We start from the raw sequence: 144,179 nt of genomic DNA on the forward strand, positions 1-144,179 counted from the left end.
TCTCCAGGAAACCACTTCAGAAAAACCTTGTCAAGAAGACTGCAGGGACTTGTCTAGGCAGTCACCAGAAGTAACATTGACTCAAAGGCATGTGCAAACAAAAATCTATATTTAGAGTGGCCTTTGTGGCTTCCTGTAAGCATTTCTTTGTTGGGTCAAAGGAGGCTACCTAATTAGAATCACATCTTTCTAACATTGTAGATTCTAGGTTGCCATCTCTGATTTCTGGGAGTTGCATATTTAACAGATTTGGAGGGTGGAAAGTTACCTATGGTTGTCCATGATTTTGGGCTTCTTCAACTGGTTACACAAAAACTGGGCTCTTTTGCACACAAAAGTGACTCTTTAAATTGCAAAAATTGTGTGTCTGATGAAAATAGTAACATGACAATCCTAGCAAGATGTGATATTTTTATGTCACATGATTGATTTGATTTGATGCCAAGAAGTGATTTTCAACTCCTAGAGAACTCATAGGTTTTCTTCATAATAACCTATCCCTAATCTATTATTTCAGGTCTCCCAAAAGTGCATCCATTGCCTCTGTAACTGCATCTGTCTATTTTATTGAGAGTGATCCTTTTCTTCTTTTTCTTTTCATTTTTCTTCAGTATTAGAAAGCTGGGTATTTGTATAATAAATCTAAAGTACGATAGTTTGAGTTTGGTCATTTTTGCCATAAGTAAGATTTCTGGGCTGATTTGTTCACTGAACCATCAGTTTAATTTGTTGCCTTTCCATGGTATTCTCAGGAGTCTTGTCCAACACGAAAGTTCAAAGACATCAATATTCTTCCTATTCTCCTTTTTAAAATTCTAATCTTCTCTTCCATGGAGTGGCAGAGGTAAAACCATTACTTGTATGATTCTGATTTTATAGCTATAAACACATCCCAGCATTTGAATATCTTTTCCAAGGCCATCATGCTTATTCCTTCACTATTGATAGTTGATTATAAAAGGCAGAAGCTATCCACCACTGAGATATGTTTATTGTCAATTCTAATTTGTTAGTCTCATATGGTTAAGCTGATAGGAACCCCAAATATAACCTTGTAATGCTACATTGACAGAATATTGAAAATTCAAAGTACAATTCTCCCACCCACCCCAATTTCCTTTACAGCCCGAAAAAAATTAAGGAAGGTCGCTTCAAAGCCTTTTGCCCTACCGGTTATCTAGTGGCAGACCATGTTGTTTCTTATCTAACTATTCCCTTGGCAGCATCTCTTCACCCAGTTTCCCAATACTTTTTCCATGATTACGCAGCTTTTATTCCAGTAATATGCCTATTAATGAATATTCTTAGCAAGGGTCAGTGCATTATATTTTCCACAGAAATAAATGGGATTGAATCTTAGCTATGACTAACATGTAAAATTGTGTGAGGCAGCTTGGATTTGCCATTCTCACCAATATGGGCAATCTGCAGAATTCGCCTTGACCAAGTAATTTCTTTTGACTCAAAGCTTTGCCTTGCGCACTGGCACCAAATTTGCATATGGTGCTTTGTGATCTTTTTCTTTTTCTCTTCACAAGCTGGAGTAAATGTGACCTGTGTGTGATGCATCTGGGCATCAGGCCACCAGTTCGACCCCCCCACTGGCCTAGCAGCTCCATTAATTGAAAAGCAGTGAAAGCAAAAAAAGAAAGGAAGGAAGGAAAGGGAGAGGGAGAAAGAAAGAAAGAGAGAAAGGAAGGAGGGAAAGAGAGAGGGAAAGAAAGAAAAGAAAAGGAAAGGAAGGAAGGAAGGAAGGAAGGGTTGCTTCTCTTCTTTATAAGTGAAGGGGCTTGGATTGTTCATAAAGCAACAGAGTGCTTGGTTAAAAACATCATCAAAGTGAAACATTTCTTTAAATTTTCCACAGACGTACTCATTTGTCTTTGAGATTTCAGTGTTATGCAGATTACATTAATGTAGACTGATGTATGAATGCATAACTGAGGCAGCTAATCAGAAGTGTATATAGAGGGGGTCAAAACAGTCAAAAAGCTGATCGTGATATTGCAATTACCTTTTTTTATATGCATTCAACATTGATGCAGTATAAAAGGACAGGAATTCAGTCATACCACTCTGACTATTTCTCTTTTTTTGTACTTTCCCCATAGACATATCTGCCAATGAATGTCAAACAGTAGCCAAGATGCATTCTTTACACATTGAATGAGTTATTTTCTCTTAAAGATAATGGACGACTCAAAAACATAGCATAAGCAAACATTTATTCATTGCGATAACAATGTTATATTTTAATAGCATTTGTGGAGTTTGATTTCAGAGAAAGAAACAAATCAAAGAATCATCAATATAGTTGAAAAAAATCTGCTTATTATTCATATTATTTTAACCTGCACTTTCTACTGCATTTGCTTTTATCTCTTCTTGCTATATAGAATTTCACCAGGGACGGAAAAACAATATTTTACCCCTAGCTAAAAGCTTATTTCATTTTCCCAGAAAAGAGATGTTAGTGCATTTCCAACTTCCAGCTTCCCATTTTTGCTATTTGAGAGCTCCATTGATTAAGCAAAGGATGGAAAGTGTAATTCAAATCTGATTAAATGTAGACAATTAAACAAATTAACTAACAAATTAACATAATGAGACCTATTTTGAAGTAAAATAAATTCTGGCTATAATTTTAAAATAATCTGAAGTCTGGTTTTAAAACTATGTTTTGAATGACTCTCAATTGTCACCTAATTCTGGTTACTAATGGTAACAACCAACCATTTCCTGCTGAATATCCAATGAAAGAATCTAAAAAACATTTTGTTTTTGTTTTTTCAATAGGATAATACAGGTAATTGTCATAGCTGTTATACATGGGCAGGTCTATATAGAAATAATAATTTAATATTTTGAATATTTTATGGTATTAAATGATATTTATCATATTCTGTAAGACAGAATAAGAAATGAAATTGTGTACAAAAGATGAACAGGTAACTACCAAAATGTATTCAACTTTACTAAAATTTGAAACAGAACAGCAGTCCAAAGAATGTATGATAAAGTGGATACTGGAGAAATATGTGGCTAAAAGGACAGAAATCTATATTTTGTTACAATCTTAAGAATATTTTTTGCAAAATGATGTGCCATTAGTATACTGTAAGATACCATAAAAATTATTCAGAGTGTATGGAAGTATTTCAAGTTATGATGGAAATGTGAATAACAAGAATGCTCATTTTATTATATTTATTGAATATATTAAAAACCCAAAATACAGTGATTTAGAGTATTTTAAAGATTAACGTTCAAGATTTAGCAATACCTACAATGGAAGAATTGTAGATGATAGAACTTGCTAAAATAGTTAAATTCACTTGCTTGATTAGAGAAAAGACAATCTATTTATTAGATTGGAAAACATCATTGCCGTTTTGCATAAAAATGAAAAAAATGAATTTATGATTTATAGTTTTGATAATTATACAAGATATAGTATAAAAGAAGAGACTCATAATAAAATGTTAGATAGAGAAGTTAAAATATAATTGGACTTATAACTGCTGGGAAGAAGGTTGTAAGCTGCTAAAATATAACACATATGTAACTGAAGCTTGTTTCTGCAAGATGAAACAAAGAAATTTGTAAAGAAGTTACTTTCAACCTCTAACCCAAGTATAAACACATATAATACTGGTTACTGCCTATAGCATTAAACAGATATCTTGTTATCCTATATCCCATCCCTTATCTTTAGTCAAATCCATAAAACATCAACTTTTCATTTCTTGTACCATGAAAAAAAAATCCATTGCTTAAAAAGGATTTATTTTCACCTTGCTCATTTTTTTTTTCTTTAACAACCCTGTAATTCCTTATATCAGAGTGGAGTCAGGTCAACTGAAGGCAGCTTCAGTGTTTACTGGCCAGATGCCCTTCCTGATGCCTCTGTGAAGTTCGCAGCAGCAATTATTCATTGCACACAGAAAGAAAAATAACTGCCACTATCTAGGATCGAACTCATAGCCTCCTGATTCTGAGCAGAAAACTTCACCTCTAGGCTACTTTGCCACTCTTTCACTTTGATCAAATAAATGTCTTACATCATGTGGCACCTATCTCAGCTTCAAACAAAATCTTAGATGACTGACAAAGAACAATTAACATATCCATGTTGGTGTGTGTGTGTGTGTGACAGGAGTAAGATTCAAAATTTTGCAAGTTAGTTAGTTAGTTAGTTAGTTAGTTAGTTAAGTTTATTTATAGGCCGCCCTTTTCCCTGAGGGGACTCAGGGCGGCTTACAACTTATATAGGAAGGGGAAAACATACAAAGACATATAGGACAATACATAATTAAAAAAGTAAAGCAACATTCATTCAACATTCGGGTGGGGATGGAATATAATCTTTAACCCCAGGCCTGACGGGATAGCCAGGTCTTGAGGGCTGTGCAGAAGGTCTGGAGGGTGGTGAGGGTACGAATCTCCATGGGGAGATCGTTCCAAAGGGTCGGAGCTGCAACTGAAAAGGCTCTCCTCTGCGTAGTTGCCAGTCGACACTGACTGGCAGATGGAACTCGGAGGAGGCCCAATCTATGCGATCTAATGGATCGTGAGGAGGTAATTGGCAGGAGGCAGTCTCTCAAGTACCTAGATCCACTACCATGAAGGGCTTTATAGGTGGTAAGTAACACCTTGAAGCACACCCGGAGATCAACAGGTAGCCAGCGCAGCTTGCGGAGGATAGGTGTTATGTGAGCGAACCGAGGTACACCCACAATCACTCGCGCGGCCGCATTCTGGACTAGCTGAAGTCGCTGGATGCTCTTCAAGGGCAGCCCCATGTAGAGCACATTGCAGTATTCCAGCCTAGAGGTCACAAGGGCCCGAGTGACTGTTGTGAGAGCCTCCCGGTTCAGGTAGGGTCGCAACTGGCGCACCAGGCAAACCTGGGCAAACCTGCCCCCCTGGTCACGGCTGACAGGTGGTAATCAAAAGTCAGCTGTGGATCCAGAAGGACTCCCAAGTTGCGAACCCTGTCTGAGGGGTGTAAAATTTGACCCCCCAGCCTGAGTGATGGAACACTGGTCAAATTATTGGGAGGAAAACACAACAGCCACTCAGTCTTTTCCGGGTTGAGTACAAGCTTGTTAGCCCTCATCCAGTCTCTAACGGCTTCCAGACCTCGGTTCATCATGTCTACCGCTTCATTGAGTTGGCATGGGGCAGACAGATACAACTGCGTATCGTCCGCGTATTGGTGGTATTTTATCCCATGCCTCCGAATGATCTCGCCCAGCGGTTTCATGTAGATGTTAAATAGTAGGGGGGACAGGACCGACCCCTGCGGCGCCCCGTATGTTAGGGGCCTAGGGGTCGATCTCTGCCCCCCGACCAACACCGACTGCGACCTGTCCGAGAGGTAGGAGGAGAACCACTGCAAAACAGTGCCACCCACTCCCACCTCCCGCAGTCGTCGCAGAAGGATACCATGGTCGATGGTATCGAAAGCCGCCGAGAGGTCAAGGAGAACTAAGATGGAGGCGTGGCCTCCATCCCTGGCTCTCCAGAGATCATCGGTCAATGCGACCAAAGCGGTTTCTGTGCTGTAACCAGGTCTGAAGCCGGACTGGAATGGGTCTAGATAGCTGGTTTCCTCCAAGGACCGCTGAAGCTGGGAGGCCACCACCTTCTCAACAACCTTCCCAACAAAGGGAAGGTTGGAGACTGGACGGTAGTTGTTAAGGACGGTTGGATCCAAAGATGGTTTCTTCAGGAGGGGTCTCACCACTGCCGCTTTAAGTGCGGCGGGGAAGTGCCCCTCCCAAAGAGAGGCGGTAATAACCGCCTGGATCCAGCCCCGTGCCACCTCTCCGCTGTTGGCAACCAGCCGGGAGGGGCACGGGTCCAGTACACAAGTGGAGGCACTCACAGCTCTCATGGCCTTGTCCACGTCCCCTGGGGCAACATCCTGAAACTCAACCCAGCGATGGTCTACCGAATTATCCACCTGTGCCTCGGCTGGATCTGCAGAAGTGGAGTCCAAATCCGACCGAAACCGAGCAACTTTGTCCGCTAAGAACTGGACATAGTCTTCAGCCCTACCCTGCAAGGGGTCCCCCTCAAGCCTCAAAAGATGTACGACTTTCATTTATGATAATGTTATATTATCAATCAAGTTATCTATACTGAACAACAAAAAAATCTGAATAGCAGAACATTATTGTAAATATGGAATAAGCTTGTTTCGCCAATGGACTCAACAGGTATTTATGGTACAAAATAACCCCAAGAAGACCATAAACTTAAAGGACTTGGTGTAAAACAAAGTTTATAATTTAAATTTTGGCAATTTTGAAATCCCCTAAGACTGGATCCAGTAATTTCACCATCACCATCAAATAATTTTTATTTGAAGAACAACTACAGTAAGAACTATTTAATAACATTTACTAATATCGTACAAGCATACACAGAAAAAAAAGACTAGAATCACAGCCAGAATTCCCAATGTATTTACCAATTGCTTGAATGTATTTCAATTAATGTATTTACCAATTGCTTGAAGAATGAAAAGTGACCTTTTCAGAGAGAAGGCAGGACCTTGAAAAAGATGACAGAATTTAAAGTGCTTATACAGAACCATGATAATTCACTGAAACAAATTTACAAATTGCTACTAAAATGTAACATGGAGATGGATCAAATTAAAATTGCATGATAAAGAGGATGCAAAATTTCAAATAATCTCAGTGGAACAAAGGAAAAGCTGTAGGTTAAAAAAATCACTCAGAGCTATAATTGGTATAAAATATTTCATAGATGACAAACACATAATTTATGAATAATAATAATAAAAGTTGGAAACCCCCAATATAAAAGGATCATTTTATCCTATATAGTGATTATGCATTAAAGTCTAAAAGTATTGGAAGGGAATATATATGAAAAACATACTAAATATTTTAAAATAACCTATGTACTGAAATTAATTCATTTTCAATTTATTCTAGCCAAAAGGTCCAAACATCATGTTACAAATATAGTCTAAATTTTGGCATTAGATAAAACAATGAAAATGAAATTGATGATGCATGATTGAGGGACAAAAATAGTAAATATGACACCATGTACACTATACATAAATTTAATCAAAATTAAGCATGACTGTTTTCTTAATATACAACACATCACACAGGAAGTTAGATTCAAATATCTGGGGCATTATTTCTAGGAAAGCGACATGAGACCAATTAAAAACAACAGATAAAATACTTACAAATATATAAGCAAAAAAACCTGCAATGTTTGATATTAAATATTAAACATATAGCATAAATATTTAAGGAGTTAACATTAGTGATTGGGGAAAAAGAAAGATGGGAAGGGAAGAATATGCCACCTAATTCTCCTCAATAATATTTTTACTTGTGTTCTATTTTTTTCATTTTACCTTTGTAACTTTATTCCTTTTTATTCTTTAAGCTGATAAGCTAAAAGAACGATGATGACGACGACGACGACGATGATGATGATGATGATGATGATTGATTGCTTAAGATTGATGATGATGATGATGCAACTCAATAAGGAGCTTAATTACCCTCCAACCCCCAACTTCTCCTGAATAGCTTTGTTTTGGCAGCCTTCCCAAAGTTCAGAAGTGAAACTTTTGACTGAATGTCAGATGGGGAAGCTGTTACATAGAACTGGCACCCCAAATCCGCTACAAATAACTTTTGGTAGTTGAAGGACCAGGCTAAAAAGCAGGAAATTGTAAATTCTAATTACTTCCTTTGGCATTAAAGCTAGCTGTGTGATTTTGGGCCAGACACCATTTTTTCAGCCCAATTCATCTCACACATTATAGGTAAAATAAAAGGAGAAATAAGACTAAGGTACATTCACTATTTCAAATTATTTATAAACATAATAAAGGCAGGAATAAAATAAAATAAATCTTAAAATAAAATAATAAAGCAAAGCAAAATAAAGTATAGTAAAGTAAAAACAAAATGCAGATAGTTCTGCAGATACCTGGGTGCCAAACTAAATTAGACTTTAAGGTAAAAAACAACAATTCAAAAGGTTGTGTTAACTAATGCTTGCAGCACTGATACTATTGTGTGTATAGCAGTGCCAATACACTGGCTGCTGTAATTTGCATCAACATCATCTTCTGAGAAACTTTCAAACCATCCTCTGAAAGGGTACAATCAATAACATAATTGGGGTGTGTGAAAGCCATGAGTCAGGTTCCCAGGGCTTCATTCTTCGTGAATAGTTGTAATTGGCTTACCATGTATGTCTATTATAAAAAAAATACAGCAAGTGCCAAAATAGGCATACATGGGAGGGGGGAGCATAAATAATGCATATAGTCCATTGTGGAAATATTAACCGCAGAAAATATCTTAGGAAAATAACATACAAAATGAAAAAATATAGTAAGAATAATTACTGTAAAAACAAGTGCAGATATCATTTTTTATTAAGACGAGTACTTTAGAAATGAACAATTAAAATTTGTAAAAAACGGAGGGAATCCCAAACATTTTCATATTACACTTTTTCTTTCATGTTTCACTTAGGAGACAAAATTTGAATCAAGACTAGGAATATAATTAAGGGGTTGATTGATATCTTTACTTAATCTGCTTTACAATATAAATATTTGCTAAATGATTATTACTCATCATCACTGATTATATAATTTAATGGACTGTAACATGCCAAGAGATGGGCAAGCTATAAATAATTAACTAATAGAAATATATCTTTTATAATGTTAAATTGAAAAATTGACATACAGCCAATTGAAAGTATGAGATCATAGCCCTTATTTTAAACCTGTGAGAATCTACACAAGAATAGCTTGCACCAGGGTGGACAACATGCAGATCCCATCCCCTTTGTACAGGGTATTAACATTTTTTTCATATCATATAAAATGTGCCACCATGTATCCCAAATATGCCATCACAATTGCCAAAAATTAGCAATGAGATTTCTTTCTGTTTGACATTCAAGAAATCTATACTTTAAAATGTAATATTCTTGTGAAAAGCCAAACTCCTGGGGGGAAAAAAAAGAAGAAATGAACATTGCCATCTTCTCCCACATGTATAGCTATACATCAGTGTCACACCCACTCAATTCTTGTGTTCCTGCAACTTGGCTTGCATCATCATCTCCACTGTACTTCATCAGGTTTTGGCCCAAGGGAATAGGAAAGCAATCCATTTTATAGGATGACAGCTTAACCATGAGCCACATCTCTCTTCAATGATAGTACTCTTCAGGAATCAAAGATTACCTTTTGCTAAGTGAATAAAGTGAACATTTCAAAATGGAGAGTAAAGGCAAAATAATAGCATTGTAGAAATCTCCAGGGTTGAAAGCAATCAAAAGAAGATATTGTACCATTTTAGCAACTCCCTAAGCCTCCCTCAGAAAAAAATTTGGTAGTCTTTTTTTGCCAAATACCCTGTGAGAAACATGGCATATATCATTGCTTGCAGTTAATTATTTATTGAATTTAATTTGTCCAGCATGATCAGGCTATATTTACTTCACAGACACTATTTTGTTTCATAATGTAATTTAATTTAATAGAATATTTATCTGACCTGCAATGCCTGTTACACAGACTGAGAGCTGTTGCCATTCAGTGGATGAGTGGTCCTTTGTAAAGTCCTTGTGAAATATGTGGTAGATAGTTTCAAGTTACATATAGATTTTATGCAGTTGTTGCATTATTTTGCTCAGTAATGAATCCCATAAGGATACATCTTTATAATTTCATTGTCATGAATAAATAACAAATATCAGTCCCAAATTCAAGTCAAGTGGGTTCTTGCAAAATTTTTAGGGAACTAATTTAAGAAAATTCCTTACCCCCACCCCCCAAAAAACCCTATTTTGACAAACTTAAGAGATTCCTTTTTAAATTTAGAACATGAAGTCAATTCGGAAGATACCCTGAAGAATAGATAGGTCAATACTGTTATAGAATTCCAGTTCTTTCATATGTTATAAGATGTGTTGCATTTCAGTTTTGAGAGGAAAGTATTTTGAAGATCCGCAAGCAAATTTTCCCCACAGCAAATTGTCATTGCATAATTCCACTAATTCCAATAACTTGTATTAATATGAAACTACTACATCCCTAATTAGTTAGGGTCATATTTAACAAACCCGCTATACAATGAAGAGGGATTCCACCATCATCTACATTGATCCAGTATCTCTTTTGAGTGATGGATAGTAAACATCAAAAGAGGTGTCCGGCTGATGGGATACCATTTCTTAATACATAAATGATTTACATAAAAGTCCAATTCAGATCTTGGTGACCTGAATTCCTGTTGGATAGTAGCAGAAAAAAAAATCCCAGAAATTTAATCAACTTCTGAGTCTGGTATGGAGATTTCTGGTTATCTCTCATCCAGCTATTAAATATTAGGTTCCACCACAAAACCGCGGTAGACTAAAGCGCGTGTGACTAAAGCGCGGTGACAAAACTGCACCGTCAAAACCGCGCGACAACAGCGCGCCGACAACAGCGCGCCGACAGAAGCGTGCTGTAACATAACCCTAAAAATAACCCTAAACCTAACCCTAAACCTAACCCTAAACCTACCCTAAACCTACCCTAAACCTAACCCTAAACCTAACCCTAAACCTAACCCTAAACCTAACCCTAAACCTTACCTTAAGTTAAATCACGCTTCTGTCGGCGCGCTGTTATCGGCGCGCTGTTGTCGGCGCGCTGTTGTCGGCGCGCTTTTGACATCGCGGTTTTAGCGCCGCGGTGTTGTTGGCGCGCTTTTGACATTCGCGGTTATGTCGTGCCACCAAATATTTGCAATCCTGCTTTTAGCAATAACTGCTATTTCCATAAAACCTTCATATGCACTATATACTTTTAAAAAAAGAACTCAATGAGATAAAATCTAGAATGGATTTGCTAATTTACAATTTATTAGGAAATTTGCTCATGTTAGTTTACTGAGGTGGAAAGGAGAATTTCACTCTCACAAAGAAATTATGAGAAATGTGTTTTATTATAATTAGTGCTATTAGTAGAGATTGTCCTTATCTAAATGCACATTAAGAGTTTCAGATAACAATGACAGGATAAATGATGTCTTTTGTCCCAGTCCTTACAATTTGTCTTGAGTATGTGTATGTGTCTGTGTGTGACTGTGTGTGTGTGTGTGTGTGTGTGAAGCCTATACAAGATGGCTTTGATTTACTTTAAAAAGGCAATGTTGTTTGTAAAGAATATAGTAGTACTCAATGTAAAGAGATTGGTTTGGCTTGAGAAGGCATTTGTGTCATTTGATAGCTGTAACCAAGACTTGCAATGACCAAGGTAGTCTCCTGCACATATGTAGCATATGTACGAAAGCTATTGGAACTGCTAGAAAGGAGGATTCTATGTTCAAATGGCTTTGAAGGGTCATTTGAATATTTGTTGAAGCATTTATTTATAAAGTCATATGAAAAAGTACACCGTCTTTGAGTTCTATGGTTTTATGTATCAGGACATACTAAAAATCTTCTGAATACTTATTGTATAAAGAGAATTCATGGTTGACTCAATTACTGCAAGATGCCCAGGTCCTGTGGCTGTAAATCAAGCCCAAATCTGCTTTGTGCTGTTATACTGTGTTTGGTTTTCACCAAATGTGGCACTGTGCATTACTATGAAAATGGTTCCCATTGTGAATACTTATAAATGTCATAATAACAGAATGCAGGGTCTTTCTAAAACAGCCCACTCTTCAGTTTTGTCTGATCATTTCTTCATACTTACTTGTATAACTGATTTTGTGAAATGCTTTCACAGTGAAGCCCATTATGAAGTAGTGCTTATTCATCAATATTCTGCCAGCAGCAAATGAGTCATTTGGTTAATGATGGAGAATGCTATGAACAAGTGAATCCACCTAAATTGCTTCATTGATTTCAATAGGACCACATTATTTTACATGTTATCTGACAAATTTACTAAATTTAACCCTAATATTGCTCCAGTGTTTTTATTATTTGGAGTTTTAGTTTTAATGTAGAACATTCTTACATTACAATGTTCACTTGTTATAGTAAATGTCAGATGCTCAGTATCCTATGGGTTACTATCCTTTACAAAACCAACATTAGTGAAAAGATGGCAGGGAGACGTGGAATGTGCCACCAAACATAATTCCTCAGAGTATATCCTTTTTGTTAAAACAACTTAAAGCATAGTTTGAAATAGTACTATGTAAGACTTCAAAGGGATGTTTCACTTTGATAAGGGTTCATGAATAACATCTCTTTGAAAATGCTTTGCAAGGCAGCTTAGTGCTTCAACTTCTAAAAATGGCCTTGTTGTCACTATGCTGTCACCCCAAGGCCCTTTCCAGTACTTTTAAGTTCTTCTATGCTTCCAAAATCTAACTGGATAAACATTGGTACTTCTTCTAAGGTACTCAAAGTGCCAAATGATATTTCAGAGTGACCCAGAGCAGCCTAATGTGGGGAACCATTGTGGTGTTAAGAGCTTTACTGAGATAAAAAGAAGACATCTCCCATAGCAAATATTTAAAAAAATAGATATCCACTCTTTAACTTTGAAACAAAACTTTTTTTCATATTTTTCCTTTAATGTACAGAATTCATGATGATGCTGCTTTTATTATATAGCTAGTGGCCATTTATGTTTCTAGCATCATTTGAGTAGTTGTTGAAAATGATATCTGCTCTTATACTACATAAAAAAGAATGGTTAGGATCAGTTCCAGTGTTATGTAAGTAAAAAAGAAAACACATACATTTAAAGACCTTAGCTGGCTAACATGCAAATTAAATGAAATAAGGTCGCTCATACAATATCTGACTTAAAAATATATTTATCTTGGGCAAATTCCAGATAGGCAGTCTACCTCTCACCCAATTCTTCTGTCTGCACAACTTTAAAGAAAAGAGCTTGAGTGACTGTTCAGTTTATAGTTGATAGGACAGAAATGAGTTTCTTTATGAATTTAACTGAGAAAGACAACCAAACAGAATTCCTTTCAGGTACAGAAAGATTTTAGCTCATCTGTGTTCATTGTTTTGTGATATGAACTTTATAGTTCTACCCTCTCTGTTTTGCATCAAAAGTTCCTTCCCCTTCCTTCCTAATAATAAAACAGCAAAGTAAGACTTTTGAACAGTTATCATGGAATAATGCTGTTAACATACATGCTTACCAAAATTAACAGAATAGTATGATTAATTTGATTTGTGATGACCTACAGGACTCCAATATTTCAAGAGAAATAATCATTCTGTTCATTTGTAGAAACAGTGAACTGCTATAGAGCATGTAGTGAATTCTTCACTTTGCACTTTGATATTCAACCTAGTCATTTGATATATAATAACATTTGATATATAAAACTGGGGAGAAGAGAGAAAGCAGGCAATGTGGCCATGATCCCCCATTGAAAGATAAAGAAATACACAAGATAAGTGAATGCTAGCTACTATAAAAGTTCTCTACTTTTCTCCTAACAGATCATCCTAAACTCAAAATTTAACTGATGAATAAATTTTGGTATATATCCAACACATGAATTTCAGGATAATATAATTGAAATCCTTTGCTTGAGAAAGTCATTATCTCTGTGACTCTCTTATAAATGAATTATGACTTGTCGGGTTTGTTGTGATATGCTTGGTCTAGATAAATTTTCCTCAAGAAATGAAAATGTAAAATAATGAAGATGCTCTCAGTCAGTTCCTCTTATAAACCCTCATCAGGTAGAAAGCATTGCATTATATAAATCTGCATACTGGCTAGACTTCAGTCAGCCCATAATTCTGGTTAACTAAACCCTTCTCAGGAATCAGAATGGGTGATTGATTTGCTCTGATTGAACTGCAGGGAGATTTTGGGGCAAATGGTATAAACTCAAAACAGAATTCTTTTCATCTCTTTGCAACAGAGTTTACAGCTGGGATTAAACAAAATGGGTTAATTATGAACGGTGCCTTGAGCTCTTCTATTCATTCAGTCAATCTCTTTGGAATGGAACTGCATGATTTTAGCTTTCCTTCTGCATTCCTGGAGACTGATGTATGAACATTACTAGTCAGAACAAAATGCAATGCTGGGCCATTTTCTCATTTCTCAAGTGTGTGTGTGTGTGTGCACGCACACACATACACACACGTGCAATGGCTAGGTTGGTGCACAAAAGTTAATTTAACTGGCAGAGTTTTCATATAGAAGAATAGATCTTAAATGCAGTACTCATTATAAGAATGTGAAAAATGGAAAATTCTTTCCAAGTTGGTAATTTATCTTTTCATATGAAAGTTGAACAGTTCTTTCTGGGCAGCTACTATCACACAGTAAAATTAACATTCTCCTTTAAATGATTGTGGAACCTTTGTGGCAAGGTTTTTTCCCCCACTTTAATGTGCCAGAATCAATCAGAGTGCTTAATTGTACACAATTTATTCAACATTTTTTTGTGTGCAGAGCATGGAAGTATAATTTAGAGCCAAAGTTCTCACAGTAAACAATTCCCTGCTAAAATCACTCACAGTGTATACTTGGGGATTCTATGTAAATAAGAGCTTTCTATGGAGTCCTTGGTGCTTTCCACTGTTCACTCTAAACTACAATTATTCTCTTTTATTGGTAAGAGCTTTCTAAAAGATTAGAGTCTTTGTTTAAAAAAAAGATATTACCCAATTACATACAAAATATAATTGATCATTTTTTTCAGTTATCTTAAGATTTTGGTGAAGTTTTAATAAGTATCACCAGCTATCTAAAAGTGGAATAGTAATATTTATTATGCAGTTAGGCCAATTAAATAATAGTTTAAATGGAAGTTTTTATAGTAACTAATAGTTTCACCATGATAATTAACTGCAACCAGAGGCTGTTTTCTGTTTCTGGAAATGGTTGAAAAGCAATATCTAAAAACATAGAAGTATTTGTTCCTCTGTTTTGTAATATTTGTATATGGAGAGAATGTAGTTCTTATTTTGTTTTAAGATGCTTAGATATTTTATTCAGCCAATAAATATGCTGGTTGAGCATGACTGGAACTGAAATCCAACATATCTGGCAACCATCAAGTTGGAGAACACAGTTGCAGTAGACGCTTCAAGAACACCAATCACATTAGGTGCTTTTAGGGATGCTTTAATTTGGATTTAATTTGAATCCTTTTCCACTGGATCAAACTTAGCAAAATGTGAAACAGACCTACTTACTTTTCTAAAGTGAAGGACTTGATTGCTGGGACAGATGAGACTGAGGCATGAATGTTTCATGGTATGATAGAGATGCTTTGTTCAGGACTATATTAATTAAGTCTTTTAATTAATTAAGATTTTGGTTTGAGATATTAGTTTGAAAGAGTAGGGTAAAAAATGTTACGAAATAAATAAAATATTGATAGAAAATACTGTTTGTTTTTTGAATGTATGTTTCCTTTCAGTCCTATTGAAGGCTTTTCTCTTGTCAATGGCCGCATATATTTCTCAAACTCTATGTTACATTGTTCTGGGAAGGTTGATGCCATCAGAAGATAACTATAATACTTGTACAGTAATTCTCTCTATTTCTTTTTGTTTTTTTAAAAAAGTTTTTTATTTTTTCATTTTTGTAACAAATAACTACACATGTACTGTTACATAACCAACATTATATTATATTGTTAAATGTTTACATCAATTTGTCTTACCATCAACCCCCAAAAATGATTATTGGCTCTTCTGCTCTCTATACACCGTATTTATATCCTATCCATCACTTTCTTCTCCCACTCTCCTCCTCCTCCCTACCACCTTTCTTCCTTCTGTCATCCTTGTCTTCTCTACTTCCCCTTCCTCTCTCCTTCTCCTCTCTCCCCTCTCCATTCCTTCTTTCTCTTCTCCTCTTCTGCCTCCTGCCCTCACTCCTTACCCTCTCTTCTTCCCTTCCCTCTCTCCTCTACTCCACACTCTTCATCTCATCTACTTGGTGTATTTCAGCCTCTGAGCGAGCTCCATTTTATGTTGATGGTGTTTATAATTCCATTTCAATATATATCTTTAATTTTAACATCTTCCTTTTTTGAAAGAAGAAAAAAATATACATATATAGTAATTATATTTTAACTCCCCCCTACCTATTTTTGGATGGGATGTAGACCTGGTTATGATTCCCAGCTATTTTCATCATTATATTTATATAGTTATACATCATTACATACCCCAAATTTGTAGTTCTGTCTTTATAATCTCAATAATTTTCCATTATAATTATATTTCATGTTCCCCCTACATTTTTCCATATCTTAACTTAGCTTACCCCTAATTGTCTTTAAAAAGCAATCCTTACTGTTCAATGTTCATTACAATTACATCTACTATGTAGAATAACAAGCGATACACACCTCACTTCATTCATCATCTTAAAAATTCTATATGTATCCATATTTCATATATTTTAACCTATATTTAATTGTCTTTCCATTGTTATAGTCTATCAATTAGTAACTCAGTTTTATTATCACGTATAAGAATGAATCACATACCTCTACTTTGAATTCTCCACATAACAATTTCATATTTTAACCTTTATTTAATTATCTTTCCATTATTATATTCAATCAGTTAGCAACTCAGTTTAATTATCATATGAAGGAGTAAACCACATATCTTGGCTTTATATTTCCCACATAACAATTTCTAATTATCTGATTTTTTTTCCTAGTAAGTCTTTTCCCCCAATTCTCTATGCCTGTCTTCTCCCTTTTCTTGTTTTGACATGTCCACCCTCTTCAATTTTCCCCAGGCCACTGTCAAACCCAGTGAAATCAAACCCAGTGAGGTTTTCTGTCTGCTTTTTATTTTCCATCATTTCTACCACTTCATTATCCCCTCTCTTCTTCCTTCACTCCCTCAATATATAACTTCAAAATTCTATTTAGACTTGATTTTAATGATTTATGCATTTTTTTTTTATAATTTCATGTAATTCTTCAAATTTCCATCTTTCCATAATGTTCCATTCCAAAATTACAGATAGTTGTACAGTTCTTATTTCAGAGTTCTGGTCCACCTTAAATTTAGCTAATTCAGTTAATGTGGAGGGGAGGGAGACATCTTGATCCTTTGTTCTTCCTTCCGGCAAAAAAAACCCTCCATATTTTCCCAGCTCTTGATTTCACCCTCTCCTTGTTACCTTTCACGTCTCTTTGGTTAGAGTTGCTTAAAATATAGTAATTAGAATGAACTCGAACGCAGCAAGTCTCCTTGGTATGTTTTTAACTTTATTATTATTTTTTGCCTCCTGCTTTTCCAAGTTCTGATTTATGACAATTGGTTAATTCAATCTTCCTGCTCAAACTTTCACATTCCATTAGTTGCTCAGATAAGGTTATAAGATTATAAGTGAGAAAATAGTGCTTTTGTCTTGATTTTGTCCCCTGTTACATTCCACTTTTCATTAATTAGAGTTGCTTAAGATATGTCAGTTAGAAGAAACTCAAATGAAGCAAATCTCTTGGGATGTTTTTAACTTTTGTTTCACCCCTCCTTCTTTCATTCATCTGTAGAATTCCGAATTGTCAGTTAATCTCTTCAAATCCAAGTCCAAATTCAAAGTTTGTGTTAGTCACTTCTCTGTTTTCTCCTTTCCGTCTCCAAATTGTTTAAAGCAAGTAGTTCTTTTTGGGCTTGTGATTTAAACCTCCATTTTGCCCCTTCTTTCTTTCTGCCAAAATCCCGATCTGTCCATCAATATTATTTATACTCACAAGGTTCTTTGCCTTTTCCAAATTCTGATTTATGTCTGTTGGTTAATTAAATCTTCTTATCAGGATTTACATCCTGTCTCCTGCATGCTCCTCCTCAAATGCTTTGGCCAGAAGCCAGCAGCTTCTTGTGCAGCCATGTTACCATGCTTCCTCCTCTGATACTGATTCAGAGGGCAAATCTCTGACATACAAGGGACCTGTTGAACTCCCTTTGGGTCTGATGAGACTCTGTCCCTTCTTCACCCCCACCTCCAGGGAGGGTCTGTCAAAAGGATCTCGGCATTGGTTTGTCAGACAGAGTTCATGTGAGGCTCTTCAGAGTTCACACCTCCACTGTCTGTCTCGCTGAGGAACTTCCGATCGCATTCTCTCTATTTCTGAATGGTTGAATTGGACTCTGTGGCATGTCATCATGCAAAGACCAATGTATAAACATGGTTCCTAAGTTACTAAAAGTTAGAGTTACAATCTTATAAACAGTCACAAGATTTTTTTTTCATTCAGCGAAGTTTATTTCAAATGATAACATTTAATTACCAATATATTGTTGGTTATCCAGTACCAGCTAGCACTACTTAATAGAACAACAGGAAACATTTCAGGATGTTTTCTGCTGTCTCACTTTGAGTATTTTGGGTGGGATGGGATGAGAAAAGCATTAGTTAGCAGTCATTGATTAACCTATGCAACTAAATAGTTTAATTGCTGTAATGAATTAAAAAGTTTGCCTTAGTTTTTTTGCTATAAGATCAGGCTGCTCTGAAGCATTTGGCTTAAGTAACTCTGGTAAAAGTAGCAGGGCTTTTTATTATGCCACACTAAGTGGCATTTCTAACCAAAGGCCTTTTCTTATGAATTCCATAGTTTCATTGTTTCATTGCAAATACCTATTTTCTTCCATGAATTAGATCCCAAGGAAACACTTGTTGGCATAAGTATTCCTATAAGAGAATAAGTCAATAGATACCAGACACCCCAAAGGAAGTTCTGCCAGTTTCAGATTTCTCCCCCTCCCCCTCTCTCTCTCACACACATACAGGCTTTTGTGTTCTGCCAAAAAGGGTCACTAAGTAAGACGAGGAGGCCTGCAAGAAAAATTCTAGGTCATATATTATAAAAATGCAGTGTCATTGTTAATGAATCACCCCTCCAAAATCAATAGACCTAAACTGTTTAATTCCAAAGAATTTTAGACAACATAAACCAACTACATAGCCACACTTTAAAAGACTATTAATGTTTTCTCAACAATTCTGATAAATTATTAAAGTCCAAGTATTATTCTCCATTTCTTTCAGCTTTCTCTAAAGTTCTAATCCATTACTCTGTCTGTGTATGTGATTTTTGTTACATTATGATCAAGCAGAGCCTTGTCCTCCACTTTATAAAAAATTTAAGTGTTGGCCAGCAGGTAAAAAATTACTGAGTAGAAGAAGAAATATTGAGCCCTCGGCCCCTAATTAGCAAGGTGCCTAGGATTTGAGACTTTTGCTGTTCCTTTTTAACATCTATATGAAACTTCTAGGGAAGATCATCCATCAGTGAGGGTCCTGGTATCATTGGTATGTTGATTATACCCAATTATATATCTCTACTTCTGGTTGCAAAAGTTGATGTTTTGGAAGTGCTAGCCAAGGGCCTGGAGGCTGTAAGGGTCTACATGGGGAGGAACCAGCTTTGATTGAATCCTGACAAGATGAAGCAGCTATGGGTTTTGGCTCCCTGGACCCAAATGTATTTCACCTTTGAATCTGGATGGTTTAATTCTCCCCTTAACTCAACTGATCCACAATTTCTCCTGCCTCAGAGCTCCTGTTTGAGAAGATGATGGTAGCCATGACTAGGAGAAATTTTGAACAGATTTGTCTAGTGCAACAATTGTGCCCCTTTCTGGATTGGGAAGCCTTGCTAATTGCCATTCATGCTTTTGCCACTTCCCATTTGAATTACTGCAATGAGCTCTACATGGAGTTGGCCATGAAGACTACCCAGAAACATCAACTGATCCAGAGTGTAGCAGCATGCAGTGACGAGTGGCCCTATTTACACATGTAACACCTCTGCACTGACTTCCAGTTTCTTTATGGGTGCAAATCAAGGTGCTGTTTATCACCTTTAAAGCCATATACCACAAGGTCAGTTTATTTGTGGGACTGCATTTCCCTATGAAAGGATTACTTTCTTTATAGAAAAAAACCTGTAGGATCTACCCATCCTACAGTCAGACAGCACATTCTCCTAGTTGCTTCCCACAAATATTGCCATCTTATGGGAACTATAACTTTTATGTGGCAGCCTCTGATCTTTGGAATACACTCTCCCCTGAAATTTGGCAGGTTATTACCCTCTAGCCTTCTGTAAAATGCCAAAGATCTGGCCTTTGTCCCAAGCCTAGAACAAGATGAAGTGACTACATGTCAGGAGGCCATGTTTTTGTTTTTAATTTGTTGGGTTTTATAGTTTTAATATGTTGTTTTAATTTTTCATTGTGGGCTGCTTAAAGTTTGTTATAAGATGGCTGGCTATATAAATGTTTTAAATCAATAATATTTAGCTGCAAGCATCTTCAATCCAAGCAAATAACGAAGTTCAAGGTGTACTGAGGACCCAAAAATTTAACTTCATCTTTCCTTCATTTCCATCCCATTCACATATTGAGATCCCTTTTAGATCTTCATAGTTTTCAGAGAAAACTTAGAGTTCTTGAATGCCAATGAAAGATCAGAGGTGTGTTAATTGCCCTAACTATTTTTTTATGTAGTCATTCTTGTCCATGTTTTTTTACTGTGATATATAGGTTCTGTTTACTTGTAGATTATAATATTATATAGACATTATCCTAATGTCTAGGATGTAATCCATTAGGAATGGAATGAAGAAAATCATTTGGATCAAATTTATCCAATTTTTACCTTCCAATTCTTTGTTCTTGCTAATACTTTTCTCTGTCAAATTAACACTTTGTGGAATTTTGAGGATATTTTAGTTGTTTGGCAACTCACTAACGTGCAAAAGCATCTAAGAATAGCTTCCCACAAAATAATCAACAAATAATATGCAGTGTATTAGGAAATATGTATTTCCTAACATGAAGTATAAAGCAATCTGCATAAAGCAGCTGTATTGCAAAAAGTAGATCTAGTGGGGGAAATGTATTAAACTTGTGTATTTATAAAAAAAAGTACATGGAAATGTGTACTAATTTTCAGGAAGATATTATTTTAATTTTGACCAAATTTTCAAATCTGAAAATTCTCTAATAGAACAGCTTCTTTCAGAGGGCTATCTCTCCCATTGTAACAAATCCTAATAAATGAATGAGTATGAAAACCAATTCAAGATGAAACCCCTGCACTTGAGGATTAAAGCAATAAGGTATGCCATATGAGTTCTTTTCATAACACAAAAATAATAACATGCAGATTTGTCCTTAGACCTTGCTCTGACACACCCTTCAAACAGAAATGTAGAAAGCTGAGAACGTCATCATAGAGATCCATCAGTATACAGGAAATTATGTTGAACTAAAATAGAACCTAACTCAGAAGGAATGCCTATGCCAATATAAATGGCTTTCAAATATATTTACCATATGTGCAACATGACAACAAAATGACACTCTTACAAATCATTTTCAATAAGAAAGGAGATCTGGTTGCTAATGTAGGTTTGTATTCTATCTGACATACCTACTTTATTTCAAGTAAAATTCCCTTCTAAATAATAAAACTTTATTTGTTAAAGCCAAAACACTTTCTCCACTCTGAAATGTCTATGCCTGAAAGTTCTTGGTATAATTACTAAATGCAATACAATCACATTCTTTTGTAGAGTACTTCTTTCAAGTGTTTACAAGATACCAATTCTGTGACTGCCCATAAGTTAATACCATCCCTTTGTTGCATTTTAAGTGAACTAATTGTTTTAACCCTTGGAAACCAGCAAATGGATTACTCAATGCACCATACTTCTTTTTACTAGCTTCCTAGGGCCCTGTTTTTGCCCTATCAACATTCAATACGTAGCTATTTTCTGGTGAATTCCATTTGCATTAAAATCAGAAGACATTTGGTGGCATTGTGTGATAGCTGAACTCAGCCTGGCATCAACTTTTGAACCAGCATAACTTGGCAAAGACTGATTTGATTCTTTCCATCTGTTTCCTTTTCCTGTTCTCCTTTTAATCTTTTAAGTTAGAAAGAAGTATTAAGGACAACAACTAGGGAAAATGTGCCAGCTCCTTTCAATTACAACCATATCCATGGCCCAGTTAAAACAAAATATTTCAATTGATGCTGATGTGTCCCAGCAGACAAGAGAACCAGATTAGTTCTGTTTTACAAAATGAGCCATTATGAGCAGGCTCTTGCTGCTATTCCCATTGTGTAAAAATGTAACCACAATATCTCACGTGTGCTAGTATATATAAAGGAACTCCCCAAAGTCATTAATTCACCAAACTGGTTTTAGCGAGGCAATAATTATTTTCTTAGAAGAGAGAAAGTGCTTTCATGTACTGTCATTAGATTACAATAAGTATAAAGTTCTTTTACTTTTCATTCCTGCACAATCAATGCTGGCAATGATTTCTTGAGTTGTTTGGGTTCCTGGAGAAGACTCACTGGAGAAGAGCCTAATGCTGGGAAAGATTAAGGGCAAAAGAAGAATGGGATGAAAGAGAATGAGGTGGCTGGATGGAGTCACTGAGCTTAAATAGACTCCAGAGGATGGTAGAGGACAGGAAGGCCTGGAGGAACATTGTACATGGGGTCGTGATGGGTCAGACACGACTTCACAACTAACAACAATGGATTTCTTTAAGACTAAAGTCTATAAGCTGCTTGCTTTATTTACACAGGCCATCTTGATAGTGTGTGTTATTTGTACGTCTGAGTATACACAAACTTTCTCTTTTACATTTCCTATATTTGCATCTAACTTACCAATATGTCTTTTATGACATATCAAACAAGTGCTCTGATGGAGTTTTCCATTTTAGAAATGAGACACAATATTGCCCAATAAGCAACCTTGACTCCTTTGAGACAATATAGCATTGTGGAGGCTTCCTTTCCATTTCTGCTCCCATCTTTCCTGAGATTATAGAATCTCAGTCATATTTAGAATTAAAAGTCAGTGTTTCAAAGTAATAATAGATGCAAAACTGGAATACTGGACTGGATTCAAGCAGAACTATAAGCCCTGGATATGAAGATGAAAAAAATAATGTCAATGAATCATGTCTTTCAATTCATGCAGCAATGTTGACAATGACAATGTTGCAATGTCTACTTCCCAAAGAAATTAGGTGGGCATGGAATGTTGCAAGTATAACAGATAGTTGAAAAAGAAAAAAGGACATAGAAAGAACATCTGAAGGGCAATGAAGAAGACGCACTGAAGCTAGTACACCATGAAGGCTTACTGAATACTAAACAGACTACACTGGCCTATAAGAAAAATCAAATAAAGAAATAGCAAAGAGACATGGGAAGGCATACTCAAAAAATAGTGAGTTAAGCAGATAACAACAGGACCTTTCAATGGCTAAGAGCAAAAAAAATGAAGAAATAGATAGTGGGCTAATTCTGGAAGCATAAGACCAAATCTTAAGAGTGTGTGTGTGTGTGTGTGTGTGTGTGTGTGTGTGTGTGTGTGCATGTGTGTTATAAGTCAATATACAGTGCTGGATTTGTAATTGTTTTGGTCTATGGGTCTAAATATGTGTTTGCAGGAGGATGCATGGATAGATGAGCAGACAGATAAATAGATGTAATGATTAAAAGCTCTGGTAAAGGTCAGAAAACCACAATTTATAGTTCTGTCTTAGGCATTAAATCAGAGGGCTGACTTTGGGCCAGTCACTCTCTTTCAGTCCTAGGAAGGAAGCAATGGCAAATCAGTTCTTAAAATCTTGCCAAGAAAACTACAGGAACTTGTTCATGTATTCACTAAGAGTCAAATCTAAGTGAAAAATATGTGAGCGTGTAAGTAATTTTTTATTTTGGGTGTCCAGTTACAAAATTACAAGAAACTAATGTCAAATATGATAAGAAAAGGTTTTCTAATTCATTGCTTGATATTAGAGAATATCATAGTACTCGGTTTCCCTGAAAATAAGACCTCCACAGATAATAAGGCCAATTGGGCTTTTGACCACATATGCTAAAATAAGTCCTCCCCCTAAAATAAACCCTCCCTGAAAATATTGCAACATAGCAGGAGTCATGAAGTAACCACGCTTGCCACCTCCTGCACCTCAAAAATAATAAGACCTCCCCAAAAATAAGCACTTATTTTTTTTGGGGGGGGGGGGTCAAAAGAAAATAAGATCCTGTCTTATTTTGGGGAAAACATGGTACTTATCCACAACATTTTCAGATTAAGCTTTAGATTAATATGTATAAACTGCACAGTAAAAATTATAAATTCATGTTTGCAAGGATGGATTTTCCTGATTTCCTTATAGATCTTTCTGGGTTTTTTTTATTACAGTGTGCCCCAGAATATCAACACCAAATTACTGAATTTTTCTCTGGATGCTATTTATAACATTTTTATGCTGCCAATTTCATAAGAATATGTGACTACTTAAATAATTTTAGTAATAAAAAACATAACATTCTACCACATCACACCTTATTAATAATAATACTCTTTTCTTCAACATTAAGTTTCACAATATCAGCTGCCCAATGATGGAACAACTATTTTGAATTTTCTTCTGCAAGGCATCAAGAAAGACATTATTCAAATATCCAGTGGGTCAGGTGTTCAATGGGTGTTGAATGTAGAAAAACATTTCTTTACTCTCTCTTCCAAGCCTTTGGTAGGGTTAGGGAACTCATTGTCACTAATGGGAAAGGGGACATTGCATGAATTAATAGCAATATAGCAGTTAGACCTATATACCGCTTCATAGGGCTTTCAGTCCTCTCTAAGCGGTTTACAGAGTCAGCATATTGCCCCCAACAACAATCCAGGTCCTCATTCTACTTGAATAGGTAGTCCTGCAGGTAGCACTAGCACTAGCTATAGCACTGAGACTTCATAGTGCTTTACAAGCCTCTTTGAGCGGTTTACAGAGGCAGCATATTGCCCCCAACAATATAGGTCCTCATTTTACTGACAGAAGGATGGAAGTCTGAGTCAACCTTGAGCCAGTCAGAATCCAACTCCTGGCAGCTGGCAGAATGCCACTATGGTTTCTGCATACCTACAAGGTTGTGTATGTGCATAGGTGCATACTCATGAAAGAATAATTTCATGTACTGCTTCTTTCTCAGTGGATCCAATATTCCTTTGATACACCATTTCTTTCACTCCTTTGTATATTTATTCCTCCAACTTTTTGCTTCCTGAACCATTCCATGTCTTTTTTGCAGTACCCCCTACTTGTATCAATCTCCCCTCCCTATCAACATGTTGTTTCAATCCACATTCCAACACTGTTTATTTTTCTTATTTCTTTCTTTGTTTGTTTCTTTTTTCCTTTTTCCTTCCTTCCTTCCTTCCTTCCTTCCTTCCTTCCTTCCTTCCTTCTTTCTTTCTTTCTTTCTTTCTTTCTTTCTTTCAAAATACATTTCAAGGATGGACAAGTTAGCAGGTTAAGTTAGACTGCCATATATTCTTAATCACCATCTTGATCCACATCTGTTTAGCAGAAAGAGTCTTGCTCCTTGTGAAAAAAAACTAGTCAATATTTTGGTGTATAACATTGGAACTGGTATGATTATTACTAAAAACAAGGGAACATTTCCATGCTCATTTAAAACTTCACTGGCTAAGATCACTGTCATTTTCACACACAATGAATGAGCTACTTCTAGAGATCAAGGCTGTGCCTAAACATTTTCATGCCGCTGCCATTGGTCTGGGCAATCATAAGGTATCAGTCAAAAGACTTACAAATGGAAGATGGTTCAGTGAAAATGCATTCACAGGGGTGGGGGGGGGGAGAGAGAGAACTGGTAACTGAGATAATACAATGTGCTAACAGAACTGGTTTGATCTCTTGAATTTAGAGTTGCCAGGTGTACATACATCATCAATAATGACATAGATTCATATTTGTTCTTTTGGGGGGATGGGGTGGAAAGTAATCCAGCAATATTTGTCATATTTTGCAGTGTTTGCCAGTTATGAAAAAATATTGGTTGAATTGTATCATCTTTTGATGAAGGGTACCAGTTTAGCTCTTAAGGAGTCTTGCTAGCAAAGAAAGATCCATAATGACTGAAAAAAGGGAAAAAAACAGATGTAACAAAATAAACATGTAGAAATCTTTTATGAGAAGCAGCTCTCAGAGCTTAGAGGGGAAGATCTGGGGAAACACCCATTTGAGAAGAGTTTGAAGGACTGTTTATGCCCCAGGAAAATCTCTATGAGTTTATATTATGGCAACTACAACCCTAGACTTTTGTAAATAACAAAACCCACTTTTGTCTTCTGTCTTGGCTTGTTTAAAGGGCCAGATGCTGATTACAGGAATGAACAGCTTGTGCAAACAATAATGCTAAATCTGTAGATTGTACGATCCAAAATGTAATGCTACTTGGATGTGTCCTGAAAGTAGATGATATAGAAACTTGGCAGATTTAGGAGATAGAAGGCAAAGTATTTGAGAAAACTGAACAATTCTTAAGGTCCCCAAAGAAAAGTTGAAATAGAGATGGATGGCCTATGGACTTTTTCAATGTTGCAATCAATAAACTCAGTCCACTATACTTCCATGCAGATAATTCCGGATAAACATTGCATGAGCATACATATATCATGCAGACATCAGTATAAAATATTTTTTCAGGGTTCATAATTAGGAACCAATATTATTTTCTTTCTTACAAATCCTGTCTGTTTTATGGGTGTATTTTGATCAAGAACATGAATGGTTCTAATAGTCTGTTCCAATGTTGCCTTCCTGAGGATGACATTGGTCTATAAATAGAAAGTCTCAGAAATGAAACTATAGTAACTTAATTTTATATGAATTGGGTCAGTAATAAAGAAAAATTAAGTCCTAAGTGTTAATTGGCTCCAGTTTCCAAGACACAGTTTCAGGTTAAAATTGCATCAAAATAATTCAAAATTATGAAGGGTATGTGTGATTATGCTGCATAACTACAGCGATGAAAATGATGCCACACCAGTCATTATAAATTTATTTTTTTTATTGATACCAATAACAATTTTCCATTCATTTATTGGTTTTCCATGTAACATTTTCATGCTTTTTGTATGAAAAACTGACAAGCTCTAACATTAGATTAAAAGGCAAGTTTATTCGGAATCTAAACTGCACTTTTTGGCTTTCCCCTTGTGAACTGTAGTAGGATCATCCCCAGGGAAATTCCAGCAATAATCAGCAAGCATGGATGGATTCCATTTCCCTTGGTATCTTTTATCCATGCCTGCAGTATCCTGGTGGAATCTCTCCCCATGCTCATCACTCTGGACCCCACAATTCAAACAAAAGTAGTCTGATTGTGAGTGTAAGAAGTGAATTTTCAGTGACATGTTTGCATCAAGTGCTTTATAGGACCTAAGCAAATTTTAAACGTATTTTCCATAGTCATCTGCCTTACTGTTATCAAAGTGAAGGTACATTTATACACTTTTCATGTGATATCATTTTCTTTGTTCTACCATACTTTGTCATTAAGTTACAAGGCATTATGATCGTTAGATATCTCCCTCTCTTGTAGGCAAAATATAGTCGCCTGTGTATAGCAACAGCAACAGCACTTAGATTTATATATCACTTTACAGTGCTTTACAGCCCTTTCTAAACAGTTTACAGAGTCAGCATATTGCCCCCAACAATCAGTGTCTTCATTTTACCGATCTCAGAAGGATGGAAGGCTGAATCCACCTTGAGCTTGGTGAGATTTGAAATGCCAAATTTGTCAGCCAGCAGTCAGCAGAAGTAGCCTGCAGTACTGCACTCTAACCACTGCGCCACTGAGGTATAAATCTTTATTGTGAAATATCTTGAAAACGACATCCAACCAACACTTTTTATCACCTGTTTTCTAATTCATCTAATCAAAATAAATACATTTATTTATTTTGTAAAATCAATGCATTTTATTTTGTCAATAATTTCCCAAAATTTGTAGACCAGTGATAAAATAAATTTTTTGCTATATGCCCATTAGCCTTATGCAGAGTAATTAAGATTCAAGTAGTTTAAATCATGGAAGCAATCTGACATTTCACCAATATGAAGTGCCATCTGACATCCCTCAAGGAAGCTTTTTGTGTGGTTTCAAATCACTGGAAAAGTGTGGATGCATCTTTTCATTTTCTTTTCCAATACTGGCTGAAATGTTTCTAATCTCAGTGGCTTTAGAGTTGCCCCATAGCATAGGTTGAAATGGCCCAATTTGGAAATGTTTAGCATAAGGGAAGTTGTAGAATTGGCTACTCTGACATGCATGCCCTGCAAGATAATCCCATGACATTCACTGAAACCACCCAACCTGCACTTTCTATTGCTACTGAAATGGAATGATTTTAATGTGGAGCATAGGAAATACCTGAGAAGACTCAGCAGATGCATCTGTCACTAGGTGAGTGAAAACTAAGGCAGATATTGTTTTATAAAATGTTCTTTGGATTCAGAGCACACAGTTATTTGCCATTGGACTCATAAACAATGCATATGGTAAGTAGTGTTCAACTTACTGTCAAGTGCCCAGGAAATCAGAAGATTCAGGCAGTTCGTATGAGTATAAAGTTTTCTTGCAAGCTTAAGTTCTCTACAAGAATCTGGCCAAGTGACCATTAAGGGAAATGCAATACAATAGCAGAGTTGGAAGGGACCTGGGGGATCTTCTAGTCCAACCCCCTGCCCAGGCAGGAAACCCTTTACCATTCCAGACAAATGGCTATCCAAAATCTTCTTAAAGACTTCCAGTGTTGGGGCATTCACAACTTCTGGAGGCAAACTGTTCCACTGATTAATTGTTCTAACTGTCAGGAAATTTCTCCTCAGTTCTAAGTTGCTTCTTTTCTTGATTAGTTTCCACCCACTGCTTCTTGTTCTATCCGCTGGTGCCTTGGAGAATGGTTTGACTCCCTCTTCTTTGTGGCAACCTCTGAGATATTGGAACACTGCTATCATGTCTCCCCTAGTCCTTTTTTTCATTCGTGACCCGTCAAAACCGCGGTAGAATAAAGCGCGCCCGACGAAAGCGCGTACGTGACGTCATCAGCAGCGTGATGAAAAAAATTAAAAATAAATTAAAATAAAATTAAAATAAAATTAAAGCAAGCCGATTCACATAAAGGTAAGGGTTAGGTTTAGGTTTAGGGTTAGGGTTAGGTTAAGGGTTAGGGTTAGGTTTAGGGTTACGTTAAGCGTTAGGGTTAGGGTTAGGGTTAGGTTAAGGGTTAGGGTTAGGTTTAGGGTTACGTTAAGCGTTAGGGTTAGGTTTAGGGTTAGGTTCAGGGTTAGCGTTAGGTTTAGCGTTAGGTTAAGGGTTAGGTTTAGGGTTAGGTTTAGGGTTAGATTAAGGGTTAGGTTTAGGGTTAGGTTTAGGGTTAGGTTTGGGGGGGTTAGGGTAAGGTTTTCGCTTTAATTTTAAATTTACCGCTCACAGCACGATGTTCTCGTCGCGCTGTGATGACGTCACGTACGCGCTTTCGTCGAGCGCGCTTTATTCCACCGCGGTTTTGTGGTGGAACCCTTTTCATTAAACTAGACACACCCAGTTCCTGCAACCATTCTTCATATGTTTTAGTCTCCAGTCCCATAATCATCCTTGTTGCTCTTCTCTGAACTCTTTCTAGAGTCTCCACATCTTTTCTACATCGTGGCAACCAAAACTGAATGCAGTATTCCAAGTGTGGCCTTACCAAGGCATTATAAAGTAGTATTAACACTTCACATGATCTTGATTCTATCAGTCTGTTTATGCAGCCTAGAACTGTGTTGGCTTTTTTGGCAGCTGCTGCACACTGCTGGCTCATATTTAAATGGTTGTCTACTAGGACTCCAAGATCCCTCTCACAGTTACTACTATTGAGGATGGTAAAACCTATACTGTACCTGTGCATTTCATTTTTCTTGCCTAAATGTAGAACCTTACTCTTTTCACCATTGAATTTAATTTTATTAGCTAGTGTCCAGTGTTCAAGTTTGTCAAGATCCTTCTGTATCTTAAGCCTGTCTTCTGGAGTGTTGGCTATTCCTTAAGATACAGAAGGATCTTGACATAGACAGAAGTTAAGAATAGAAAGGAATTCAAGGTGGGGTGGACTTAGATCTCTTGTGGGCATGAAGGGACTGCATTTGACTCCTCCCTCAGGCTCAGCTTAATCATATCCTACATTTACAGCTACAATTGAGACAGAATTTTTATTGCAAGCCATTGCAGTTGTGAGTCGAGTCACAGAATGACTGGACTTGATTTTATGACTTTTTACAATGGTCATTAAGTGAGTCTCTTTAATCATTCAGTGAATCACATTGTCGTAAGTATGAAACCATCTTATCCAAAATGCATTTTTTTTTAAAAAAAAATCACAAAATACAATCACGTAACCATGGAATGCTGCATCTGATTGTAAATGTGAGCCGATTGCCAAGTGTCCGAAATGCAGTCATTGGGTTTGATATGGCAATCATTATTTCAAGAATGAGTTGTAAGTATTTTTCTTGGGATGTAACTTTGAATGGTTGTTAAGTAACCAGTCATAAATCGAGGACTACCTGTACATCCTTGCTTCAGTGAAGCTACTGTGCCCCCTGTCCTAATAAATAGCTGCTTAAGACAACTATTCCTGTGGATAATTTTGTTTCAGTTCATTCCAGAAAGAACTTTGAAATATTAATTACCATCAACATAACCAAGAATTTCTTCTTTTAAAAAAATCCAGGATGACACCATAATAAAGTACCCAAACCTGAATTGACAAATGCTAGCAAGTACCACTCAAGCAATACTTTTTCAAGTTTCTTTTTCTTAACATTAATTGAATTGGGATACAAAAAATAACGTATGTGAAATCATAATCATAACCCTTACTATTGTAAGCCGCCCTGAGTCCCTTCAGGGAAAAGGGCGGCCTATAAATGCTAAATAAAATCTAAAAAAAATCTAAATAAGGGTTTGTTGCAACATACCATAAGGAGTGCTGTAGAAAATAAATTACAAGAAAGCTTACTGAGAAAACCATAACAAGTCAGACAGAATTTCCAAATGATCAAATATTAGCTTCTTATTGTTTGCCATAAGTAAAGCAGAATGTATTAGAAAATTAGAAACACCTTGTAAGTATTAATCAGAAATATATATGCAAAATTTTCTTCTCTCTCCAATGGGTGATATGTGTAACTAAATCACAACCAAATGCTTATCATTAGGTTCTTGATGAGGGGATAGGAGACACTGTATAAAATATATTCTGAAATGTTTTCCTAGAAAAGAAATAAATGTAGCAGTGGTGATGACAAAGGAAGAGACCCAATGGTGAGATTCAAATAATTTAACAACTGGTTCTCTGCCCTAAGGATTTCTTCTAACAACCAGTTCACCAAACTGCTCAGAAAGTTAACAACTGGTTCTCCCAAAGTGGTGTGAACTGGCTGAATCCCACCATTGAAGAGACCTAAGTTTTTAAAATAGGAAAGGCTCTTTAAAGTTGGCCCAAAAGATAAACAGTTTTATCCCAGAAAAGTGACAGCTTTGTGAGGTACAGTACACCTTCTAAAATTTAAAGCAAAACTTCCTCTCACGCTATGAAACCCAATTGATCTATAGTCTAATACAGTTTCTTGAAATATGCCTAGTGTGTTTGACTAAGAGTCTGTTATTAGTTATTAATGTTTCTTTTTGTTATCACAAACAGCATCTTAAGCTCCCTTGTCATATTTTATGTATAGATCCATAAATCTCTTGACTTCAAGAAATATGTGAATCTCCACTGGAATGTTTCATTCCTCAGTATATCCAGCACCACTGTTAAACAGCCTTTAACAGTTCTAAGCATGTAAAAGTTGGACTGGCAAATCATGTGATTCATTAAGATTCATTTATGCTTATTTGAAGAAAACAGAAGTATAAAGTTCTTGAATGCTTTATTAGTCCAGACATGCTTTTTAAATGCCATTTATCTGTTTCACTTTACATGTCCTCCAGTGTTCTTCAGGTTAAGTACAAGCATGTATAATAATAATAAAAAAGCATTGGCATTTTTCCAAAACAGAATGCTTTATATATTGAACATTTACGTAGAGTTGGGAAAAGCTGGATGGTTAGTTTGGTAAAGGGGTGGTGGTAAAGCCCAGGGGATTAGCCAGGATTGTTAAATTGCCAGATTTGTGCATGGATGTGGAAAGACTACCTGCGTTCTGAATAGATGTTTTCCCTATATGTATATAGGGTAATATATAGACATAGTTTCAGATAGGTTACATGTAACAATTTTTAGATTGTATTAAGTAGGCAATTTCACAGCTGAAACTGACTTCTGAGTCTCATTTTTATTCTTCCTTCTACCTATTATTAGGGAGAAAAATATCCACTATTTTCATGCCTTTTGAAGCAGGAAACAGAAGACAACTGTAGTACAACACACACACACACACACACACACACAGAGTGAGTGAGTGTTGTACTATAGTTTGTATATGTATAAAATAAACTAAAGAAATACCAAGTGAATTTCTTTAGTTTCTTTTACATATGTCTGTGTCTGTGTCTGTGTGTGTGTGTGTGCGTGTATTCAGTGGGATGGTATCAGTGCTCCGTGATGTCATGCTGGCCACATGACTACAGAAATGTCTTTGGACAATGCTGGCTCAATGGCCTTGAAATGGAGATGAGATGAGCATCAAGTAGCAGAGTAAAATCTCCAGGAGTCTTTTATCTTTTTGTTTATAGTTGAACATACTACAAACATACTGACTTGTATGAAAATGTAAATAAATAAATAAAAATCATTAAAACTGCTTGAAATTTCTGTAATTTCTTATTCTCTCACCCAGGCAAACTATTATACTTAGTTAAGGGCAACTTGAATATTTTCCTTTTGAACAGTCCTGGCAAAACAAGCCCTTCCTAACACACACCCACACCCACACACACAAATGTTGAACACTAAATTATATGAAAATAAAATCCCTCACAAAATATTAATAATGTAGATTCAAAATTATTGAAACCACATGTGCACCACCATATATACAAATTTGCCTGGCAAATATGCATGCACACCATTTTATACTAAAGCACTGCTAGTGATTTTTAGGTTTACTCAATTGATCAAGTATACAATGTTTTTCTTAGCAAATTTATTATTACAGCACTTAATTATACATTTTTATGCTGTATTTTATTAATGTCTGGAATTAGTTGGTTTTTATTGCAAAATCCATATAATTATACCCCAAAATTAATATCCATCTCTCATTCATTTGTAATTGCTTTATTTTGCTTTCTCTATCTTTTTCTTTCCCATGATCCATTTAAAAACTGAATTTTATTACTAGCCTTCTGGAACATTAAATTGGATAGATTAGGTTGATGTCAAAAGCTGAAAGCATTCTGCTCATATCATGCTGTTCTAACAATCCCCAACTGAATATGATATTTCAGAAATGGAAGAATTTTAAATGACATTTTTGTGATGTGTGTGTGTGTGTGTGTGTGTGCATGTGCAAGCGCATGTGCACAATAATTGATTGCTTTATATTTTATTATAAATATTACATATTATATCTGGATTTATTATTTATAGTAGTTGATTTCAAACACAAGAGGTTTCTATTTTGTACTATTCTCCAAATTTTACAATTCTATGATTTCAAGCATTTTAACTTAAAATATGATTTTTAATGTCAATATTATGTAAGATTATATGGATTTCTCATATGTTTGAAAAGGGTGTTGACATCTGATTTATGCAAATAGAAAAGAGATAGAAGCACAGACAAAATAATGCTTTGGTATGCTACCATGAGGAAATTAATAATTCAAGTTCTAACCATTATTCTTATCTAAGAATAATTAAGGGAGTATCTAAGAATAGAGGCAGTTCCAAGCAGAGAGGTGGTGTGTGTGTGTGTGTGTGTGTGTGTGTGTTTGTGTATGTGTGTGTGTGTGTTATAAAACTAGGGTTTTCAGGTCTCTTACATTCATTATGGTTCAGTCAACCAGATGTTTACACTGGATTTTTGTCCACTTATTTAGTCCTTTCCAAGGACCCAAATGGGCAGATGTTATTATGTAATAGTGTTAAATGTATCATCACAGCTGTTCCTACTAAAGCTGCCTTTTTTGATTGACTGGTGATGGTTCTGTCACTGCTGAACGAAGTGGTTTAATTAAGTGGTTTAATTATTATTATATACATAACAATCTGAAATCACAACTGCCAGTTCTTTAATCATTGGTGACCTTCATTTGTATCAAGTTCTTTCCAAGAAACTTTGTATTGGCATATTATAGGTGCTGGTCCAACCGATGTAACCTTTTGTAATAGACAGATGGAAATTTTGACAATGAACACATTTCCTAAGTACCAACCAACGTTTTCTTGTATGGCATCCATTGTGCTGACAACCCCAGGGACCACCACTGCCAGTTAATGCCATACTCTTTCAATTATGATTTTAAGATCTTGATACTTTGTGATCTTCTCTAATTCTTTGTATTCTATTTTGCTGTATTTGGCACATTAATTATCCCTACTTCCTTATTTTCAACCAGAGCTAAAACATGTGTGTTATGAACATAGTCTCAGTTTTATTTAGAAATCCCACAATATTTTAGCTTCCTTTGTGATCTATTTCTTCTAGTTCAGCCACTGTGACCTATTCAAACATTAGCCAAATACAGGAATATTAAAGGTAGAATATAGGAACACATATATTGGTTTTGGCTTCAGTGTTTCAGTCCCTTGTCTATGCCTGATTCACCCCCTAATCTAAAGTCTGAAAGGACATCTTCTGCATTTGTTGTATAAATGTGCTTCGAAACCTCTGCAAAACTGACAGCCTTCCTTATTTAAATTCCACTCATGCAAATACAAATCCACTCCCTAGATATGAATCAACTTCGCTCTTATCAGAACTCCACACTGATATTTGCAGATGAATTCTCGAAGCATCTCTGCAAGTAAATTCCATCACTGTAAGTACAAAAGCACTAAATTTTATCAAGCAGAATTATTCTCTCCTATTCTATTTGTTCAAATAAGGTATTTCCTACTTATTCATAAAATTAAATTAAATCAAATCAAATGATGCTCAAAGTGCAATGTCACAACATAAGCCTATTTTATATCCACGAGTGTCCTCTAAAGCTAATAGGCAAACTTTCTGAGTACATTTTGATAGTGTATAAATAACAAAAAAGAAGTATTTTATTCCACATTTATTCTGCATTACATTTGTGTCTTTTCTGTTATTTACATTCCAAGCACATATTAACAGTGCAGGATTTCACCCTTAATCTTCCAGCTTCAAATGTCATTCTTTACTGAAACTGTCTTTAAAGAAAAATGTTACATAAATTATCTTCCTGCCTTTATCCTAATATACCTCAGAGCTTTATTTTCATACTCTCTGTGAGTGTTGTCTTTTAATGTCTGCAGCGTTGTTGTTGTTTTTAATTCATTGCATTGGTACTTTAACCTGACAGATGTTGGAAGATACAAGTGAAGGACAATTATTGACACGCTAGATCTCAAGTGATTAAGTATCTTCTTCGAATGCTGATAACAATCTTTCAGATTACTTTCAATTTATAGCTGAAAGTATCAGAATTATCTTTTTATTCATTATACAGTATATGAAAAACTTTAAGAAGTATAAGATATGGTTGTCAGATCTGAACTACTACAGATTGATATATAACGTTTTCCCCTATTCTATTAACCTTATTAGATCTTTTTCCTATTCAGTTCTTCCTGCCCCTAACACACAAACCTATAACTCTAATGTGCTTATTTTCACATCAGTTAAGTTTTCATTTGACCTTTCTGAAGTTAAATAGGTCTGAATTTTTTCAATACTTTATGGATGGACCACTTTTAATTCCAGATGCACCATATTTAGTTTGATAAAGGCAAGTATAAATGTTTAAGAGCTGTATTGAATGTGTCTTTTCACATCATGGAACTATTCTGCCTAGCTTCCTTAACTATCAGCACTATTCTCAACTTTATTTATTCTCATCTTTTCTCATGAAACTTTCTAATTTTCAGTTGTTATTTTTCTTAAAACCCCTGGCCTTTTGATGCTTAGTATGGAAATACCACTTTTTTTCTTTTTTTTAATGAATTTGTATCTTTTATTTACTCCTCCTTATGTACATATTCATTAAAACATTACTCAATCTAGGACTAATCACAATTTCTTCATATTATATTTGCTATTTTTTAAATGCATGTTCTACCCATCTCAACATTGCAACAGCTCTGGGAAACTTACAGAATGTTAAATAATTAAAATTAAAAATACCATGTTTTCCCAAAAATAAGACCTCCACAGATAATAAGCCCAATTGGGCTTTTAAGCGCATGCGCAAAAATAAGCCCTCCCCTGACAATAAGCCCTGTCACAAAATACTGCAACACAGCAGCAGCCATAAGGTAGTGACACTCGCTGCCTCCTGCACCTCAAAAATAATAAGACCTCCCTGAAAATAAGGTCAAGTGCTTATTTTGAGGATCAAAAGAAAATAAGATCCTGTCTGTCTTATTTTCAGGGAAACACGGTGTTTTAACTAAGAAACTAAAAAGCAACAGATTTATTGTGGCATCACAGAGTGGGTTCATTTCATAATAGATTAAATATAGTCTGTTTATGAAATGGAAAATTCACTTTTATATATTGCATTATCTACAAAAACCTATAAGTGTCACATGAGATTAGGGATCCTGAAAACCTAGAAGAGAAGAGCAAATCTCTTGATAGCAATCTAACTTTTCATTCAAATGTTCAGCATGAACATAACATAAAATATAAAACAATTATAAAGAAAAGTGACTATGCTACAAAGGAATCCTCATGAATTAAGAGTTAACATCTGTAGGAGGAGTCATCTGCCTCCCAGATGTAGCTGAGGGCAGAGGATTTGCAGTTACTGCTAAATGTCTGACGGGAGCTGGAATCACTAGGCTTTGGTTCCACTTCTCTACTACAATAAATTAAACACATTTACAAGACATTATATCTTTTCTTAGTAGGTATCAGATGAGACTGGTAAATTTCAATTGCACGTATGAATTCATCCATACAGATACAATGCTAGAATTTAGTTCCTGAATCTGAATAAGAATCTAATGTCTTAATTAAAAATTTTGGATTCATACATGCTTTCTAGATCATAACAATATAGTAAAAGCCTAAAGAGCTCTCTTGATCCAAGTAAGCTTTAATGGCAACAATTAAAAATGCTTTCTATTATCTTTTTCTAGGTCTTTCTGTGTGTATATGTCTGTCTGTCCATCTACTGTCCTGTTTATGAACTTAATCTGGACAGTATTTTAAATGTTAGTTTGAAAAATCATCACTAATTACAGTTTCAAGAATATATGAAGTTATGTACCATTTATTGATAATGCTAGAAGTTAATTTTAGACCTTGTGCATAAAAAATATTTGCAGAACCAGTTTGGTGTACTACATAAGATATCAGGCTACAAACCAGGAGATTGTGAGTCTGCTTTTAGGCACAAAGCCAAGAGGGTGATCTTGGACCAGTCACTTTCTCTCAGCCTAGGAAGAAGACAATGAAAAACTACTTCTGAAAACCTCAAGAAAAACTGCAGGACTTGCTGGCAGTGTCTGAGATTTGGACACAATGGAAGAGAAGAAAAAAAATAAAATATTCAGTATTGGATTTAGCTATTTAAAATAAAGCTAAATAAGAACGATGAAGAAAATGAATAGATAAATGTTTCACTTCTCCAGGTTAGCAATGTTGAATCCTAATACATGGGAAGAAATAAATAAGAAAAGGATACTATCTTTAAGTACAATTGGCTGTCCTTTGCCTAAAGTATGTAAGCAGATGCTAAATGGTACTTAAAAGGGGGCACTATGTTTGCACTGGGTATAGTAAAGCTGCAGGAGTTTGTGTCAGAGGATCAAATCTTCCTTCCTATTTTATTATTTGCTACAATGTGCCCTGGTTGGAAAAATTATAGTTGTACATAGCTGTACATGTTTTTATCTTCTTTGAGGAAAATAGAGAACCAAAGCAATCCAATACCAAATCCTAAGCAGAGAGAAAACAAACAAAGCAGCAATAAAACTAATAGAAAACCATAAAGGACAAACACAAAGTGAATTTTCCATATGGGATTATGTATACAGTAAAATTATTAAGCAGATTAAATTCAAAGCAGGTTGGCTGGTTAGCAGAGCAAAAGTTGCTTGGATGGAAATCTTTTATCATGTAGCTGCTTTGTAGATCATTTATAGAAATCTGTGTGGAATCTATCTTCCACTTACAAACATCTTATATTTTTCTCACTACCAGTATTTGTTTTGCTTGTTGTCCTTTATTTCTTTCCATGCACAGGCAAAAAAAAAAAATCTGTGAAGTAAGGGAAACATGAAATAGTTTCACTATGTCAAATGAAGTTCTTCAGAGTTTATGTGAGCCCTGTACCTCTCTGCTATTCATAAAAACAAGTCAACATTTTTCAGGCTTCCCTGAAAATATGACCCAAAAATACCTGCTACTTTAAAGAATCACTTCAATAGAGGTATCATTCTAAAGCATTGGCACATTTTAGACTCACAAGGTAGCTTTAAAAAAAAAAACACCAACCAGTTGCTGAATGTGATATCAAACCTTTGAATACTAACAGGGTGCTGTGAAATACTCACTTTAACATTTCACAAAAAGAAATGTGAGATGATCATACAAGTGTGACAAAAGGAAAACAATATTGTCATATTGGTGTCATATCTAGTGTTGTGGAGAAACAATGCATACAAAGCAGTTTAACTTATAACACAAGAGCAATAATTAACTTTTTAAGAGCTCTTATACTTGAGTCTTTATTTACCCTTTAAATCTTATAATTAATGAAATTAGAGTGCCACCTCCAATGTGTTATGTAATTTATTTGGTACAATTAGAAATATAAGCATTTTAAGATTTTCAAACATATGTGGCTGCATGTCTTTCCAAGCTTCTGTATCAGTAGATATTACAGATTTATATATTATAATTATATTTTATATCATATACAATAGATCTGGGTGCCTTCAGCTGGACAATGCCGTCTGGCGACGCCTCGGAATAGGACCTTTTCTGTTGCCGCTCCGGCCCTATGGAATGAGCTACCCCCAGAGATCTGTACCCTACCCACTCTCATGGCCTTCCATAAAGCTATTAAAACCTGGCTTTTCCAGCAGGCCTGGAGCTGTTGACTTCTTGATTGAGGTCCAGCCCCCCTTTGATTGGGTGCATGTTGTGTTTTCTTCTTAATCTTGTTGTGTCTTATTGTTTTAATCCTTTTTTAATATTTTTCATTTCTGCAATCCCTTTGGGATTGGGCGGCCTATACATTCAATAAATGAAATGATTTCATGTCCCCAAGTTGTAGGAAGTGCAGGCAATGTAAGGCTCAGCATGATACAGAAAAGAAAATGCTGAAAATATATAGTATTTTTTTTTTACTTACATTGATAGTTAAATTTTAAGGATAATACTAAAAAATGTAATTGTCAAAACCTGGCTTATCTAAGGCAACCAAATCATTTTTGAAGATACAACATAAATTTTATTCACATGTATGAAAGTAATAATACAATATACAGTAGACCCTCATCAAAGCACTGTTACTTTACTGAGTGACGGAGAGCAAAAGCAGAACCAGGGCTTATATATCTTCACTACATTGCAAGGGCAAGAAAGAAAAGGGAGACACATTACAGAAAAGTGGATTATTTTAGATAAACCCATTATGTGATCTTATTATTATTTATCCCTTCTTACTGATCAGCATGCTAGCCATGCTGACTTTAAAATATGATCAGTGACTGGGCTATAGGTTTCTGACAGAGTCTTGTGCCTCTTGCCACTCAGAGTTAATTCAGCTGTGAATGTTTTCATCAATTCATATGTATCTAAGGTCGGGGGCATCTCATAAGTAGCAGACACACATAGGCTTTCATGTCATTTAATGTTGACAAACATCAGTGATCTTGATGACTCTTAAACTAAGGTTTTTTTTTACAGCTATATCAAATTTACCTAATATATTTTTAATTGAATTTTGAGACCAACTGACTTCAAAAAAAATCAGGGCAACTTACAATATTTAAAAAAATATATACTTTAAATAAATATAACTGCCTGGATAAAATCACATAAATGGCATCTAAGAAAAAAAATAGGGCGTTGAATAAACACCCTAACCTTAAGGTTGAGAACACAGCCATACATACCTTCAAGGTGATGCTGTGGCAGAGGGCAGAGCCTGCATCAGAAAAGGCATGGCTCCTCAGTCTTGCAAAATGACAACATTTAATTGAAGTCATCCAGAGTGTACAATTCTGCGTGATCACACTGGGCAGGCAAAACCATTGGCGGCAGGAAGCCCTTCAAATAACTAGGCCATGGGCCATGAAGGGCTTTATAGGTGATGACAAATGCCTGAAAGCTAACCGGAAAGAAGTGTGGCTCATAAAGCAGCAATGACACAAGGGAAACAGCCATTACTCCCTGTGTTGCTGCATTTTAAACTAGCTGTAGCTTCCAGGCAGTCTTCATTTTAACAACCTTTGTGGCCATCAAAGCCATCGGTTTTGACAAAGTAGTAGTGCGGCCTCATCCCTATTTCTAAATCTCACCCAAAAGGCAGAGATTATCTGCTAAACTAATTGCACATTAATTCACAGCAATTGATACCAAGCTGTAGGTTAATCAAATAAGCTTTTTAAATATATAACATTGGTTCTAATATTAAGCAGGTTTACGTTTACTCTTTCATCTCCATACAACAAATATGTGTAAGTTGGAGTAATAATTAAAAGTTTTGCAAGCATTTGAATTGCAGTTCTCATAATTTATTTTTTCATATGCCAGTGATCATGATCACAATAAAAATCCTGTAGTTAGGATTGTCCTTGCCTTAATCCAGCTCCTGATTGCTGAATTTCACTAATTAATTTCTGCTCCCACTCAACCCAGTGTCAACTGTTTTCTATTCTATGGCCATGTTGGGGTGGATGGGATAACTGTTCCTGTCAGTTGGGAAATTTGGTGAAATACCTTTAAATTTGATGGAAAGAAAAAAAAGGAGGGGAAAGGGGAAGAGAGAGAGGAGAGGAGAATGCCTGATTGTACACTTTTCTACTGCTAACTATGTTTTTTTTTTAAAGGAATAAAGATATGTTCTTTCTTGATAGCCAATTCTACTACATAACATGAAATGGCAATCTACGGTATACTATAGGGATTTGTGTGGGAGATGCCCAACAGATAACACACAAGTCAGTTGAAATAGATTATTGTGTAACATGGAATAAAGTGCATCAGATGGCTTTGCTTGAACCAGAAAAGGGAGAAATTATTATTTTTGAAGTGAAGCAAGAAAAATAAGGAATTTGCCTTTTTGGTAGCCAAGGGGAAGACTGAAGATGACTTTATCTATCCCTGTTTTCTACATGGCCATACTTCAGGTGCTAGGAGACACTTACTATATTTGCTTGTAGTCTTCTTTTCCCCAGATTAAATATACCCAGGGCCTTTAATTTTTTCATGATGTTTTCTCTTCAAATTTATTGATTGTTTTATATTTATGATAAAATCTCTTCTTGCTTTTTCTGTAGGATCTCAAGAAAGGTTACAGAAAGATCTTCTTCATTTTATCCTCACAACAATATTGTAAGCAAGATTGAGCTGAGTAAGTTGTTACATGATATTCCATTGATTCTGGTAGACATGAATGTAGGGACAATTTAGTGTGATCCATTAATGGAGAAAGTTCAGCAAATAAATCTTAGTTACCTTTCATCTGTGTAGAAAGTATCCTGAAATAACCTTTTATTATTTCAATTTTAAATCAATATTTTTCAGAGGCCTTCAGCAAGTCATGTTCTCTGGGCTATCTGACCTACATTTTAGAAGATTAAAAATTGGGAGGGGTGGGAGTGTCCAGTTGCTATTGACCACTAATAGAATTGTTGTGGTCATGCCTTCCCTCTGGAACTTTCTGACTACTTTTCAAAAACATTTGTTTCTTGGCAGCAAAAGGGTTACAGCACCAAAAAGCCACATCTCTCACCTTTCTTGGCAACCAATAGATGGAAGGAAGAGAGAGGAAGAGAAAGAGGGGAGATGGAATTTATGAACTATTATTTTCCCCAGAGTTTAAATATTACCTCCTATCACAAACTGGAAATTAAAGAGATACTTTTGCTGTTTCAATTTTGGACATTCTTGACATTTATCAAACAATTTTCTGGAAGACTTACAAATATGTCTGTAAAAAACCTGGATAGGAAATCAGATGAAGGCAACTTCATGAGGTGACTACAAGAAAAAGAATCTAGGGTTGGGATTCTACCGGTTGAGACTGGTTCACCCATCTGATGATCAGCTGGGAGCAAACCAGTTTGCTCCCACGATCAAGTAGGCCCACCCATTCCTGCACTTTCCCTACCTTTCTCTTCTCAGCTGAGTCACATGGCAGAGTGGATTGCCATGCTTCAGCTGTTTTCCTTCCCAAGCAGCAATCCAGAAGGTAGGTATTCTCTAAACTGTGCACACATGCATGCAAAGCATGCAGTCAGCAAACCGGTTGTTAAACCGGTAGCATCCCACGCCTGGTTTACCTCAGTGTTTCCATGCAATAGTTAGAAGCAACTTTAGAAAGTCTTTAAAAGTATGCTGGCATGTCTCATAAGTTAGAGCAAAAAATAAAAATAAAGTTGTATTTGTCACTGGAAGAGGAGAAATACTTAAAAGCTATCACTGCCATGAATAAAGAAATTCAATGAAGTTTATTTCTGGTTCAATATTGATTTTAAAACAATAAAGATAGGTAGATAAATAGGTTAATTTTAGAAATGAAGGCTATTTTGCTGATTATATATTGGATCATGGAGGTTAGGGAAAGGAATTTTGATATGCACAGAAATAAATTTATGTTTCAATTGATACCTGAAATTAATTATTTTAAATTAAATACACTATATTGCCAAAAGTATTCGCTCACAACTGAGTCTGATTATGTGGATGGGTGAGCGAATACTTTTGGCAATATAGTGTAGATTTAAATGCCATATTCATAACTATGATGTCTAGTTATGGACATCAAATTTTACTGACACCGAAAAATTGGAAACAATACAAAAAAAAGTAGCAAGGATGATCAGGAACTGGAAAACTAGTTTTAAAAAAATAAGACAAGCAAGAGGGAACAGCACATGATGGTATTAATTAAATAACTAGTTTGGGTGAGATACAGCAAAATAAAAGAAATCCAGGAAACTCCTTTTCTTTGTTCTATTTCTCTCCTTCATTAGAGGATATGTGATTTTGGTTGATCAACAACCAACTTAGGGAACAACTTAAATGTCCAACAGAAAAAAAAAAATCTCCCTAATTATGTTGGAGAAATGGATCCCATCACTAAATTTCTTCAAGAAGAGCTTTGAGAAACATTCATAATGAATTCTTTCATTTGAATTTCTATACAGAGGAGGAGATTGGATTTGATACCTGTATTATCCTTCCAATTCTACAGGTCTTCCAAACCAAATTTCAAGTGGAATTATACGTAATAGATGTTTTCCCAGTATCAAAATTCAGTTATAATGTTTGGTTGAAATGCATATTGAGCTACACTTCATTAGAAACATAGTGTTACTAATATGTACCTGTTCCAACAGTGAAATATTTGCATATTCCAGCAGATATATTGTATGGGAATATAATGTAAAAAGTAATCTGAAGAATTTATTCTCATACAGTATTAGTTCAGAAAAGTGACAGGGTTTGATAAATCAAAATATGTTACCATTTACATGGCTTTATGAAAAAAATGTTTTGAAGTCACAGTAAATTTATTTAACCAAAGAATAATTAGTGAAATAGAGGCTAAGTTCCAAAGGGAAGGTTCATATTAAATCACAAAAGAACAATTGAATTTATAGAGGTATTCTTTTTCTCTGGTGAGTAAATCTCGGAATTGTTAGTTGTGAATTACATTTCAGTGTAAACTTGATAGAGAGCTCAACCGTAAATGATTTGAATTTTCAGCAGAAAATGAGTCTTCTATGAGAAACGATCTCAAACTACTCCCACTCAGAATTCATTGTTATGTTTAATCTACTGCTGCTTCTTTGGCTCATTTACAAAAAGTGTTGGCACGTTATGAATGCAAAATCATTTTAATAGGGGAACTCCTGGGAAAGGGAGCAAAAGTTTTCAGCATTTACCATTTTACAATGAAGTATGGCCAGCTGTTGGGAAGCTTGCATTCCACCGTGGAGGCTTTCAACAATAGAACTATTGGTGTTAATGTTTTCAAATCTGAAATCTGTAGAGAAAGAAGTAGATGATCCAAAAACTGAGGACAGGATCAGTTCAAACATGGAAACAGTGGTGAAACATAAAAGACCTGTCAAAACATAACCCAGATGAATCTCCAAAATATATTTCAACTTTAAAAGGTCTGCTTTGTTTTTAAACATTATTTTTAGGGATGTGCTATTACTATATTATAGGACAGTCTAATATAGAAATTACTTTTCCCAGTTTTGATGCAGATCTTTATATATATATGTTATAGCCAGGGGTGGGTTGCTGCCTATTTTACTACCGGTTCACAACCTGAGTGCAATGGACACACGTGCTCGCTTTTCTCATGGGTATGCACTGTTCAATGTAAATTATTCTGTGCAGAACAATTTACAGTGAACTGTGCACGCGCAGTCAATAAAATTCAAAATGGTGATAGCCAAGCAGCTGCGAGGGAAGTGGTTCAGGGGCATGTCAGGCCTGGGTTGCTCCAGGCCTGAATTCCACTACCATTTTGGCCAAATCTGCAGCAACCAATCTCTGATTATAGCCTTTCCAGGCACCCTAAACTCAACCATGACTGAAAAGGAGGACCAACAGCGTCTTCACCTAAATCACAGTCAAATGAATTCCTCCACAAACAGAGGAAATAGCATATGCCGGAAAGTCAGAGACAAGAGAAAGAAAAAGAAGATAAGTGGAAGCTAATCTAAATTGGTGCAGACATACTGGATTTGTCCAGCCCTTCACAGTGTATATCATCCAATCTTGCCTGCATGAAACCACCAGTTTTATAATTCATGAACTACAGTATTGTTCATCTACTAGAATAGATTAAGTGAAATAGTTTGTGACTGGACTTAGACTTTAAAGATGTGGGGTAGGAAGAGTATTGATGCTTTTGAACTTTGGTGTTGTAGAAAACTTCTGAAAATACAGTGGATAGCCAAGAAAACAAAATAATCTATTACCAAAGAAATCAGCCCAGAGTTCTCATTTGAGGCAAAATGACCGAGCTTAAATTATCCATATTTAAACATGTTATGAGAAGATCCAGCTCTTTGAAAAATGTTATAATGTTGGAAAAGGTGGAAAGAAAGAGGTGGAAAGGATAACTAGCAGCAAGGTGTATAGAACCAGTCAAAATGGTGATGAGTGCATCATTGGGAGATTAGAGATGGAGAAAATCTGGATGGACACTAAGAGTCACAATTGACTTGATGGCACATAATTTCTCAATCAATTCTGATGTGATTTAAATTATATTTCCTTAATACATAAAGTGCAATCTCTAAATATAATAATGACATATTAGATTGTATATATTGCCTTCCAGTCCCAGCAGCTTTCTTGGCAAGACATTCAGAAGTGTTTGCCATTTCCTTTTTACTAGAACTGAGAATGATTCACTCCAAGTAACCCAGATAGTTTCATACCCATGTAGCTATACTTACTGTTGTGGAAAAACATTTAAAAGATTAGTTGGAGGATTAACTCAATTTGTTTTCCTACATTTAAAAGCATTTTGAAAGTAAAAAATAATTAAGCATCATTTAGGTAATATTTTAGATAATAGCCTTGCTTTGGGGCATGCAAACAGTCAATAATTTATAAATAAGTCCAGAAGTAAATAAATCGTAAACAACCGAGAACTATTATTCTGTGATGAGTTTAAACACCCAGCAATCACACTGTTTTCTTGTAAAGCATAATCATACCATTGTAAGAGGAAAACCTATATTCTGCTATATTAATCTGTCTTCTGACAGATACATTTGCTCCTGTGAGAGTTTATTGTTAAGGCTTCAAATGGTGCAAAATGTATCAAGTCATTTAAACTCCCCACCATTTTTCCTATTTTTCTGTACATCTCATTCCTGAAGCATTTTGTTTAATTACTTAATTATCACACTTAGATAATGTAAATACTATAGTTGGGCCACTTTAAAGAAATCCAATTTTACATGTTGGCACCATTTCTGAATGTAAAGCAATTTGCAGGGAAGAAAGTGCTGTCTTCTGAATGGAGCCAGAAATCTTGATAATGTTCTCCTTTTATGTGATAGTATGTAATCTTGTGGGGTTGCCAAACTGTTCAATCCTCCTAATTTTACAGTACTCCTACTGATTTCACTTCTAGAATGGAGAGAAATGCCAGAGGGGGGAAATGCAGGTGTAATAAAAAGTTAACTGCTTAGGGAAATAATTTGAGATTACTATGATATCACCAAGATGCCAAAACTGCAAATAGGCTCTACTGAACATTATATTCCTAAAGTTGGGGAGCGACTATGAGAAGACTTAAACATCCTCCAATCTTCCAGCCTATGTAGTATGATAACTAAGACAACAAAATTGCTGTTAAGTTTTCAGGTTTGCAAATGGAATGTTTTGTTTCCAAGCAGCAGGTGTCATCACAGAAGGAAATGTTTTGTGCTAATTCTATTGCATGAAGTAAACATAGCGTCTGCCGATGCTTGGCTTGATCTGCCTCTGTTCCTGAGGTAAAGACACCAAATATAGCAACATAATAGCTTGCCACAATGCTGTCCAGTTGTCATTCCCTTCTCAGAGTAGTAAAATACTAAACTAAAAGTATAGTTGGTGGTGGGAAGATAAGTGCTGATTAAATAGGACACACTTGGATTTTTCTATTGTAAGAAAGAACTAACTCTCTTGACTAGTCTTGCAAAGAAGTAACTTCTTGTGTCTTGGTAATCATTAATATTCAGAACAATCTACTTTGTTCAAATTAAGTAATAAAACTTGGATAATAGAAAGTCAAGTTACTTCAAAGAACCTTCACACCAGCTCACTTCTAGAGTCTTCATTTCCTTCCTAAATCTTCATTTTTAGTAATCCAGCAATTCATGTTTTATACAATAGTTAATAAATATTCCTGATCAGAGGTGGGTTGCTGCCGTCTTGGGCTGGATCGGGCAAACCAGGAGGTTCCACCCACCTGCCCAGATGCTTCTGCACATGCGCAGAAGCATCACATGCACGTGAGCATGCGCATGAGCGAACCGATAGTAAAAAAAATTAAAACCTACCACTGTTCCTGATATATCATATGTTAGTAAAATATTTAAAATTTCTAAATTGTTTTAGAAGATTTTAGTTATCAAGCTTGTTCCAAATATGCAGGATAAAGCTGGTTTCAAAAATGACTCAGCTTGGAAGAAGCAATAAACGTTGCAGGGAGAAAGATGCAGAAGTAGGATGTATGTTTAAACAAATATTCTTTAAACACGTGAATCTAAGCTCATGTAAATTTTGGGTCTAAACAAAATCCCAAAAGAAATCTAACTACTAAAGTAGTGATTATGAAAGCCTTACTGGACTGGTTCATTCCCCATTAAATATCAGAATCTTTCCCGAGACTTCATTGAAATGTGTTAAAAAGCACTGATTTTATGACTTCAGAATGAAAAAAATGGTCATTTTAGGACAATCATTTAAGAGTATGTCAAGATGAAAAGCAATGATGTCAAACAATTCATCCTTCTGACTTTACAAAAATCTTCCATATTATATAAATACTTAGCATATAATTCTAAGTAAGTTCATCCCATTAAAACTAAATACTGGATACCTATTTGTTTTAGTAGATTATTTTAAGCATTAAAAAAATAAAATTCTCACATCAGGTTCAAAAAATAAACAATTGTCCATAGTCAAAAATTGTCATTTCTGTTATCATTATTCCATTAAATTTTGATTCTGGATTATGCTATTCATCATGATTCTATTCAACAAATATAATTCTGCAGTTAATTTTGGTTTTTTTCTGCCATTTGTAACTCACTTCCAAAATCATACAAATTGCCTTTTCATTAGAAGATGTAAATGCAAGGTTACTGATACTTACTAACATGAAGTTCTGAAACTTTATAGAAACATTAAAAAAATGCAAAGTAAAATTTTAATTTGTATTTTCTATCATACATTTACATGATTGCACATCTGTAAATGATATAATCATATACAATGAGTCCATATTTGTAATATGTCCATTCAATATAATCTATTTCTTTTCAATCTTTTAAATTTTAATTTTTTAAAGAAAATCAAAATGGCAAAATGATATCCTTCACAAGATTAAAATGTTAGTAGACATAAATCAAGAAGCTCTATTGATTTTATGATAAGAACTTTCTCCTTTTCAGACTGTGTTTATAATAACCATAGAAGAATAATCCCAGAAAGTAGGCATAATAATTATATTTTTATAGCTCAATAAGACTCAATTCTTATGTTCAATTCTCAGTTCTTTGTTTTTTGCATAGTCTCCTCCACATTAGTGAAATGGCTTTTCACTTTTACAGTTAGGAAATGTAATAGAAAACATATTTCACTGGTGTCATCCACTTATGAAACTTTTTAAGAGAGACTAAAAAACTAACTGATTTGCTAAAATTTCCCTACAATCAAAATGAAAATGTAATATTTGTTTTGGACAGAAGATTGCAATTGTATCACTAACCCAATGAAGACAAATTAATAAATCCTGATCTCTCCTAACTACCTATCATGAGTTTATCCCTCAGATGACTCACATTACTAGATCTGAACTTTCACCATTTGTTCATTTATAAAAGCAGAGGGTTGGGAAAGCATTTCAGGGTGCAGATCCCTGAATACAACTCTTTGCCCAATGCAGATATCTAAATTAAAGCTCCCTGACAATTGGCCCTCTAGCTTCATCTGAATACAGTAAATATTTCTCCCCCTCCCTCCACTTAAAATTAAACCAAGATGTAACATCCTGAACTCTGGAATGGCAGTGAGTAGCTTTTAATCATATGTGGACATCGTTTTATCTATTTGAGGAAAGCTCTTGTATCCCTTGAAGCCTTTCTTCTCAAAGACATGCATTCCCAGTTCCTTACAATTCTTTTCGTATGAGTCCTAATCTTTGTTAATCTTCTCTAAACCTGTTCTTCATTGTACAGTTTATGCCTGTCGGTAAGAGAAAAATTCCTAAGGTTAGTTTATAAAATTAACAACAGTTACAGCTCACCATGGTTGAGAATGTAGTTCAGTCAGATAACTTTCACCTTGAGGTACTTCAGGTCTCACCTGGCAAATCCAAATCAAGGAAGCAATATGGTAAGGTCCTAACCAAGTGTATGAGTCTAGGAATAATAATCAGCTAGCTAGCTATAGTTATATATAGTTATAGCTATAGCTACAGTCCCTTGAACTGCAAGTTGATCAAGCTGGTCAGTCCTAGAGGAGATCAATCCTGACTGCTCTTTAGAAGGCCAGATCCTGAAGATGAAACTCAAATACTTTGGCCACCTAATGAGAAAGAAAGAGTCACTGGAGAAGAACCTAATGCTGGGATAGATTGAAGGCAAAAGAAGAAATGGACTAAAGAGAATTAGATGGAAATGGAGTCACTGAAGCAGTAGGCGTGAGCTTAAATGGACTCCAGAGAATGGTAGAGGACAGGAAGGCCTGGAGGAATGTTGTCCATTGTTGGACGACTTCACAACTAGCAACAACAAAAGCTAGTTATAAAGACAAAGAAATGTAAGAAATGTTGCTATGCAGATTGCAAAAAGTTGGAATGGATTTATAAAAGTTCTAGCCATGTCAATTCCATATTGTATAAGAGCATTTCTACATGAAGACATGATATCAGTTCAAAATCTATTCTGAACCTATTTGATCACACAATGGTGATGCATTTCAAGATTTATTTATTTATATAATTTGTAGTTCAAAACAAGTGATTCTAGGTAGCTTACCAAAGCAAGCAAAACAGCCTCTCCTTCCCTCATCACCATCACCACTAATACAAGATTTGGTTCATGTTCCTATCCAATTCTGAAGGGGGACTTAGTCACTACATTTGGGGAAACAACCATGTTTTTTAAAGCACTTCTAAAAGCCATCAAGGTTGGGAGTAGCCAGATTTAACAAGGTGGAAATTATTCCACTTCAAATTATTTTTGCTGGATCTGTCTAATTAACTGAAATAGGTCTTTCACAATGCTGAAGCTTCTGAGCAATCTCCCCATTTCCTGAATTTTCGCTTGAGAAAACAATTCCTTTTCAAGTAAGACTTTGGATGAAAATACATTTTTTTATTCTAGATTGTATCCTACAGAAGAACCAGAAAAAACAAGTTTCATTTCTGTACATTTTGGCCTCTGCTAAGCACACGGAGAAAGACATGAAAGAATCAATAAAAATCACCTTCATTAACTTTATTCTTAAGCTTATTAGGATTCATGTCCCATCTTCAAATGCATGCAATCAACTATAGATGTACAGGGGAAAGTATCTAGAAGGCGGGCGGGGGGGGGGGAATATGATACTAGTTAGAAATGGTAAAAATGCAATTAATCATCTCTCTCTTCTTTCTCTCTCCCCCAAACCCCAACTATCTTACTTACCATACTTCCATGGTTCTCATCAAAGCAACATATGGTACATGGCAATGTTGGAGATTCTTTTATATCATTTTTATGCACAAAAATGAAAAATGATTTTTTTTGTTTCTTCAACATTTCAAGGCACTCATAAAATAATTATAATTATTCTTTTGATTGGCTGAAAGTTGTACTGATTGGCTGAAAGTGCTCTCACCCTATTTCTACCATTCTGAGGCTAACCACAGGACAGATAATAATTACATGTTGGTTTCAAATTGTTTCGTGGATTTGGAAGGTAAAAGTTGGAAGAGTATTTTTTTTTCATTATTTCCCATTTTGTATTTAAATTGTGGCAAGAAATATGGCTCACAGCCAATAATATGAATCTCTCCTTAGATGTCAGTCCTTCAATTCACGAAAGATTGAATGCAATATCAGAAACACTCCAAACAACCTCCAATTTTAATTTTAATGTGACTAGTAGAAATTACTAAACACAAGAATTGTCTCTTAGCTAAACTATTGATTTAACCGTGATATTTTTTTTTAGAGAAAATCCTTAAACATATGAAATAATACTAATAAATAAATAAAAAACAATGACAGCAATAGCAGCAGCAGTAGTTGCCACACACTTTCCCTGTTTGCTCTCTTTTTTTAATCAAAGATTTTCAAATGCCATTATATAATTACAATGGAAGAGGAAAAATCCACTTCTTTGGCAGCTGTGAAGCCAACATACAGGAACCTGACAGGGGCAATGCTGCTGACCAACTCAAAGCTGATTTATACACATTTCCAAAAGCAACAGAATCTACCTTAAGGAGTGAGTGAGCAAGAGACTGTTGAGGTCTAAAAAAGGCACATTATGCTAGACAATAAAACCTATTTTGTGTCCCTGGAATCAAGTATGTTCTATGTGATCTTCCACCAGAGCAACTGTGGACTGTGAATCAAGTCAAAAAAAGAGGATGTGAGGGCGATCTGGCTGCGACATCTGTCACCCCATTGATCACCAGGGTTGATCTGGCTGGCTAGGCGGGTGTCCCCTTCCTTCCTCACCGCTCCATGTGCGCCCTTGCCGAAGCTGCACACTCGGTGGAAGAAGACGACTATCCCAGATAGATAGATCTTTGGTCAAGGGTATACAATAGCTACGCTCCCCTGCTAGAACCTCCAAACAAGCCCTATATGGTCTATCATATGAAATGTTATAAGTTACAATTGTGATTTTCAAAGGAAAGCTAACCAGAAGTTTGAGGAAACCATCAGAAAAACACCATCTCTGCGAGTCCCAATAAAAATCTGGAAAAGGCCGAGACGCTCGAGGGCTCCGTCTCGTCTACAGGAGCTTCCCCGGCGCCAGAAAAGCAGTTGGACTTAACCAAGACCACCCCGCGGGCCCCGTCCCACTTCTACAAAGTCTCCCCTTCGCGTCGCTCGGCTGCCTCCCTCTTTATGCGTTCGCCGCAAGCCTAGAGCGTCGCCTCCTGGCTGGGGAGGGGGGGAACGTTCTAGCTCGATGGGACTAACTAGACTCGGGCCTTCCGGGCAGAACCTTCCTGCGCGGGCGAGGGGGGGACCGGGGCGCGTGGGAGACGGCTTCCGGGTCCGAGGCTGCCACAGCCACCATGGAGACCATCCTGGAGCAGCAGCGCTGCTACCACGAAGCGAAGAGGCTCAGAACCTTGTGGAGTTCGCTGATGAAGAAGGATATGGCCGCTATCTGGACCTGCACGATTGCTACCTGAAGTACATCAATCTCAAGTCATCTGAGAAACTGGACTACATCACTTACCTGTCTACTTTTGACCAGCTCTTTGACATTCCAAAGGATAGAAAGAATGCTGAGTACAGAAGGTATTTGGAGATGCTGTTGGAATATCTGCAGGATTATACAGACCGAGTAAAGCCTCTGCTTGACCAGAATGAGCTGTTTGGCAAAATTCAGGGAGATTTTGAGAAAAAGTGGGAGATTGGCACTTTCCCTGGTTGGCCGAAAGAGACTAGCAGTGCCCTCACACATGCTGGGGCCCACCTGGACCTCTCTGCCTTCTCCTCTTGGGAGGAGTTGGCTTCCCTTGGTCTAGATCGGCTGAAATCTGCCCTGCTGGCCTTAGGTCTGAAATGTGGAGGAACGTTGGAGGAACATGCTCAGAGGCTTTTCAGCACAAAGGGCAAGTCCCTGGAAGCCCTTGATCCTGCTCTCTTTGCCAAAAACCCAAAGACAAAAAGGAGCAAGCGGGACACAGAGCGGAATAAGGATGTGGCCTTCCTAGAAGCCCAGATCTATGAGTACGTGGAGATCCTTGGGGAGCAACGGCAGCTGATGCATGAAAATGTGCAGCGCAAGCAGGCGCGGACTGGGGAAGAGCGTGAGGAGGAAGAGGAAGAGCAGATCAGTGAGAGCGAAAGTGAGGATGACGATAATGAGATCATCTATAACCCCAAGAACTTGCCACTGGGCTGGGATGGTAAGCCAATTCCCTACTGGCTCTACAAGCTCCACAGGTTGAACATCAACTACAACTGTAAGATCTGTGGGAATTATACATACCGTGGACCCAAAGCTTTCCAGCGACATTTTGCGGAATGGCGCCACGCTCATGGGATGCGATGCTTGGGCATTCCCAACACAGCTCACTTCGCAAATGTTACACAGATCGAAGATGCCGTGTCGTTGTGGGCCAAGCTGAAGCAACAGAAGGCTTCGGAGAGGTGGCAGCCAGATACGGAAGAGGAATATGAAGACTCCAGTGGGAATGTGGTCAACAAGAAAACCTATGAAGACCTGAAACGCCAAGACCTGCTGTAAACAGAGATTCCCCCGCCCCCAAAACCACTCATATCCCCTTGTATCCCTTTTGGTGACTGGAGTCCTTGAGGGCAGGCACTCCTAGTCAACAGAATGGATTCTGTAAGATCTTTGCTTTATGTGGAACTGATATATAGAAATAAACTACTTTTAAAGGGAAAAAAATCTGGGAAAAAAAGACAGTCAGTGCTCTATCCAGGATTATATCAATCCTAGTATAACCAAGGGTAAAGAAATATAAGTAGTCCTAGAATTATCAGTTGACTGTTCAAAGTTATAGCAGCACTGAAAAAAGTGGCATGACCATTTTTCACACTTACGACTGTTGCAGCATCCCCATGGCTACATGATCTATATTGAGACAACTAGTTCATATTTATAACAGTGTCCTGGGGTCATGTGATCCACTTTTGCAATCTTCTGATGAGCAAAGTCAATGGGGAAGCCAGATTTGCCTAACAACAATGTTACTAACTAAACACCTGCAGTGATTCATTTAACAACTGCAGCAAGAAAAGTTTGTAAAATGGAGGGAAACTCACTTAACAAATTTCAAACTTAAAGTTTTGGGCTCAATTATGGTCATAAATTGATAACTACCTATACTTTCAGTCTTACAAGACTCTGTTAATGCAACCTTATAATAAAGATAGAAATAGTACTCCTGGTTGTGCTTTTCGTTTGGACAACTGTGCAGGGATAACATCAGTCTTGCAGAACTGAAATTCTTTCTCACATATTATCTTTCTGGAAAACTAGGGAGGGTCCTTTCTGAATAATTTCCTATGTTGTCCCTCCTTTTGTGAGCTGACTTACTGTTTGCATACTGGCTGTCCAGTCTATAGCTCTCCTTTCTCTCTCCCAAGTGATACCCACATACCATTGCAAGACTTGATTTAGAGACTCTTCAGAAACCACAATTGGTACAGAATTCTGTGACTTACTGTCATCATTAGCAACAAATTATGTCTGTAATGTGCTACATTGGCTTCTGATTGTTTTGAGTTACAAATTTAAGTGTTGATTTTAATCTACACTTTAGGTATTTTCGGAACCACCAGAATTGCTCAAACCAAGATTATCTCAAAAGAAGCTGTTGTGACATCCCACTTTTTAAAAATTTGCAGGGTTGTTACTAGAAAACATTTCATTTTTGTTGCAGCACTGACCCTCTAAAAGAAGTTCCATATTAAAATCCAGCTTGCAGCATTCAAGAAACAACAAAACAGACATATTAGTGGTGGAATTGTTTCATCTTTATTTTTTTAATATTTCATCTTTAAATGTACTTTGGATATTTTAATGCTCTATTTGTTTGAGTCCTTGGGGGTTTTACTGTTCCTTACTATGGATGTTTTATGTTTTTGCTGCAAACCACTGTAAATCAATTTGTTGAAACTGTAGTTATACAAGCTAAATAAATAAATAGTAAGTATCACATCTGAACAGTCATAACTAATAAAAACCAAAAATTGATGTTCTGAGAAATATAATTAGAGCACTATCTAAAATCTTAATACTTGTCTTCCTTATAAAAAAATAACGTCAATTTCCTGTCTCTACCAAATGTACCATTTCCCATAAATTTATATTGTTCCCTATCATCTATACTAGTTCTAACTGAGATTTCAAGACACAGCAAACTAAATCATTGTATAGTGTAAAATAATTAGACTAACAGAATGATTTGTGGTTATCTCAGTAACCTTTTGCTAATCTGCAGAATCTTAAAAATTCAAGCTGAGATCTCACTACAGGGCCAATATAAATAGAGGGAATATTTAAAGACTACAGTGATTAGACAGCAGAAGAGATAAAATCTGTGTAACAACAATTCATACCTGTTTCAAGATGTCAAATAACCTTTGTGAGATACCAAAGATCTTTAGGACACAAAGGGAGCAAAAGCTTTTATAATCTCATGTAATAACATTACATTTGAAATGAAAGCCATTTCCAGGCTATAAAGTAATCTTGTAGCCATGTTATTATATTATCCTCAAAGGATGAATTCAGATCAGGAAGGACACCTAAATTTGTAAGACAAAGTAATATTGATTGAGATATAAAGGAAGGTCAAATCTATAAGAGCCAAATTTCCACTGTTCTATTGTACATTTATATGTACTTTATAATTAATGTATAATTTCTTGACAAATGTATGTTTTCTGCATAAACATTCAAGATTAATGGAGAAAATTACTAATTTTCCAACTTATTTTTTAAAATGCTAAATGTTTTTTTGTTTTAATTCTTTTGAATATTTAATATTATTGAAACTATTAAATGTACACCATATTTTTACCCAATCTATGTTTAATGATATTGCCATGTAACCAGTGTAATATAATATTTAAAAAACTGCTTCAGGTGAATCATGTTGCATTTATGCAAAAAAAAAAAAATCCTGTCATTTTGGATGTGAGATGTTAGCAAGAAGGAGCTCAGATTCTCACTAACTTTTTCAGTGTAGTATGTGTGTTGGATTATAACTTCTATCATCCATTGTTCATGGTGGTTTGTAGAATGATGATTGTAAAGGCTACCATTTTGGAGAAAACTGAATTACATGTTTTGTAATGGAAAAGTAAATTAAGATGGAGATAAAAATTAAGGAAGACAAAAAGTTAAAACTTCCATAGCTAAGAGGAAGAATGTCAACCTGAATATCTATACTGTCAAATATGAATGATAGCAATATCTGTAAATGCACGGAAATATATTTATGACTGCATATCAATTCTGGAAATAAAAAGTTTAAATCTTTTTTGACTGGATTTCTTCAAGGAGTCAAATATACAAATCTCTCTGATGAGCTCCATATGTAGCTTTAGCATTACAATGCTTAACATGGGGCCTGTCTGTATGGAAAAACCATTTTCTGCATTTTGAACATGTTATATTCAAATAAATCCATCTTACCTTGGTTAGGCCTGATGGTGGCAATCTTGGGTTTATTATTCTAAGTTAAATGTATTTAAAACTTTATTGCAACCACATGGTTACACCAAGAGAAGCTTATCAAAAACATAAACATAATCAAAAGATTTAAGAATTGGCAGAGTAAACTCTAAATACATACCAGGTACTTAAAATGTAACCAATACAAAATAAAATATAAGGAAATTCTATCAATACTGTCTTAAACAAATGCATTCTCTTTTAAGCTGACTAGTTGTCATACTGTTAGTCTTTGTCCTTGCTGCAATTCCATAATACTTCTTAAGAAGTCTACCAACTTCTTAAAAGATAGAAGTTAAAAGGGATTTTTATTTTTTTCATGTCACCAAGAATTTTACTTATTGATCACAATTAGACATCTTCTGGGAGACTGATTCATAGGAGTATACCAGAAGTACTGTGGTTGTACATTTGTTATAATGATACTGTGAGTGGTTCAATGGAGAGTAACAAAGACATTCAGCAAAAATAGATATAATGTGTACACAGACATAGGACATGTACAACCTCAGGTGTTCTTCTTAGCAATCTACCAGTGAAATAAAAATGCCTATAATAACAGGCACATCAAAGCCATGACTAAAAGTAGATAGATTAAACAGATGAGCTCCTGTTTGCTGCAGATGGAAAAATGGATTGCATTAAATTTGGCAACAAAGAAATATACAGGTGCACTGAACTCAACAGGTCTACTTACAAAATTCACTTCAATAAAAAAAGAAAGATACATGCATCAAAACACATTCAGAAAATCATATGGCAGTACTAATCATGGTATAATTTAAGAGAGACAGTATTTCCATCATAATATCAGTGCTACATCTTCAGAGATGTGGTATTAAAATTAATATCAGACTTTCTCAAGGGAAGAAAGGGAATTGTCTCTTGCCATACCAGAAAACAAGTTTACTAATGTATTTTTATGTTACCTGGCAGTCACTCTCTATGAATCTAATCAGGAAATTTATTTATTTTTCATTTTTTTTTCATTTTCCCTTTATTTGTATGCCGCCCTTTTCCCTGGGGGGACTCAGGGCGGCTCACAGTTCAAAAAAAGGGGGGGGAAGGACAGACAATTTTCCAACATAAAGACAATACAACATATTAAAAAGAAAACACAACAGTCACACAATTCGGGTGGGCTTAGAATCTTAACCCCAGGCCAGCCGGGACAGCCAGATCTTTAAAGCGGTGCGGAAGGACTGGAGGGTGGTTTTTATTCTTCTAATAAAATTTTGCATGGAAAACTGCTGTTATAAAAAGCTTAGAATAAACTGTGTTGTTGGTTCAGAGGTTCTGGAAGGGAGGGAAGGAGGAAGGAAAGGAATTATTAGGTAGTTATAGGATAATTCTTTATTATAAAGAATGTCTATGGTGGCACAGTGGTTAGAATGCAGTACTGCAGGTTACTTCTGCTGATTGCCAGCTGCCTGCAATTTGGCAGATTGTATCTCACCAGGCTCAAGGTTGACTCAGCCTTCCATCTTTCCAAGGTTGGTAAAATGAGAACCCAGATTGTTGGGGGCAATATAATAAAACCATTTAGAGAGTGCTGTAAAAGCACTGTGAAGTGGTATATAAGTCCAAGTGCTATTGCTATTTGTATCGGGGGTGGGTGGGTTTATGATTGATCATTATTTTGATAACAACAATTGTATGAAAGTACTCATAATGTGGTCTCACAATGAATTTGCCATTTTTGTTCCCCAAATTGTTTTCCTTTCTTTTACATAAAAAAAGGATCTACCCTGTCAGTTAAATGCTTTTCCTTTGATAAGTTTATGTCCATTTAAAGCGAGAGATGGAGCACCATGTAAGGAAATATATTAATAAAATAGCTTAATATATGACAATGATGATGTAAACAGAAATTCAAATTCCCTCCACTTTCACAATTGTAACAAAGAACACTTTGTCAAAATTACAAATGGATAAAATATATCCTGACATCATCAGGATATATACAGTATGTTAATAGTTTTCTATAGATAATTATTATGAAAATTGAAAGTACGTAGAGAGACATTTGCTTTTAAACATGGTAAGACAATAGAATTATTGTCAATAATCAAATAAATTCAATAGAATTATGTACAAATGATGAGCATGTTATTAATAAAGTATTTGGATATAATATAGAAATGGAACAAAGGCAGAATGTGTGGATGACTGAATTGAAATTCACATTGTGTTGTAGCCTTAAACAGATTTTTTTTATAAAATTTGGTTTTATAAAATTTTCCAATTGTCATCACAGAAATTGTTTGAAATGTATGAAGGCACTTTAAATGGATGTTCTAACAGAGACATGTAACATTTAACATGTTTGGTGGATATGTAAAAAAAAGTTTTAAAATGAGTTTAAATACATACATTAATTCAAGATTTTAAAAACTAATATAGAATTCAAACCAGAGGCATTTCTTTTCTGATGAACAAACAGTTGGAAAAGTATTCATGTAACTTTATTTATATATGTAAATTTATTCTTGTATTTGTTGTAGAAGAAAATCAGAAAGTATTTGTTTATATTTCTTTTTTCTGCACTCTTGACTTTGTTTTCGTTTTCATTCTTTATTTTTTTCATTCATATATTTTCCATTTTAATTATTAATTCTTGTTAGTTTTTATCCCTTCATTTTAAATCTAATAAAATTAAAAAAAACACAAATGGATAAAACTTGTAGCATTTTTATTATTATTTGATTTTTTTAAATGTATTTTGGCCTTCTTTCTTCAGAATGAAATATGCCAAGTAAAATAAAAAATAAATGAGATCTTTCTTAGTATCCCAGTTCTCCAAGCAAGCCTCTAAAGCTAGGAATTGACATTAAAATTGCACAAGGCTCTGATCACAGGATATGCACGAAGGTGATGTTGAAAGCCAACAACAAAAACAGATTAATATTTCTTTTCCTTTTTACTTTTTAACACTGTTAAGTGAGTACTTTAAAGGAGGCCAACTTCCGAAAGGCTGAATCTTTGCATGCTAACTCTTGCTGAAGCTCAGAGACCTGCTTTATTCTCCTCTAGAGATTTCAGTGGATGTGATTCAAGCACCATTGAATGTGATGCTGTATTAATTGCCCTGGAGAGTAGTAGGCCCTTTGAACTGTGGCTGTGAGTGATATTTTGCTGTAAGACATGTGTCAGCACTTGGCTGGTTAACTACGGAGCTGAGTTGTATAGCATGCTGAGACCAAATATCTGGGAAACTACTTTGCATCCTAATCTTCCATCTGTTTTCCATCATGAGATTGACTGGCCATTCTATCTTTTGGGAAGTGTCATTCTAAAATTATAAGAATATATATAAAGTGTGTGTGTGTGTGTAAATAATTCTATACATGCATGCATGCACACACATGCACACACACACATTCATCATTATATTGTCAAAGAATATTAAGAATTTGCTATCAATTTTTAAAGTTTCCTAGAGTATTTGGCAAGTTGAAATTTGGTGGTGATGCAATGGATTAAGGTGCTCCCCTTCAACATTTAGAAATAACCTAAATGTGAATATTTTAACATTATGGTATCATGAAATCAAGTCCACATGCAACTTATGTAGGGTTATGTGAGAGGTTATTTCCTGAATTCAATGTAAAATGTGGTACCTAGCAAATCTGTAGATTTAGTTTTATAGACAACGCCATATGGGATAATGGTTTGCTTGCATTTACTAATCTGTGCATTGGTAGAGTTGTGCTTTTCTTTAGTTGTTTTGTGTTTTTGGAAAAAAAATGTTTAGTTGTGCCACAAATCCAAAATTACAATCCTTTCAAATACATTTTAGTCCATTGCATTGTTTGAGATGAAAAGTCCAAATAACACACACACATACACACACACACACACACACACAAAAATACAATTTAACCAAGTAGCTTTTGCATGATACTCATTATAATGAATGGGAAATCCATAGCTGAAAAAAATCAAGATATAGAACTTTTTTGTCCTTTCAATAGAATCCACAAATTTTAGTCTCAGATATTCATTGTGTTTATTTAACACTCATTTAACACAAATGTATTTCCTTTATGTGACGGGAGATGTATAAGATAATTTTATGCTGTATTGAATGAATTGAGTGAATGGATGATGTATTGAACATATTGGACATGTTAGTTGGTTTTAAATTGACATCAACATAATATTACTTTGTGCTGTGGTGGCACAGTGGTTAGAATGCAATATTGCAGATTCACTCTGCCGACGGCCAAAAGATCGATCCTGACCAGCTCAAGGTTGACTCAGTTTTCAATACTTCCAAGGTTAATAAAATGAGGACCCAGATTGTTGGAGGAAATGTGCTGATGTTGTAAAACACTCAGAAAGTGTGGTTATGGGGCAGTATAGTGTACATTCTAGTGCTATTGCTATTGCTATTACATATATTACAATAAATACATTTTTGAATTATTTTCTTCTTTTTGGTTCATGAAAACTTTTTTGCATGGATTCTTCCCCTTTCTTTTTCTATATTTCTATATGAAATATATATATGAAACTGGGCATCTTGGGCATTTGTATTTAATGCATATTGTATGAATGAAATATGAAATGTAATTTGAATATCAGTAGTTTTGGTTGGATTTAGAATGTTTGGGTTTTTTTAACAGCATCAATTAAAATTTAACAATATGTACTATCTTTTTTTTAAATCTGGAAAACTATCATAAAATATTTCTCTATTAAATCAAGGTTAAACTGTGGCTATGTTGCACACAAATGGATGCAGTAGATAAAAAATAGTATTCTTAGCAAAATTGATGCAATATAAGTGACAGACCATGGGAGATCTTGGTAAGAGGCATCACCGAAATATGCTAGGGAGTATTGCAAATTGTCACCTGGATCAAGCCTTGCCCATTAAGGGAAACAAAATATTAAGGGAGGAAGGAAGCAAAATAACAACAATAAAAATATGAGCAAAAAATCAGATTTTTTTAGTCGCATAAGATCTCTTTAATAATGTTATGAATTCCATTTTAAGCACTTTTTAAAGGCTGAGTAGAATCAGGAATTTGAGTTCTCTATTTTGTTTAAACATTGAGAAAGTCTCTTTTTGTCTTATCTAAAATTTTAGTAGATCTTAAGACTACAGTTTACTAATTGACCACAAAATATGCCACTGGATTTGTACTGAAATAGAAAGAGTAAGTCATTTTGTTACTGTTGAAATGAGAACAAGAATTAAAGCAAGTTATTTGTAATATTGCAAATTTATTACATTCCAGGATGTAATTATCACACATATTAATTTGATTTTGAGACAACGTTTCGTATTTTGAAAGATTGCATTCTTTTAACTACACTATTGTATCACTGATAGCTATAAAAACTGATAGCTATAAAATAGAAATTGATTCTCCATTCACTAATAGACTTGTTTTGCACCATTGGAAAGAGAAACCCAGGTCCCAAATTATTTCATGGACTGAAAATATGTTACTTCTAATTATGACTAGGTTGCCTACAGATGTAGTTTATGGATAACTACAATAAAAGATGGTGATTATTTATTGAAACTATTATGTATATAATAATATATTATGTATATAATAGCCTTTATTCTGCTTAATTAAATAACATTAATATAAAACCAAGAGGCAGTTTAGTGTAGTGTTTTAGCCATCACCCTCCGAGTCAGCAGATCATGAATTCTAGTCCTGCCTTAAGCACAAAGTCAGATGGTAATCTTGTGCCAGTCACTCTCTGTCAGACCTAGGAAGGATACAATGGCAAACTACTTTAGAAAAACCTTCCCAAGAAAACTGCATACATAATGTATTCTGACTGCCATATTTTCATTCAAAAATGGATGGTAAAATGACATGACCAATGGAAGATCTAGTAATGAAAATCAGGACCATTAAAAAAAATCTGATATGATAGGGATACCATCAGGTTTCAAGGAAATATATGTGGACATATTAGGGCAAAATTAGGAATTCCAATAGTTTAAACATATAGGAACATAAGTTTTGAATTGACAGAAATCACATTTTTGTATGAAAGAAAGTAGTTTTAATAGTAAGCCAGCTGGATGTCCATGATCCAGTTATTCTCTCTCTTAGCCCTAGAAAGGAGAAAATGGAAAATAATTTCTGAAGTCTTAACAAGAAAACTTCAGGATCTGCTGAGACAAACACTAGGAGCTCAGATTGACCCAAATGTATAAGAAACATACAAACAGAAGATGTAGATGACAGGTTATGTGCCATCAAGTTGATGTCAACACAGATAAACCTTCTCCAGGATGTTCTTCTCCAAACAGTTCTTTGAATGATGGCGCATCTTTCAGTTCTTTGAATGGTGACGCATCAATCACTGCTGCAATTGAAGCCATCTACATTGCTGTTGGTCATCCTTTTCCCCCCTTCCTATCTTTCCACTTTTCAGTAGATAAGGCTTTTCATAATCCATTCAAAATATGGTAATTTGAGCCTGGTAATTTTTGTCTTAAAAGTAAGAATTCTGCACTAATTTGTTCTGTGGTCCATTTGTTTGTTTTCTTGTCTATCCTCATAATTCTCTTCAAAACCAGACTATAAATTAGTCCTCTTCACACCAGAATATAAATCAATCTTCTTTCTATCCTGCTTTTTCAAAGTCCACATTCACTTTTGTAAGCCTACTAAGAAATTTAGTGTCATGCCTTAGATTCCTTCTATATTATTTTTCACTCATTTTAGTTTAATTTGCCTGGGGAACGGAAACTGCTTTGTTTTGTTTTCTAAATAAGTGCAGTTGTCAGGCAAGGGATGCTTATTTCTTGCACTTAACAATATTTGCAAGATAGCTGTAACATACAGTCTGTGTACGTAGATGTCCTATTCTCCATTGAACAAGGCTGTCTTTTGCAATCTGTGGCTTCTCATAACTAAATTAAATTCCAAGTGACAACACTATGATGTCCCATCATGGCACAGATGAGAGTACTGAATGATGAATTACAGAAAGCAATTGCAGTCAATTATTTATTTTCCTTCTGACAATTTAGTGGAAAAATAAATGCCTCTTCCTCCCAAGAGAAGAACATGTTCAGGATATTGGAAATAAAAATTTAACTTTGCATTACTTAACATTGCCACAAATAACACTAACTTCTTGAAAATAGATGTCATTAAGTTTAAAATGTCTCAGATTATTAGATAAATCAGAATGGATGGTGATATACTTATATTACAGCTGCCTAAGTATTTTGAGGGTTTACTTTTCTGACTTTAAACTCAGGCTTATTTCCTGTTATTCTTTGGCCAACTACTTTAGATAGATTTTTATATTTTTGCTGTACTTCCCAAAGGTTTTTTTTTTAACTACATTTTGTTTTTTCTGAATTTTTTCTTAACTTTCTTTTTTTTAAGTTGCCCTAGCAATGTGTCATGTCTTGGATAACTCTCTTAGGATTGTGTCTTGCTTGAAACAACAGAAGGAAAAATAGTGCTACACTGTTTCCACTCTAGGTTCATAATTACCTATTTATAGTAACCCTTCCTGAAAGAGAGGTACATTACACAACTTCAATTCAATTTTAAATGTTTGGCAGCTAACAAAATTGGGCTCTAAGGGAGTGCATGATGTCTCACAGAAAGACATTATTGGATTTTCACAATATGAAAAGTTGTGGACTGAACTCTGTTAGTATCTGCAGGAGTCCTTTCAAATAGGCAGATTTAATGTTGCCCTGTAAGAATGGGGGAAATGTTATTCTTAAATGTTTTTCTTACACATTGTAAATAGCAAATGGTAGCCTGTGAAAAGGTACAGAATTGCTATTATACTGAAAAGTCTTACTCCAGTCTTCCTTGAACATAACATTTGTATTTAGCCTCAGATTAAATAATAAAAATATTAAATAGCACCTTTGTGTGTGTGTGTGTGTGTGTGTTTATGTATGTATGCACAAATACAACAAATGTAACAAAAAGGCAACAGTAAAAATATTGGGTTTCTGTATGGATGGTCTCTTGTGATGAGCCGAAGGACAGAGAATGGAAGTAGTGATCTTCCTCCCATATTTGGGCATACCCGGGGTTGTAAATCTAAATAGATACCTTTTACCTTGGCTTGGCTGATAAGGAGTCGAGCTCTGTGGCTTAGTGGTTAGCACATCTGCCTAAGATGCAATACAGCACAGGTTCGATTCCCAGTAAGGGTATGGCTAGCTGATGAGAGCTAAATAGCTTGAAATAGATCTATACTAGTCTCCCTTTATTTATTTATCAACACAAATACAACATACACACACACACACACACATATATATATTATAATATATATATATAATATTATATATATATATATATATATATATATATATATATATATATATATATATATATACATACACACACATATACATTCATACATACACACACACACACACACAACCTTACCTTGTATAACTTTTGTATGCCTCTATACAAGATTCATTCTGCAATGTAGATTTATAAATAGTATTTATTCAGTGATGTTATGATAGATACAAATAGTTCATTATGCAACCTGTATGTTAATTATTTTGTATTTCTGTTGCTTCTGTGATAAAATATGTATTGATTAATCAAAAGTACACAGCTTCATTTTGTAATGACAATGAACCAATGCCTCTGAAATAATCAGCTCTGACAATCAAGCCTCATTTCACAACATCTATAATAGTTATTTGGTGACTAACTAGATACATCTTAAATCTCCTATTTGAGGAGATTTACAGCTTAAATCTTGATATTAACAATATTTCTTATCAAGTAACCTTCCACTCCAAACATCAGAAGTTGTCAACGTTAATCACAATGCATCAACTTTACTCTAATTGTCAACAGTTTTAATACTCCAGTAATAAGAGAACTGAATCTAGCAAAAGAAGAATCCATATGTTAATTCCACTTATGGTGTCTTGGCCCAGTAACATACTTCTGCTGAAATCCCACAGTAGTGATCACTGACTTAAAAGCTTAGCACATCTCCAGAAACACAGTTTTGTGTTAAATTTATCTATAGAAGCTGGGAGGTTCAGCTTCTTGCTTCTTTAAAAAAAGATGATAAAAGAGAATTCCCTATCCTAGTGGCATTCTAGACAAAGATAGCAAACATTTAATCCTTTAAGATTACAATTCTCCAGACAGAGCATTCATATTTATTCTTATAATTCCAGTTTCATAACAACTTCCTACATAAAACACCTCTACTCACAGCTGGACAACCAAAACAAAGGGAAAGGGAAGGAGAATGCTTGGAATATATTGGGAGGTGGGAGGGAGGTGGGAGGAAGGTGGGAGGAGGGAGATGAGAGGGAGAAAGGGAGAGAGGGAGGGTGGGAGATGAGGAATTTATGTGAGCCATTTACAGCCTAAGAAGATCCTAATAGTTCAAGGCCCTGCAAATGGAAATGGTCCAAAGGCACGGAATGTTTTCCAATGTAAAAAGGTGCTGGATTGGTTAATATTGTAAATTAACTATGCTGTTTTTTGCATGAAGCTAGCTTTGATTTTTATAAGGATCTTTCAGTAAAGTTATATTATTAGTAAAACAATATCCCAGGAGTTCCTTTTACTGCATATGCCAATGAGATGGTTGACAGAAGGGAATAAACTGTATTGTCCACCACATAGTGATATAGAATATCTTTATATAGGGGTGTAAAGAAATTATGTCAATAAAATGTTGAAATATTATGTGCCAATTATTAATAATGAAAGATATCATATTCATTTCATATGAATGAATTTTATTATTCATATGAATAATGATTTCATTCATTTCACAGAAGCCTACTAGACTAGGAATTGGATTTTAATTTAGTATTAGGTATTTGACAGTATTCACTATACTTAGAACAAACACACTAGCTTTGAATTCATTATAATGCATGGAATGCATTGTTTTCCTCTCCTGAATTTTGAAGTTGTTCCATGTTATTTGAGAAATGTACTGACTATCCTTGATTAAAAGATTGCATCATAGCAGATAAAGCAAAGAGTTTTCTAAATGTAATTGATGTTATCCAGCTTTCTGCAACCCAGATCTGATAGTTCTGTAAACAGGTTTGTTACAGCAAACAAAATAAATGAGGAAGTATTCTACTCAAGGAACCCTCAAAATTTTTAATTAAATCTATGAAAATGCACTGAAGTATTTATCTCTTTTTGGTTAACCAATTTCACAATAGCTTGGGTTCTAAGTGAGCAAACTAGTTTTTTGTTTGATGCTTCCCCAGGCTCCAGGTTTTCTTGGAAAAAGTCAATTTATGCATCATAAAGTTTTCAATGGCTGAAACTTGATTGTGGTTAAAGAAAGATAAAGCATTCCATCCTACCACAGTAATTAAATTTAGCATTTTTCATCCCATCCCCTATGCTTGGTTGAATTAGGGACTAGTAACAGCCCTTCAAGTTTTCAGGAAATGTCAAAAGTGCTTAGAGACCTAGATGGCTTCAGGTAACATTTCAATAAATCAGTGGTCTATAACTTATTACATAAAACTTAATAACCAATTTTTGAGCTTTCAAGCTCTGTGACAAAATGTACCTGCAGTGCAAAATGTTTTGTGATTCATGTCTTATATTTAAGACCACTGCTTTCTGGTAGTTCAACCACATGAATTTTGACTGTGATTCAGGACTAAATAATTCCAGTTTTCTTTTTAGAGAATAACATTTTGGTTTGGTCATGTAGTGTTGATGATGAAGTCTGTTTGATAACACAAGTTTGCAGTTTGCAGTTTATTGGGATTTGTATTCCGCCCACTCTCGAGAGACTCAGGGCGGCTTACAGATAAAGGCAGGAAGGGGGAACATATAAAAATTAAAAAGAACAGACATTAAAATTCCACAACATTCATATAGCTTAGAATGGGGCTGGATAAATCAACAGCCCCAGGCCTGCCGGAACAGCCAGGTCTTAATCGCTTTGTGGAAGGTCGGAAGAGTAGTAAGGGTCTGGATCTCTATGGGGAGATCGTTCCATAGGGCTGGAGCAGCTACAGAGAAGGCCCTTCCCCAGGGAGTCGCCAGCCGACATTGACCTGCAGATGGAATCCAGAGGAGGCCTAGTCTGTGTGGTCTTATTGGTTTCTTGGAAGTAAATGGCAGGAGGCGGTCTCTCAGGTAGCCAGGTCCTAAACCATGTAGGGCTTTAAAAGTAACGACTAGCACCTTGAAACTTGTCCGGAGACCAAAGGGAAGCCAGTGCAGCTCGCGGAGGATAGGTGTAACGTGGCTGTACACTATCGCTCGCGCAGCTGCATTCTGAACTAATTGAAGTCTTCAAACATTCTTCAAGGGCAGCCCCATGTAGAGCGCATTTAATATACAAGGCATTTAATATACTGGAATACATGATTTCCTAGTTTCTATTGGATTTGTTAAGTCCTCGGACTTATGAATGACAGCTCAGCAACAGCCAGGCGCATCGGAGCCAATCAGGCGCGACGTGTGGTTGCCGGGCTGTCAAACGCATGGCTATTGGTTTCCATGTCTGACAGCTCCATATAAATAGCTGTCAGACAGGGAGGGAACGCCGGTCTACTGTTCTTGTTTTGCATTGCCTGTTAATAAACGTTGGTTGACTTACCTTTACCTCAGATGCCTCCTGCCTGGTTCTTTCAGAGAACTTAACACTGGCGACGAGCTGGTGGGATCACGGGCTCTGAGTTCAATCTACAGGGCAAGCAAACAATTATTAGGCGCCCCGCCTTGCCAGGAAATCTTCTTCGCACCTCGCTATGCCTCAACGGCATATTGCCATGGCTGGGATGCCTGCTTTCGCTCCCTTCGGGACGGCCGGCGAATCCTGGGCCGCTTTCTTGGAGCGGTTTGAATGTTTTTTAATCGCAAACAACCGGCAGGGGTATTCACAGGCCAGAAAGTGCAAGTTCTTCCTGACTTCATGTGGCCCCGAGATGTTTGGGACAGCTCGCTCCTTCGCGGCCCCGTGGCCCGTCTACAATTTGACATGGGGCGAACTCATGGCGGGGCTCAAGGCTCATTATGCCCCAACACCTTCTAAAATTACGCGCCGGTACGCCTTCCGCCGGTGTGTCCAAAAGACGGCTGACTCTATCAACCAGTTCCTCCAGGCGCTACAGGTTGCCGTTATATAATGCGACTTTTCCGACTTGGAGGGCAATCTGACCGAGCAGTTCTTCTGCGGCCTAAAGGACATCTTCCTCAGGCGGCGCCTCCTCGCAAAAACAGACATCATGCTAACTATAGCCGTCGAAGAGGTGTGGGCCACGGAGCTCGCGGAGCTGTCAACCATGGAAATGACAGCTCCGTATAAATAGCTGTCAGACAGGGAAGGGGGGGCGGTCTACTGTTCTTGTTTTGCATTGCCTGTTAATAAACGTTGGTTGACTTACCTTTACCTCAGACGCCTCCCGCCTGGTTCTTTCAGAGAACTTAACAGGATTGCTGCTCCAATAATAATATTCTTTACTATGGAAAGTATAGAAATATAACTCACTTAGTCTTTCCTCACTTGCATTGCAGCATGATACAAACAAGCTCTGGTAGTATCATTTTTTGCCATTTTTCTATGATGTTGTGTTTGTCTAGACCCTACCAGTGTTAAAGCAAACTTCCACCTTTAGGCTGACATTTATCAGCCTTTCAAAGTTGTCTAGAACTAAGTTGTATTGAATTAGACTATATTAACCGTCTTGCATGTCTAATAGCACCTTTCTTCCCTTCCATCTTATAATGACTTCCCAGGAGTCTGAGAACAACTAGCCTCTTCATAGCTGCATAATTCCAGCTTCCTCTCAGGTTCATGTACCACCCTTCTGAGGTAACTTTCCAAAAGCGGGGTATAGGGACACAATGCTTCTGATTATTATAATTGGCAGGTGGCATCAGATTATACTATCAGCAGTTTTATGCTTAAATGTATATGAATTTATTAAATTTATATGATGCCTGACTCTCAGTGACTCTGAGTGCTTAAAATTGTTAAAAAGTGTAAGAACAAAAAAACAAAACAAGAAAAACATACTTAATATTTTAATTTTTTTAAAAAATGGCAGAAATGAGAAAGGATGAGTGAATGAGAAAGGAACAAAAATGGGGTTTCAGTCCCTCTCACCAAAGGCTTGGACAAAAAACCAGGTTGTCAAGGGCTCTTTGAAAGACTGGCAGCAGGGGAGTCATTTGATTCTCAATGGCATCTCATTCCAGAGGGCAGGTGAGAAGGTGAACTTTCAAGATCTCAATGGAAGCATTGTTTAATTGAAGAAACTCCAGGCATACCAAAGTAGATCAGGCAGGCATATCATATGTTTTGCAAGGGTTAAAAAACAGTGGACATATTGAAATTGCAACACCCAAATGACAAGATAAGCATTTAAAAAAAAATCTGGGACACAACGTGTGTTGCCTACATAAAGAAAAGAAGGAAAGTGAAGATAAATGCTGAATGAAAGCCTCGCTTTCTCCAAACACATGCATGCACACAGAGAGACAGACACACTTCACTTCAGGTTATAATAGAATAAATGGAGTACAGGGGAACAGTTAAGTTAGAAAGGAATTTCAAAAACAGAAGTGTCAGTCATTGTGTTTTGTTCTACATATGAATGGTAGCAGCATTTGGCAGAATATCAGAACAGGAAAAGCAAATTTCATTTTAATTCCAGAAGTTTTCTGCTAGTTATATCAGCAGAGAAGAAGCCTGACTGTCTTTAATAAAAAGAAATCAGGGAAATTCAAAAGTAATTGGACATAAAATTATGCTGCAGCTTTTCTTCAAAATTTCAGAAACTTACCTATAAAGTTTGTATCCTTTGGTATGACATCATCTTGAACATAAAGTACTGTATTTGTGACCAAATGCTAAAGTGACATGACTAAGCAGAACTGATAAGTTTATTTCAGTAGCTTGGTGATTTGAATGATAGGAAGGTGAAATTTCTTAAATTTTCCACCAAGAAAAAAAGATGAAAACTTTCCACCTTTTTATGAGTGTTGCTTACTCACTGGCACACTAATCTATTTTTAAACTACAGATTTTTAATAAAAGGAAAATAATTAACATTTCTGATTAGAATATGGGGTATATTTGGTGAGCTCACAATTATGTTGCGAATGATAACAATAATGACAATGTTGAGATGATCATTGATAAATAGGGTTAGGTTAAAGTACCAAACTTATGGCTTTTGTCAATATACAAAATCTGTACCTTTGAACATTTGAAACATTGTATCTCCTATTCAGGATTTATTAAAAGGCTCAAACTCAAGAGACAAGTTTTATTAACCAATTGTTCTGATGTCCCTCAGACAACCTGTACTATGAAATAGTATTCATATAATCAACAATGCCAAGCAATATTTCTACATATCTGTGGGCTTGCAAATCATTTCATTCCCTGTACCTAAAGAAGATACTCTTTCTTACTATTTTTTCTTATCTTCATTTGTACTAAAGAACCTTGGATGAGGGTGAAAGAGGAGAGTGCAAAAATTGGCTTAGAACTCAACATTAACAAGGTAAGATCATGTCATCTGGTCACACACTTCCTGGCTAATAGAAAGGAAGGAAATGGAAGAATTGACAGATTTTTATCTTCATCAGCTCCAAGATCATTGCAGATGGTCATGAAATTAAAATATGTTTGCTCCTTAGGAGAAAAGCTATGACAAACCTATACAGCATGTTAAAAATCAAAGACATCACTTTGCAAAAAAAAAGAGGTCCCTATAGTCAAAACTATAGTTTTCCCAGTAGTAATGTATGGCTGTGAGAGTTAGAAGGTTGAGCATCAAAGAATTGTTGCTTCTGAATTGTGGTATTGGAGAAGGCACTTGAGATCGCAAGGCGATCAAATCAAATCCTTAAGGAAATCAACCCAGACTGTTCTTTGGAGCTATAGATATTGAATCTCAAATACTTTAGCCACCAAATGTAAGAGAGGACTCATTGAAAAGACCCTGATATTGAGAAAGTTGGGATGGTTAGATCACGTCATTGATGAAATGAATATGAATTTGGGCAAATTCTATGAAACAGTGGAAGACAGGAGGGCCTGGTGTGCTATGGTCCCTGGAGCCACAAATATTTGGACATGATTTAGTGACTGAACAACAACAACATCACAAATAACTCATCCTCTGTGATGGAATATGTTCCTGGAGGAGCATTGAGGGAGAGATTTGGCAATAGAGGCCTGTTCCAGAGATAGGCCTGAATTAAGAGACCATGCAGTCCCAAGCTTGAAAGAGGACAAAAAGAAAGAGTTTCAGTGTATTCATATATTCTCAGAATATATTTAGTAAATAGAAGGTTATGGGTTTATCTTAGCAATATTATGTCCATTAGATATAAGCAAATAAAGGATTGAATGATTGGACTTCGCTGTGTCATCCATGGGCTTCAGCCTGACATCCTCATTACTCAGCAGAAATGGAATTAATCTGATTCGACAGGAAGTTCTTCAGCTGGACAGATCTGGGGGATGTGAGCTCTGAAGAGCCTCACATGAACCCTGTCTGACAAACCTACTCCGGTGTTCCTTTTTTAGAGCAGAATCTCACTAGAGGGGGGGCAAAGAAGGGCAGTATCTCATTAGACCCAGGGGGAGTCCCAGATCCCTCACAGGCTGACAAGATGCTGACTTCCCATCTAAGCGAATGAACAGGAGGGTGAGGAAGAGATGAAAGACCAGTAAGAAAATTTATCTAACCCATATCCATAAATTAAACCTAGAAAAGGCAAAGAAATCCTGAGAACATAAATAATATTGATGGCCTGATTGGGATTTTCTCAAAAAGAAAGAAAGAAAGGAAAGGAAAATGGAGGGTTGAAACACCAGCCCCACTAAAACCTATTTTGCTTGAAATAAATTTGGACAGAAAAGGAGAAAGCACAGAAGTGACAAACCCACTCAATTATAAACTCTAAATTTGGTTTTAGATTTGAAATAGAAACCAAAAATTCCAAAGGATTTATTTGGTTTGAAGCAACTCCCAAAAACCAAGAAAAAAACACTCCTTCTCACTGATAACTGATAACCTAACCCTGACTGTGTGGGGAAGTTTTAATTAACCATCTGCCATAAATCAGAATTTGGAAAAATTGGAGGAAAAAGAGAAACTACCCAAACCTGGCTGTTTGCAAGTCTGTTATGTTTTGAGCAGCTGTGGGAAGGTGGCAGGGAAAGAATAATAACAGAGTCAACTGGGAAATGCGTGAGTTTTTTTTCTTTCCTCTTTTTTTTTTTCTCTGTAAAAGATTAAAATGGCCCCAGCTTCTCTTCTGGTTTCACAGTAGTTGAATCAAATTTAAGGTGGATCAGAATCCTGAAATAAAACTTGTATAACTAACTGCAATTTTGGAACTGGACATTAAGGAAGAACAAAAGACTAAGATGGCTCCAATCGATCTTCCCCAATTAGACAAATTTAAGGTGGATCAGAACTCTGAAATAAGAACTATATAACTAACTGTAACTTTGGAACTGGACATCATGGAAAACTGGGAATTTGACCTATGTGAAATTAAAAAAAAATATGCATAAATAATTAAAATCAAGCCTAAATAGAATTCTGAACCCAGAGAAGCAGATATCCAAAGAAGAATTCAAAGAAGACGAGGGACAAGACAATGAAGAAGTAGAAATGGAAAGGCAGACAAAAAAACTCCATTGGATTTGGCAGTGCCATAGGGAAAACTGTAAAAAGGGGAGGTGTGCCAACAAAAGGAAATAAAAATCAAATAAAAGAGGTTGAGTTTGTTAGTGGCATAAGGAAATTTGAAATAGGAGATTATGCCCTAACAAAGAGAAATATAAAATATCTTTTTGATGGTGGTCTGGGGAAAATTGAAGAGAGTGGATATGTCAGAACAAAAAAAAAGGGAGAAGACAGGAACAGAGAAATGGGACAAAAAACTCACTAGGAAAAAATCAGACAACTAGAAACTGTTATATGGGAAAATATAAAGCTAAGATAAGGGTTTTATTCCTAAATATGACAATAAAATGGAGTTGCTAATTCGTTTAATATAATAATGGAAAGATAATTAAGCAAAGGTTAAAATATATGGAATATGGATAAAAATGGAACTGATATGGGGAGGCTGTAAAGCAGAGGTTTGTGATCCACTTTTATACATGATAATTAAACTGAGTTGCGAATTGACTGAATATGACAATAGAAGGATAACTAAGCATGGGTTAAAATATATGAAACATGGACATATATAGAACTTTTAAGATGATGAATAAAGTGAGGTGTTTACTGCTTGTTATTCTATATAATAAATTAAGGGAATTGTAATAAACATTGAACAGCGAGGATTGCCATGTATAGAAAATTAAGGGTAATCTAATTCAAGATATGGAAAAATGGAGAGGGAACATGAAATATATCTATAATGGGAAACTATTGAGATTTAAAGATAGAACCACAAATTGGGAGCATGTAAGGATGTATAATTATATAAAGATAATGATGAGAATAGCTGGGAATTGTAACCATGTCTACATCTCAGCCAAAACTAGGCTGGGGGGGATTCAAAGCATAATGACTATATATGTATACTTTTCTGTTCTAGGAGGAGACAAATGAAGAGTGGAAAGGGGAGAGAAGAGAAGGAGAGAGGAAGGGAAAGTAGAGAAGGGAAGGAAGACAGAGGGAAGAAAGGAGGTAGGGAGGGGAGGAGAGAGTGAGAAGAAAGTGATGGATAAGATACAAATATGGTGTATGGAAAGCAGAAGAGCCAATAATTGTTTTGGGGAGTTGATGGCAAGATGAATTGATGTAAACATTTAATAATACAATATGATGTTTGCTATGTAATAGTATACATGTGATTATATGTTATGAAAATGAAAAAATAAAAAAGAAATGGATTTAATCTATGAGGTTCTCTGTCTGTCTGTCTGTTCTATCTAATCTATCATCTATCTTATCTTTTTGATACCCTTTCCTATTGCAGAAGGAACACTTTTATTCATTAATAGGAGCTGAGGTGAGGCAGTGGTTAGAGTGCAGCACTGCAGGCTACTTCAGCTGACTGCAGTTCTGCAGTTCGGCTGTTCAAATCTCACCGGCTCAAGGTTGACTCAGCCTTCCATCCTTCCGAAGTGGGTAAAATGAGGACCCGGATTGTTGGGGGCAATATGTAAACTGCTTAGAGACGGCTGAAAGCCCTATGAAGCGGTATATAAGTCTAACTGCTATTGCTAACTGCTATTATTAAACTATCTGAACAAAATTGTAATGTTATTTTTGTCAGTATCTACATTTGTGAAATATCTACCAGCATAAACTGGTAGATAGCTGATGAAAATAAAATACGGGCTGAACAACAGCAGGTCAAATTGAAGTATCCAAGATGAATTTCTGATGGTATCTCTACCAGCCAAGTAATTTGCAAGGGATATAGAATATAGTAGTAATGTAACTTGATACATCTACCAGGCTCCTCATTTCACCCAAGTTTATTTTAGATAGTTTTAATTTTAAAAATAGAAATTGTCATGTTTCAAAAAACCAAGCACCAGCTTTTATTATTATCTTTGCTTATAATAATATTTCTGAACTGTACATACATATTCTTGAAGAATGAAATTGATGGAGAGTGTAGCCTAATTACCTTTTGCAAAGGTGCTTCCTACCCAGAAAAAAATAATGGAGTGATGGAAAGCACATTAATCATTTGCTTTTTCTTTTCTGACATGAGGGGTCCTTCGTGCTCTCTGAGCTTGGTTGTTTTCTTGCAGATGTTTCATTATCCAAACTAGGAAACATAATCAGTGCTAGACTGTCTTTTCTGAAAATCAACACCCACTAAAGCAGCCATTTTATACATAGACGACCTCTACAGGGGTTTCAATTTCACTCATTAAGATTCTGGGGTTGTTTTTTTTTTATTTCTATGTGTGGTTTTCTTAGGGAAAACTTGAAGTCTCAGTCAAATTTCTGCTAAATTGTATTCTCTCTTTTATATTAGGTAAAGGTTTCCCTTGCACATATGTGCTAGTCATTTCTGACTCAAGGAGGTGGTGCTCATCTCCATTTCAAAGCCGAAGAGCCAGCACTATCCGAAGACTTCTCTGTGGTAATGTGGCTGGCATGACTAAATGCCGAAGGCGCATGGAACATTGCTACCTTCCCACCAAAAGTAGTCACTATTTTTTTACTTGCATTTTTTACATGCTTTTGAACTCATAGGGTGGCAGAAGCTGGGACAAGTAATGGGAGCTCACTCTGTTACGCGGCACTAGGGATTCGAACTGCTGAACTGCCACATTTCTGATCTACAAGCTCAGAGTCTTAGCCACTGAGCCACCAAATCCCTTTTATATTATATGCATGCTATTAGAAAATACTTTCTGTACCACTAACATATATTAAAGGGACCAGGCTGAAAATTTTAAAGACTAAAATAAGCAAAGATGATAAACATACTTGCTAGGCATTACAAAAATGGACTAGAAAGTTAATATTATTATTGCAAACAAACTTTAAATGTATTCAATCTGTGAATATATCCCTAGAGTACAGCTGTTGTGGTTGGTAAATAAGAACATTTGCTTTTGTTTCCTGGGTTAATTTGTCTTGATTTTCCCTTTTTCCCATGATATCTTATGATCATATTTACACAAATGCAAAAATGTAAACCAATAAAGAGAAAGAATGAATTTGTTTTTAATTCATCTAGAGCCAGATTGAATTAAAAACTGATTCTTTAAAAGTACTGACTAAATTTATGAACTGTAAAAAGACCCCTGCAATATCCCATTGTATCTTGTTATTTCTGCTAGTCTTAGTAAATCTACCAGGATTATCCTTTCGTTCACCATAAATTTGTATTCATGTAGTATAGCATCTTGCCTGAAATCTAATCTTATCTTTCTTTTTCTTTTCATATTTCCTAAAGCTGGATTTGGTCAGTATTTTTTCCCATGGGATGCCAAGAAAGATAACTTATTTTTCTTATATACCTCATTGATGTTTTTCTCTACTAAGTAGCAACAAGAATAACTGGCATTCAAGTAAAATATGCTAATTTTATATCTTACCTTTTAAACTGATAAGAGAAAGGCAAAGGAAGTTTATAAAGAAAATCAATTTCTCTCTGTCTCCCTTTCAAGATAATTGGGGATTTAACTTATAACTCTACATTAAACAATACAAACAGATCTACAGAGTTGAACTTTGCCTTTCTTGTCTCAAAATTTAGTTTTTGAAGCACATCACATATTAATGTTAAGATTCCATGGAATTTTAAAATGCTAGATAGATAACCTTTAATTCAAGTAGCTACTCATTTCTAAGGGCCTGACTAGCTAGCCAGAGAAAGATTATGGAGAAAAAGAAGAACATAGAAGCTATTATTAATAATGGACACAAATAGACATTGTGTTGTTTTTCAATGTACTAACAGGGTAGTGACATTTTCCTCTCTATTGAAAGAGTAGATGGTACTTTCAAATGTAAAACAGGTTATCAAAATCCTAAAATGAATATCATGGAATAGCTTTACCCCTAATATACATTTTTTTGTCATTTGTCCCTTGCTGTCCAGCATAGATTCCCTTGATAGAAGGATGCTAAATCTTTCTTCCAGCTATATTTTTTCCTTGCAATCACTTCTCTCCTACCATTTTTCATCTAGTATAGTTATATTGTGTCTAAAAAGATGCCCAATTATTTAATAAATTTAAAGTGAACAACTTAAACAACTGGTTTAAAATTACAGGAATCATACTGTATGCTCTTCAGAACTAAAAGTACAATTATCCACTAGTAAAATGTTCATATCTGGTCTGAAAAGTGCAAACATACATTTGTACTTTGAATCCACAGTTGAATAGATCATATGTTTTAATATCTGATTAATAATGCAATGACATTGTTAGGTGAGCTCCCCATTGGGAAAGTGAGTACGTTCAGTGAAGCGTTGTGAAAGTTGTGTTGGAGAACACACAAAAACCAGCATACAGAGACACTGCAGTTTAAATACGCTTTTACTTTCATGGAAATAGAGGTATCAGAGTCCATCAAATAGTCCAAGTCATACACGGATAACACAGTCAGTCATCAATGTCGTTCAGTTAAGGGATAATCCAAATAACATAGTCCAGTATCATATAATCAGTTCAGAACTCAAAGTTTGCTAGCAGTTGCAAAACATACAATAGCTCACGGCACTCAGATCAGATCAGCCCAGCATCTAACGAACAGAGAACTAACAGTCATTCTGGCTCCCTCTTATGACCAAATGGGGAAAAACAGCAATCAATCACATTTTACAGTATGATTTAAAGAAACAGGTACAGCATTGCTATATGATTTATATATTGCCAACCCAACTGTTAGATTATATTCCTAACATTCTTCCCTTTGGATAGGACAATATATAAATCTTACAATCTTAATCCGTATTCCTCGCAACAACGTTTATGCTTTATATAATCTTGGGCTTTAGTAAAATGATCTGCGATGTTATCTTCAGACATACAATATTCTAGTGTAATCAGTTTACTACTAACACTTTGTCTTACATTTAAATATCTCAAATAGTGTGTTTTGACCTAGTTCTTACAGCAAGATTGGGTGCCATCTGAATTGCTGCTTGATTGTCTTCGTAAACAACAATAGGTTCTTGTACATTAATTCCCATATCCAGTAGGAGTTGTTTGACTTAAATGTTTTTGTCTAATAGACTGCCATCCAATTAGTGCTTTTCCCAGGAATACAACAAACCCTGATGTTAATTTCCATGTAGACACATCTGTAGCAAAACTTGCATCAGCATATGCAGTTAAGCTCAGATCATTCCTAGGTTCCAAATACAATGCATAATGCATCATTTGCTTAAGATATCTTAATATCCTCTTAACATACATTTGTACTTTGATCCCACAGTTGAATAGATAATCTATTTTAATATCTGATTAATAATGCAAAGACATTATTTAATGAAGAATATTACTGACAATCTTCATGTTGTTTTTACTTTTTTTAAAATAGCTATTTTCATCAGATTGAATGGATGATGATATCCATTCAATCATGCCAGATTCTTGGTGATTCTACAAACCAGCTTTCTTCATATTTTCCAATCATGTATGACTTATTTCAGTTGTTTTATTCTATGGCTGGTGTCATGATGATGTTTAGCCACTGTGTTTTTGGATATATCATTTCCTTTTATCATTGTCCATTTTGAACACAAGCAGTTTTTCCAGTGAGTTTGATCACATGACAATGGCAAAATAAGTAAGGCAGAATTTTGTGTTTTTGTGTTCCAGTGCTTGCTTGTTTGCTTGTTTTCTTTACTATGCAAGAAATGTGCAGGAACCTTCCCCGATACCACAGATCAAACAAGTTGAGCCAGCCAATAAAACAGTCTGAAATCAGACCATGATTCAGAAATATCTGAATAAACAACATTCAGACTAATTGCATCTCAAAAAAGGTAAAATTTAAAGACCTGCATTCTGACAGACAAGCACAATTCAAAATGCACAGAGGATGTCTCCTTGAATGGTAGTGAAACATTTGCAACCAAATTGCCATGCTCAGGGCTCAAATCAACAGCCTAAAGCTGAGTTTCCCTCTATCTCATTGTTTTATAGTCCAACATTTGCAGTCATGGTTAGTTATGGAAAACATGATAGTGCATACTAATTTGTATTTAATTGCTACACTGATGCTCTTGCATTTCTACACTAGATTCATATTCTTCATTGTTGTGTGACTCAGGATGATTTGATCCTTTATGTCTGGGCTGGATTCACTCCTTTGGTTAATCTGGACATCACGAATTGCAATCTTGTACATATTCACTCTCTTCACAGTATTATGACATTTTGATTCTTCACAGTGATCATAACCTTGGGGTTTATGATGTTCAGGAAGAAGTTAAATTTCTTGTCGTTTTCTGTAATCTTTTTGATCAGATGTTTCAGGCCCTGATTGGTTTCTGAAAGTTGTATCATCAGAAAATCAAAAATTAATGATGTTCCTTCTTCAATTTTCATTGTTCATATTCTAGCTTCAATATCATTTCAACATATATGATGAATAAGAAAGACCAAAAAAAATCAGCATTGTTGCATTTATTTCTCTATTTTGAACCAACCAGTGTCTTCATACAGTGTTTGCGCAAGGGCTTCTTGATTTGTTTACAGTGGTTTCATCAGCTTGACTAGATATATAGCCACCACCACATCTTCTAGAACTCTCCACAGTTTGTTTTGGTCCACACAATCAAAGGCTTTCCTTTAGTCAATAAAGCAGGTGTCTATTTTTTTATTTACTTCTGCCTTTATTACTGTATTTTTACAAATAATTCAAGGAGATGAACATATCCAGTACACCTTCCTCTTCCTATTTTTCCTACAACAACAACAACCCATTGAGATGAATTGGACTACACGAAAATAACTGGCCCAAAGCCATTCAGCTGGTTGTCATGCCTAAGGCATGATTTGAATCATATTCTTCTGCTTTCTAGCTTGGTGCCTTAACCACTAGACCACATTGATATGTAGTTGTTATTTTGATATTCTTGGGATTTTTTGATTATTCAGTGTAGTTTTACAATATAGTCACAAGTGCCATGACCCCTTCTGAAGCAGCTTGAACATCTGATATTTCAATGGTTAGCACCAGACATGGTTACATGATCTTAAGGAGAATCTTATTAGTGTGAGGGATGAAGACAATTGTACAATAATTGCAGCAATCCTTGGAGTTCCATCCTTTTTTTTGACAATAGAATGAATTGTAGGATAGAGACTTATTGTTCTTAACAAAACTTTTAATTAGCAACCATGTTAGTAATGCTGTATAGGGCATAGGATGATTAGTAATTTAGTTTAGAAAGTGCAGCCAAATTCAAATAATTAATGAAGTTTATGGACCCACATGATATGCTATATTTCTTAGAATATGATGTCCTCCTTATGTCAGAGAATTATGTGTTGGTATTCCTGAGGACTGGACTGTTCCACCAGCCTTTGATTAGATTGGATTGAACCTCTTGTTGAATAAACTTTGGTATATATAAATAAATAAATATATAAATATATATATATATTTAAAGTCACAACCCCTGGTATGCCCAAATATGGGAGGAAGATCACATTTCCATTCTCTGTCCATCGGCTCGTCACAAGAGACCATCACGACAGAAACCCAAATTTTTACTGTTGCCTTTGTTACACATTTTGTGTTATATTTGTGCTGATAAATAAATAAAGGGAGACTAGTATAGATCTATTTCAAGCTATTTAGCTCTCATCAGCTAGCCATACCCTTACTGGGATTCGAACCTGTGCTATATTACATCTTAGGCAAACGTCTTAGCCATTAAGCCACAAGTTCTCCTCCTTATCAGCAGAAGCCAGGGAAGAAGGTATATATTTAGTGTCACAACCCCTGGTAAGCCCCAATTATGGGAGGAAGCTAACAATGTGTGTGTGTGTGCGCGCGCGCACACGTGCACGTGTGCGTGCATGCATGCATGCATATATTTGTACTGAACACCTGCATCCCATCTTGTTTACCCATTGCCATTATAATTTTATTTGGTTTTCTATATTGTGAGATAGCGAGAGTCTGTTTGGAATTGCGTAGTAACAACATCAAATCAAATAAATATATAAACAAACAAACTTAGGAATTAAATATTTGCCTATCTGTCTTACATTTGTAGAATCTGGTCCATCTGGAATGAACCATTTGCTTAGTGTGAAACCTAGATGGACTAAAATAGCAGTTAGCATTTTTGGGATGAAGTTTATGGATCAATTTCATAAAGCAAGAAAAATAAATGAAGCTTTAATAGAGATAGACGAAAGATGGTTGCTAAGCACTAGCTCAGTGTTTGTTATGATAATATGGGAACATACTTAAATTAGTGCATAAAAATGGAATTATGAACATCAGCTTTGCAAATCATGAAAAGAAAACCCTGAAGACTGTATTCATGTACTTAGGATTGAGTTCATTTATAGGATTAATTAGATATAGAATTCTATTCTTCTCTCTTATGCCTAGGTACTCACTCAGAGATTCATACAAAGCCTTGAATAATTTGTATGTCTTTAGTCTGCTTAGTATAAACCAGGTATGGATTCTTCTACCATTCGTTTTTCATTGTTACAACCCTGAAAAAGGTATTTGTAGTGAAAGAGGAGGTTTGGATTAAAACTATATTTTTTATATATAGACATCTGGTTGTTGCTTTAAATTGAAATTAGTATAAGAGTCTGAAAATGGAAGTTTATACAAGCTAGATATATTTAAACTATTTTATTTGTATTTGATAAAATTGGTCATGGGTTCAAGTTTTATATGAAACACCTTTTTATGTCTTCAGTCCTGAAACACCAGCTGCAGACTGAAAATATTAACTTTGAAGTTTCCTACTGAAATAGTTAAGTCCTATTAAATAGCAACCCATATGGCAGTTGGGCAATTCACTGCATTACTGCAACAATCAATCTTATCCCTACCTAGCTAGCAAGGAACCAGCAGGCCTTTTTTTTCATTTGTACTTGTTTCCTTTGATCTGCTTCCCTTTTCAACTTTGCTTAACTTCCCTTTACAAGCTATCAAGCTCTTTGACAAAGGTGTTGATCTCAACACCATCTGGCAGTATACAAAAAGAAAACATTTCTCAGGCTCCCAATAGACAGGCCTGTGGTCTTATCCATGATCTGTTGATGTGATTTCTAGAACTGTGTTCCTCGCTTACACACTACTGGTTATGTTTTCTAATGACTGAAGAGAATTAGCTGACCTCCCATCTGTATAGTATTTGGAGGTACAGGACTTACTGGTCTAAAAATAAACATTTTTGTTCTATAAAGTACCATTGGTAGTAAGCAAATTCTCATTATGTATAAAACCTTACAAAGGAGTGAGCTAATTTCAATAGGCCTCACACGAATTAGAATAGATTATTATTCCAATCTCAAATTTTTCATAGTTACAATACAATACAATGCAATAGCAGAGTTGGAATGGACCTCAGAGGTCTTCTAGTCCAACCCCCTGCCTAGGCAGGAAATCCTATACCATTTCAGACAAATGGCTATCCAACATCTTCTTAAAGACTTCCAGTGTTGGGGCATTCACAACTTCTGGAGGCAAGCTGTTCCAGTGATTAATTGTTCTACTGTCAGGAAATTTCTCCTCAGTTCTAAGTTGCTTCTCTCCTTGATTAGTTTCCACCCATTGCTTCTTGTTCTACCTCAGGTAGACTCCATCTTCTTTGTGGCAACCCCTGAGATATTGGAAGACTGCTATCATGTCTCCCCTAGTCCTTCTTTCTATTAAACTAGACATACCCAGATCATGCAACCCTTCTTCATATGTTTTAGTCTCCAGTCCCCTAATCATCTTTGTTGCTCTTCTCTTTCTAGAATCTCCACGTTTTTTCTACATCGTGGTGACCAAAACTGAATGCAGTATAAAGCCATGCAGTAACATATCCATGTTACAGAATTTATTCAAAAAGATAGTACCCAAGAAAGAAAGAAGATATTACAATACAAACAGATCACCTATTAAAAGACAGTATTTTTAAACAAAGAGGCTAAATACCCAAAGGCAATGATGCTAAACCATTTCCATAATATAGAAAGCTATATAGATTTGTCCATGGGAATCATAAAATGATAAGCACAGTTAGAAAGGATCTTTTCAATCCTTAATACATTATGGGCACCAAGTATCTGAACAGCAATTCAATGACCATTAATCTATCATATTATATTATATACAGCCTAATATTAGAGCCAATCTATCAAAAGTAGCACCATGGGATATAGAGCAGGAACGTCAAAATAGCCAAGGAATTGGTAAGAGAACATCTAGCCATCTTGGATAAATTCAAATCACCAGAACCAGATGGTGTACATCCCAGGGTTCTACAGGAGCTGACAGATGTGATCTTGGAATTCATTGACTGAAATCTTTCAGAACTCCTGGTGTACAGGACAACTGCAGAGGACTGGAAAATAGCTTATGTTGTTCTAATCTTCAAAAAGGAGAGGGAAGTGGATCTAGAAAACTACAGACAAATTAACTTGACATCAATACTAAAAAAATCCTGGAAAAGTTTAAAAACCAGTGGTTATGTGAACCCCTGGTATTGAACAAGATGATTACTAGAAGTCAAGATAAGTTTGTTAAACTCAGGTCATGCTAACCAGTCCTTTTAGCCTTTTTTGATAAAATAACTAAATTGATAAAAGCAATGCTGTGGATATAGTATACTTAGTTTTCAGTAAGGCATTTGATAAAGTGAACCATAGCCTACTTCTTGATAAAATAGAACAACATAGGATAGACCACTAGATAGATAAGCAGTTGGTTTACAAACCACCTTTAATGTGTGGTCCTTAATGGAATTACATGGACATGGAGAGAAGTATTTAGTAGTGTACCTCAAGGTACAGTTGTGCATCCAATGATCTTCAACATCTTCATAAATTACCTAGATGAGGGGATTGAAGAGCACTTATCAAATTTGCAGGCAACACCAATCTGGGAAAAATTGCTAACACTTTGGATGATATGGTCAAATTGAGAAGGATCTTGACCGACTTGAGTAATCAAATGCATAGGAACACAGAACATACTTCACAGGGCTCATCAGTAGTGCCTGTGACAGGGAGCTAGGTGTTTTAATAGACCACCACTTACGTATGAGCTAGCATGGCGCTGCCACTGCCAAAATATCAATGTTGTCCTAGGCTGCATCAACAGAGGGATAGTATCAAGCTCATGAAAAGCGATAATACCTTTCTATGCTGCACTAGTAAGAACACAATTGGAATACTGCATCCAGTTCTGGTCAACACAATTTTTAAACTGCATGTTGAGACCTTAGAAACAGCCAAAGAAGAGCAACCAAAATGATAAGGGCTCAGGAGGGGTCTCATTACTTCCCAGATCCTTTCCAGTCCTATGATTCTATTTCTATATCTAAGGCCCCAAAATCCGAAGAAGAACTATTAGATGGCAGCCAAGCCGTGATCCTCCAGATTTTTGCAACAAAGAGCTGACCCTCCTACTGTCTATTAACGAGATTGAATGTATAATTTGTGTAGAGAAATCATGTTCTAATTCACAGTATTCTTTATTCATTTAACTATAAGTTAATTTTTCTGGCTTCAGTTCTTATTCTTTTCAGTTGTGTTTTATGTTTTCATACCTATTAAATCAAGATTGTGTTTTATTGTTAGAAACAGGACTAGAAGTATGCTAAAAAGCAGCATACAAAAGTCTTCCAGTACAAATATAATACAGAAAGATGAAATCAGCTGATGTAATCTAGTTCTGAAATTCAGCATTTTAGAGATGACATTCATTTACTATAAACTAGCAAACATTTGAATCTAGAATTAAGGAGAGGGCATGTGGAGGGTGAGTTCTAACTCTCACATTTTCTAAATCAACCTTATGCATACGTTTTTATTAATAGTAAGGAGAGGGGAGAACTTTTGGCAAATTTGTTTTTTCTTCTCTTTTCATGTAGGGCAAATATTTCACAATTTGTTACCATGCAATTTAGTGCTTTTCATATCTGACAATGCCTCAGTAATGACAGCCTATTAAAAATATCTGTTTAAAGTTTCTCCGTTTAACTGCAGGCAGACTACTCACCTACGCTTATTCCCTGCAGATAGTTCTTTAGTGCAGATGAAATGTATATTTCTTTGGTACTGAGCTGAAAGAGTCCTGCTGGTATAATGTCAGGGACAAAACTATACTGTGTCAAACTCCTGAATAAGAATGAGCAGTATTATGTAGCTCAGTCTGGCTAATTACCATTACTTGGGAGACTATAGTCACTCTCTGCCAAACCCAAAATTTGTGAGCCGCAAGAAATCTATTACTTGGTATTCTCAGTAGGCTCAATGTACCCACCAGATGCAACAATTAACGATAAATTACTGCATCCAACATAGACGTGCACTACTCTTAGTTTAAACTAAAAGCACCTCTTACCTGCAAAGGGCTTTAAATTTGGGACAATTGTGTTAAGAACAGGAGTAAATGAAAGACCAAGGGAATGAATACATTTCTGAATGGGAATAATTGTTTCTCCTAACTGAATTTGCACTATGTAATAATCTAGATTAAATTGGTTGCATAATTTTTGGGCCCTTAAACATTTGTTTAGCCATGGCATGACTCTCAGATAACTCAAATTTTAGTTTTAGGTCTAGATTAAGTTTTAGTATGATATGTATACCCAACTATCAAGTGCTACTGGACCATTCAGGATTTTTAAATTTTGGTAGACAACTAAGCTCAAGAACATTGTATCTACACTACTTTACGGTATTATTGTTCTGCATTATGATATGGTCTACTTGCTGAAAGCAGATGGAATGCTAGGGTTTATGCAGGGATGATCAGCGATTACGCAGTTCATGCAACATACATGTTAGGAAGGAGAACCACTGTTCTGATTCAACTCTGTTTTTATTTAAGTCTAAAAACAGTCCAGGCATGAAACATAAGGCTTCATATTTAGACATTGGCAAATTCCATGAGCCTTCGATCTTAATTCAGATGCTTCTGCAAATAACCAATTCAGGTCTCTGGCAAATATAAAAAAGTGTCCTGATTTATTCCATGAAGAGAGAATCAGGACAGAAAAATGAGAAAGATGTCAGATTAAAAAAAAAACAGAAACAGCATGGTAACTTGCTGTGGAAATACCACTATTATAAACATGTGCAAAGATAAATGTTTGGTAGATTTTCCACATTTAAACATTAGACATGTTTAAGTGACCAAACGTGGATTAGGCAATCTGACGGCATTGTTTAAAATGCCTTTAAACAGATTATGATCAGTAAAGCTGATTATAGAAGCTTCTTGTATGTGCATTTTCACTTGAGAATATTATTTAATATTTGTCTTTGTATGTTTGACCAAAACGCTTAATAAAGTTTTGGATATTTTAAATTTGTATTCTGATCAACTAGAGCAGGGGTGTGAAATTAGCAGCGCCACAGCGTGATCTATTGTGACGTTTTCCCTTTGCAAAGCTGGGGTGGGCATGCCCTGAGCATGATGCATCTGGCCCATGGGCCTCCCGTTTGATACTCTTGATAGTAGAGAAGACCTCAGGAAGAGGAGGAGAAAAAAAGGAACTTAGAGTTTTGTCAGGGTGTGTCTCTAACAATATCTACCCAATTAAATGCCACTGTATGATCTGTAAACTTCTGTAAGGAATTCTTTTTCATTATCTACTGAACAATTATTGATTTATGTATTGATTTATGTATTGATTTGTAATTCTTTATTTATTTATTCATTTATTTATGGCTTATAGACAATATGAATCACAATGAACTTTGAGCAGCTTATCACTGGGTGTAGCCTGATGAAACTCCGAAACTGTCATTAGACAGATAAGGCAGGGGTCCAATCCACAAGTGTTAAATCTAAAGACACTGAGATCCTGGTACATATCTTTGTGAATCCCAGGTTCAAAAACATCCCAATACTATCACATGGTATGACTGCTATTGTTTCAATATATTCACCCATTTATCACTTGGAACAACTTAGAGCAATGATAAGCAAGAAATGATCAGCAAGTCAATCACAGTTTACATTAATTAGTTCTTCTGACCCATCATTCCCAAAGACAGCTATAAATAGTGCAGCTGGCTGACATTAAATAGATGCAATAAAGGATGAAAAATTATTTCACTTTGACATTCTCATCACCAGAGAGTAGCCTCAAATCTGATTTTAAACTCATGACCAATCACTTTTCATCTTGAAACATCACTCTAAATTCATCTTCACCTGCTTCGTTTTTGGAAATTCTTCAGAAAACCAAATATAGTTAGTAAGGATCAGCAGAGGAGAAAAAACCCTCTTGGAGGAATCTTTTAAGTACCTTGGTCACTTCTACTGTATGTTCTCAAAGCTAACAAGACAGCCCACAAAATGACATCTCAGATTGCTGGAAATATCTCCAAGTACAACCCTTCGGGTTCCATCAATGATTTCTCATAGTGGTTCATGGCTCCAGATAACTCATTAGCATGAGGAAGTAATCTGTGACATCAAACCCTTGGCAGAGCATTAGAGAGCATTACCACTTCCTTCTCCAGTGGATCGTATTTTGTCTGACCCCTTATCTATAATCTGCCCATCATGGGTGGTCCTTCTGGGAGCAAAAAAAAATCTGGTGATATAGCTCCTAGCAACATTGTGGTGCAGAAACCACTTTACCATTATCTATAAAAAGGATGTTAACACAATTTAATTTAAATCATTAGTCATGGTTATATTAGCTAGAAGTCTATATCACAGTAAATTTTTAAATGGCAATGGATTTTTTTCCCACATCAATATACAGTACAAATGAAAAAGACACAAAAAATGAGGAGAAAATAATGGTTATGTTTTATGGTAAAATAATGGTTATACACACACACACACACACACACACACACACACACAGAGAGAGAGAGAGAGAGAGAGAGAGAGAGAGAGAGAGAGAGAGAGAGAGAGAGAGAATTAAATAAGAAAAAGGAAATGAAGGAGAATCTCATCTGATCATTAGCTTCCTGCGACTTTCAGAAACTCTTTGGAACAAGGCATTTTGTTCAGGGGTGGTCATGGCCATGGTGGGCATTGCCTAGTTGGCCTCCTGCACCACAGTGGAGGGGGTATGTTTTCGCCCTCTCCAGCCTCTGGAGGCTTTCCTCAAACCTCCAGGAGAGTGAAAACTGCTTCCCCAGACTGGAAACAGACCCATTTCTGGACTTCCAGAACCTTTGGTAGGCCCATTTTCTCACCACCACCCCTGAGCCTCTATGCAGGCACTGCACTTACCTGACATGATGAATGGTCCATGTGGATACTCCTGGAGGCGCAGGGGAGGGTGGTCTTGGGCAGCCAGGGGTGGCATTTGGGAGTTTGTCGAATTGGGCAAAATCCTAGCTAGAGGATTGCCCGAACCTATGCAAACCCCCCAGAAGCCCACCCCTGATTTTGTATGAATATTCATTCAGATAGTATTTTAAACCAGACTTGCCTTTGCTTTAGATCATGATCATTTACTTCAAGTGTAATTTTTTTTTCTGAAAAAAATTGGAAGTAGTTTGGCTTGCTTTATGCCTAGTGCCTTAACACTAAACTACTTGATACATGGTGGTAAAACAATTGCACCATTGAAACTGAAGAATCTGAAAATTTTAATGTCTGCTTTTAGACATATAAAAAGAAAAGCAATTGAAAGAAATGTGCATGCAACCTGCATTCCTATGTAGGTAACATTCCAGATGACTGAACAGAAATAGGAGGCTAGGCCAAAGGTAGAAATAGGCAAGGAAAATTCTTCCGTGTGTTTCCACCATTTACTTGTGCTTAATTAAAAAGAGATACATTCACAACTATAGTGACTTACTTTACAATCATCATGGGGCCTCAACTTACAGCCACAATGATTTACAACCAAAATTCTGTTTTCCATTCTAGTCATAAGTCAAGGACTACCTGTAAAAGTGAAGGTGAAAAAGAGTTAATACTTTTTCTCCCAACTGCAACCTTCTTATTTTGGTTAAACTTTTTTTTTAGAAATCACAATGTCTCCCTGATTTTCACCCAGTTCATGAGCTGTTGTGGATAAGGCTATTTCTGCTGACTGCCAGCTGCCTGCAATTTCACAGCTTGAATTCACCAAGGTTGCCTTATCCTTTCATCCTTCTGAGGTCAGTAAAATAAGGGCCCAGATTGTTAAGAGTATTATAATCTGAGCGACAAATTTGAGAGACTCATTCAGGTAACCTTCAACAACTCTTTTATTGAACAAAACAGTAATACTAGATAGAACAACAACCTCAGCACCACGGTCTTCTTGAAAGCTATTTATACTTAAGCTGTCAAGCAGGGCAACCAATAGGAGAACAGTAATTCCACTTCAGCCAGGAGCGTCTCAGCCAATGGGAGCTGTTCTTTTGTTGCTGGGGTGACAGGTTGCAAGTCAAGGACTTGCTGATGGTTCTAGGTCAAGGACTTTCAGCCAGTCACAAGTCAAGGACTTTACACCTCTTCTCTCCAGATAGGCGGGCAGACGTTGGCTCTACATTGAGCACCTCAGTCCAGTAGTGGTAGTCGAAGAGGTAGGATGCACTGGCTTTTGTTCCTACCTGGCCTGGGGAGGGCCATAGACTATGCCATGTGGCTCCACCAATGGAGTCTGGCCCAGTTCCTCAGGTAAGTCCTCCACTGAGATCGCTGAGGGTTGAGATGGCTGAATGTCTGCTGGTTGCCTGTAGACGGCGTTTGGTTGAAAGGTGGTCAAGGAGAGGTCTGACTGGGAAAAGGTGTTGCTGGTTTCACGGTCCCTCTATTGGTTGATGTGGCATTGCCATTGTCTGCCATCTTGCAGGAAGAGCCTATAAGAGCAAGGTCCTGTTAGGTGGGTGACCAGGGCCAGCATCCACTAAGGGTCACTAGAATATTTTTTTGCAAAGACTTTGTCCATCACCTGGAATTGCCTGATGTCTGAGCCCTGGCTGGTGGGATATTTGGCTGTATAATTTGGGTGCAGCCATTCTAATGTTGTGCGCAGCCGCCAACCCATCAGCAGCTCCATGGAGCAAGGTTTTGAATGTTTCCCCAAGAGGTAGGAGGCCACTTTATCAGGCCAGCTCCCCTGCCTCATTCTCCCTAGGGCCTCCTTGGCTGAGCAGATTGTCCATTCCGCTCAGCCATTACAAACTGGATCATATGGGCCATTAAGGATGTCAGATCCTCAGGCTAGCCAGGAACACCTGGAACCCAGACACTATGAACTGTGGCCCACTGTCAGACACTAGGGTGTCTAGCAGGCCATGGGTTGCAAAGATCTGTTGCAACCTTTTGATGGTAGTCTCGGGTGTGTGTGGACACCATGAGTACCAGCTCCACCAATTTGGAGAAGGCATCCACCACCACCAAAATGGTTTGGTTGTGGAATGATCCAGCAAAGTTGATGTGGACTCTGGACCAGGGGCTCCTGGGCATTCCCCAGACCCTTATTGGTGTGGCAGGAGGCCCTGGCCTGGACTTCTGTCATGGCCAGCAGTTAGCCACCCAGGCAGTGATGGCCTTGTCCAACTTAGGCCACCAGACATAGCTGCAGGTGAGTGCTTTCATCCGCGCTATGCCTGGGTGGTCCACGTTCAGGCAGCCTAGGACTTGGGTGGGTAAGGCAGGGGGCCAGTCTCCCCACAATAGGCACTCTCGCAGGACTGACAGTTCCAGCAGTTGTTGTTTGAACTGGGTGTGCAGGTGCCACCCTCCTGCACACCCAGTCAAGAACCGGGGTGATGATGGGGTCAGTCCGTGAGTGGTGGGCTATGTCGGACGCCGATGTGGGCAGGTCTAGGTCCTCAATGGAAAGGATAGAAGAGAGGGGGTGGGGTCTTTAACTATGATGGGTAAGGAGCAGCAACATGTTGGTGTGGCTGAGCTGTTTTCTTGGGTGATAGACAAGCCGGTCGGAGTACGCGGCCAAGAATTTTGTCCACCGTGACATGCTGAGGAAAAATCCTCTCTTGCAATCTGTGGACAGCTCATGGAAATTGTTTCCTAAGAGAAAGAATTCAAACCATTCCAGAAACCCGTCTTCAGTGGTACAGCAAAAAGGAGTGAAATGTGGAAAAGCCGTCATCCTCAGAGCCATTCAGGGGTTGAGATATGAGGACGTTTTGCTGAGGAGAAAAAATTTCCTTCTTTAATCAAAGTTATTTAGGCACCTCAGTTACCCATCCTCATCGCGAATATTATAATCTGAGCAACAGATGTGAGAGACACATTGAGGTAACCTTCAACAATTATTTTATTGAACCAAAACAGCAATACTAGGTAGAACAACAACTTCAGCACCATGCTCTGCTTGACAGCTATTTATACTTAAGCTGTCAAGCAGAATAACCAATAGAAGAACAGTAAAAGTCCCCCTTTCAGCCAGGCACATCTCACCCACTGGGAGCTGTTCTTTTGTTGCCAGGCTGGCAGGTCGCAAGTCAAGGACTTGCAGATGGTCATAGGTCAAGGACTTTTGGCTGGTTGCAAATTGAGGACTTTACAGGGGGCAATATGCTGACTCAGTAAACCACTTAGAGAGGGTTGTAAAGCACTGTGAAGTGGTTTATAAGTCTAAGTGCTATTGCTATTATTTCTGATCAGTGGCCTAAATTCCCACATTTGAAATTGTGAAAATATATGGCCACTTATTCATGGATTCAGACTTTCCCTTCATGGAGGACACAACCCAAATCAAAATGGTTTAGAAAAAAATATATCTGGAACCTTTTCCTGGAGAAGGATCCCTTTTATTCCTGTTTAGTTTTGTTCTATTTTAGGTAAGTGGGTTAACCTCCAATCAAAGAACTGCCTAGCACCTTCCCATCCTTTCTATAGTCTAAAAATGTATATTTGGTCCATCTAGGAAATAATATCCTAGACTGTTAATTTGTGCTTACATGCAAGCTTGTTTGGCTTGTTTTTAGTAAAAGAGAAAGGAAAACTTGTATGAATGAATGTATCTTGGCAAGAGGCAGTGGTGAAATCTGAATCTTTTTGCCACCGGTTCTCTGGGTATGGCTTGGTGGGGGGGGAGTCATGTGACTTGGTGGACAGGACCAACTTGTTTTCTCTTTTTAAAGCATTTTTGCCCTGCTGGTTAATGCTTTAAAAAATGAAAAAAGAGCTTCTGACAATCAGCTGTGAGCTGTGTAATTGTGGGAAGCTTTTCTCCCACTTTTTAAAGCACTATTTTCCTGCCAGGCGCCTGAACCAGCCAGGAAAACAATGCTTTAAAAAGTGGGGGGGGAAAGCTTACGATAATCGTGCAGATCAGCTGTGAGCCGTGCAATCATCAGTAGATTTTTTTTTCACTTTTTAAAACATTTTTTTCCTGCCGGTTCAGCTGACAGGCAGAAAAAGAATAGTTTAAAAAGCAGAAAAAAAGTTTTCGACAATTGCATGGCTCACAGCTGAGCTGTGAAATTTTTGGAAGCTTTTTTATTTTACTACCGGTTCGCAGAACCAATGACAATGGCCGAACTGTGTCTAACTGGGAGCATTTCACCCCTGCACAGAGGTGATACACTAGCATGCTATTTTGGAAATGAACAAATAGGAATCACTAGAAAGGTTGATGATAGGTAATGTACATGGCTATTTTTTAAAAAGGTATGATGTAATGTATTAAAGCTGTGTAGTTTGCAAACTTTAGAAGAAGTATCCGGTTTGCCCTTGGAATGAAAAAAAAAGATACTCTCACAAATTAAGAAATACACGTTGGGAAAATAAGTTCATTGTCAACAGAGACAATTAAATAGCTAGTCATCACCAATTCCCTAGCCACGGCCAAATGAGTACAATAAAATGAACAATGAAACAGGAAGCAGGACCTGTTTGATTAATATTTTAAAACATGTTTCTTCAATACAAATTAATTTAAAGGCAAGTAAAATAGAATGGGTAATGTGTCATCATATAAAATTATTATATGGCTCCTTTATTCTATTCCACATTAGATGACTCAGGAAAGTAGTAACAAAGAACAGTAAATTTAAGCAATTTGAATACAATGCAAATTATTTAAGGCCAAGTATCTGGCCAAAATATCCTTTTTGTATATCATTTTCCTACTGCAGACTAAATAGCATCTAGAATCCCAATGTTATTGTGTCAAAATAAAGCTTTATTAATATCACTTCAGTGATGGATGAATAATGCTATAAAAATTCTATAAATTACTATTGGGAAGACCTAATTGTGTTACAACTGCAGAACATGGGAATTACAACATTTGGAAACAAACTAGATTATGCAAATGAAAAATGCATATGAAACAGGCTTCTGTCTATCTATCTATGCCATGAACACACATGTACAGAATCATTTCACACATACACAAACATGAATGTGTTTCAGAATAAATAAACTCTCCTTGGCTAAATCGGAACCTCTGTGTGGGGTTATGTTCTTTTATGAAAGAGAAAAAAGTATATGTCAAATCGGTCTTATTTATCTTGGGGATATTGTTTCCTTTCCTCTAATCTATAGAGAGGGGGAAAACATTCTATTTTTAATAATGCACAGCTTTCTATTTAATGCATAACCTTTTTCATTTGCAAGTCCTGTACTATCATTTATATTTCATCTTCTAACAAGAAGAGTTTACAGCCATAAAATTAAATATAAGCAAATGTATTAGAATAAGGCATAAACAGAATAGAATAGAATCTACTTCTAAAGTCATAAATAAAGAGATAAGAAGTAGCTCTTCTTTATTAGATAGGATTTTGCAGGGTGTGAAGCAGTGAAGAGATTCACTTACCTTCACTACTGGTTCGCAAATGTGAGGGTGCTTGCGCATGCGCTCGCTAAGATCGAGCATTACATGGGAGGGCGGGGGGGGGAGACAGAGCTTCCAGCAGCCACTGTTACTGGTTTGCTTGAACCGGTGAGAACTGGTTGAATACCACCTGGTATGAAGACAGTTCTCAAGTAAAAATCACCTGTGACATAAGCCCCCATTTTATTTTATAGAAATGTAAAAATATACCAAGATCTCAACAATGAATTAGGAACCAAATATCTTAAACAAGAGCGTACAATATCAAGGAAAATTCATTATCTGGGCCACATGTTTTTCACCATATGTATACTTCTGGGACCACCTGGGCCTATGAATATTTACAGCAATCAAACAATCAGAAAACTATATAGCACATTTAGTGGCCTGCTTAAAGGGGGTACATAAGTTAACAGCAGTTAAGAGAAAAGTAGCTGTTAAGTCCAAACGGTCATATTCAATTGTCAACCATCACAATCAACTTCTCAAAAGATGAATCAGTCAGTAGCAATAGAAAACCAACCAGTGCTATTTAGTGACACTTCTGTCATTTTATCATATGTCTACCAGAGAAATGATTGCTTTTTTTTGCCTCCAGTCTCTACGTTTAATACACAAAGACAGCTTTTTCAGGGGCACTCATAAGTAGAGGACATGCCCCAATTTCAAATGCAGTGAGACAAAAAGCCACCATCAGCCATTATAAAAAATGGAACACTTAACTTGTGACTGTTCCAGTTAACCCTGCTCCTGATGTCAGCCAAATGACATCCTACTTATCAGTCACTTGTTCAGCACAAATGTCTTAAAGAAAAAGAAAAAAGAAAGAAAAGTTTTTATGTGAACAGCTATATTTTTATCCTTGTTAAAACTTCAACAACGCTGTTTTGATTTGGCTAGAAACTATACTTATCAATACATAAACAGTGTCTTTTTTCTTGCTTATTTCAGTCCTGGCGATGGGAAATGATGTTCTATATCAGCTTTGCAGATAGTTGGAAAAATTAGCCTCAGAAAACACCAAGAGCGTGTTTTATTTGTGAGAAGAAATATAGGTTACAGCACTATAAAAAAAACTTTGCAAATGAATGCTTCAAAATATAAATTTGCTTATCCATCCTTGGATTAATATCCAGTGGATATTAAACAACTGACATGTTCTGGAAGTTTCAAACCAATTGCCTTAAAGGCATTTCCTATCTATGTCCATATTTCTGTTGGTAGTGGCAGAAAAACAAAATGGTAATTCTTGTATTTATAAATAGAAACTATGGGGAAGATACGTCTAAAGAGGTTCTCAGCCATTCGGATCAGGATGACCTAAAGGTGCTTTTTCAAAAGACAACAGGACTTTGTTTCTCCTTGAAGACATTTTGCTTCTCATCCAAGTAGCTCCTGACCAAGAAGTTGGAACTGAAGAAGCTTCTTGGATGAGAAGCAAAGCATCTTCAAAGAAAAACAAAGTACAGCTGTCGTTTGAAAAAGTGGGGATATTGAAAGAGGCTTTGATGCAGCCATTTCATGCTTTCTGGAAGATGATGCCACTTCACAGCAATTCTGGTGTTTCAAATAAAAGCATTTTGTTTGCACTGATGTACATTCCAAAGGCTCTTTCTAATATTTATTTATTCATCTATCTAAATATTAGAGCACCAGTTTGGATGTAGTGGTTAAAGCGTCAAACTAAAACTCAGGAGAATGAGTTTCCAATCCCACCCTTAGGTATAAAAGCAGCTGGGGTGCTTTGAGCCAATGACACTCTCTCAGCCCTAAAAAGGAGGCACTTCTGAAAAAGTTGCCAAGAAAATTTCAGGTATTTGTTCTAATAGTTACCATGAGTCAGGTATCTGATTCAAAGGAATCAGTTATGATACAATTATGCACATAACAACAACAACAACAACAACAACAACAACAACCAGAAGAAGAAATACTGCTTTTCCATCTCTCAAAGTTATCTGACAGAAACAGCTTCCCATTACGACATGATGAGGAACTGGAACTTCAACAATCATGATTGTTGTCAGTGTGACATGTTTATCACTCATATACACATTGTTTAAATTGCATAATGAACAAAGAGAAAAAAAGTCAATTCTCCAAATTACATGTAGATGTAGCTTTACCATGTTGAGGCAGGAAATGCACTGTCCTTTTAGCCTAGACTTTGATGATTTATTTTGATCTAATATTTGCCACCTGCATGTTAGGTTCAGTTCAGTTGTTGTTTCATAAGGAACCTTGATAGAAAAAATTGTGAAAATGTCTTTGGTACACAGACCCTATATGCCAATATCAATTTATGAATTAGGATTCCTTTTTTAACAGCCATTCTCAGTGTAGGGATGTTAGCAAGATAGATATATAACTAATATAACTAATAGTGAACTACTTCTAGCCTAGAAAAAGAATTAAATAATAAAATGTGATTATTTCTTGAGCATGATTATATTCTGTTGGGACATACAAATTTCGTAAAATTTGTAATTTTTAACAATATTTTTAAAATCCTGCAGTAGGGATACAAAGCAATATTAAGAGGTGAATTAAGAGTGAAATAGAACACATTCTTTCATTTTGCAATGCCTTAGAAATCATGGGATTAAACAATTGACATGATATGATTCCTTCAAAAAAAAACCTGTAGAACTGTTTTGACATAGATTAATGCTGGAGGTATGTTAGGAAAGGAGCCAAGAAACTTGGATTAACATGCAATACACATAAATATCCAAAGCTTGACAGCATCTGAATAATACAACCATTTTCTTCTTTGTTTGATATTATTGTTCAATTCAAAACCATTTAATTTTGCAATTCAAATGATGAATGTTCCTCATTGTTGAAAAAACTGCAGTGACTTCCAAGTTATAAAGACTACAAATAACAATGATAAGTTCAAGAAGAACACTCCCTTGTCATAATGCTAAAGCCTAAAACACACCTGAGCCTCAAGGGGATTTCTTTCTTGAGAAAATATAGGTGGGTATTTTTATGGGGCAAATTGTATAGCTGTGTAATCACATGAGAATATTTCTGATTTGTCTAACATCTTAAGTCAACCATGTGCCCTTCAGATTTGTCAGATATACTGTACTTAGATTCACCTATTTGGGAGACTAAACCCTATTTGCATATAAATCAGCTATAAAAAATATTGATCAAGTGTTTCTATATTCAGAGAGAATGGACAAAATGTAAAGCTGGAAGAATGAAATCAGGTCCAAATATTGTATATAGAAAATATTGCAACATGGACATTTCCAAATTAAATGTAAGTAAAATAAATCTTCTCAAAAAGTTTATAAATATTTCAAATAAATGCATGAATTTGCCGTACAGAATCAGCATAACAGAATACTGTTAAAGAAAGATGGGAAAAAAATTCACATTGCCATCCATCTCACTTGATAATTGAGTGCAATCATTTTTTTCTTTTATAAACTTACAAGTAGGTATATGTTGTGGCCCAGCAGGATCCGGTTAAGCTGCTAATGGATTCGGATAGCGAGGAACCACTAGGAGTCTGCCCTGGATGATGTGGAGGACCCTGGGCAGGGTTCAGACTCAGAGCCAGGACCAGAGAGGCTGGTTGGCCACCAGGAGGTGCCTGAGGCATGGAGCAGTGTGGAGGATCAAAGGCAGTTTGTCCCTGATGCTAGATTGAGAAGAGCTGAGAAACGGAAGCAGCAACTCTGTAGGCAGACTCACAGAAGATGATTAAGCACAGGTGGTTGTTGATTGGCCCCTCCCAAGAGAGATTATAGGTGAGGCGTTGGGAGGGGACATTTGCAGGAAACAACCGTTTGAATTCATAGTTAAGAAAATCTATCTATATATTCTAGCCGCGTCTGTTCATTTGGACTATCTGCGTTGCTTCGTTTGAACTATCTGACTTGCTGCAGAGCTACTCTATTGAACATGAGTTGCCTGGGCCCTCAGCCAAAGGATTCATTATCTCAGTAATTGAATAGTGGCAAATAGCCAAGCCTATGTTCTGGTTTATTCACAGGCCGGGGGTGGTGGTGGTGTTCAGAACAGTGTGTGTGTGTGTGTGTGTGTGTGTGTGTGTGTGTGTGTGTGTGTGTGTGTTATACCAAAATGAGATATATAGAATGAGGACTTCCAAAGTCATCCCAAATGCTGTGGCATGATTTGACATGGGCTGTATATGCAAGAAACGCCTTGAAAAATTCCACAACTGAAAAAATTCACCACATGATGATGAGAAAATATTCTACCCAATTATGTCAGAGAAATTAGACAGTTATAAAACAATTATTAGAAATGCCTACTTGAGATTATTTCTGCCAAAAAGGACAGTAACCAGTAATACAGCTACAGAGGAAAAAACATTTGTTGTTATTATTGAATAAATGATAGCATAAAGTCAATTTTTTTCATAGCATTTTCCCAATTATATTACCTTTATTTTTATATATTGTTTGAATGAAAGATGTAATATTGATTCCCACTTTTGTATGTTACAAAAGACAAAACTTTACACAGAGTCTTTTTTCACATGACATTAAATATAATAGTTAATGGTCATAATAATTAAATTAAATTAAGTTTACTCTTACTCTTGGCCCTCATATTATTTGTATCCTTATCCAACTTTCTTCAGAGTGTGAAGTCCTTGAAATGTAATTCAAAAACAGTCTGCATGTGGATATACATTCTCCTGTGCTGTTTGGAGGGAAGATTTTTGAATATAGTAAATAGCAAATTAAATTGAAAAGCTATAAATTATTCTCCTAAAGCTAAAATATTCATTTAAGATACTTTTTCATGCATATATTAGGATTATGAACATCAGAGTTAGCAGTGATACATTGTTTTCAATATTTGGTTCAAAAACAAAACAAAATTTAATCAATTTTTTTTTTACAAAAAAAGGTCCTCATTGCAATGTCTAGAGCAATCTATCCTATTATAACTTTTTTTTTTAGCAAAGAAAAATATTTGCAAATGAACTGAATATGGATAAGGCCAACTATATGTTCAATTTTTTATCAAAATTATACATAGCTTAGTCTGTGATGACTCATAAATAAATTATCTGTAAAGCCTCAAGCAGCAAAAATATACCTTTTAGTACAATGTGGGGAAAAATAGATACTTGCTACTTCTGAATTTAAAATAATGTTGGAATGAAAAAGAAATAATGTAAAATAGTTAACCCATAGAATAAAGTGCATGATATCTTGAAATTGCATCAGTTCTTAATAGGGTTTGTGTCAGATACCGGACACAATTAGGAATGTCAAGTTCAGTTCAACCAGAAATTTCAAGTTACTCCTGTACAGGTAGTCTTCAACTTACCATGGCAATTGAAACCAAATTTGATGTTGCTAAGCAAGATATTTGTTACATGAGATTTGCCCCTTTTTACCACCTTTCCTGCCATAGTTGTTAAGTGAATCTGTAAATGTTATGTTAGTAATGTGGTTGTTTTTGCAACTGAATCTTAAATTCAGACTTTTAAATTTTGATGTAAACCTTCCCAAATGTCATACTACATATACTGATGTATTAAAGAAATATTTTTTTCTAAGATTTTAAGATCTTTTAAATAGTTTTTTTTAATGTAATCTTTGTTTTATATAGTTGAGATGAAGAGAGCTGCCAAACACACATATCAAGAATTTCCAGTTAAATTATTGTACAGTTGTTGCAAATCTTTGTTGCTAAGTGAAGAGGGTGTGGCCCGAATTAGTCTCCTCTGCACATTCCTAAGAACTACAGTAATTCTTAGGTATATATACCACGTTTAATCTGCTTTTAAAGAATTTCCTGAGCTCTTAACATAAATAGAATAGTTTTTATAGCAATTGAAATGAATTATCCTATGTTTAGAAAGAAATTCTATTAGTTTTCTGAAATTAGGAAAGAAGCATAAAAGCAGTATGTATCCAAGTTGCTAAAGCGTCATTCTCTAAAGCTTCATACATGTGACTGAATGGTGTAAAGTTCTGTGAGTTCAATATTCATTTGGATGTTTCCATAGTTATGGATTACAGTTTCTTTAAATAAGAAATGATTTCAGTTAAATATAGCATAGTTCATTAATATTTGACAAATTCTGAAAAGATAGCATTCCATTTCCAGCATTTGAAGAGGCATTAGCAGTGATCAGGAGTTACCTTCATATGTTAAATCTAATAAGAAGGATGCAATGGGCAACATTATTGGGTTCAATATAAATTAGATTGGATTGAATATAGATTGAATGTTATAAAGTTTGAACTATCAAAATTAATGAATTGCAATATGCTAAATAAATAAAATGAATGGATAAATGGTTTATGTTTTTCTCTTTCTCACATGAACATCAGAAGACAATACCCGAGCAGAGAACTTAAGAACATAAAATGAAAGGTTGACAGACAATTCCATTGTGATTTTACTTTCAATTAAATTTTAAATATGAAAATTCCTTTTTATATGTGTCTGAAATTTTATGGAAGGAAAGTAAAGCCTCATCTTAATGACCTCACCACCATTTCCCATTATTTATGCACACTGAAGAAGCTGTTCTGGGAATAAGTCAGTCAACATGAAAAAAATGGAACTGTTAATTCTCCCATTTCCTGTAAAGGATTTTGCTTTTAAAATTTCTACCAACAGAAACATTAAATTTGGTTTAATTCTTGGATGGATATGGCTTACTTGTGGTTATATTTAGTCATGAGGTGGTTATATTTAGTCATGAGGCATTATTAATCATCTCTCCAGTGGTCTTCAGCCCCTAAGCTTGTCATCCTTCAACTAAATCTCAATGGAAGCTGGCATGAAGAGTTGGCTTTTCCAGATGGTAAGTGTCATTAGCTGAGAAGGCTTCAGAATGATGGAAAAATGTGTAATTAAAAAAAATACTCTTTGCTACCACCAACAGTCAACTAAGCTCAAAAACATAGAAGGAAATTTCAACGAAACATCAAGCCTCTTTGATAGAGAACAAAAACAACTACATTGCACTATTGGATTCACAGATTATAAACAAGTAACTGGACAATCAAGTCAATGCCCATTATTACCTTAGCTTTTTAGCATGACTCCAAAGACTATCCACATCTTCAGGATTATTTAGAGAAATCCAAGGTAACCTACCATATCTTAAAATACAGAACATCACACCCAAGATTGTCCTTGGGAAACTCAAATATTTTCCATTACAATATATGGCTTGCCTCATAACCCTTTATTCCTATGGTTTCTTATAACATTCACATTTGAAAACCAGTATTAATTTAAGGTTTGGATACCAAGAAGATATAATCTCAGGATTAATTTGTTCTTAGTGGATATTAATAAGGGTCATTCTGAGTGTAAACCTAATTAGAGCTCTGTATGGATGTTACCTAGCAACCAACTGGAACCAAGGAAGTTACCTCTTTGACCTGGATTTTTTTCATATACTACTATTGCTGTAGTTGCTATAAATGTTAATACTGATCTACTCTTTTGGGGTCATTATTTCAAAACTAGCATGGTGCTTTGGTTTCCATGACTAATTTTGCTTCCCAACCATATAGTTTGTCAAATTCTTAATTCATTGGATTTATTTATTATACCGTTTTGCCATACTTAGGGCTGCAGCAGGGAGCACAAATCCAAGGCCCCTGGAATCAAGGATTTCCCTTAAGTAATAAAATGAGTTTCTGCAGTGCCCTTGTTCTTCCCATTTAAGTTCAGCAAAAATGCTTGCTACCGAATAATTAAAATCTTTTTCATACAGGAAGCAACTAAAATTTGGTTGTGAATAATGGTAAACTCAAGGTATCCAGAAGACATTTATTCAATATCATTCCTCCAAATCTCAAAAGGCAATTGCATTCTTCTAACAAGGACTTTAATCCATCTCCCAAACACATTTGTTAAATTTAAATGATTTCCTAAGTGAACTCTTATTGTCTATCAGTAATTTGTGATATTCATATTGTATGTCCATAGCAATAGCTAAGTATAACTCTCAGTTATATTTATAACTGTTCACATAAATCTTTCACATTAGCAATGTTGTGGCAAGCATTCAGAATGATAGCACACATAAGAAAGCTATACCTAAATACATAATGTAACAAAAACCCCTTTCTGATTAAATCTCTGTAAGAAAGCATGGCTTGAGAATGCAGCAACTTCATTTTCCTCTTATCAAACATTTAAGCTATTTATACATCCTCTGATTGTTATCCTACATTACTTGCCAAGAAGCATTTTGAAAGCCCTTTAGCCATTCTTGCTTGGATCTTGAAGATTGTCATGCCAGCCTGGGTCAGTTGCTGAAAAGTATAAACAACTCTTTTGTGTGCTTGAACTTGAAAGAGAAATCAGTCATCTGTATGTGGTCTGTGCAGCAGCAAAATGTAATTTTTTTTCTCTCTGACAACTTGTTTATGGTTGTTAAGTTATCTTGATTGCAAAGAGAAATCTGTTTTCTGTAGAGATTCTCTAGCTTAAAATGTCAGCTGCTTCCCCCGCATAGCTTTTCTCCCCTTCCTTCCTTTTCTGCTTCTAGCTAATTCACAAATTGAATTGATTCTTTCCTCCCTTTTAAAAATCTAGCAGAGAGGGAGTGCAATGGAAAAATCCTGAAAATTAGACATATGGTACTAGGATAGACTTTAAAGATTATTCATTTATAATCCCTCAATCTCTTTTATGTATATTTTGTGCTTAAACAATAACATCTGGTAATAATGGTTCAAAACTATATTTGGTTCCAATGTTCATCTCTTGATTAAAATTATATTTAATTATGTATGATTAAATTATCAATAAAAAAACTATTGCAATTCATATTTGTTGCTAGTCTGGCAGTGGTAGCAAATCTCTTAGTAAATAGACATTATGCCTATTTTAAAAACAAATTGGTTTTTTTCCAAAACAACAAGCATATGTTAGAATAATATGCCTGTGTTAATTAATAGACAGCTATATATAAAACAGTTAAAATGTTTAATGGAAGAGTAGCAAGAGTAGCAATCATAGGAAATGATTTTATTAAAACAAGATTATTTGATGAAGAATGTAATGCTAAAAGTATGAATTACATCACAGAACAGGGAGAGAAATATTTGCATAAGATTTTAAATGGCAGTTTATAAATGTAGATGCAAATTGAGAAATGATTAATGAATTATAGCAATAGCAATAGCTATTATACCATTAATTATATTCATTAATGATTAATAAACATCAAACACAACACATTTCATTGTATCTGATATTTAGATTTGTTTTATTTATTTATTATTTATTATATATTATTTATATATCATTCAAGGGATATTCAAGGCTCTTGTTAAATAGTATGTAGAATGGACAAACTTTCATATAGAATAACAGAGTTGGAAAGAACCTTGGATATCTCCTAATCCATACCCCCACTCAAGCAAGAGACCCTATACCATTTTAGACAAATTGTAGTGCAATCTCTTTTTAAAAACAAGAGTACCGTTCTATGTAAATAGAACAAATGTTTTCCATAGATGGCAGCTTTTCCTTCAAAACACTCAAGATAAAATTAGTTATGTAGGCTGACTTTGAGGTAGCATTACAAACATCAAGTATAACAAAGGAAATGTTTGGCTTGATGATCAAGCATGATTGGCTGTCATCTGGATGATGTTGAGTCTATTTCCTTCTAAGATTGATTATTAATTAAATGAATAAAAGGTTGATTTTTATCTAGAATTTGGAATGGATATGTGTGTGTGTGTGTGTGTGTGTGCATGTGTACACACACGCACACACACACACTTTAGCTCGGTGAATAGAGCAAGGCCATCCTTAGAAACATCTGTAACAGAACATATGTGCAGTATTTAATCAGTAGCAACATCAACAAATGGCATTGTCTCTCTGTGTAAATTACTATCTACTTTACTATTGGCTGATACAATTTATGTCACCTCTGATAATTTTTAATTTCTTCTCTATTCACTGCAGGAAATCAGCAGCAAACAGCTTACAAAAACTATCCATCTCTTCTAGCCAGAAAGTAACTAACTTTCTTGTTGATGTCAAGAGAGTTGATCCCACAAGAGGAAAATATAGGATACTTTCCTTTCTTGTGGCACCAAGCCATGGTGTTTCTTGCCAAACTAGCTCATTTATCTTGTAGTGAGGAAAGCAATGTCTCTGTGAAGCTCTTCGAGCCTGGAAAGGATTTTTAGGAACCAAGCTGTTTTGCAGATGGTTTGGGAAGACCTTTCCAAAGATTTCACCATGATGGCATTTTGTTTGTTTGTTTGCTTGCTTTTGCCTTTTTTAATTTTCCCACAACTCAAGCACATTGTGCATCCAATATCAGAAATGATGTCATTCCCATTTGAAATGCATTTGCAATTAAGGATTAATGCATTCACGTAAGTATTCATGTAAGTATTTATCAATGTCATCTAAAATAGCATTTTGTTGCGTGAGATACAAAGCCATTTTGTTATATTTGCTTTCAAGTTCTGTCTTGAACTTCTGTCAAGATTTTTTTCCCCAGCCATTTATCGAACTATTGTGTTGGAAAAGATGGAGAATACATTTCTGCATGAGCGTAATTCAGAGCTATCTACTTTGCACTATGTATAAAGGGAATTGTGGAAGTTCCTATATTCATTTTAGTTTTATTTATGACCTTTCTTTGTGAGCATTATTCTTTGTGCATTCCAATAAATACTTTTGGGTAGCTCTAGCAAAGAAGAAAGAGAAGGAAATGGCATCACTAATTTGAAGGAATTATAATGGATAAATATATGATACAAATGGTACCCCAATGGCAGATAGGGTCCATTGAGGTTGATGATGTAGAAAATTGGATAGATAACTGCACATTAAATCAAAATTTGAAAGTGGGAACAACAATAAGCAGATCCACAAGTCTCAATAGTTATGTCCAATAAAAGGAATAGAACAGAGTTTAATGAAGATAAAATAATGTCAAGTAACAAATAATGTCAATATGAGTTCCAAACAAAGAATATGGGGAAAAGGAAACTTTATAGACTAGAAAAAAACTACTGAATTTTAAAACTTACAATTGTGTAATTGGATTTTAATGGTGTTTTAACTTATTTATTACACACACAGTATACACACACACACACACACACACACACACACACACACACACACACACACACACACACACACACATATATATATATATATATATATATATATATATATATATATATTGATTGATTGATTGTACTGTACTGTACTGTACTGTAGTAAGATGAGTAGCTGATGTTTTTAAATAAATAAATACAAATAAATAAATAAAGTGTCTATGGAGATTCTCAGTCATCAGGGTGGTGATTGTCCTAAAGGTGCTTTTCTTTCAAGAGGCAACTGGACTTTCTGGTTTTTCTTTAAAGTTTTGCTTCTCTTCCAAGAAGCTTCTTCAGCTCTTTCCCACTATCCAGTCAGAACCAAAGAAGCTTCATGGAAGAGAAGTGAAATATCTTTAAAGAAAAACCAGAAAGTCCCGTTGCCTCTTGAAAAAAATAGCACCTTTGGGGAAAGTAAATCTGAGTCTTTGAAAAATAATAATAATAATAATAATAATAATAATAATAATAATAACAACTGTTCAAGAAGAAAGTAACTATATTCCACATGATTCATATCTCCCCAAATCTAATCTGACTTCTCCTATAGCACAGATTTTAAAAAATTGAAGTAAAAACAAAAAATAATTGACTTATGAAGCTAGCAAGAAATTCTGAGTTACTAAAAAAGTTAAAGTGGTAAGGTAGAAACAATTCATTCCCAGAAATAATCATTAAATACAAGAACTCAGGGGTGGGCAATTAGTTTTCCCATGGAGCCACATGTGAAACTGGGACTATTATGGAGGCCTAAATCAATAGGACTGCCACAACGTCTAGCTATTCTTGATTAATCCTAGCTATTCTTGAGTTAATGTAGTTAGCAGATTTGGGATACAATCTTCCATATCACTAAGTGAAACTACAGCTGTGCTTATAAACTTACTTCAGCTTTCCTTTGTTAATAGACCTATATATACTCGAACCATGAGGATCGAGTGTAAAGTTGATTTTTTATCACTGTCATAACAAACAATTACTAAACAAGGATTACCTGCATACTACTATGTTTAAAAGATGTTATTATCAGATCTACAAGGGAGTCAGTTTTCAAATTTTCTTATTTCTTTTTGAGGATAGGAAAATAAAATGAAACCACGTTGGTTGAAGGCACCAGAACGTGTCATTTTACTTTTGTCTGACACAGTCAAACCATTATTCCAGTATTTGCAAATCTAAATGGCTACTCTATTATGTGTCTAGTATGTACAGCTGTGATTATATGAGCAGAATAATTCAACATTATTTCTCATTTCATGTACACAGAAAAGGAGCAAAACAAGAACAATTTGATCTTGCTTGTTTCTTGGCAAGCTTGGCAACCACATCCTAAATGCTGATGTTCCTGTCACATACATATCTAGTTTTTTCAAATAGAATAGTAACAAGGCAAAAGTCCTTGTTATTCTTTTACTGCTTTTTTCATCATCTGTATAGCTCAATGGGACAACTTACAGAGACATTTATATGTCTCCAAAGTATTTCCCTTAATCTTTATCAGAAACTCTGCATCACAAAGAGATCAAAAATTGGTAGGTCATAGGTTCCTAGTCAAGGTGACTAATGAATGTAGCAATGAAGTTGTGTCAACTAATCAATGCAGAGATATCTATGTCATTATATGGACACAAGGAAGGTGGGATCTGCATAACAGGAGGAACAAAACCTTATTTCCCCAAAATACCAACTTGATATTATTTTAATAGCCTTCATTGACCTCTGATGTATTTTTTAAAAAGTGGAAAAAGTGTAAACTGTTTTTCTTTCTTGGTTGCTTATTTATTTTATAAGGCTTAGTAAAGCTAATGCTCTTCAAAAGTGGTGCAGATGTATCACTTTCTATAAAACAACATAGAATCAATTCTTTCCTCACCACTTTGTTGCAGGCATAGCATGTCAAACAATACTTTGTGTTCTTTGATGATATCAAAGATTCAGCACTCCCCTTTCTTTTCATCCAGCGTGGCAGCAAGAGTTAAGATTGAATATTTTGCATCTGTTTCCAATCAATAGCAGTTCAATGCTTCCTAAATTTTGGTTAATCTCAACATTTATAGAAATAATCCAGCTGTGTTAAACACAACATGAAGTGGGCAAGTTTCATAGCTACGTTTAGCAGACAAAATGCTAACTGTGGTTAATTAAACAAAAGCTTGCTTCCAAACTTCTCACTTATTCGGAATCACAGTAAATAAAAACAGCTCACTCCTAATCCTCCATTGAATACATGGCTTTAGGAGGGAAGAAAGAAATTTGCCTAGCCAGATCAGAGCCAGTTTGGTGTAATGGTTAAAGCACCAGGCAGAAGGCAAGAAACCATAAGTTCAAGTCCCGCTTATCCATCAAAACCAGCTGTGTGACTGAATAGCCCTCTCTCAGCCCATTCCCACCTCATAATATTATTTTGTGGGAAAATCAGAGGAGCAAGGTGGGTTGTATATGTGGAAGTTCTCAGGAGATGACCTAATTAATTTACGAGCCTTGAGACAAAGTTTTTAAAAAACCATTCATTTATTAGGATCAACATCTTGGCATGTTCTTCTGGGGAGCTGAAACTGATTTACACTTAATGGCATCTGAACTTTACCCCTGTGTCCTTTCCCCTCTGTCTTGGTCATATTCACCAACAAGGTGCTATGGCAGGTTATGGACATGCACATTCACATGCCAGCTGCAAGAATATAAGACCTGACTCTGGCCAAAAATATGCATGGAATTCTCCTCCCTTCTCTATGCCACTTGATAGTAGTCATGACAACACTTTACAAGTTGACAATATGTTTACAGCCTTGAGTTATTTGTAAATATAATAGAGGTGGGATATAAATAAAAATAATAATGATGAATCAGGGGAAGATACAATATCTACAAAATCACAGCAGATAAGGACACAGGAAAGAAGAGTTGACAAGTCAGAGATTTACTTGGCATAAAGTTGTATAAGGGTTCATTAACATGTGGCCCTAGGACCTTATGCAGTTTTGACTTCATTTCAAAGAATACTTACACATAGATCCACCCGTCCATCCTCCCTAATATATAAAATTGTTATTTCTTTAGCTTTTCTGGGTTAAGAGATACTAACAAATAGTTACTTCTGGGACTTCCTGCTTCAGTTCTCAAAGTGACTATCAAATGTAGTCATTTAATTTAGGCCACAGCTCTCTTGTATCTTAAACACAAAATGGCGGGCACAGCTTGAGTTATTTATCCCATTTTCCATTACAATAAAGAAACCAAAATATTTCTTCCCATTGTAGCAGGGACAAAATGACTAAGACTGCAAAGACTTTCTCAACCTGTACTACCATGCCAAGTAATTATAATGCTAAATAGAATAAGGCAAATAACAATATTTATTCATTAAACTTATATTCTACCATTTTTCTGGCACAAAACATATATTGAACTTCTTCCAGTTTTTTTCTACAACTCCCATCCACTGAAAGACAGTGATTGGTTCAGTGATTGGAATGAACTTGCATGAATCAGAGTGAAATTGGGTCTTCCCAATTCTGATCCAATATTTTCATTACAACACCATGCAGTCTAAAAATAGAAAAAAAATTATATATACAAAGAGCTTCAAAATCATATTCATGAGATGTGAATGTCAGTTTAGAATGCAAAAGTTCTAATCAAGAAATGCCAGAAAAAGGCTATAATGCTACTATATATGCACATATAGTATTCTAGAATATTCCCCACTCAAATAAATTGGATTTATTTTTTTTCAATAGACATGTATATAGTTGTACATACAGGATTTTATTCCATGTAAAACTTTATAAGATTGAACATGCTGTAAAAATAAAAAGTCAAGTTACCGTCCTGCACATGCTTATAGGGAAGCAAATTATCATGAAATACAATTTAGAGTATTTCTTGTTGGCAGAATTGCCCTTTTAGTGTATAAAGTGAAGGGGAAAGGTTCTCAAAAGGTCCCTTGAGAATTTGTGGCAAAGCAGATATCAATAAATCTTTTCTATAGACAAAATTCATATTTATTACTGTCAAGCAATTAGAGAAAAATAAAACTGTCAGTTTATTTTAAATGTTTCTATTTTTGTGCTTCAAGTAATTCCTTATAAATTATAGTAACTATCATTTATAATGGTTCAGGAGAATGTATTTTAGTGCATGAACATATATGTGCACATATTATTGTTTCTTTTTCTTTTCTAAAAATTATGCCTGCAGAAAGATGTTGTTATTGTCATCTTCCTTCACCCCTTGGGGAATGATATTAGCACAAAGGTACATGAGTACCTCTAAAATATGGACAGATTTTTAAAATGAAAGTTTATGAAGATATAAAGGCATACTAAAGAGAAAGAAAAACACATATGGTGACAAAGACTGCCATTGATGAACACCCTAAATTTCCATTTCTATAGGGTAAGATCTTTAATTGCTATGAACTTCATTTCCAGAGGGAGCACATGGCCTTTTTCTCTGCATCTGAAGTGGAATTATTTATCAACATTCCTTACCTGAATCTGAAATTACATACATTTATTCACTGCTTCCTGCAACGTTACTTCATATATCATATGGAATAGATATTGTTAACAATTGAGTGCAGCAACTGGTTTCTTGTGAAGAACAAATGCCTTTGTTATTACAACATGCTTGTAGCCTTTGTATTCATATAAAGGACACTAGTTAGAAATTTAGAATGAAGGTTTTTTCCCTGCTAATGAGTTAAAGTCCTTGAAACGGTGCAAAACAATAACAGCAGAAGTTTGCTGTCCTTGTTGACTATTCTAACTGTGCCTGTTCCAAGCCACTGTCAAATAATGTCCTGATTTTTAAATATGCTGCTTGCTATAAGAATGATGATTAGTTTTCTGTCCCAGCTTTGCTGCTGGCCTCTTTCAGTTTGTTATTAACCAGCAGGAGAAATATCCATCAGTTATAGCACTAGAGCAGAAATGTGATGGGCTTGACTTCAAGATTTGTCTTCTTTATGTTTGTCTAACTCCTCACCCACACTCCATTCAAACAATTCCCAAGTTAAAAAATATGGGGGAAAAAAAGAAACATATGGAAAGACACCAAAAACAGCATGGGAGAAAATAGAGGCAAATCATGCTCACATTCTTTAATTAATTAAGTCCTCTAAAGTAGAAGGACAGAAATTGACTAGCTTCTGGGTAGCCATATCTCTTACAAAATGGTTTGGGGAGTAATTGAAAATGACAAATACATGGAAACTGACAATAAACAGAAATGCATTCCTTCTTCTTCTCTTATAAATAATGAAAACTCCTCCGCCTTGATGCAAGACTGAAGAGAAGGTCGTGTCAAAAATATAAAATGTGTGTGCAATGGGTAGGTGGGAGATGACAGGCATCAAAGATACTCAGGAAGCAAAGTGTAATGGGAAACACTGACAGGGAAATAGCTATGGTGAAAGCATTTCCCAAGACTCACCCATGCACTTCCAGTCACATCCACAACACTTTGTCTCCAAGATAGCGAGCAGCAAACTTTAACACAGTTTTCACAACTCTTTTTGGGGATGTTGTTAGAATAAGCAGTAGAAAGCAGCTAATGAAAATTTAAGTTGATCTCACTTAGGGGCTCTAGGTGTAATGAAATAAACAAATTTGGTGTCATCGGGGCATGGTTTTCCCATACTGAGGAGCAACTGGGCACATCCTTAAAAGTGAATTAAGAGTTAGAGAACAGAGGTCCAAACTCACATGCCAATCATATTTCTTAGCTTCTAGTTCCCTTTCTTGGCTAATCCCATTTCTTGGCTAGATGCTAGTCCCCTTTCTTTTATTCCATTTTAGTTATTTATATACATTGTTACAAAACTAATAATATTGCTATCCTGAAATTCTCACTGGCATTTTTCTCTAACCATTCTTTTTCAGTTTCAGGTAAGGGAAATCTATTTTCATTCCTGCCCACCTCCATACCAGCAAAGTAAAAGAACATTTGGATGATATTGTCATACACAGGGTTTGAAGTGCTTTCATCTACACTATCATCAGGTCTCTCTCTCTCTCTCTCTCTCTCTCTCTCCTTTCCTCTCTCTCTCTCTCCTTTCCGCCCTCTCTCCCTCCCTCTCTCTCCTATATTTCACTGCATAGTTATCTTCCCAGCTACCTACAACTACCTGGCTGTTTAAGCTTCAGTTAAATCCAAGAAAAGCTACAAAGAAACTCTTTCATGGATATTTTTAAAAAGTGAAAAATTCAACAGTTGTAGCTCCTATTATGGAAGCTACATTATTATCATTTCTAAACAATTATTATGTACAACCGGTAAAGTTTCAGGAACTGTTCTTTCCCATCTACCCATCCTAGATACGACCATGCATTTGTGCTCAGTGTGGAAAGTACTGCACTTTAATTGCTTTGGGTCCTGTGCTTGTAAGAAAGTGTGAGACACAGATGTATGGTAAAGCATTTTCTGCTACTTTAATCCTTTATCAGAAAATTGCACCATGCTGTTGTTAAATGTTCAGAATCGCAGCAAGTAAAAGGAAAACATTTCAGGAGAAGAAGTAGCACATCTAATAGAAAGTTCTTCTTAGATCTTATTTTTGTCTTTTCTCCATTGTGATTTTCTTTGCTAAAATATTTGGACAAAGTAGAGGAAAGTAGAAACAGAAAGGAAGCATGAAAGCTTCTTTCCTTGATTTGTTATTCTAAGAATAATAATAACCCATTAATACTATTAAACTTATAGGCATATTCTTACACACCATTGGAGGCCATGTAGAGTTATTATTTATTAGGCCCAGTGGGTTACCTTTTTTAAAAAAAGAACTATTTTCCAAACCATTATTCCTTCCATGGATTTTAAATGAATCCATTTAAAAATATGCCTCATTCATAGGAATTATTGTCAATCTTACAAAAAAGAAGGGTTTCAGTTGTGTAAGTAGCACACAACAGTATGTTGCGTCATTTTTTTTAAAGAGGGTAGCAAAGGCAGAAACATAAGTCCTAGACAGATAGGCAGACAGACAGAAAGAAAAACATCCAAATTGTATGTCCCAAGTATTATAATATCATAATTGATTTAATATTAACAAATTAAACAAATAAGTCTTGTTTATATATTAACCAAATTGAATGACAAATCTGGGTTTATTTTCACATATAACCTTTACATATGTTACCTTTGTACCTATTATTAGAAATAATGTTCTTGCTGTTCGCAGCAAGATGTTCCTTCAAAATGTTTATTTTTACCTCATTTAATCTTTAAATAGTTCTTTGTGACAATAAAGATATATCTTTGCAATATATGGGAAATATAAGTTAAGATGCTACAGGGCGGGAAGGAACAATACACTAATGTACTTAGCAGTATATAAAATTTGTCTAACAATATCAAACAATCTGTTACTCTATTCCCAGTGTTCAAGTGAATAGTCAAATACATTTGGACAGCCTTTTCTAAGGAGAGGTAATAGCTTGTCTTCTGTTTCACTATTCAGTAAGTTAGTGGAGTTGGGAGTTTCACAGACAAATTTGCTGGAGTTTGATGCCGATTTTAGGCACACTTTGTCTCAAACAATTGCCAAATCAGTGTGAACAATATTCATTGCTTCTTCTAAAAAGAGATATGCATTGTTATCAGTAGAATAGGATACCTCATGTAAACAATTTGAGCTCAAAAAACCAAAATAAAGTAAAAAGTCCACGCCTTCAGTATTTAATGGACATTTAGATTTAGTAGACATTCCCCCCACCACTTTTGTGAAGTCTACACCTTCAAGAGTTTATAGTAGTCATAACTGCAGTATATAATCAAAAGATGAAAACAATAGTCACTCTTTACTTTGTTCAGCTAATTCATTTCTGAAACCAAAGTGCTTTTAAATATATATTTATTCCAATCAATGACATATTTGGATTAAGAACAGGGTAGGCTATTGATGTGAATGGGAAAGGAGAGATGAATAAATGTGTCATATAAATAAACAAGCTCTTCACTCAAGTGATAGTTTTATCCATGTTACCAATGAAATGCAATCCAGACAATTAAGGAAGAACCATAAAGACACCACATTGTTCATTTATTGAAATAGCTATATCAGTTGCTGATTGCTTTTTGATTCCGATTCTAAATGCTTAAATGAATATACATATAAGATCTAAGACGTCTTCAGCACTACCTTCTACTTCCTGTATTCTTCACTTTTAAGTCAAGTGCCTTTACCAAGTTCTACCATAGTTACAGCTAATATCAAAGATTTTTCTTCACCTTGGGACTGCTCTTGTGTAACATGGAACTGAGTCAAGACGCTTCTCATTACAATTTAGTAGAGAGTTTAAATAGGATTCCCAGAATAAAGTAGATAAATATGCGAGTAAATATATGAACTAAATACATTGGACTTAGAGGAGACTATGTTTACACCAATGGCACTGCCTTTCATAATTTTAATGTATGAACAATGCTGGCTCTGCAGAAATACATGTTGCTTACTAAGATTTGTTTTCTGGTAGAATGCATATTATTTTAAAAGGAGCTAATATAACATATTGTTGGATGGCAATTTAGTAAGATATTTCAGGCATCTATAACGGTGTAGCAGAGCAGAGATTCAAACTGGGAAAGGAACTTATTAGAATATAGCAGAACAATGTCTCTAGCAGAAGAAACAGTGGTGCCAGCAGTTACAGAAGGCAAAGACAGCATTAATACAAATGAGTCTCATCACTATACAGCCCCTTTCTTTTTTCGGATTTTGTTGGTTTTGGTTTGGTTTGGTTTGGTTTGGGTTTGGGTTTTTTGCAACTTTAACAAAGAACGTCATAGTGAAGTTTCAGCATTATCCACCATGCTGATTTTCCAAGAGTGCATTTGTTTACCATACTGCATTCACAGAAAAGGAAGTTTGTGGATATTGCTTCCTGGAGGAAGAAAGAAGGTGTCTGGGAGCTAAAATATTATGGGAAGAAGTGAGGGTGCTGGGGCTGCAGAACAGAGAGATAGCCTTCCTCATCCGAGATCCTTTTTTGGACCAAGCAATGACAGTGCAGCAATGTGGGGAAAGAACTAAATGTTGATTCACAAAGCCAACAGCACAGGGATCATTTTGAGAGCAGATAAGACTGTCACAAATTAGGTAAAGTAGTAGAGCCTGCTTTGTAGTATCAGGCTGCTTTCTTTTCTCTCTCCTGTATGGAATCTATTGCTGAGAATCTGGAAATCAGGACAGCACAGGGTAGTTGTTTCTAATTTCATTTGAATCTTCTTGTATAATTGCCACCCCACAACATCTGCCTTTGATAACTACTTCATTAAAATCTATATTCTGTAGCTAAGAATCTCGAGTAACAAAGGGAAATGTTTGCCTGGCCTGATGGTTTTTCTTGCTATCAGTAGCAAAATAAATGTATTAAAGACAAATACTGATATAGCATGAGGCAAAAGCATGTTAACATTTCTTTGTCTTTGTCTATCTCTGTTTGGATAGGAATCGTATGTAATGAGTGCTCCATGTACATTTCCAATCTCACTGGAACTTCATATGTTGATACTGCAGTATGAGATACACATAAGTGGATTCATGGCATTTTGGGGGAAGAATAAATATTTGGCAGACAGCTAATATTCATACCAATTTTTGGTATAAATTCAACCATTAACAATATAAAGCAATGTAGTTTGTGTTATTATGTTTTAAATATGATATACACCTATAGTGATTATTCTCATTATTACATAATTATAATCACTATTAATAATTTATAAGTATTTTCTAGTAACTGTAATTAGAGAAAATATAACCATTATACTGTATTTCTTATTTGATTTAAATGGTTGGAATGCCTTATCAATTGGGTAATGCTTATTGTTTACAAATGAAGATGAGTTTTGTTGATTAAGGCAATTCATTTATATTGACTTCTGGACAAGCAATGGCAGACTGAAGATACCAGTGACGTGCGGTGAGGTTTATGCCTGGTGAGGCTAAGCTGGGCATCCTTTTGCGAAGTGCCCAGGTCTGCAGCAAAGGCACTTGGCGGCTCCCATGATGCAAAGTGCCCCGCCGCCCACCCGCTGACCCGGCCTGCGGACGCTGCTTCTCCAAGCTCCGCCACTTGAAGTCTTGGATCGCCTCTGGGGAAAAGCTGAGTGAGAAGCGGAGCGAAGCTTCTCCATGGCCTCCCAGCGCTGCGCAGAACCTGCGCCACTCACAGGGGGACTAGGAGGGAAGGAGTCACTCCTCGGGAGTCTATCTAGCCAGCAGTCCCAGGAGACACCCCCCACCCCCCAGAGAAGAATTGGGGCCACCAAAGCTCCCACACCCACCCACCTTTGGGATGCAAGAGACAGCAAGGCTTGCAGCGAAGGGAATCTGGACCCTGGGAAGGTTGGGGAGGGGTGAAGAGCGAGCCTCCTCCTTCTCCCCCACTCCTCTCTCCTCTGAAGCGTGCCCTCCGAAATAACCTGTCCAACGTAAGCGTGCTCAAGAAGACATGATTGGCTGCTTCCAGATCAGGAGGCGGGAGAATTAGTGCCTCTTTTCCATCTGAACTTCTTTGCCTTTTAACTCTTTCTTAACTTTTAGAAGGTGAAAAATTCCTTATGGAAAAGAGGCCCCGAGTTCTCTCGCCTCCTGCTTTGGTTAACACTAAGCAGACACCAAGCCACTGTGACCTGGAATCTGGTAGCAACTATCTTGGCTTTAATTATTTTAAAAAAATATTTAAATTTCTTTTCTTTTCCTGAGGAGAGTGGTGAGGCTCCGCCTCCCTTGCCTCTAGTGACTGCACGTCCCTGGAAGATACCTTTGCTGAGTTAACAATCCATTTCTGTCAAATAAATAAATAGATAAAGATAAATAAATGTTCCTTTGATAACTGTGAATAACAAAACAAAAACTCCACAGGATAGTAAATATTAAAAATATTTACAAGAGATGCACCAAAATGTACACAAATGCCCACACAAAAAATGCAGTGATCCGCTACAAATGGAAAGCTTCTTTTAAAAAAGAAACTTCTCTCTTTAAAGAGATTGGAGCAGAATCCAACTTATAGTCAGGGTTCTAAATAGCATCCAAAATTAAATTAGAGTCCATGGCAAAGCATTCCTTAAAGTTCTAACTTATTAAGAGAGCCATGTTGGCACATCTGGGAAAACCCGAATCTGAAAGATTCCCAGTTTTCCCCACCCAGTTGAAAGTTCAAGATCTTGCCCCCATACCCACAAGTCCATCACATGGTCCAATCTTCCACTGCCATGCTGGCAATTGCACCCATCCAGTTCCGGTCAGGTGCAGAGGTGCAAAGACAAAGGATGACCTTGGCTTTCTAGAAATATTTTTTTATTGGCTACATTGCAACTCACTCTTACAATCCCCCCTCCCATTTTTCCACAATAGAAAATACATAGTAGAATAATATAAAGTGTGGCAGGCCAAAGATCTAAAAGAAAAGATGGCTGCAGGCCTGACACTTATTACTTTAGTATAGAAATCTCCAGAAATATAGCTTCATTAACACATAGGAGACAGGAGGCACAGCACACTTAACACAAAACTGCAACATTACTAACTCAAGTGTGTGTACATGTGCATTTCCAAGTCCAGACATAGACCCAAATCTGTATTCTAGAGAGAAGGATTAAGAGAGGTTTTTTTAAAGTATTTCTTTCTTTCTTTCTTTCTTTCTTTCTTTCTTTCTTTCTTTATTTATTTATTTATTTATTTATTTATTTATTTATTTATTTATTTTTTCTTTATTTTTTTCTTTTTTGCAGTGGCATGTGTTGGCTAATAAGAGGTAAGAAAAGAAAATAAGGTAAATTTGTGGAAGAGAAAAAAATGGGGCTAAGAAAAGGTAGGAACTGGGAAGATCAAGTCAGATTCAGATTCAGTGAATGAAGGCTTAAAAGACTTTCTCCAGATTGTGAATAGACTCACCCAAAGTGGTTCAGAAAAAGTTCCAAAACACAATGTATTTATTCTGAGTTTGAGACAAACACATGATCTATTTCATGCACACTACTAAGTGAAATCTAAAAATGCAGATGAACTGTGAATGTTAATCACATCCAGGGATTAAATTCTTTCTTGTAGGCGTATGTTTCATGAAAATCTCAGAGGGCAATTAACAAACTTAAATAAATAACCTGTCGTTTTGTGCAGCATGAAAATTAGGTCTGTCTGAACAAGACTATTTTTTTCTGCTTATTCAATGTGATACTTGATATTTGCACAGAGAGGTAATTTCTTTAATATTACACAATTAGTGATTATTTCAGTGTTCCTTTCTAAATTTGTCATAACATTTCTCCAGACGAGATAAATGCCTTTGCTTAAGATTAAAGTGCATGTCTTTACAAATAGGCAACATATCTTTGAAACCACTAATTATAATAAACATATCACATAAAAAACATTGGGTAGCCCCATCTCATATATCAACTGTAAAGAAACATTGCGTTTAATTCTCATTGCAATAGTAAATGCAAAGTTGAAGAAAATATGGCTTTCCAGCTGCAGTTGCACTCCAATTTCCATCAAACTTAACTAGCATGGAGAATAGTCATAAATGATAAGAGATGTTACCCTACATTATCTGGAAAGCAAGATTCCTCCACATGAATTTAACCTCTTTCCTGTATAAGAGAAATAGATATTTGTTTTTACAAGTTCTTGGTTATAGTTGAGCCACCATTCTAAGTTAGTGAACAATATTTAGAATTCCTGATAAGACAGTGCCTCTAAAAATGTTTTTAGATTGGGTTAGTACATCCAATTTAAATATTCTTCAACTATTTTGAAGAAGCTTCATTGAAATTAGAGCTTAGAAATCCCTGCCATGCAGAGGGAGAAAAGAAAAGAAAGAGAAAATAAGGTGAGATGTGGAGGAGAGGTAGGGGAAGAAGAAAGAGGTAAGGAGAGATGGGTGGGAGGGAGAGAGAGAGAAGGAGAGGAGGGAGGAAGAGAGAAAAAGAGAAGGAGAGAGGGTAGGAAGGAGAAGACAGAGGGTAAGAGTAGGGGAGAAGTAAGGGAAGGAAGAAGGGGAAGGAGAGGAGGAAGGAAGGAAGTAGAGAAGGAAGGGAGGGAGAAAAGAAAAGAGAGATAAAATAAGGTGGTCTCATAGCAGGTGTGAAGGATGGTAAATAATAAGAAAAAGAATAACTATGTGAATATATACCTATAACTGCATGTAAGAGAATAGATGACAGTAAAAATATAAAGCACAATATAGGTAAATAATACTTGATCATAAGTAGCTAAGTATAAATAAATAAAGAAATGTATATAAAAATGGATAATGAGTAACGAGATTACGAACGCAAGATAGAAATGTATAGAAAACACTAACTGCAAAGAAACTGATTCGGAACTGCTGTATGATATACGATGGAATTTATTGTTCCTATGTTGTTTTTAAGTTATGTGGTTATTTTTGTTAATGTGTTTATGTGTTCTGTTGATGTGCTTATGTATATAAAATAAAAAAAATAAAAAAATAAATCCCTGCCGTACAGAGACTGAATTTTTAAAAGATATCACTATATTATAAAACATTATTTTTCCTACAAAATTTTTATGAATTACTGTATTTTTCGGAGTATAAGATGCACCTTTTTCCCTCAAAAAAGAGGCTGAAAATCTGGTTGTGTCTTATACACTGAATACAGCATTTTTGGCCTCCTGAAACTCCGCCCCTTCACCAAAATGCCCACGCACAGCCTTTAGGAGTCTTGCAGAGTGCTCCTGGGGGCTGTGGAGAGCAGAAATGAGTGAAAAACAGGCTGGTTTTTTTGCTCAATTTTGCCCCCCTCCAGCCCCAGCCTCCTAAAGGCTATGCTTGCTCTTTTTTTTTACAAAAATTGGACGCATTTTTGAAAAAAAAAATGGGCCATTTTTTGCTCCCCGCCCCAAAGAGCACTCTACAAGCCTCCTAAAGGCTATTCATGCCGTTTTTTTTTGTTTTTTGTTTTTTTTTTAAGGTTTTGGGAGGTCTGCAGATTGCAAACACTTTTTTAAAAAAATTGCCTCTTCCAAACTTTGGTGCATCTTGTACTCTGAGAAATATGGTAAGATGAGTCCAGAATTCAGAAAGGACATAGTCCACTAAACGATCTGTATGGAATATCAAAGAAAATAGACTCAGGTAGCTGTCTATTCACTGATCAACAATTGTAAAGCCAGGAAGTTTGTCTTGTCTCATTTAAATTTTATTTACTGGTTCTGGTCTAGGACAATAGAAAATATGTCCTCAATCTATGTGTCAGACAGCTATTATATTTCTGTTCTGTCCTCCTTTTTGCCTGATTAAAGTTTTTTTATTTTTCAATTTTCATAACATATAATCACATATATACTATGAGATAACCAACATCATATTGTATTATTAAATGTTTACATCAATTCATCTTACCAACAACTCCCAAAAACCAATTATTGGGTCTTCTGCTCTCCATATACCATATTTGTACTTTGTCCATCACTTTCTTATCCCACTCTCCTCCCACTCCCTACCTCCTTTCATCCCTCTGTCATCCTTCTCTTCTTTACTTTCCCTTCCTCTCTCCTTCTCCTCTCCCCACTTTCCACTCCTCATTTATGTCCTCTTGCCCCCTCTCCTTGCCCTCTCTTCTATCCGTCTCTTCTTCCCTTATCTCTCTTCTCTACTTCCCACTCTTTATCTCATTTACTTGGTGTATTTCAGCTTCTGAGCAAGTTCCCTTTTATGTTGATGCTATTTATAATTCTTTTTCAATATTATAGACATTATAGGCTTTCACCCCAACTCTGATTCAAAAGACAAATCTCCCACCTGTGAGAGATCTGTTGCCTCCCCTGGGTCTTATGAGATGCTGTCCTCTTTGCCCCCAACTCCAGGGGGTGGTGGTTTCTGGTCCAAACGGACCTTGGAATTTGTTTGTCAGACAGAGTTCATGTGAGGCTCTTGAGAGCCCACACACCCCCATGTCTGTCCAGCTGAAGAACTTCCTGTTGACCTACTCAGTCCTTTTTCTATAGACTCACCCTTTTTATGTCTGATTCATGGCAAAGATTTTCAGAAGTGGTTTGCCATTATTTCTTTCCTGGTTCTAAGAGAAAGTGATTGGCCTGAAGTCACCCAAGCAGGCTTCACACTCCAGGTGGGACTTAAACTTACAACCTCCTAGTTTCTAGCCTGATGCCTAAACCATTACAACACACCCAGATCCTTTCACCCTGTCTTGTAGGACTTGGTTTCTAAAGTCTTTACCATGCAGGTAAGTCCATTTCTTAACTCATTTGAATCTATCATTGCCCTTTTTGAACTGTGATACTCAAAATTGATTTTAACTCAACTATAAAAATTGGGGGAAAGATGGTGATATAGAAAAATTGAATGTGTTTGCATAAAAAAGGACTAAGGTAGCATTCTGTTGGAAGTGTAATGTGAATAATTCTTCTTTAAAAAATGTTTTTACAATGTCCTACAATACTAAATTCTGGGTGAAAATAGTGGATTTCATTAATAGACTTCCACAAAATGTAAAAATTCAGAAGATAACATTCTATTGAATGATATACTTATTACATTGATTTGACAACTCTACAATGTAAAGGGATTCTACATGCCCTTACTATGGCCAAAAGAATGATATTACAGCATTGGAAGGATAAATATATGACCCCATTTACTCAATGAATTGAAAACCTTTGATTGCCAAATATGAACAGATCTGCCTATAGACTTAGACTTTGTATGGACTGATATAACAAAACATGGGACTGATACAGAATACAGAATTGATACAGAATACTGTAGGTTAAAAAACAATGATAGTTATGTATGTATGAGTATTGGAACTGTTACCTGTTCCAGTGGAACTATTACCGATTATAATGATGTATTCTTAAAAAAAAACACTTTTATGTGTTGTTTTCACTCTTGAGAAAGTGTCTATTTGTATTGTAATTTTCTTCATACTTCCTTTTTCTTTTACAATTTAATTAAAAAATTAAAAAATAAAGTATATTAAATTAAATTATATGGTGATGAGTATCTAGATTGCAAACAAAATGCTATGCACATTGATCTTTAAAATTCACAATTCACCTGAGAATCTTAGTAAGAAAAACCTGATCTTTGTCTCCTCTCCAATTATTTTTTCTCACTTAACTGTCTCCTTTTCTATTACTTTTTAAGCAAACAAAAATAACAAATGAATAAGTATGATGCACATATGCTTTAATACATAATATTAATTCCAATGTGTTTTGAGGAGAGAAATAAGGGTAATAGACTAGAAAGCTATATTGTTACTCTGAAAAATTATAATTCTCAACGTTAGTTGTAATTAAGAACTTGTAATAAAGTTTATGTCTTTATTTCTTGACTTTCTTTTATTTCTTGATTTTGTTGCATCCTTTTCTCTACACAAAATGTAAATTAATGTTTCTTTCACATTATGAGATAGTATAAAATTTTGGATACATTTTCATTCTTATAAACCCATGTAAATAAATAGCACTATCTTAATGTAAAATTAGACATGAGCGTGGAACTCTAAATTGGGATTGAGGTTAAAGAAATATTTGTAGATTTTTTTTCCAGCTCAAAATATTCATTGATTTAATTACAGCAATGTCCTTTGATTTATCAAGAGAAGACAAAATTCCATAATTTAGTAATTTTGTATTTAGTTTTGTAATTTAATAGTTCATATTTTGTTGTTTCAATTATTTAAGTTTAAAAATACATTTCTTTCATTGGACTAAATGCACTTAAAAATGCACTCTTATTCTTTATATGAATATTCAATCCATGATTGTATGTTGTACGAAGATTTTTTTTAAAAAAGAAATGTATTATATGTACTGAATTTCTTCCAGATAAAAAGATAGAGACTTACAGATAGATCCAACATTTGTAACCCTTTCATAGAAAAGTTTATCATTGTGTCAAATACATTGAGACATACATTACAGAACCTCAGAAATTTAGCACGCATCTCAATAGTGTCAAGAGATATTTTCCACTTATATTAACCAATTTATGCAGAAACTTTGGTTTTGTCTCAATTATCAACAGTATAATCCTCAATTGAATTCCACTTTCAGGATTTACCATCCATCATTCTTTCTAAAGTCTCCCTTGCTGAGATAAAGCTGCCCGCATGCACAAACGTTTGGAGTATACTATTTCTTTTTTAGAGTGAATTGATGCTGAGAATTACAATGAACTCTTTGGAGCTTTAAATCTGTCTTTCATGGTGATAAATCCTTCACATATCTTTAGCAAATAGAAAGAGAGGAGCCTAAAAATTGCATAAAAATATAATGGCTCCTTTAAATTTTGCTTCTTTCCTCACAGTAAGAATGTAGAACTCTGTCCTGAAATGGAACAATAGTGACTCTTATGCTGAAATCTGATACTCTGACAAGTTAAAGTACTGTCTTGTAAAATCAAAATCCCTAGACATATCAAAAAGTATTCTCACTCAACAAAGATTAGCTGAAATAAAGGAGTGTGTGTGTTTGTGCGCATGTATGTGTGTATGTGTATGAGCATATGAGTGAAACATATTATGGGAACAAGACAAAAAATTTAAATTTATACCTAATTAATCTTTTTAAAAGAGACCGAATAAACAGACATTGAAAAGGTTAGCCCAAAATAAAACAGAAGAACTTAAGCTGCTAGAGAGAAGTTGCCTGAAAATGGGCTCCAGCACGAGTCTGAAAACTCAGAAGACCAAAACCTCTGGGCTCAGTGACTGACCCAGATTGGATCCTGTGACATTATCCTGGGATACATATATTCACCTTCATCCAGCAGAAGAACTTAACTTACATTTCTTTGTCAAAGTAAAGCCACAGGAGTTTTTTTTAAAAAAACAGAAGTATATTCATAGTGCTTCACGAAGAGTTGTGTGAATAGAACTTGGTTTTACCAGATTTGCATTTCTGCCAACAAGTTTTTCTGATAAAAAATCTGCCAATTTGATAGTTGTTTTTTTTTTTTTGCTTTATCAACATAGCAACATCATAAAATTTAAAAATAATAAAGATAGGTCTAACTTCTGACCAAAGAATCATATTACTGTAATATTACTGTAAAATCCATAAAGCAAATGTTTGAAGTACTTTGGATTATAAGACAAATATGGGAAATCTACTAGATTGTTGCATTTGGGCCATAATCACAGAAGGAAGCTACTTGCCCACAGCATTTTGAAATAATACTTTTCTATTTTTAGTTTTCAGATTTCTCCTAGGCTGATCTTTCTCTTTTTGTCTTTAGCTAATGAAAAGATATAAAGCAAGCAAATGTTAGGCTCTTCTATGAATCAGAAGATACTTTATAAAAATGCTTGTTATTATTTTCAAATTGAACACTACAGGGGATCCATTTCTTTATCTGATCATTTCCTTGTTCAAGCACAACTGCATAAAAGAAATTTCATCTGGTATTCTGCATTTTGACGAACCCAGAAGAATATCTGACTTGGTTATCTAACAATTGTGCAAGGAATCATTTTTCAGTAACCTAAGAACTATTAATGTGTGCATGTGTAGGGATGTGCACATGTGTGCCTGTACATTTCATTTTGTTCTTTTGTAATTTTGTATTTTTAACTAGGAAAATAAAACCTTTAAATCTTTACAAATTGCATTTAATTCAAAAGCTATAGAACCCATACAAGTAGAGGTTATTGTTTCTAGCTTTTGGAGAATGAGTTGAACAAAGGAGGGGATGTGAATTGCAGGAAAAGTTTATTCTAGCTTTATCAAAATTAAGCCTGTTCAGACTTGAATTTTTAGTATGTGTGAAAAAGCATTCTTTCTTGTGAGCTGTTCTTAATATCAAGCTATATACCTGACTGGAAAAGGTTACCTCTGTCACATATCTATTTTGTTTTCATTCTTTCCTGAAGAATGTTATAATAACTAAAAGAAGGTATAATCTTCTATAATTTTAGAGATCAGATTACTTGCTAGAAAGCTTGGATTTCATCTTCTCTTATTCTCACTGCTGAAAAATGAAAAAAAATGCTTTGTGCAAAGGAGTATAAGGCTTACATTTATTTTTCTGTCAAGAATGATACACCATATGTTATTCAACATTCTTTTATCCAAGAATAAAAAAAGTCAATAGATATACCTCCTTAAAAAAGTGGGGGGAAAGCTATCAATAAAATGCAAACTTTTCAATTTGGGAAAAATACAGAAAATAGTTTATTGAATACTGGAAGGCAAATCCTATGGCTTGCATTAATCTTTAATATTGATTTTAAGGCAAATCCTATGACTTGCATTAATCTTTAATATTGAATAATGGAATATCCTGAGATTTACATGAATTAAGTGTCCTTTTAGACATATTGCATATCAAAATGCCTAGATCCATGTAAATCAGATGTGCTTTACTGTTCACACTGAAAGGCAGATTTCTCCCATTTATATAGAGTATCATATGACTTCAAATTTCATATATTTTAACTAAATTGTAGCTGGTAACTGTCTTGGCAATGGAATATGCTTTCTCTTTATTGGTTGGAGAACTTGAATACAATAATTTCTTACTCCAGCATCTTAATCACTACAATGCAATCAATTAATGTTTCACCCTTTAAATATGATATAGTACAAGTTTGTAGAAAAAAAATTGAATGCTATCTTGGATTCATTCAGAATCACCAGTATGGATGTGACTTTGAATCAGCTTACCGTCCCTAGAAGTCAATGAGTGACAGTAATTGCTTTTAAAGCTGAGAAGCTTCAAAAGAGTGTTTTGAATGAAGTGTGAATGAAGTGTTCCATTCCAGTGGTCTGCTCTCTTCTATAAAATAATCATATAGTGTCCTTTGGAGCCCTGATCACACAAAGATAATACCAGGGGAGAAGGATGAAAGAAGACTTCTCCAACAGCACTGGGTTGAGATGATTTTAGGTCTCTCTGTCAAGGTAAATCAGAACAGAGCAAATCAGATTGCCCTTATATAAACAAACCTGTTTATCAGTTTATGTAAACCTAATTGTTTTCTTATGTCTCTAGATACACTCATGAAACTTTCTTAATTTCTTGTCTAGAGATAAAACATTGCTAAGAATATGAAAGAACCAACACACATAATATCTATCTCTCTTACATACAGACACGCACAGAGTTTTTGTAATTTTACAAGCTTATTAAATAGGCATCCCTTATACTGTTTATTATTTTTATAGTAATGAGTCAAATACTGTAGAATGGAAATATTCTAAAATGATATGAGATCTTTTGTATAAAATTTGGCACCTGAATTTCCACATGGAAATAGCAGTTCAATTTTTTTTCACTATCTAGAAATGATGGTATTTTGTTCCTCATCACCATAGAATCAGCAGCTTTCAACCATTAAGAGTTTCATGATGGAGTTATAGCAGTATATGACTATTCTCCATTTTTCATTAAAGCTTTTCTATGGATGTAAAGATTTGAGAATTTAACAAGCTAATTATAACACTTGACAAAAAACACTGCCTCACTGATTCTATAGTCTCTCTGGTGTAAAAGCCTACTTTTTCTAGAGCAGTAACACTAATTGTTTTTATTATCTTAATAATCTTAACATTTCCTCATCTAATAACTGTTAACTTAATGTGTTCCTATAAAGTAGATTTAAATTACTACATTCACTGTTGATTTCAAGTTTCTGCGCACTGTATTAATTATCTAGAAATGTGTCTGAGATTTCCTGAAGCAGGTTTGCAGCCTCCTTAATATCTTCCTTGCAGACACTTTAAACACACTGCAGCAATTTTAAAATTCATCATCCCTATAATTTATACAAACCTTGTAATTGATACTTATAAGCACTGTGCATACCAAAAGAAAAAAGAGAAGAACAAATGGAAGAAAAGAAGACAAAAATCCTTAGCTGCCATGACTGTAACTTACAAACCTTTAATTTGAGAGTATAAACACAGTGATGTTAAGAAAAAGAAACACACTTATTGTTCTTTGGTTTCTACCTTATACATCTTTCCTACAAAATACCTTGCCCTTGCCCTTGGTCTGCTAAAAACTTTTGGAAATGGATGAAGTTTCTGGCAGACTGGAAAACAGAAAACACAACCCAGGAATATGTCAATGAAGATTCAGTCATACAGATAGAGTTGTCTGGAAGCTGAATCATAACAACTGGACAATTGGTTTGAAATGTTTCATTGCTTATTTAAATAGCTTCTTCAGACTGAGCAAGTTAGGGGCACCTCATATATGGAGGACATATATGGGGTGCCCCGGTCCTCATTTTACCCACCACAGAAAGATAGAAGGCTGAGTTAACCTTGAGCCTGGTGAGATTTGAACTGCCAAATTGCAGGCAGTCACCAGTCAGCAGAAGTAGCCTGCAGTGCTGCACTTTAATCACTGCACCACCCAGTGCAACACACTGTTCAACACACTGAAAGATGGAATGAAACAAGTCCACATTAACATTTTAGGCATAAGGGTGGGGGGAGGGGTATATATAGTGTGTGTTAGATTTCAGTGTAATGCGATTTCACATGTGTACTGTTTCTCTTTAATTTCACTGTAAGAATAGGACAAGCTGAATATATTGACATATAGTAGAAATACACCAAAGGGAGGAGTAGTGGGATAGAAGAAAGAGGGGTAGAGAGGGCGGGAGAGAGGCTGGGAGGGAGGGTGAGAAGGAAGGGAGGGAGTGGACTGGGAGAGAGGAGTGGTAGAGGGGGAGGGGAAGTAGGGTAAAGGGGAACGATGGAGGGAAGATGGAAAGTTGGAGGGGGGCGGAAGAAAGAGGTGTATGGAGGGTCGAAGAGGTATATTGGGTTTCTATTTTGGGGGGTATTGTTGACAAGAGGAATTGCTGTGTTTATTGTTTAATGTTGTATGGCCCCGGTTATGCACAGTATATATGTGACTGTATAAAAACGAAAAATGGAAAATAAAAAACACATTTAAAAAAAAACATTTTAGGCATAAGAAAATTGAAGCAGACTGTAATTAGACATTTTCAGTCAAATCAAATTGTTTGATCCTCAGGACATTAAACCATAGAACAAACAGGATTGTTTTTATAGACAGAAAGGATAAAGCAAAGTGAGTACCTGGGTACAATATGAATGTCGAACATCAGATAGACTTCATAGACAGCTCTTTTATATGGCTGCTATCCAAGTTTGTGCTGCAACCACTGGTGTAGAAGAAGAGGAGCTGTTATATTTTATGCTCAAATTAAATCTGAAATAAAGAGAACATGAAAACAGTATATGCTCCTTGTGTTTGGAGAATGAGAAGCAAACTAGAAAATATTAATGAAGAAAATGAAGTTGAACTATATGGTTTGGGAAATGGAAATTAAACAGAAGAACAATTTATCAGTTTCTCCTAATCCAATTATGTTTCATTGTTAATTAAGTCTTCCTATAATTAAAACAACACTTCTATGGATGGGGACTACCAGACAATGCACAGAAGTCATATTGACTATATCATTGGTACAAGGAAGTTATTACTGCAGAAACATGTCATAGGCTGATTATGAAACAGATCAAAAAGTGCCCAAGTATGAATTCCAAGTCAAGCTAAAGAAAGGGAATCATTTCTCATAATACGATCTTAAGCATGTATCCACAGCTTTCAAGAAGAACATCAAGAAATGCTATGGAAGAAATGATAGAAGAATCAATATACAGAAAGACTGCCAAAGACCAAAATACAAAAGAAAGCCAACTAGATATCAGAATTGATGTGCAAATTATCAATGATCTTGGGAAGAAACTTAACAAAGAATTTCAGAAAGATTTTAAGGAACAGTGTTATGGCATCTTTTTTTGTATTTATTTATTTTATTTATTTATTTCATCAAGCATGAATTAGATAACAGATATATGTATAAACATGATTATGAATACATGAAATGGATACAAATACAAAGGAATATTAAGACAGGAGCAGTAGGCACCGTGGTGCGCTTATGCATACCCCGTAAAGACCTCTTAGGAATAGGGTGACGTTGACAGTAGACAGTCTAAGGTTAAAGTTTTGGGGGTTTGGTGAAGAAACCATATTGTCAGATAGTGCATTCCAGGCATTGACAATTATGTTACTGTAATCAAGTTTGGAACGATTTACCATACGTTTGTATCTATTGTAAGCTTGTGTGTTGTTGTGATTGAAGTTGAGGTATTCATTGACAAGTAGGACATTGTGGGTCCTAAAATGCTACCTGGATGGACACTGCTATTAACAGGTGCAGGGTTTGAAAGGGCATTTCCTATTTTGACTACTTGTTCCCTATTTGACATGAAATTAATCTTAATTAACACTGAAGATGAAGACAAAGAAATAATCAAAAAGAACACCAGTTGATGGGCTCCATTTTTAGCATCACTTTTTACATTTATAGATAAAACAGGCCATATGCCTAGAGATTGCGGAGTAGCAATTATCATTCCAATTTATTAAAAAGGTAATAGAAATGACCCAGGCAATTATTGATCCATTAGTCTTCTAAGGGTTATTAGTAAACTGTATGCCAAACACCTAAACTGTAAACTAAACTGGCTAATTTCAGGGATAATCAAAGATGAACAAGCCGGTTTTAGAGAAAGAAGATCTACGGTGGATCATATTTTGGTACTCCACCATTTAGTACAAAAATACACATATAAAAATAATCCTCTCTCTTTGTGGCCTTCCTTGATTTTAAGCAGGCCTTTGATTCAATATACAGGATCACCCTCTGGGAGAAATTAAAATGCACCAATATTAATAAATGCCTCCTCTTCCGCATATAAAAATTGTATGCCAATTCCACCTTGAAAGTGAGGTGCAATCCCCAAGGAAGTTTACCGGCTCAGTAAGGGTACAAAAAGGGGTACAGCAGGGTTGCATCTTGTCCCCCCTTCCTCTTTAACTTCTATATTAATCCCCTGATTGTTCTCCTACAGAATCCTGATTTCCATACTCCTAACCTAGCACAACGCAAAGTGCCAATTCTCTTATATGCTGATGATGCCAATATCATTTCACAAACCCCTGTAGGACTGAAGAAAGCAATTAGGGCAACAATTGGCTATTGCAGGCAAAACAAGCTGGTCCTTAACTTTGATAAATCAAAAATTTTAGTTTTTGCTAAAAGATCAAGACAATACTCCTGAAAAATAGAAGGACATATTTTGGAACAGGTTAGAAGATTCAGATACCTTAGGGTGGTTTTCCACTCGCAAAGGACATGGAAGGCACACAAGGATCACACATTGCAAGTAGCCAATAGGTCCTCAAATGCAATTAAACATTTCTTTTATACAGGTGGAAGTCAGATTGTACCTGCTGCCTTAAAACGCTTTGAGGCCAAACAATGGCGCAAATTCTGCATGGGGCACAAACAGGAATCCTTGCAAAGAAAGACTTCCTAGAAACCATACAAACCAAATTCCTGAGAGCATCTTAGCTGCACCCAATGGAACTCCAAATGCCCAGTTAAGAATTGAGAAAGGCATGCCTCAAATTCAGGTAAGAGCCTGGAAGATGATGATCATTCATTGGCTTAAAATGCATTTCTTCCCAGAGGGACTGTCCCCACTAGTGTTGACTGACAATTTCCCCTCCCCCTGGAAACAGGCAATTGATCACAAGCTGGGCTCTTATGGGCTCTCACCATTATTATTAATGTCCCTAGACTTTGATCAAGCAAAGCAAATAGTAATCAATAGAATAAAGGACATGGAGTTCCAAGAAGAACTAAATAGGTTGCCTCTCCACAGTAGGGACAGAATCAAACAGGGTGTGTGGAAATCGGCAAGGTATCTAAATGACCTGATCTTCCCAAAACAAAGAATAGCTTTCTTTAGAGCCAGATTTAACATTCTTCCTTCAGCACTCCTCCAGGGCAGGTATAAGAGAACACCTATTGCAGAACGGGTTTGTATATGTGGTAAAGGAGAAGTGGAAGATAATTCACATGTTCTATTACACTGCAAGCTATACAGAGCTTGTAGGTCTGCACATATTCTCCCCTTATTAGAGAGATTGCCAGGGAGGACAGACAATTTTTATCTAGGCTTTCTCCTTCAGGACACTAACCCGGTTACCACGTATGCAGTGGCAAAGTTCTGTGCGGCTGCAATGTCCATAATAAAAAAATTGGCTACAGAAGTATAGTTGTCAACTGGTACCAATTATCTGGACATATCTCTAACAATCTTTGGACCATTGTATTTACTCCTATACTTAACAGCGTTGCACCCAGGTAAACCAGGCAGTGTCCCAAACAATCTGGAACATGTATGTTATTTTCCACTTTTAACGTCAATACTTTTTAATTATATCTTAATGTTAGTACTTTTTAACATATTGTAAAAACTAATGTGTATTGCTGGTCTTTGACCATAATGAAGATTTACTTACTTACTAAGACAAAAGAAAGACAAGAAGGTTTTCCAATAGAACTGATTTAAAAGGAGGTTCAAACTCAAAATAAAGAATGAACATACAATTATGGACAGAATGTTAAAGAATGGCTACAGTTATCAATGGAATAACTATATAATGTGGCAAGTAATATAAAAATAAGTAAGTTTCTAACCTAACTATGCCAGCAGCCCTGGTAGATAGCAATAGTAGCAATAGTAGTTAGACTTATATACCGCTTCATAGGGCTTTCAGCCCTCTCTAAGCGGTTTACAGAGTTAGCATATTGCCCCCAACAATCTGGGTCCTCATTTTACCCACCTCGGAAGGATGGAAGGCTGAGTCAACCTTGAGCCGGTGAGATTTGAACAGCTGAACTGCAGAACTGCAGTCAGCTGAAGTAGCCTGCGGTGCTGCATTTAACTACTGCGCCACCTCGGCTCTGATTAACACAAAGGCCAACAAATTGAAAGAAGTCAGTGTGCATAACTATATCCATGAAAGAAGTCTAAAAAGAGTGTGCAAACTATTGTACAATGCTAGCAAAATAATGCTTAAGATGATACAACACAAATCAGAAAAGGAAGATTCCATATATTCAAAAGGGCTTTAGAAAAAGCTGAGGAACAAGGTACAGTATAATCGATGCATGCAGGATAATTGAGAAAGTCAAAGAACACCAAAAGCCAGTTTCATTGATTACAAATAAGTTGAATTATGTCCTTAAAGAAATGGAACATCACATTGTGCTCACATGAAACCTGTACAAGTCAGGAAGACATAGCAGAACAAGGTGAAATTTAGTTACTCAAGATTGGGAAGAATTCATATTCTATCCTTATTCATTCAACTTATATGTTAGTTGCAAAAACTAAATTGGAAGAAGATAAGCATGATTTTCAAACTGTATAAAGAAGCATCAGTAACCTGTACTATGCTGCTGGCACTACTGTAGTCTGCTAGATGAATATGCCAATGATCTTAAGCTCCAGTAATGCTGATTGAAATCCTTTTCCAGTGGACATATCCTTATTCTTTTTTATCTTCAATTAATGATCTTAGGATAGGTGTTGTTACTTTTGCCTGGTTTTAAAAACTGGATTAAAGTATTTCCACATTTTGGTTTTAGAAACTGATATTCAATAATTTAGGATTACTTTCACTGTACAAAATATACTTTGTTTATGCTTCAGTTATAGAGTGGAGAAACTGATTAGTTGTTCACAGATTTCACATATAAAATTTACCAATGAAATTATGCCTGCATTTCAGATCTATTTTCAGGTCTACCACCGTGAATCTGAAAAATGGATATGCGAAGTTGAATTTTAAGGGAGAGTTTACTGGGATGAAATTCAAATATGGTGAAATGATTAAAGATTTGACCCTGACAATGAACCCATATGCAATTACAAACAGCATAAAATCTGAAAGTCATACAGTAATTGCAATATGAAAAAAAATAACATGGTAAAGGTGGAGGAAAAATAATCACACAGAATGTGCTCTGCTAATATAATTTTTTCAAGTGACTTTATACACCTGCCTCACAAAGTTTCCATATTTAACAGAAGTTTAACAGATTAACAGACTTGGAAGGGATTTTGCAGGTCATCTAGTCCAACCTCCTGCCCAAGCAGAAGACCCTAATTTGCCTCTACCTAGGATTGAACTCACAACCTCCTGATTGTGAGGAGAGAGCTCCACCTCTAAGCCACAGCACTTGGGCAATATTCTATTATATTCTGATAGTAATATTTGCTACTTATCAGAATTGCAGGGCACCACTAAAATGAGGATTTTTGGTTCAGAGATGGGTTGCTAATTTTTTTGTTACCGGTTCGGATGCATTCCCATGCATGCTCGCGGATCCACGTGGCATTTCTATGCATATGCAGAAGCATCTGGGTGGGTAGGTGGAGCCTACCACCACCACTACTACTGGTTCAGCTGATCCAGGCCGAACCAACAGCAATCCACCTCTGTTTTGATTGCAACTTCAACTGTTGTGCTACCAGTTGTAAACTTCGGTCTGAACAAGCCAGCTTGTTCCTCGTTTTCTATTTTAAAAGCATTTTAATTCAGAAATAAACTATATTCTGTTTGATTATACATGTTCATAGATAAATTGTCACCTATTAAGATTTTGGGTTTTAAAAAAACTGTTTAGTTTTCCGCTTTTATACTATAAAAATGCCATTTATTTTCAATGCTTATAAATTTCATTTAGTTGGCGTCTAGAACAATTTAAGAAATAGTAATCAATACAAATCCAATGTAAGATCAATATATGGAGATGTCCCAAAGATGCTTTTTCAAACGGCAACTAGGCGTTACTTTTCCTTGAAGAGGTTTTGCTTCTCAACCAAGAAGATTTTTCAGTTTAGCTTCTTGGACGAGAAGCGAAACGTCTTCAAGAAAAACAAAGAAAGTCTAGTTGCCTTTTGAAAAAGCACTTTTGGAACAACCATGACCTGAATGATTGACAATCTCCATAGACATATTGAGAAAATATACATATTGTACATGTTTTTTTGTAAATGCATAGTCTTCCAATTACAACCTATTGCTTCATAATTGTTCAAAATTATGATGAACCTCCCCACAACTCTGAAGCTGGATTTAGAGTTCCAATGGTTGGGCACCTGATCACATTTTGGACAACTAGGCGATAATTTAAATTTATTTTTATTTTTTTGCTGGAAATTCATTTCATTCCGGTTTCTGGCAGAAACAACGACGGCAGACAATGGATTTGCTTAACAACCACTGCAAAAAAGATCATGAAATCAGGCATGGTCATATGGTGGGTCATATGGTGACCCACTTAATGACTGGCATAACTTATTCCCTAATTCCAGGTTCAATTATGATCATATGTTAAAAACTACCTATATATAAACATATGTTTATCTTTCAACCAAGTTGCTTCATTTCAGACAGATAGACTGACAGACAACCAGATAGATATTATATATTATCCACTTACTTATTTTTACTCTTTGTAATGACAAAATTATTAAACTTTTATGTCACCATCTCCCCTATAAGGTGGAGAGGAATTGTATTTCTCAATAAGCTTCATTGTAAAAGATCAAAATGTTTGTACCACAGTAATTATTAAGAATACTTAGACTGCACTATGATACAGCATAGAAGCATATTTCGATAGTTAAAATATGAGGCTAGAATGACACATCCTTATTTTACTAGATTTTTATTTTTGTATTTCTTTGGCTCCAAATGACCTTGAACTGATTTAATTGGGCAGACGTCTTTACATTATGCCATAGGCTATTCACTTTGAGAACTGAAACAATGAATGCCCCTAGTTGGGAATATATTTGTGAGTAAAAAGATGAATTAATGGTAGTACTTTAACATCTTGTCAGTAACCAAAGGAGATAGTCCTGGGGCTTAATTTTAGATGAAAATTAAAACTTTAATGGAAAATAAGCAGACTAGCTTGCCCTTTGATGGCCTCTGGTAGGGCCTCAAAATATTCATGGCTTCTGAGAGTGATAGAAAATATTTTATTCTGGCAAAAGTATGCTTAGGTAATTGCAGCTCAGGATATTGTAAGCAGAAATAGCTATATTAATCCTAGCTATGATTTTTGAAATGCAAAATTTGACCCGATAAAATAAACTCATCAAGTACTCATTTAAATAGACAAAGACAATCCAGAAGCATATATATTTCACAAGACATTTTAAAAAAATATTTTGGAGACATCATTTAATCTAATTAAATCCAAAGGATGTAATATTAATCTGCATCAACCTTTCTGCACTTAAAAAGTAATTGATTCAAATTCATTGTAATGCTCTTCTAATACCTATTATCAATAGCAGCAGCCAAGAGTAACAATAATATTTCACTAAATAAATACTTTAAATTTTACTGTGCATTCATAAAATTATACTGTAGGTTTTCTGTAATTTTTCTATATAATTTCTAACATGTGGATAATATATGTGCAAATGGTATGTATACTGTATGTCAAAAGATTCAAGACTGCAACTGCCCCTTCCCCTTGCTTTCATGAATTCCCTCTAATTATAGAAACGGTTTAGTTAAAATTAAGCAATTTCTAGTCGCATCTATTTCAGAGAAATATTAAAGTTTGGCCTGGATTGTCCATCATTTCTCCTACCCATCCCCAATCCTTTTGAGGGAGTAGAAGGATTATGGTCAACTAGAAGGCTTTAGAACCCTTTACCTTAGTCTGCAGTCCGCTTCCTTCTTTGTCTGGATTTTTTCTTCCTATAACAGGACTACAACTAGCAGTACTTTATTTTTGCACATTTGAAAGTTTGAGATGAAATAAGGAGTTTGCACTCAAAGAAGTAAGTAGCTTGGACGCTTACAGAATTGCTCTCATGGTGACAAGTTACAAAATGTTCATTTAACCAAAAGCCAAACCAGTAGAATTATTCCCTGGCATTTCCTGAAGCATAGATGATGCTCTTGACATTTCCAAAATTACAGGCTTCAGCCAATGAAAATTTATAAAATTCAAGAAAGCTTATGCAGTTTATGGGAGGAACCTGAACTAAAAATTATACAAGTGGCCAGACATAAAGAGCTAAGAAGCTACTGCTCTTCTGCATGATAATGTCTCACATTTTTAAAAATAAAAAAAGACTATGAATCTTAAGGCGGGGGGAGGAGGAGCGGATAGGCATTAACTTGCCTGCTCTTCATTTTTACAAACTATCCTTGAACTAATTCAGCTGACAGCGTCAATTTCTCTCATTTCAAGTACTTGGGCATTAAGGCAGGATCCCCAATGGTGATTTATAGCAATTTCTAGAGTCATCCAACCATCATTGTGCTGATAAAACAGTAAGGAGGACAGGCTCTATATCATTTCAACACTATAAGTCACTAGTGTTGAAATAGCCAAAGCCTGAAAATATAGCTTTTAGTTTAGAACTGAGTTGTCAGTAATCTGAAGACAGCATATATCAGTTTTTTGATATAGCAATAAATTAATGCAATAGACTATATAAAATATATTCACTTAGCTCTTTTTATTTCTGCAATATGTACCATCAGCATATCATTAATCCACAATTTTCATGCTTTTATTTTAATCAAATCTTCAGCGCCATAGCTGATATACGTAGTATACATCTTTATGCTTAAAAGTGATTTAAATTAATGTTACTGTAGGAGCTTCTTTTTATCTATTGACATAGATAAAACAGTGAAACCAATCATTGAAATGTTTCTTTTTCCAGTCTTTAAAACTATGGAAATCAGTTTTGCTAAACATTTTTTTTTCAAAGTTTGTCTTAAGAGGCTAGCTGGTTCAAAAGAGAAACATGTGTTAAATGTAAATTGATATTAAAAGAGATCAAATTAATTAATGTGGAGTGAAAAAAAATAACACAAATTCCTCTCCAGTGAATATTTCAAAAGAGAATTCCTGGGGTGTGACTGAAGTGGCTTGAAACTTTTGGCTTGAGTTTTTCTTTTTCTTTTTTAATTACAGAAAGAAAACTGTTTGGTAGCTTTAGGAATTTGGGTAACAGATGCTTATTCAACCAGGTCCAAATGATAATCCTAGCCCCCATAGAGTTTTAGCCAGAAGAGCTCTACAGCTGTATAAATTGGTATAAGGAGTAGCCTTTAAAAAGGGAGGAAAATTGATTTAAAAGAGGAGTTACAATTGCTTAAAGAAAGGTAGACATCTAGCAATGACCATTCAATACAAATTCCACATACTTCTGTACTTCCAGGATAGATAAGCATTTTAAAACAAATATATTAAATATGATGTTCAGATACCTCTAATTTATTAAAAATATTTAAGTTGTGTACTGGACTCACAAGCAGATATTTAAGATATTTGGTTACCCATGGTTCTATGATAAAGACACAATACTGTAGATTCACATATATTTTAACACACAGGATCTGGGTTGTTCTATATTGTCTTTATATCCTCAATAGGGTCAGTAAGGTTTTATTGTATCTCCCAATTTTGAATTTATTTATGAAGAATTTATTTATGAAGAACTCGTGATATGATTATTGCAAAAATATAGTTATGTGTTCTAGTAAAGATTGTTGTATACCAGACACTTTCAGCCTTGATGGATCTTTATCATCTGAGTGAAGACTAGGCTGATAAAGAACCATCAAAAACAATACAATTTTGGGTAGTCAAGGATTAATTTCTTGGCTAAAAATTAAATAATATTACATTTTAATATATAGTTTGGTGGCATTTCACTTAATTACGATACAGACATATTTTAATTCTCCTTTTTTCCTATTAAAGTAATAATTTAAATTTATAACCATGCAGAGAAATTACAGGAAAATTTAGATATTTCATAATCAGAACCAAATGGTAAGATCTGCAATGTCCTTACTATGAAATGTTTCCGTTTTCCTGCTTAGCCATTTCCTGCGTAGCCATCCATAGAAGGATTATAGGTTACTAAAAGCACCACACATTTGTGAGAATTAAAATCCACATTGATGTCAGCAAATCAACACTTTCTGGGAACTGTAAAGCCAAGAGCAGGTAAAAATCCTTTTAAAGTCTAGTGAGAAATCACCTTTGAATGCATGTAAATTTGTGGTGTCTTGTCAATTAGAAAGCTTTCTCTTAATGTGGTCTACATTTTATCCATTCTTTCTCTAAGACTGTGCATACCATATCACTCCTGATTTTGCTTTCTACCTTGTTTTTTAATCATTCCCTTTCTAGATGTGTGGTGAAACTGAATCATTACACTGAAACAACATAAGCTCTAAACAGAATAGAGTTGAGGCATCAGAACAAATGTGAATATGTTTATCTTTGAGGCTTTTAGTGTAAAATTTAATGCTATGTAGCAGATAAGGTGAAGACTATGTTGTACAGTATAAAAAACATTTATGCTTATTCTCTTACTTGCATGCCTGTATCTTGCCAAAGTGAAATAGAAATTTGTTCACTTCCATTAACCTTTATGATTGTTACTAATAACATGGTTTCTGCATTGAAGTAGCTATTGTATTTCCAATAAAAATCAATTTGGCAGATAACTGTTACACTTAACACATAAGTCCGATACTACTTCAGAAATGAGAAAGGCAGGAGTAGGTGGGATGATATGTATCATTAATAGTACAATGAGAATGATATTCCTGTTATTAACATTGCATATGTTGTCCAGTGTGCATTTGCCTGGATCAGATCTATCAAGAACAATGTGCTTTAGCATTACTTACAGAAAAGTCAATAATCTTTTAAGGCAGTGCTGTCAAACTCCCAGCCTGTGGGCTGGATGCATAATGTGCTGGACACGCCCACACCTGGTTTAGTGAAGGTGAAAAAAGTCCCAGTGTGTCACGTGATGCCACCGTGACAATGTGAGTTTGACATCCTTGTTCTATTGCCTGCTTCCTCAACATTCGGTTTTTTTTCTCTGACATTTAGGGGTTATGTGTGTGTGTTTGTGTGTGTGTGTTTGTGCTTTCTGGGGATATTTGTTGTTCAGACTAAACTGGAGATATTTTGCATGTCTATTTTCTAATGAGATAATCATAAATTGTTTTATTTGAGCTATGTCCTAAATGAATAAATGTTATTTGAGTCCCTTTGCTCAGAAAAAAATAACTGGAGAAGTGTCAGACTCAAAGCAACTGGGGCAGTCTTTGTGCAAAAGTCAAAGCTAAGCTAATACCATCACAGTCCAACTTTGCACAAAGCTCCTAGAAAGCATTAAACACAAAGTCAAAGAAAAGGACCAATGACTATTTCTTTCCAATATAAAGGATTTCTTTAAAATACATGAAGAAAGAAATCTAAATGGACAAGTATTTTTTGACAATTAAGAGGTAATACAAAGGCAAAGCATCCGTATTTGTAGAGTCAGACAGACAAAAAAAAAACCACAACTCCTTTATTCATACAAGAGTTCTTTAGTAGTCCTGCCAGCTGGCATATACTACGTTTCAAGGAAAGCTTTGCTTTAGAACAAACTGAAAAGGCATTAAGTAGTCCCCTATGAATATTCCAGCAGGATCTACTCCTTTCTGCTCACAAGCAAATTTAGATGCAGTCTGTATGAGTCCCATATTATTCAAGTGCCTTTAAAGGTCTATAGCTGTTTTACTGGTGTCAGGTGCATCTTTTTGTTTTCTCCCTTACCCTTAACTTAACTCATATTGTTGCTAATGTAATGAAGGCTCAATAGATGGCATCTTGAAGTCTCTATAATGCAAAGTAATGAAATAGATAACAAATTAGGAAGTGGTCCATAATGGAAGTCAAGGTCAGGTTTGGACTAGAGAAAAATATGTATAGAAACACATCATCAATTACGGTAATAGAACTTTGGCTGATCTTAAATTCAGCAGCTGGCAGTGCTGTTCATGGCCCTGCTTATTTGTGTTATGTGTGTAATACGTGTGGATGGTTTCTGATAATGTTTGGATGATCACACTTTTACTTGTATGGATTAAGTAGTGGCTCATATTTGTAATCAGAACAAATATTAAGGAACTCTAAGAGAGAATCCTGGCAGTAAACATATCTAGCTTTTGCATAACAATGTTATCCATCTGTCCATCCATATTTCTATGCAACTGTGTGTGTGTGTGTGTGTGTGTTTTTATACGTACGTACGTATGTACGTATGTACATACATACATACATACATACATACATACATACATACATACATACATACATACCGGTCTTGTTGTATTCAGGTCTCTTCCCGGGTAAGATTGAGATTGTCTTGGCAATGTTTCGGTGAGGTCTCACTCGCCATCTTCAGGCTGGTGTTTTCGGCTTAAAGCGTGGTTGGAGCTGCTGTCTTTCTATAAATCTTGGTGGAGGTGTGTGGAGTGCTGACTTTGTTTCAGTAAGTGGAATGATTGGTTGTGTGGTTGTATCATGATTGGTTGATTGGTGTTGATTGGTGCAGGTGTGTGTCTGTTGTTGTTTTGTGTTGTAATGGCCTGGGTGGTGGGTGGGCTCATTTGTTGACTAGGGCTGGTTTCCGGATGTCTGGTAGGCGTGAGGTATCGTCACGTTTATTCATATTTTAGGGGTGTTTATCTATTTTGATAGCTTCCATAATTATTCTCTTGTTAAAGTGTTCAATTTTGGTTCCTTCAAAATTAATTTCATGCCCTATAGCTTTAAGGTGCTGAAAAAGGGAGGAAGTTTTTTTCTTTTTTTTCTTACTGCATTTTTGTGTTCTGCGATGAGTGCATTTATTCTCCTGTTTGTACCATGTATGTTGCAGAGGATATTTTGCATGGTATTTTGTAGACTCCTTGGTTTTCTAGATGGATTTTGTCTTTGGGGTTTCTTAAGATGTTGGGTAGTTTTGGGTCAGTGTTGAAGATTGCCTTGATATTGTGTTTGTGGAGAATTTTGCTGACATTATCTGTGGTGCCTTTGATGTAAGGGAGGAGGGCGATGCTGTTGTCCTGTTCTGTGTCTCAGTTCTTGGGAGGCGTCTCCCTTTGGTTTAGGTTGGTAATTGTTTTTTATTTTGAATCCGTTGGAGATTAATATGTTTGTGAGAGTGTGCCATTCAGTTTTCAGGTTGTCTTTGTCGGCTAGGCATTTGGTTCTGGAGATGAGGGTCTTGGCTACAAAGTTGATCTGTGTAGGGTGGTGATGGGATTGTGCATTTAAGTAGCAGTTGGTGTATGTTTTTTTCTGGTAGATGGTGTGTCCTAGGGAGCCATTGGGTTTTTTGTAGATTAGGACGTCGCAAAAGGAAAGTTGGTTGTTTGCTTCTATTTCCATAGTGAATTGTATTTTGGGGTGTAGGCTGTTAAATTGTGTGAGGAAGTTGTCCAGTTTTTCTTTCTTGTGTGGCCAAATCATGAAAGTGTCATCATCATATCTAAACCAGAGTTTGGGTTTGTGTTCAGATTTATCTAAGGTGTTAGTTTCAAAATGTTCCATGTATAAGTTTGTGATGATGGGTGAGAGGGGTGATCCCATGGGTGCTCCTTCTATCTGTTTGTATCTTTGTCCATTATGGATGAAGTATGTGTTGGCTAGGCAGTAGTTGGTCAGGTCCAGGATGTGTTTAGAAGGGTTGTGTTTGTTCTGGCTTCTTTTATAGGCACTTGGGTGAAGAGAGATATGACATTGAAGCTCATGAGTAGGGCGCTGGGGTGTAGATTTTGTTTCTTTATTGTTTCTATGAAGTGGAGTGAGTTTTGTACATGTGAGGTGATGGATTTTACATAGGGTTGGAGTTGTTTGGTGAGGAATTTGACAAGATTCTGTAGAGGTGAACCTATGGAGCTGACTCTGAGTGGTGTTCCTTCTTTGTGTATCTTGGGGAGGCCATAGAGTTTGGGGCATCTGGAAGAGATTGTCTTGGCAACGTTTCGGCGAGGTCTCACTCACCATCCTTAGGCTGGTGCCTTTGGCTTAAAGTTGGCTGGAGCTGCTATCTCTCTACAAATCTTGTATATCTATCTCACGGTGGCTCAGTGGCTAAGACATGCTGGCTATGTCCACCCGCATTTTAGCGAAGGGGGGAAGTCATATGTCATGTGATGACAAAGTGACACTGTGAGTTTGGCACCCCTGGCATAAGGTGAGACATCAACCAAAACTTCATGACTTTCTCCTAAATCTTCCCAAATAATCACTACAAAAAACTTCAAGGATATGAGGGAAAGTTGAAGTGAACCAAGAAGTAACGAGGCAGGAGGCTCATGAGGTAAACTAAACAATTTATTCAAACAGAGAGTTAACACAGAACAGTAGATAGCGATTCAGCACCTCGCCCTGCTTGACAGCTATTTATGCGGAGCTGTCAAGCAGGGCGACCAATAGGCGCGGATCTGACAGCCCGCGCTTAGCCAATCAGGCACGGCTTGGCTGTTGCTGGCTGTCAGTCGTAAGTGCGAGGACAAAACAAAAGTGGTCACCTCTCTCTTAAATAGATTACTCATCATTAAATGTCCAGCCCCTATGTTTGGTCACATACATATAACTCTTTCTTATATAACATTTTTACCATGGGAGTGATCATGACTCCACGACTTGTCCAACCGTCCTACTTCAGTTTCACATAAAAGATCTGCCTATAACATCAAAGCCAGTTTTGCAAGTCTGGTTCCCTCAAGCGCTGTCCTAAAATGTTCCACAATTTTTTTTGTCTGCTTGCAAATTTGAACCCAAGTCACCACTCCTTTTTAGGACTGCCCATTTCTTAAACTCAGTCAGCAAAGAGCTCTTCAGTAAATAGCTGCTGTTATTATAGTCCATGCTAAATCAAGGCTACCATTTGTCAGCTACACTTCATAGATATAAGACAGGAGAGATAAAATCTATTACTACAATATGTCATCCATTAATGTTTCAAGAGCAATAACTAAAACCTGGTGTGCATTGGCTACATAGACTTCTGACAAGTTGAACCAGATGCTTTTGCAACTAGGCAAGGAGGGAAACCTGAAAAGTTCTACACACCACAAAAGAAGGAACTTCTGAGGGAAACCTGCCAGAAGACTTTGCTCCAATTACTCTTTCAATTTGCCAACAACATTAAGCAGACACAAAACAATGGGCTCTATCTCTCTGCTCTGTATTATTATGCTGTCTCCAGCAACATGGCAGAAGAAGCAAAATAGCATTGGGGGATTGTGAAATATAATAAACAAAGAACCTTCCATAATGAGCTCCCTGGCTTGCAAATCTGCATGTGAGTATCTAAAAGCATCATAAATTAAAATAACCAGTGAGATTTAATCACAAATCACCAGCCATATCCTTCTACAGCATTTATGGTTTATGCAAATCTAAATAATAACTAGGAGCAGCTAAACATATGAAAATATTAATTATTGCTGCATTTGTTTTGTTGGTTCCTTGCTTAAAGTGCAGTGAAAGCTTCAGTTGTGCCAAGTTCCAGGGAAATGATTTAGGGAGGTAGGAATCTGTTCCAGTTTCTGTTTTTTAAGCAAGGGAAATTCTGGCCTTCCCCTTCTAGCATGCTGTTTAAAGAAACATTTACCAGGCAGCAAGCCTTTCAGTCGCACAGTGTGCTTTTACTGTTGAGTTGTCATGATATCTTGTCAGTGAAATGAGAGCTAGCTACTTGAGCTGCAGGAGCCTAAATTAATAGCCGCAATTTCTGTCACAGGAGAATCATAGGCCTTAGGACTATGCAGCTAGACAGGGTTGGCTGTTATTCACAAGCACTGTGTATTATTCCGGGACAATTCTTGTAATATAGGATGAGGACTGTTGAGATTGAAACATGCACATGATGAAGAAAAGAAAATGTTTCACGATCACAAAAATTACACATGTCTAGGCAGGTAGTAGCACCAATGCTCTTACAAGTTGCTTATAAGAGTATTTAGGAATGTGCTCATATAATTCATTATTGTTGCATATAAGCATCTATTTATATGGGAATGTTGTAATTGTTGATTCTTAGTTATTTTCTCCCAAATTTCCTTGGATATCATAGAGCCGCAATGGCAAACCTATGGCAAGCTTACCGGAAGTGGCACGCTGAGCCATCGCCTGTTGCTCTTCCAGGTTTGCATGCACAGCTAGTGTTCATGCATGCAGGAATGCTGGAAATCGGAAGAGCAACTCCCTGGGGCACATGCGTGTGCCAGGAATATGAACTTCCAGTTTCTGGTGCATTCATGTAGTCTTTGCACCTGCATGAGTGCCAGAAACCAGAAGACCAGGTGACCGGCACGCATGTCCACATCAGAAACTGGAAGCTCAGCTTCCCTGAGGACACATGCGCACCGTGAAACTGCTCTTCTGGTTTTAGATGCTCCTGTGCATGAATCCCAGGGAGCTGCTCTTTCAGGTTTTGGTATTCCCCTCCCATACATGTGCTCCTGTTTCAGCACTTGGTGCCAAAACGGTTCACCAACACTGTCATATAGACATTCTGGGGAATGGCTAGGGACACAGTTTGGGTTATCATGTAGAATTCTCTTAATAGACTAAGGAATCTAGAATGTTATCAAAAAGCATTCTAACTATGATATTAAGCAGTATATTTAGTATTGTGGAAGACAAGAAAGCACCAAATCCCTTAACTGCAGCCTAATCTACTACACTTGCACATCAAATAGTAATTGTTAATTAGATTTGCCTGAGCTCTAGATCATAAAATAGGATATTTATCTGGAGGCCTCAACACAGCCCCTGTTCTGTTGTTTCAAGTCTTGGTGCATTGCTAGATGGAAACTTTTTTATATATAAAAACCCTATATTGGGAGTATAATATCACATTTAATTGACTCAAATCAAAGTGGTCTGGTCACTATTAATCCTGATACTGGGGAGTATTGCATCCATGCATTCATTAATAAACTGATCAGTTTTTCTCTGAACCCAATAGTTAGCTCACTTGATTTATTTCTATACTTTATTCTGTGACATCTAATTCAAAAAGGCAAGGAATACTACCTATAATTTTTTTGATGTGTTTAACAGGAGATGATGATGGAATATGTTCATTGAATTTATATATTCTTTTGCCAAAATCGCTGGAAAATCAACTCCACCATATTCAAGAAAGAATCTTTTAATTCCTTGTCATCAATCATTCATTTGCACAAGACTTTCTTGGTTTCTAAAATTTGGTACTGGAGCTTGCAAAATGTCTCCAGTTATTTAAAGGAATATAACTCAAAAGGTCAATGAAACTTGTCGTTTTTATTCCTGCATAAAATTCTACCATACCTGTGATTGTCATTTCATTATATAGAATAAGTCATTGATTACAAGTATTTATGTTCCTCCTAAACTAGACTATGAAAAAGCAAAGATCCATTTTCCCAGAATAAATGCTTCCCCATCCTCCTTAACGATCCTGTTCACTTTTCCATGTTTCTGAGCTCTGATATTCCATCCTATTAGGTACTTTTGATTATGGTGAGATTTTAGAATAAAA

The 144,179-nt window shown here is 35.8% G+C and overlaps 1 protein-coding gene across 1 annotated transcript; it reads left to right on the forward strand.

The window, feature by feature from the left end:
- The first annotated feature begins 52,158 nt into the window (after nt 1-52,158).
- Nucleotides 52,159-53,494, forward strand: LOC116514201 (splicing factor 3A subunit 3-like). Its single transcript, XM_032225675.1, has one exon. The coding sequence runs from the start codon at nt 52,159-52,161 to the stop codon at nt 53,449-53,451; it is 1,293 nt and encodes a 430-aa protein (XP_032081566.1). The 3' UTR covers nt 53,452-53,494.
- Nucleotides 53,495-144,179: the final 90,685 nt, after the last annotated feature.

This window comes from Thamnophis elegans, chromosome 10 (assembly GCF_009769535.1).
Source record: "Thamnophis elegans isolate rThaEle1 chromosome 10, rThaEle1.pri, whole genome shotgun sequence".
Classification (NCBI taxonomy): Eukaryota; Metazoa; Chordata; class Lepidosauria; order Squamata; family Colubridae; genus Thamnophis; species Thamnophis elegans.

What these genes read in the sequence shown, in the direction of transcription:
- LOC116514201 (XM_032225675.1), top strand. Translation starts at nt 52,159, where the DNA reads ATGGGACTAACTAGACTCGGGCCTTCCGGGCAGAACCTTCCTGCGCGG.